Source organism: Podarcis tiliguerta (genome assembly GCF_965153285.1).
Source record: "Podarcis tiliguerta genome assembly, chromosome: 12".
Lineage (NCBI taxonomy): Eukaryota > Metazoa > Chordata > Lepidosauria > Squamata > Lacertidae > Podarcis > Podarcis tiliguerta.
Window position 1 is genome coordinate 44,199,864 of NC_139545.1, and position 144,179 is coordinate 44,344,042.

Consider the following 144,179-nt stretch of genomic DNA (forward strand, 5'->3'; position numbering starts at 1 on the left):
TTGCATATATATATATAATGCAGAGAAGAGATCCTTGAGCCCTTGCCCCTTCCCATCTACTCCTCCAGCTTCACTTCCAGATGGATCAGAAATAATAATTAGAACTCCCCCCCTCCCCATTTACCAATCCAGCCAAGAATCTGACAGAATATCTCCTCAGTAGTCTGTGCCTTTAATAATTAAGCAGCGAGAGGTAGCAGGTCTTCATTAGGAGCGGAGATGAAAGAGAATCCTCTGCTTCAATGGAAGGTAGGAAAGACATGTTGCAGAACATAATGAACCTCATTCTGCACCGGAGTACGTGATATCATTCCCTTCATTTGGGTATCGCGGTGAAGATGAAACAAGAATATTCATGCATTCTGGACGTGTTCATTCAGAGCTTCAATCCATTGACTGTGGTTAGGGTTATTTTTTTTCCAGATTATTATGCTGACAAGCTCTTTGTCAGTCTTGAGGTTTCAGGGGGCACATTTCCTACTTGGGAGATGATTTAGAGGAAGGCTGACCTATGCCGACCTACCAGCTGCCCACTTAAGAGCAGAAGCATCAAGGCTTTCCTGCTTTGCAGTTACGCCAGCCTTTGTTGTTCGGAGGAATCCGTTCTGTGGTGGGCAACCAATCTTATTTTTATTTTATTTTATTTTGCAATAAGCTTTCCGTTTGTTGCGTCAAAGGACACACTTTGCAATCTAATTAAAATAAACTTGGGCAACCGGAGCATTGCCTCAGATGATACGGCTTCTTTGCAAATCAGGATACATTTTGCTGAACCTCACCTGGGCTGGATCTACACTGGCCTTTATAACGCTATTAAAAAGATATATTCTTCATGTTGCAAGAAAGGCGATTCTGACTAAACATTCGGAAAAACTTTCTGGCAGCAAGAGCTGTTCAGCAGTGGAATAGACTTCTTCTTTTTATCTTTATTTTGTCTTTTTCTTTTCTTCATTTTTTCTCTTTTGTTCTTTTTATATATGTGTACTTATCTGAAATATGTATGTATTTGCAATATTTTGCTTATATTTTGTAATAATTATGTTAACTAAATTAATAATAACAACAACAAAAAGACTGCCACGAGAGATGGGAGAAGACTCTCCTTTCTTGGAGGTTTTTAAACAGAGGTTGGGCGGCCATCTGTCAAGGATGCTTTAGTTGAGATCCATGCATTGCAGGGGTTGGACTAGATGAGCCTTTGGGTCCCTTCCAACTCTTAAGATTCTATGATTCTAAAAGGCTGCAATCCTATGAACACAGAAACCAGGATCAGATTTAGGTTTGATGAGGCCCTAAGCTACTGAAGGTAATGGGGCCCTTTATATGTCCAGCTGTCCTTTGTCAACAACAAATTGTTGCTGTTTTTTGTGTTGAATATATGCTATATGGTAATTTATGGACCTAATAGGTATCCAGAGCCATTTGCACATAACAAATAGGAGCCTACACAACACAAAACACTGTTGCTGTATGAAGGTTTTATTTTATTTGTTTTTTATCTTATATTTTGAAAATGTGCATCCAGGGTTTTTTTCCTGGGGGGGGGGAGGGGCGAGAGAGTGGGGCCCTAAGCTATATCTTGTTTAAAGGTAAAGGGACCCCTGACCATTAGGTCCAGTCGTGACCAACTCTGGGGTTGTTGCGCTCGTCTCGCTTTATTGGCCGAGGGAGCCGGCGTACAGCTTCTGGGTCATGTGGCCAGCATGACTAAGCCGCTTCTGGCGAACCAGAGCAGCACACAGAAAAGCCGTTTACCTTCCCGCCAGTTACCTTCCTGCGGTACCTATTTATCTACTTGCACTTTGATGTGCTTTCGAACTGGTAGGTTGACAGGAGCAGGGACCTAGCAACGGGAGCTCACCCTGTTGCGGGGGTTCGAACCGCCGACCTTCTGATCGGCAAGTCCTAGGCTCTGTAGTTTAACCCACAGCACCACCTGCGACCCCCCATAGCTTGTTTAGCTTTTACAGTGGTACTTCGGGTTACATACGCTTCAGGTTACAGACTCCGCTAACCGAGAAATATTGCTTCAGGTTAATAACTTTGCTTTAGGGTGAGAACAGAAATCGTGCACCGGCGGTGCAGTGGCAGTGGGAGGCCCCATTAGCTAAAGTGGTGCTTCGGGTTAAGAACAGTTTCAGGTTAAGTACGGACCTCTGGAACGAATTAAGTACTTAACCTGAGGTACCACTGTACGTAAATTTGGCACTGCACCCACCTAGCGCAAATAAATCCTGGGAGCTGTACTCCCCCCCCAAAAAAAAAACCCTACAGTTCCCAGCACCCTGAACAAACTACAACTCCCAATCCCCTTTAAAGGGAGATCAGATAGAGCAGCTCCCAGCAAGCGCAGGTAAGACTGAATCGCCCGGCTGCGCCAAGCAGCCCCGTCGCAAAGCTTCCCGGGGAAGAAGAGCGACGCGAGGAGCAGGCGGGGAAACAGCCTCGCCAGGGAAAGGGGCGGAGCTCCGCAGCCCTCCCTCGCCCGAGAGGCCCCGCCCCAGGGGCGGAGCTAGCGGCCGTCTGGTACCCGCCGCGCCCCCTCCGCGAAAAGGTCCCGCGCACGCGCTCCGCGGGTCGTCCGGGGCAGTGCGACCGCCTCTTCCGTTCTCTTCCGCGGTTGCCGCCGGGGAGGTCGCGCTGCGCCATGTGGGGCCGGTTCTGCGCCGCGGGGCGGCAGCTGGCGCGTACGAGTCCCGGCCGGTGAGCAGCATCCGCCGCTGGTCGACTCGTGGGGTGGGGGCTTCTCCGGGCGGGGCGAAGAAACACTCTGCACGTGCTCAGAGGCTCCCCTTCTCCTCCTCAGCTTTCCCCCACGTTTATGAAGCCCCGTATTCCGAGCCGTGGTTTCATCCCGTGGGGCCCTTCCTAGAAGTGGTTGGACTGTAGCTTCTCTCATCCTTTGCCATGGGTCATACTGCTTGGGGGTTGGGTGGGGGGTGTTAGGAGGAACCCCTGGGGAACCGATGCTCAGAACCCCCGTATTCTATTATTTGAATTTCTTGCTGGAGAGTGAGAGGTAAAGGGAGGCTCTGAACATGTGCAGAGTGCCTTCCACTTTCTGCATCTGGGGGAAAGGGTTTTTTTTATGGTTGTCTTTGACCCCAACACTTGTTTTTAGTAGCTCAGGTATTTGGCTCCCGTTGCTCGGTCCCTGCTCCTGCCCACCTAGCAGTTCGAAAGCACGTCAAAGTGCAAGTAGATAAATAGGTACTGCTCCGGCGGGAAGGAAAACGGCGTTTCCGTGCGCTGCTCTGGTTTGCCAGAAGCGGCTTAGTCATGCTGGCCACATGACCCAGAAGCTGTACGCCGGCTCGCTTGGCCAATAAAGCGAGATGAGCGCCGCAACCCCAGAGTCGGCCACGACTGGACCTAATGGTCAGGGGTACCTTTACCTTTCACCTTTCTGGAAAATCTGATTGATGAAAGCTTGCTTTCTGACATTTTTTTCCCTGAAGGAGGCTGTTTTGTCTTAACTGTCTCTCCCTGCTGCCACACCTACCTCCTCGGCTGGCCTGGGACTGATAAAAGAAAAGAGGAATTGTGTGGGGGGGGTGGAAGCCGCTGGTGAAACATCCTCCATTTCTCCCTGGAATTCTTGGCGGCTGAAGTATTTGGGAGCAGTGGTCTTATTTAGGGGTGAGAAGCCCAACTTTCTGACTCTGGCCGTCATGCTAGTTTATCTCTAAACACCAAATGGTGGGAATCCACAGTGCTGGAAGGCCTGTGTTGTCTTCCTGGATGGAGGTATCAGACTTATGAACCATCAGCTCCAGCCAGCGAAATAGTTGGTCAAGGTTGGTGCGAGTTGTAGTCCCAAGAACCAGAAGGCCACAGGTTCTGCTATCCTAAGATTTGGTGTGATCCAGCAGGACTCTTTTAATGGTTTTGTTCTGTAGCCTGGACTGCATAGTTTGATTTTTGAAGGCCTTGCCTCATAACACTTGGGCTGAGCTAAGATTGATATAGTTAAGGATTTGCGCTTGTATCTCACCTGTTTGGTGGTGCTCTCAAAGTCCAGGATTAGAACAAATGGGCTGAAGGTGCGAGGGAAGCAGATTTCAGCTAAACTTTATAGGAGAAATGTGCGGTAAGGGGCTGTTCAACAATGGAAGGGGCTGCCTTGGGAGATAATGGGCTCTCCCTTCCTGCAGATACTTTGAGCAGAGGTTGGGCCAGGGGTTTTGTGGTTGCATTTCACACTGCAGAGCCTACATGGGAGTAGAGGACCTCCAAGTTTTCTAGAAAAGCCCCTTCCAACTCTGACTCTTAAGTTCTGAATCAACACTCTCCATTCCTGTCAAGTGGTGTTTTTAAAGAAGGCTAGGCTTCACCTTCTTAAAACTAAGTTGACTCTCCTACTAGCTAGAGCTGTGCTGTGTGGAAGTGTTTGCACAGTGGAGCTTCCCTTTTACCCCTCCAAAATTGGGAGTTTTAAAAGTCTTGTTTACTAAGGTACCCTACTAGTGTGGCCCTAAACACCAGCTTATAGATTTCACATCCCTGGAATTTAGCTCCTGAGTTACAGGTACTTATTGCAGGATTTGGCTCCTAGCACTCCCCCCCCCCCCTTTCCATTTTCCTGTGCCCTAATTAGTCTAAGCTGTATTAATTATATAACTGAATAAATGGGTGCCACCTGCCCTGTGCTCACACATTTGTTTAACTTGATGCATTGGCTCCTGAGCCTGAGGTTCCCCACTCCAATTATTTTTTTAAAAGGAAGTCTCATTGTTTGCTTTCTCCTCTTCCTTTCTCTTTTTGTGTATATAGTTTCAGGCCATTTAATCAGAGACTCTGGAGATGGAAGAGTACTTCTGCCAATGAAAGGGCACTGCAGTACAAAACTGGAGATCGCATCCATGGATTCACAGTAAACCAGGTACTTGTCTGGTTTTCCTGGTTGCTCGGGGCTCTCTGGCTCTCTTCTCCCAAGAAAGTATTGTCTGATCTGATGGTAAAAAAAAAAGCTTGAAAACTCAGGAAGGCCTTTCCACATCAGCTTCTCGGCGGAGGAACACACACGCTGCATTTTACAGCTGATTCTGGGGGCTCAACCAGTCAGTTCATAAACAGCTAAAAGCATAAGGAGAGCCCTGCTGGGTCAGACTAAAAGACCCATCTAGTCCAGCCTTCTGTAATCACAGTGGCCAGCCAGATGCCTGTAGTAAGCCCACAAATATAGCATGAGAACAGCTGCATTCTCCTGCTCAAGGTTCTCCAGCAACAGGGGTTCAGAGGCATCCTGTCTCTGCTAGTCAGGGTGATATATAACCCTGGATTGCCTCATCCTCCATATATTTCCCATGTAATCTCCCTTTAAAGCTGGTGGCCATGACTGCATTTTGCGGTAGCAAATTCCGTAGTTCACGTTGTGCACTGTGTGGCAGAAGCACATCTTGTCTGTCCCGAAATTCCTACCATACGGCTGCTTTGGGCGATAACCAATGCTGGTGCTGCTCAGAGTAGGACAACAATGGAGAGGTTGCTTAAGTCCATTGATTTCAGTGTGCCTGCTCTTGAGAATTACTAGCATTGGGTATAGGAGGGATAGCACCATCCCTCAGTAGAGCATGAGACTCTTAATCTTGAGATTCTGGGTTCGAGCACAACGTTGGATGAAAGGTTCCAGCATTGCAGGGGGTTGGACTAGATGACCCTCAGGGTCCCTGCATGTTTTTGATGCTGTGACTCAAGGCTCTAATGTTATGAGAGGGAGAATAAATTATCTGTATCCACGTTCTACACACCGTGCGTTAGTTCATACGCCTCTTATTTAATGTCTAACCCCTCTTTTACCTTTTCTTCTTTTTTTGCTTGGTACTTAACTGCCTGCCTGCATTCTGTAAGAATTGTGCCCAGGCAACTTGGTAGAATAGCTTGTGCTCACTGGAGAGGCCCTGAAATTTTACCTCTGCCTTTATTTATTTGTGCATTGTTCAGCTTCTGAGATCGTTGTTAGTGTGAGTCAAATAGCTTAACGATAATAAAAACGATTGTGGCCATTTGTATTAACCGAAATAAATGTGTGTATGTGTGTGTGCTTGCCCACCGTAGGTGACAGCTGTACCCGAGTTATTCCTAACTACTGTCAACCTGAGCCATGATCAGACGGGAGCCAAGTATTTGCATGTGGCAAGAGAGGATTCCAACAATCTCTTCAGGTAGGTGTGTTGGGATCAGAGTTTTGACAAGTCTCGCTAGGGATGGGGATAGAATCGTGACTTTACGGGAGTGCCATTTAGGACTTCCAAGTATGTTTGGAGACGAGGCTGCATCTGCCATCAATTGTGTGAAAGGTCCCTGGAAGGTCAGAGGTCAGTATAATAATTCGTGAGGTTCTACTGCTTTCTTCTTAAGGTGCCACTGAGAATGCAGCTACCACGAAAAGGAGGGGAAATCTGGGGTCCAGCATTATAGGAATAACAAATTATTTTTATATGTATGGTGATGTTTTACTTCCATATTTTAACCTCTCCAACCTTTTCCTGATCACCTTACAGTGTTCAATTCCGTACCACTCCAATGGACAGTACAGGCGTCCCCCATATCCTCGAACACACTGTGCTTTGTGGTTCGCAGAAGTATCCTGTCCGAGATCCTTTCTTCAAAATGCTAAACAGGTCACTCTCCACGTTCATGAATGCCTTTACAGGTGAGCAAACGGGAACAAGCAGCCTCTTGCGTTTTCCCCCTGCAAACGGCAACTTACTCATACGATGAAATCTATGGTGCCTGTCGCTCCTTCCAATTCCAAACTCGAGTGGAGAGTGCCGGCAGGACTGTAGCCAAACCAAGGCTGCTGAGAAATAAGAGGGGAGGTAAATGCATGCTTGGGGCGGTGTGTATCATTGCACGAGAGCAAAAATAAAGAAAAGAAAACTAAGAGGGTAAAAAGGCCACCAATCAGGACTGAGCATGCTCTGCAGATAATGAATATATATTTACAGTTGGAAAATAACATGGTAGGGAGGGAGAAGAATGAAGTGCCTTGCTTGGAATGTTCCTGGAACATTAAACTCCCTTTAGGCAGGAGGAAATGCAGCAACATTTTATTGCAGGCCTCAACTGCACGTCAGTTGCAGTAGAACTGGTTCAGATATGAGGAAGGAGCCTTATGGGACTTACTGAGAGACCCAGCGCTTTCTTTAAGCAGCAATTGGAGTTCTGCACGTTGCGTTGAGACCTTGGAAAAATGCAAACTGCAGCCCCATTGTGATGCATAGCCCATTTGGGATGTAAACAAGGTAGCCACTGCCCCCAAACCCCCATCAATACATGCTTCTTGTCTGTTTACTGACAGAAAGAAAACTCACTTGGAAAAAAAGGAGATGAGAGCGCAGTGCTGGGAAGCTTCTGCAAAACTGTCCGCTTAACGCCTGGCTCAGATCTGGGGACGATTGCTGTCCTTGATAATGTGCCCGCCCTGTTTGGTTCAAGGGTGGAGCAAAATATATCATTTGCAAGCAGAAACTTCTGGGTTTAACCCTTGGCATCTGCAGTTAAGAGTCTCTGGGGATCGTGAAGAGCCCCTCCCAGTCATTGCAGATGGTAGTGGGGTAAATGGAGGATGGCTGCAACTCTGTGTAAGGCACTTTTGGGTGTAGATAGCCATGGAATCGTGGTCTTGGGGAGCGAGTTACAAAAAAAACACACCTGCCACTCTGATCTGTTAACTATAATATCTGAGAGGAGCTGTGTTCATAAACAAGATGAGCAAGACTATTAGAGCGAAAGGTTAGCAATAGTCCCACCATTTCCTGTGCATCCTGGGAGCATGGATCCAGTGGATCTAAAACCTCGCCCTAGAACACACACCCTTCTCAGAATTGCAACAGAGGAGGGGGGTTGCAGCAGCAATCCTTGCTAGGAAGGGGCTTCAGAGGACAGGCCTCCCTCCTGGAAAGGGAGAACCACGGAATCCCATTGTCCCTGGGACACCTTCATTAAATCCTTAATATTTATTTTGTTACCTTTTCCCACAGCTAGCGACTATACACTCTACCCGTTTTCCACCCAAAATCCCAAAGATTTTCGGAACCTTCTGTCTGTATACCTGGACGCGGTGTTTTTCCCTTGTTTGAGACACCTTGACTTCTGGTAAGACTTTCATGTTTTGGGCACATATACACACACATGGTGGTGCTGCCCGAAGGAGTGTTGACCCCTCTGTGTTGCGTGTCTTCATTTGCACAGGCAGGAAGGCTGGAGATTAGAACATGAGGATCCAGCAGACCCTCAGACACCGCTAGTCTTCAAAGGAGTTGTCTTCAATGAGATGAAGGGAGCATTTGTAAGTTCCTTTTTCAAAATTGTTTTAATTTAAGAATGCAATAAGAGTCCTGCCGGATCAGGCCAAACGCCCATCTAAGTCCAGCATTTTGTACCGTCAGTGGCCAACCTGATGTCTTTGGAAGCCCACACACTGGACCTGAGTGCAAGAGCACACTCTCTACTTGTGATTCCCAGCAGCGGACATTCATAGTTAAGCTCTCCTAACCATGCATACATGGAGTGGATTTGCTTATCCACTCCTCCCTTTGTTCTGCTGCTTCCATCACCCTCCTGGAAAAAAACTGCTCTTTAGTGCTCAATCAGAGCTAACAGGAATTTGGGTTTTTCCCAGATTGCCATTTGTTCGGATATATCACTAAAGAGCTGTTTTTTCCATTGGAAAGGAGCGGGGCAAGGGAAAATCTCCTTGGACCCATACGTAGAAAGCATGGGTCAAGTGGAAAACAACCAGGACATGTGCTTTCTAGGCACAGCACATGCAGAAGTCTGGATGAGCCCTGTATATTTATATATATACAGCACATTTTATGTATATATAGTACATTTTACAATTTTTAATGTGCTGTGAGCTGCCCAGAGTGCCTGGGGAAACCCAGCCAGATGGGCGGGGTATAAATAATAAAATCATCATCATGTCCAATTGACCTATTGACTGTATTTGCAGTAAACCAGTGTTTCTAGCTAACCATGGTTTATTGTGAAACAAGCAGTAGATTAGTGCACACAGCTCCATCACTCTGGCACTGCTTCTCCCTGACATGAGCTGGGGAAACAAACCAAGAATCCACAGTTTAACTCAGCTTCCTGTGAGGCCCAAATACGGGATCCTGAATCCCTAACAAGCCAGGATTTATAAGCCGTCAACAAACCATTGTTTTAAGTCTGGGTGGTCATCCATGCTTGTAGGGGGCAGCCATTTACATCATGGGATGCTGGAGCCACTCCTAAATCAGCACTTCAAGTAAGATCAATTCTTTCTCAAGTCAGAGGAGTAACGCAGGAATGATCAGGTAGCGTGTACCAGTATGATGCTTCTTCACAACAAGCCATAATAAGCCAGCGACACTCACTCATCACAATATTTCAGTGCGCTCACAGCATAAATCAGTCCTTTCCTATCAATCTATATATTTTTCCACAATTTAATGCTGAAATGGGGAAGCTTCTTCAGCCTGAGGGCCACTGTCCCTCCTGGGAAACTTGCTGAGGGCCACATGCACTCTTAACTCCATCCTGAGTCTTGGTTAAGAACGGGGTTGGACTAGATGACCCTCAGGAACCCATTCAACTCTACAGTTTGGTGATTCCTTCCACTGTTTTCCTGTTTTCTGGGTTCTCCAGGAAAACTGTGGCTATTACCTGACGTGCTCCCTGAAGTAGCAGTGGTAGTTGCAGGTGAGTTTTGCTGAAGCTTTTTTACCCTTACCTAAACGATTTCTTTTAAGACAGACAACGAGAGAGTGTTCTCCCAGCACCTTCAGAACAAGATTCTCCCTGACCACACGTACGCAGTTGTGTCCGGTGGCGACCCGCTGAAGATCCCCGATCTTTCCTGGGAACAGCTGAAGCAATTCCACGCAACACATTACCACCCTAGTAATGCAAGGTGAGAAGCGTGCGTCTGAAAGGGAAAGGGGTGCTTTGTAATAATACCGGGTGTGCCCAACACAGCTGTTGCAGCTTCAGCTCTCAGTTGGGGGAGCCAGGAAATAAGTCAATCCTAGCTGGGTGTGTGGTGTGTGTGTTTCATTTCCTGTGCAAATGACCCAGGGAATTTTAAGGGCCCGAGGTTGCCCCAGGTGGGGCTCCGCAAAGTTGTTCTGCCATGTTGGATGCCGGCTAAGGCTGACTAGGCCAAAGCTTCCTTCTTCTGATGAGTTTATCACTTTCTACGAGTGCTTCATTGTGGCCGGAGAAAGCAATGAGCCATTTTTTAAAATAAGGTCCATGTTTCTGCCCAACCACATGCTCCAACTTCCTATCTCTGTGCCTCTAGTGAGGGAGCTCTCTTCACTTTCTAGCCCATTTTTTTCTATGGCTTTCTAGACTTTTCCAAGAATGCAAAAATCGCTGGTTTTCAGTAGCTTTGCAGCCTTTCGACTAAGATTAAATGTAGAAATAATTGCTTTTTGCTTAGGAGCGATGCTGAGGTATACTGCTCCATGAATTGTCATTTTAGGATTAATGATGTGTATCATTAGCATTGGGAAAGTATAAACAAAAGTGAAAGATCTGCAGAATAATAGCATCATAGAATTATAAAGTTGGAAGGGACCCCAAGGATCATCTAGTCCAGCCTCCTGCAAGGCAGGAATCTCAACTGGATCTTACGTGGCAGATGGTCCTCCAGCCTCTGTGAGTCAGAGATGGGCCTTTGGGCTTGACCACGGTCTAAAACATGGAACATAAATCTTCTGGCATCTATATGTGCAAATGGGAAGACCAGGGAGAAGAGTCGATGGAAGAAGATTGGAAAAAAATTAAAGTATATTTACAGAAATATTGCAAAATTAATGAATGTTAGAAGTATATTGGAATGAAGTTATATGGTTTTAGCAGAAGGGTTATTAAGAATTATATGAGCATTAAGTGTTAATGTGTTAAATTGGGAAATTGAAAGCTAAATTGTGTTATGATAAATTATAGACCAAATTGAAGAAGAGGGAAAGGATTTGTTGAACTAGATAATTTGAACTAGAATACAAAAAAGGGAGGTGCGAGGAAATCGAGGAAATAAGCTAACGAAAGATTTGGACACAAAAATTTGGGTGTGTGTTTTTGTTCTTTTTTCTTATGTTGTATTGTTGTATTGTATTTTCTTCTTTTTCTGCTTTTTATTGTCGATGTATTATTTGTTGAATTTGTGTATTGTTTTTCTTTTATTGTTTTTTTTTATAAGTATAAAATATCTAATAAATTTTATTAAAAAATATATATATGTGCAAATGGGAGTTTTGGGATCCAGGCTTTTGAATATGCAAGCTTATTTTGCCTGTTAATAGTAGTATATAATAAAACATAAAATTCCAGGTTCTTCACTTACGGTAACTTCCCCCTGGAACAACACTTGGAACAGATCCATGAGGATGCCCTGAGTAAATTCCAGAAAATTGAGCCGAACACTGCTGTCCCAACACAACAGCTCTGGGATAAACCTGTGAGTATGTCATTGACCACAAGATTTCTACTCTGGGTTTCCATAGGTGACTCTTGAGACCCACACAGAGGCCATTTTGTCCTTGGTCATTTCCCACAGAACACTTTCCAGCCTAAATGTTTAGCAGGGATGGCTGTAACAGCCACAGTCAAGTCAAGTGTGGCTTCTAGTTATCTTGTGAATAGTTCCTGATTGAGGAAAGATGAAAATCTGCCTGGCTTTTTCATCTTCTCCCACTGTAGCTCTTCTGGTACATTTTGAATGTGGAAAAATTTCTAGGAAATGTTTAGTCGCAGTTCAGTCTGTTTACATGCCATATTTCCCACAAATGCATAGGAATGCACCCTTTTTTAAAAACAAAAAAAAATCCAAATACAATCGCGTAATAACAACGCACAAGAAAAAGAGATAATATCTAGGGTTGTGCAGCCTTGGTTCTGAACTAGATCAAGGGCCTTGTACAGTGTTTAATTAAGGTTTTAAGCACCAGGCAGGTATCCATAGCGGGAGGGAGTTGCACAGTATGGGCCCCACTGCAGAGAAGGCCCTGTCTCTATTATTTTTTTAGCTGCCTGTTTTACCTCGGGTGGAAGAGGCTGGGTTCATGGGCAGCTCTGCCTTACACTGTGTCACACCATTGGTCCATGTAGCTCAGAATTGTCCACACTGTTTGGCAGCAACACTTCAGTGCTTCAGGCCAGAGCCTGAAGATGCCTGTTTGGTGGACTGAACCTCCGACCTTCTGCATGCAGTGCAAATGCTCTGAAAGGCTCCTATCTTCAGTGAATAGATATTGGGGAAGCAGGGCTGGAAAAAGACCCTTACCTGAGGCTTTGGGGATCCACAGCTAGCTGAGTCTCGACTGTGCTGGGCGATTCTCTGCCAGTACAGTTGGACGCAGTCGTGCTTCTGAATACCTGGAAACCACAGGAGGGGAGGGTGCTTTTCTGCTCCTTGGGTTTCCCACAGGAACCTGGTTGACCAATGTAAGAACAGGATGCTGGACTAGATAATAATAATTTATTACCCTGCCCATCTGGCTGGGTTTCCCCAGCCACTCTGGGCAGCTCCCAACAGAATACTAAAAACACAATAAAGCACCAAACGTTAAAAACCTCCCGATACAGGGCTCCCTTCAGATTTCTTCTAAAAGATAGCTGTTTATTTCCTTGACATCGATGGGAGGGCATTCCACAGGGCGGGCACCACTACCGAGAAGTCCCTGTGCCTGGTTCCCTGTAACTTTGCTTCTCGCAGTGAGGGAACCGCCAGAAGGCCTTCGGAGCTGGACCTCAGTGTCCGGGTTGAATGATGGGGGTGGAGACACTCCTTCAGGTATACTGAATATACTGGTATATCTTATGTCCGATGGGTTGATGGTCTGATTCAGTGTAAGGTTGCACATGCTCAGCTACAGCATCCCACTCTCATGTGTCTCTTGCCAGTGGGCTTAACTCTGGCGCTTCCATATACTGGAGGCAGAGAGAGAGAGAGGGCTGCATTCCCCTGCCTTCTCAAATCATCAGTTTCTCTTTTACAGAGGGAACACCATGTGACCTGTGGGACTGATTCGCTTGCTTCAGACTCCAAGAAGCAGACGATGGTCAGCGTCAGCTACCTCCTATCAGAGTATGTGGAATGGGAAATGGATGAGTTTCAAACAGCTGGCTGTTATCTGCTGAACAAGGGACCCTGAAATGCATTGCATTGGGCTCCCATCATCTCTGCCTTCTCCAGTTGTGCTTAGTGCATATTGACCCCAGCCACCAAAAGCATAAAATGACTAGTTTGGTGATGCTTAGCCTCGCCCCTTGGGATCCTGGCTCCCCACTCCCCCATACTTCCTTTTCAGCAAGGCTTAGCTGAGAAAGGGGTGCAATGGTCATTGTTTTTTTCAGAGGGCTAACTTGCATATCTTGATTACATTACAAAGCAGTCTGCCCATCTCCCAAAAGCTTGGGGCAGTGTCCATTGTCTCCCCATCAACAATCCTACCAGGTAGTTAAGACTCAGTGGCAGGCAGTATATGACTGATAGAAAGTCACTAGGCTTCATGGTTGAGTAGTGATGTGGAGCTGTCACCAGGGGGCGCTGCTGTCTTTTGCCATGTTTTCAATCCTCTGACAATTAAAAGCCATGAAGGTTACATCCCTGCAGTTATATGATGAGCTGGGATTACACATTTGCAGAATATGGCAGAACAGAGTTGCCATATGTCTGGAATTTTCTGGACATAGCCCCTTTAAGTAGTGTCTGGGCAGAAATTGCCCATGCCAGTAGTATAGATTTTGGTGATTTTGGCTTTTTTTGCAAACAACTTTGGGCAAAAACAGAAAACAAAAGCTATAGGCTCGTGGCACCATTGCCACCTTCTCACCCTCATAAAACTCAGTGAATCCACAGCTAACTCAGCACTGGACACTGTGGAATTACCAGTAGAATCCTTAGAAATTAGCATTTTAGAAGGTTGAAAGTGATTCACATGTGTTACTTTGTTATAAAACTTACCACAGCCTGATCAGGTAGGTCAGCCACCCTTCTGCTGGGGTAGATTGAAGTGGCTCCTCAGCTACCTGATTTCAGGAGTCATAAAAGGACAAATTATTTGGCCATTTTCTTTATTGATTTCGTATATTTATGACAACAAATGTGGAGAGTGTCACGTAATCTATAGAGGTTCCTGTCTATAATCCACAGCTACTAAGAATGTTTCCGGAACCTATAAAAATGTCACAGAAGACTCTCTCCCATTTTCTGCATTGTTTGCCAGAATAACGTGACTAGCCTTGTGTAACTCTGCACCTGGATTCAGGTTTTGGTTTGGTCTCAACTGCCTTCGTTGTCCTTTATATGCTGAATCCCACGGTGCTATTGTAAACTTTTTCTCTTTTTAGCATTACAGATAATTTCGAATCCTTCACGCTGAACTTGTTGTCTTCGCTGTTGGTTGGTGGCCCCAATTCCCCCTTTTATAAAGCTTTAATCGAGGCTGGTCTGGGTTCAGATTTTTCGCCAGATGTTGGGTAAGTGTGTTAGCTGCATGCAGCAGTGTAGGACTTCACCCCACAACTTTAGTTCAATTTGTTGTTTTTTAATTAAATTACTCAGGTTGGGCATTTAAAATAGGGGCAAAGCACACTTTGCTCTTTATTTCACTCCCGCGCCCCCATCCACCCATCCATTTTATATGCTGCTTAACACTGTGACTTATAAGTGGCATAAAGTAAGGTTGCAACAAGGCAATGTGATGTTATGATCAGAGTGTCAGACTAGGATCCAGAAGACTCGGGTTCAAAATCCCCTCTCATGCCACAAAGTTTCCAGAGTGACTTTGGGCCAGTCACACTAGGCTGACACAAATGAAATATTTCACACTGCTGTTCCCTGATTTGACTTTGAGGGGGAGAAAAGAGTTTAGGCCAAGACCAACAAGTAAGTGAAAACACACCAACTGCAGGCAATTCTCGATTTGGGGTTATGTGCTGGGAGGGAGAAGGGACGCGGGTGGTGCTGTGGGTTAAACCACAGAGCCTAGGACTTGCCGATCAGAAGGTCGGCGGTTCAGATCCCCATGACGGGGTGAGCTCCCGTTGCTCGGTCCCTGCTCCTGCCAACCTAGCAGTTCGAAAGCACGTCCAAGTGCAAGTAGATAAATAGGTACCGCTCTGGCGGGAAGGTAAACGGTGTTTCCGTGCACTGCTCTGGTTCGCCAGAAGCGGCTTAGTCATGCTGGCCACATGACCCGGAAGCTGTACGCCGGCTCCCTCGGCCAGTAAAGCGAGATGAGCACCGCAACCCCAGAGTCGGTCACGACTGGACCTAATGGTCAGGGGTCCCTTTACCTTTACCTCTGGGAGGGAGAGCATGCAAAGCCAGAATCACATATAGTCAAAACTTTGGGTTCAGTGGTGTATGGGGTTGCCAAAGTCTTTCCCAGATGCCCACCCACCTTTTTAACTTTTTAAAACAGTTTTCCAAGTGCATAAAGCTGAATGGGCACAAGTTAAATGTGTGTAAGTTGCAAATTACCTGTACTGTAATTTCATGGATAAAATCTCCTGGGAACTCGGATCAGACCCACGCCTTCTCAGGATTCCTGGTTGACTGGATCTCAGTTTGTGGAATGTCTGGACTTCCCACTTCTAACTAGTGCTAAATGCACTAAAAGCGTTCTGCCTTCCTGAAATTTTAGAACTACTCTTCATAGCTCTGTGTTATAGCTTCCTTCTGGCGAATGGGCTGTTCGCCTGTGTTTCTACCCTTGCTGTTTGCCTTTATGCCCCCTGTCTGGGCCCTGCTGTTCTTCTGCCACTGGACCACATTTAATACAGCGTGCCACTTCTTTCCCACTTGCCCTTCCTTTCCTGGGGCACAACTCTTTCAAGACTCAGCTGCCCAAGAGCAAAGGCCGAAAGCCAGAAGTGGGCAATCTCAGTCCCTAGGGACAAAATGTGGATCTTCCAAGCCTTTCTGTGTGGGACTCTGCAAGCCACATCCCTTGGTAGTCCTGCTGTTCACCTTCTTTGGGTGCTTTTGCCTGGCTGGGACACATGCCTCCACTGAGATGGTGCCTCTTCCTTGCCTGGATGGGCAGAATAAGTGTGTCTCTCTCTTTGCACAAACCTATGTAGTGCACAGCTAGTACGTCGCCTTCTCTACAAAGTTAAGGTCACCTTTATTGCCCCACTCCCCACTTTCTCAGGCTCCACCCATAACTGTCTTGTGGCCCCAAGGAGGCTACAATTGAAAGGATATGGCCCTTGAATTGCAACATGTCTCCCCACCCCTGCTGTGAGCAGCCAAGACATTTTTTCCTTCGTTTTCTTGTGTTCTGCAGGTTTAACGGCTCCACAAGAGAGGCTTATTTCAGCGTTGGCCTTCAAGGGATCGCTGAAGAGAACATTGAGACTGTGAAACAAATTATTTCCAGGACGGTTGATGAAGTTATTGAGTAAGTAAAAGCTGTTTGGGGTTGTTTTGTTTTGTTTTGTAGCGGCCGGGGAGTATGTGAGACATTGAGTGTGTGTGAGTCTTTCTTTTTCCATGCTTTTTAATGTCTTTGTGGGAATGGAAGTCTCCCTTCCGTGTGTGCTTTTAGAGCAATATTAACTGTCCGCTTGCTTGTTTGTTTTCTCCCAAGGAATGGGTTTGAGGAAGAAAGGATTGAAGCACTGCTTCACAAGATTGAAATCCAGATGAAGCATCAGTCAACTAGCTTTGGACTTGCTTTGACTTCAGTAAGTGCTGTTTCCCCAGTGATGGGTCCATGGCTTGTCTCCTCTCGAGTTAGCAGCATTTTTTAACAATACCCTGTTAATACGTTGGTCATATTCCTGTGTAATGGGGTAGGAAATGGGTTGATCACAAGGGAGAAATGACAGCATTTCACCAGTTCCAAGTCCAGTTAGCTTTTAAAGTTCACCTTCCTTATTCAGGATAATCACGTCAAGAGTTCCATCTTGCCATTGGTTTTTAAACTAAATCATCTTTTTGTCAGATTTCCCCTGCAGGCATTGGTATTTCTTTGGTTATGTGCAGAGTGGGTTTGATTTAAATCAAATTGATTTAAATCACGATTTAAAGCACGATTTAAATCACAAGTCAGTAAGACTTGATTTAAATCATTTTTCTTACAGAAAGACTCATTCTTGCTGCTATAATCTTAATATTTACAACCAGAGGAAAGTTTCATTTTTGGAATAATACATTTTCAGAATAGTTTTTACAGTTATATCAAAAATTACTGATTTGGTTATACTATTAGACATACATAGACAGATAATTATGAAATTATTGTTTATATTGGGCAACTTTTCTGCTGTACTTTACTGGAAGGAGAAAAATAATCATTTCCTTAATAACAAATTAAACAATGTATTTAACTAAAGCAATAACATTGTAGCATATGTATCCATGTTTGTTAACTGATGTGGTTAAACTTTTTAAAAAAACACTTAAACTGAATTTTAGCACACATGAAAAACTTAAAACAAATCCTTATTTCTTGATGAATAGCCTTTTTGGACTATAATGTAACTTAAACAGAAAACTAGCTTTAGAAATATTTTTCATCCAAAAGCATTTTATTTTGAAAATCTGATTTAAATTAAAAAATCTGATTTAATTTTTTTTATAAAAAATCAATTTAAATCAAAATAATCCAATTTAATTTTTAAAAAATAATCATTGATTTTTATCCACTCTGGTTATGCATTTTTCCTTTTTTTCTATATGTTACATATGTGCATGAAATGGTGTGTGTTTTTGTCTTTTTGTTCTGGAACAGCCTCTCTTAGGGAGCTCTACCGCTTCAGAATAAAGTTTGGATAGCTGCAAGATAGTGATATCTTACATACTTAGACTTGAGCTCAGGACCTTTTTGGAGGGCAGGTCAAGTGGAAAACAGGGGTAGAGAGAACATGTTTGCATGCAAAAGGTCCCAGATTCAACCCATGGCATCTCCAGTTAAACCATTCTGCAGCTGGTGGTGGGAAAGACCTTTCTCTGCCTCTGGAGAGCCAATGCTGCTTAGAATAGACAGAACAAGTTCTTTTAACTGGGGATACTGGTGAACGGACTAGTGCATTCAAGCCCTGTGACTGTACTATGGCTTATTCTCCTCATGCAGCGCCTGGTCTGTGGCCTACCTTTCGGGTGTTTGCCTGGCCTGTAAGTTGGGCTCCATAAGCAGAGGCATCTTCAGGTGTAGATGGCAAAATGGCCGCTTCTTCAAGGGTTGCTCTGAGCAGCAGTCCTCCTGCCTTCCATGGCTGGCTTCTAATTCCTCGCCTCTTCTCATCCCTCAAATAGGGACGCGGGTGGCGCTGTGGGTAAAAGCCTCAGTGCCTAGGGCTTGCCGATCGAAAGGTCGGCGGTTCGAATCCCCGCGGCAGGGTGCGCTCCCACTGGCGGGAAGGTAAACGGCGTTTCCGTGTGCAGCTCTGGCTCGCCAGAGCGGCGATGTCACGCTGGCCACGTGACCCGGAAGTGTCTTCGGACAGCGCTGGCCCTTGGCCTCTTTGAGTGAGATGGGCGCACAACCCTAGAGTCTGTCAAGACTGGCCCGTACGGGCAGGGGTACCTTTACCTTTACCTTTACCTCTCATCCCTCAAGTATATTGCCTCCTGTTGGAACCACGAAGGAGACCCCGTTGACCTTCTAAAGATCGCCGAGAAAGTGGCTCGGTTCAGGCAGTGCCTTAAGGAGGACCCCCAGTTTCTTCAGAAAAAGATGAAGCATTACTTTAAGGTAAGGACCCAGTTACAGGGCAGGGGACGACGACTCTGGACTTGCAAAGGTCCAGCACGTCCAGCACCCTGTCTCTTGACAGTGGTCAGCCAAGTGCCCCAGGCTGAAGACCACCCCTCTCCTCTCCCATGACGGCCAGGATAGGTCTTAAAATAGCAGGCTGTTCTTTGCACTGATGGGCACTCCATTTTCTGTTTTCTTCGCCATGGTCCTTGGCAACTAGGGTAACCCCCATAGGCTGACGCTGTCGATGAGTCCAGATGGGGCTTTCTATGAGAAGCAAACCTCAATGGAAGCGGCAAAGCTGAAAGAAAAACTTGAGGCCCTTTCTGAAGAAGAGAGGAAGCTGACATATGAAAAAGGTGGGCCGTTTTTCTGCCTGCTTTGACTCTCTTAACGTTTATGCGGATAGAGGGATGGACAGACAGACAGAGGATGTGAGCTTGAGTTGGTGGTTGATCTCTGCACACTTCTTTTTCCCCTTTCCCCATTTCTGTATTAAAAGATAACAGAAATTTAAACCACATTCATTGCGGTTTCCCATTTGAGGTCAACACACACGTTGTAAACGGACATTTATTTTTGTGTTTTTATATTGTGAACCACCCTGTGCCCTCAATGAAGGGCAGTATGAAAGTTTTAAATGAAATAAATAAGTGAGGGGAGATTTGTATCCATTTGTATTCCATTGCCTCTCCAAAATTTGGCAGCAGGGGACTTAACTTTGAAAACCACCAGGAGCTGTTTGGGAAGTAAATTCATTAAGTTCCCAGGAGAACCTTGTCAAATCCCTCCTGTTGCCGCTGAACCTGAATCCCTGTTGGGTAGTTTTTGTCAGAACCGCTGACCGACGTTCCACTTTTCCTTCTAGGGTTGGAACTGCTTGATCTGCAAAGCAAGCCTCAAGACACATCTTGCCTCCCGGCTCTGAAGGTCTCGGATATTGAGCCTAGGATTGTGTTTACTGAGCTGGAGACGTCACTTACAGGTAAGACAGAGTCACTCAATGCTGATGTTCCATTATGAAACAAAAAACGTAGAGCCTGTGAACGTAGTTAGCCTTGTGTTGGAATTGCAGCTCTTTCTCAGAGGTACAGGCTGTTGACACCCCTCTGGGTTCCTTCCCAGATGGAAATGCAGGCAGCCGTCAGTTTAGTATGAGAGGGCTCTGCAACGTAATGCTTGCTGGATATAGTAAATTTTATAAATGGCCTAATCAAAAAGTCTCGAGACAGTAAAATAATTATCAATAGCATACAGATAAAATTACTGCAATTTAAAGTCATGTACAGTCAATCGGGTTGCAGGCGCTTCAGGTTGCGTGATTTCGGGTTGCGCACCGCTCCAAACCCGGAAGTACCGGAACAGGTTACTTCCGGGTTTTGGCACATGTGCAGAAGCGCTAAATCGTGCTTTGTGCATGCGCAGAAGCACCAAATTGTGACATGCGCAGACACGGCACTGTGGTTTGTGAATGCTGTGGATTGCGACCTTGCCTCCCGCACGGATCACATTCTCAACCCGAAGGTCCACTGTATACATAAATGATTTTTGCATCCAGATAGACTGGGGTGGGACAGGGAGGTTTTAGCAGCTGTCTTAAAGGATCCTGCGTAACATTGCACAGTGAGTGCTCCTGTCCAGGGTTGCAGCCAGCCAGTCCATTTTTCTGGGTGCTCCATTCCGTTTCCCACGTTTTCCGAGGAAACTGTCTCCTCCTGAGTCAGACCACAAGTCTATCTAGTCCAGATTTTTCAACACTGAGTGGTAGCAGCTCTTTGGGGTTTCAGAAAGGAGTTTCTCCCAACTCTTACCTAGAGATGTAAGGGATCGAACCTGGGAGGTGGGGCAGCTTGGAATGGGTCTGTGGGTCTTAAGCTTTTATACGAGGCAAGAGAAGGATTTGGGCTTGAATTGTACGGAGCTCTATATTTCCAAAGGAAGCCGGGCTTGTTTCTGAAACACTGCTCCCTCCACTTTCCAATTCTGCCACCATATATTGATGAGTTCTTCTCGTTTGTCTGTAGCTGAGGATGTCCCAGTCCAGTACTGTGCTCAGCCCACAAACGGCATGGTGTATTTCAGAGCGGTTTCCAGTCTGAACACTCTTCCGGAGGAGCTCCGGCCTTATGTCCCGCTTTTTTGCAACGTCATCACCAAGTAAGGAGGAGCTTTCTATTTGTGCTTTGGGGGTTTATTCCAGAGAAAGCCCATGTGGTGCCTCCAGATATTGGACTGCCAGCTCCCCATCAGTCCTGAGCACCGGCCATACTCCCTTGGGCTGATGTGATGCATAGCCCTACAACAGCTTGGTGGGAATAGCTCAGTTGGTAGAGCACGAGACTCTTAATCTTAGGGTCGTGAGTTCTGGCCCAAGTTGGGCAAAAGATGCCCTCATTGCAGGGAATTGAACTAGATGACCCTCGTGGACCTGTACAATTCTAAGATTCTGTGAACATCTCCAAGGCACCCCATGGGCTATCTCTGCAATAAACTTCATTCCAGCAAAGGTTCTATCTCTTCCCTCTCCCCTTTTTTGGGGTTGATGAGTTGACCTAAATTCAAATTATTATTTTTTGCGGAAGACTATTGGGGTGCAGGTTGTGGATATTGCTCGTTTAATGGTATTACAGTCTTTTTTTTTAATAAATTTTTAATTAATTTTTCAACATATCATTTTCAACAATAATTGAACATTTACATCTTATACAATTTTTTTGACTTCCATTAATCACATCTGAAAATTTTCAAATCTATTTACTTAATTTACATTTCTTATTTTCACTATTACATTTAAATCTCATAAGTAATACCTCTCTTTTTTGCAACATTTCATATATTTCTCCTTACAAAACTTCTTGTAGTCCTACTAGCGTAATTTGTTGATTACAAGTGCTCTTCAAATAATTCGTATATTCCAATCTTCTGTGAATCTCTGGTCCCACAGGTTTTGAATCCTTCCTGTAATTTTATCCAGTTCTGCGTAGTCCATTAATTTTGTCTGCCATTCTTCTTCCATTGCTTCCATTTCTGAGCCAACAATACTCTTGCTGCTGTTGTTGCATCCCTGTATTACAGCCTATCTTTATAGTGTAATGAGCTTGAACGAAACATGTATATCCTTGGCCAAGAAAGTTATTAAACAGTTCTCCGAGCAATTGTGGGGCAGGCCCTCTGGTACTGGGGCTGGTGACTTGGGGTGCCAAGTTCTCGGGAGAAGAAGAGCACAGCTGTGATTCCTGCAATGCAGGAGGTTGGACTAAATGACCGCTTGGGTCCCTTTCAACGCCACAGTTCTGTGATCCTGTAGTTCTAAAGGAAGGTGCCTTGTACCATTTGTACCTACTGCCTTCCAGGTGTAGCCCCTATCAGCTGCAGCTGTCTGCCAGGGGTGATGGAAGCAGCAGTCAAGCCACATCTGGAGGGCCAGTGATTTTGCCATCCCTCCCTTACACTGACTGGCGGTGGTCTCTCCCAAGTCTGCCTGGAGATGCCCAGGGACTGAACCTTCGAACCTTTCATTCATTCATTCATTCATTCATTTTACTGCATGCTCAAAGTGGCTTGCAACAAAGAAACATGTCAAAACAAAACACAGCAGTCTCATAATAACATAGCAAAACAAGAACACAGTAACAATTTCAAAACAACATAGCAAAACAATTTCACAGTAGCAGCAAGCAGAAATATAATAACATACCAAAAAAACTGCATTTCAGTACTAAAAATGCAACAAGATTACTTCAACAACATGCAACATCCAGTAACAGAAATAACAACCCTAAAGCTGTTGCTGTCTAGACTTGGTTGCTGAGCTACATCCCTGGGATTGCACAGAGCTGGGTATAATTTCTTCTTGGCTGCTAAAGTTTAGTGTTGCTGCCCCCAAATCTGCTATGCTACTCGTAGAAGCTGCAACGACCTAAGCTCCAGCAGTCCCTTTTCCTGTTTGCTGCTGTTTTGGGCCAGCAGGTTTTAAGAGGACACCTGGCATGTCCTCCTCTAATGCGGCCATTGGGCTTTTGCCTAAATCTTCAGGTCTTCCATCCCCCAGGCTACTCTTTCCCAGCTCTTTCTGCCATTCCTCTTAGGGCTCGGCTTCCAAAACCCTTCTTCCAACACGTGCAAAATAAATGCCAGGAGAGAAGATAATTAAATGCTGCAGGCTTTTCCTTGGCCTGCTGTCCACATCCTACTTGCTCTCTCCTTCTTGCAGAATGGGCTGCGGCGCTCTCAGTTACAGAGAACAGGCTCAAGAGATAGAGCTGAAAACGGGGGGCCTTTCCGTCTGCCCTCATATCACCGTGGACGACTCCCACTTGGACGTGTATGAGCAGGTAAGTCAGTCTCCAGGTCGGGTGTCACGTGGCCCTGGTGCTCTTCCATGTTGGGGCTGTGTTGGCTAGAGATGTGAGTGCCTCCCTTGCTGCAGATGAGATGCAAACCTAACTAATGACTGGCAATGCTGCTGAACTGCTTCATGTTTCTAGGGCACCATCCCCAGTAAATAACTGTCTGGGAATCACAGCTGAGCAGATAGCTGTTATTCCTTAAGTAATTATTTGAGGATCTCTTACTGGCTTGTCTACTGCTCTGAGTTTTCTTGTTAAATGTCTCCTTTAGGGTGTGCTCTTTTCTTCTCTGTGCCTGGATCGAAATCTGCCTGCCATGATGCACATCTGGAGTGAAATATTCAACAGGTACTCTCTCTCTCTCTCTCTCTCTCTCTGTGTGTGTGTGTGTGTGTGTGTGTGTGTGTGTATTGTTTGCAGTTGTGTGCTTTCCTGCTAAAAGAGCTAAATGGCTTGCTTTTGATATATGTCACAAAGCTTGGAGATACTAGAAAATAGAGTAACATCCCCAAAACGTGGCCATTCATTTCATACCACCCTGAAAAGGAAATAAGTGCATGGCTAAATGTGCACAGGATTAAGCATGGGTTTTGTTTGTTTGTTTGTTTAATTCATAACAAGGTAACTTACTTTTAAAAAAGAAAGAATGTAGCTCCGTTAGTAGAGCCTAAGACTCTTAATCTCAGGGTCATGGATTCGAGCCCCACATTGAGCAAAAGGTTCCTAAAGTCTAGGGGGTTGGAGGACCTTTGTGGTCCCTTCCAACTCCATGATTCTCCATGAATATAAGAAAGTTCATTCTACTGAAGCAGACCATTGGTCCATGGGGCAGCCTGTTGTCTCCTGTGACTGGCAGTCCTTCTTGTGAGTCTCAGGCTGAATAGCACTTTCCCTGAATGCCTGAGATCCTCCCCTTTAACAGACTTAAGCTGGAGTTTCTCACATCCAAGGCATGTACTCTGCCAACAAACTATGAGCACTTAAAGATGTAAGAAATTGCCCTAAAAACTGAGCAGCTGTTGAGATCATCTCTCAAAAGTACTCTAGACCTTCCAGAGGAACGACCAGGGCTGGTGGTTATAGCTGGACATTTTTTGCCCAACTCTTGGTGATTATACTTGGAAGAAGTTGGTCTTCAGTGATGGCTTCTTCTAAGCCCTTTCAGTGCTTTTCTGCTGTGATTCCCACCCCCCAACTGATGCCTTTCCGCTTCCTCTCTCCACTTTCTGCAGGCCTCACTTTGAAGACGAGGAACACTTCAAGGTTCTAGTCAAGATGACGGCTCAAGAGCTCTCAAATGGGATTCCCGATTCCGGGCACATGTATGCCTCTATTAGAGCCAGCAGAACCCTGACACCAGCTGGAGAGCTGCAGGAAATGTTTAACGGCATGGAGCAGGTAAGGGGACAGCCGAGAGGAGAAGGCTTCCATCATTCCGGAAGGGGAGAACTGGCTTAGATGAAGGTGTCTGATTTGTCTACCCAGCCCAGTGATATGTGCTCTGCATAACAGCAGCAACTCCACAGAGATTGAAGCAGTCTCTCAAGTAGCCTCTTCTGCACACTGCTGTTTCTGTTCCGACAAGAGTTCTTGCCTGAGGTTTCTAGAGAAGCACATTGGAACAAGGGAGAAATTCCCAGCAGCCATATGTGGGGAAGAAGGCGCCCCAGTTGTTTATAGTCACATATTTTAAGGTCTCAGGTCTGCTTGGTGGGCTTTCTTTGCTTTTGCTTTACTGTTCATTCCCTCTCTCCTCCCTGCTGCCCCAATTCCGTTCAGGTGAGATTGATGAAGAGGATTGCAGAAATGTCCGACATTAAGCCAGTGCTGCGGAAATTGCCACGCATCAAGAAATACCTCTTAAACAGTGACAACATGCGGTGAGAGTCTGTTAATGTTCACCTGATGCGACCCTAAGCTAGCCCCGGGTAGATTTCTAAGCCCTTTGCTGGTTTTCCCCCTAATCTCCTAATGATGAATCTTGCATGTACACAACTGTGTGAGAGACAGGTATTCTACAGAGCATTCAGTTATCAGACAGTGAGCATTTAAGAGAGCATTAGTCTGCCTTCTTGAGCGTTATCCAGGAATTCAAGCAGGAATTCAAGCATCCGAAACTCTAGTGCCAAACGAAAGCATTAAATAAGGAAACCCTGCTCGTTTTGGTCTGCAGGAGGGGGGGAGTACATGAAATCTTTTGCCGATGCAACCATCAGCAACAAAGGAGAATTATTGAGCACCCTCCCTCCATTGACCCAAGAGAACGCTGTTATTCTGTGTTTCACTATTTGCTTGTTCCTTGAGTTCCTTGGCCAGGAAGGCTCTGTATAAATGCAGCTGGCAAATAACATACTACTTCTCAAGATGGCGGCCTTGGGAGTGCACAACTCTTGGCTGCTCAAAGCAAGAATTCTGGTCTCCATCCCTCTTACCAGCAGGGAGAAGAAGGGAGTGTGATTGCTTGGGTTACTGCAGTTTGAACACAGCTCTTGATTTCAGGCAGCGGCAAGTGCATCAACCTAGCTTGGGAAGGCGTGGCAATGAGGGGAGTGTTGTGATGTAGCAATTAAAGTGTTGGACTGGGACTTGGGTGCCCGGGGTTCAAATCCCTGCTTGACTAGTGAAGCTCACTGGGTGACCTTGGGCCAGTCACTGCCCCTAGGATTGACCCTACCTTGCAGGGCAGGGCATGGCGACTGAGGAAGAACCATGTACACCACCTTGGAGCGAAAAAGGTGGGCTATAAAGTAAATAAATAATCTCCCAGCTTTGTAGCTGGGGAAGTTGCAGCGCTGATGCCAGGACCTCCGAAACCTCCCTGCTGAGCCTCTTCAGCTTCAGAGTTGGAGGGAAGCCTGGCTGCATACTGCCCTCGCCACGCAGAGCACTCAGAGACCAGAATTAAAGTCCACCCAACATTTTTTAAAGCCGGTGATATTTGATGGCTAAACAGAACTCGACTCAGAAAATTGAGAAGGTGTAAAAGCACAGTTTGTTCCTCGCAGACAGTGTGTTTGTGCATGTGATAGATGCAGTTTTATTTCTGCCTAGATGTGCGGTGAACGCCACCCCTCAGCAGATGCCGCATGCTGCGAAAGCCGTCGAAGGGTTCATAAAGGGCATCGCCCGGAGTAAAAAGGAACGCAAGCCCATCCGCCCCCATGTGATTGAGGTAAAGCAGGATTAGCAGAGAAAGTGTTTGCATTGCAGGTGACTTTCCAGTTCTCATGCAAACGAGAGGCAGAATTGGCTACATATCCGGTGCATTTCTCTGTAGCTTGTGGAAATACAAACCTTGCAACACGGGCTGCCAAGGGCACCTTCCCCTGCTCTCTCACATTTCCTTCCTGCTGTGGTTCCTACAAATGTTAGCATGTTTCAAGTACTATTCTTCAGGGAGCTGAGGCTGAGATGAGAAGGGGCAGTGCCTTTTGGTTCATTGGTATTGCAGCTGAATTCTACAGTTCCGAGCAAGATCTCACATGTTGCTCATGGTGTCCAAATTTGATCCGTGCAATAGAATTTGAGGGGTATTGAGAGGGAGAGAAAACACAGACTGCTTCCCTCCAAAGATGCTGTTAGCTCCATAGAGGGAGATACCTTAGCAGTGCTTGTATTTCTCCCCAGTGGTCCTGATAGCTTCTGGGAGTGGGATGGGGATTTAGATCAGGAAAAATGTCTACAGAGCTCAAATAATGTATGAAGCCCCCTGCAGCAGTTTTTAAAGCCAGAGGAGGGATGGAAGGCTGGGGGGGGGAGTGTCACTTCTGATAGCCCATGTCACTTCTGCTTTGCCTGTTCTCGTTGCCTAGGTGGGAGCCTATTTCAGCCTGGGAGCCGCATTCCTTTGTAGAGAACCTTCTGGGGGCCACATGCCAGAGTTGGGTGTGGGCAGAACAATGGCTGTGACCCTTAGCCTTGTGCAATAGGCTGCATTTCGGCCCCAAATCACAAGTTCCTGTACACACTCATATCCCCGTTCTCCATTCATGCATTATTACAGTTTAAGTTAGGCAGAAACACTGGGGGCACAAAGCAGGTGCCCTAGAGGGATTCAGCCTGGGGAGAGGGAGTTTTCGGAGAGCCAGATAGAAAGACACAGAGGGCCACATTTGGCCCCTGACCCGGAGGCTTCCCACCCCTGTCTTGCATTGTAATCCTCACAGGGTAGCCCAGCATTAGCACTGCCTGCAGGATATGTTTTGGATACAACCCTTAGTGTGATCAGCAGCAAAATATTGGACACAGCGGAAAGGAAATGCGTGGGGAAGCTGTGCCGCTTACTTGGGAGAAACCAATTGGATCTCTGTTGTTTCAACCAAGTTTTCTCTTTGTAGAAACCTTCAGACCCCAAAACCGATGGCAGTGAGGCACTCACTTGCTCCCAGATCACCAGGAAGCTCATTACGGTGAGTCTTAGTTCATTTGCCTTAGGTCGAAGTTGCCAGTATTTGTCACTACTCCCCAAATTGAGCCTTACTGCTCTGAAGATTAATGTGCTCCTTTGGGCGGGGTGGGGTGGGGGCTGAAGCCTTTGCAGGAAGCTAAAATTGGATAAAAACTCAGGGAAGTAAAATGGCCCCCATCCCCACAAAACAATTGTGTGGTGGTAGCACCCAATTCTATTTCATGAGTTGGTTTTTCTTTTAGAAATATTGCTCCATACTGGCTGGACAGAAAAGAAAAAACCACCCCAGTGGCAAAAATCAAGATTTCTTAGAGTTGTTTTGTTTTGTTTGAGTGCTTTCTTCATTTATGCGAAGAATGGTCAGTGATAAGTGGCTGGCAATCGAGGATGTTGTTTGTCACCTGCACAGGAAAATTGTCTTAGAACAAAAATGGCAATCCTGTGCCCCCTTGTTGTTGGTCTCCAACTCCCATCAGCCTCTGTCCGCATAGCTCAGTGGTCAGGGTTGAAGGGAGTTGGAGTCCAGCAGATTCTGGGAGCCGTAACTTTTCTGTCCCTACCCAAGAAAGACTTTGTTGTAGACCTCCTTCTATGTAACAATGGCAGGTGCATCTAGGGTGCAATTTTTGCCCCACAAAACTGGATGGAGGACGATGACTTACCTATGACCCATCTCTGAAACATTTTTTTGCCTCCATAAAGTTCTTCAAGGGACGCGGGTGGCGTTCCGTGTGCTGCGCTGGCTCGCCAGATGCAGCTTTGTTACGCTGGCCACGTGACCCGGAAGTGTCTGCGGACAGCGCTGGCTCCCGGCCTATAGAGAGAGATGAGCGCACAGCCCTAGAGTCTGGCAAGACTGGCCCGTATGGGCAGGGGTACCTTTACCTTTATCATCTGTCCACAACGGATGCGGGTGGCGCTGTGGGTTAAACTACAGAGCCTAGGACTTGCCAATCAGAAGGTCGGCGGTTCAAATCCCCGCGACGCACAACCCTAGAGTCTGTCAAGACTGGCCCGTACGGGCAGGGGTACCTTTACCTTTACCTTTAAAGTTCTTCAAAGTAGCATACAATAGCTTTTTAAAAAAAAGTTGAATGGAATATAAACAGTCTGCTGATGTATGCCAGAGATTGTCTCCTGATTTATCCCCACTTGGGGCTTCATAAAGTTATATTTCTAAAGCTACTAACGTTGCTGAGCTGTGTCCAGAAATTAGAGCTAACCCAAGCCCTGCCTTCACTGCTTATAAAAAGCAACACTAGGCTAGGGAGGGAGGGAGAAGAGAGTTAGTTACATGTCAAGTGAAAGTGTATTCTGTTGTACGCCTGGGGAATGCACATCCCCTTTGCAAACTGTGCCCCCTTCAAATGTGGGGCTGTTCCTTGCCTTTGGCAACTACTGCCTTAAAAAAAAACAATAATAAGGGGCATCAAATTCTTAAAATGCTTTCCCTCTTCTCCCTTGCTGTTGGCTGTTCTGAGCCCTCCAAGCAATCACATTGAGACTCCGCAGTCTCATTTTCCTCCTTCCTTCTCTCTCCAAGTAACCAGACACAGAGTTGACTATTAACCTTTCTGGACTCCTTTTGATGCTCTTGAATGGGTAAGAAGAGGCAGCCACCTAAAATTGAGTGTCCGCTTCTCTCTCTATACACTCTCTGCCAGAGGTGATCTCAACCAAAAACAATGTGACTTTTCCTCCAGGATCCCACTTTCCAGCCGTGCCAGATGAAGACTCATTTCCTTCTGCCCTTCCCTGTCAATTACGTTGGCGCCTGCGTTCGGACAGTTCCCTTTACAGCCCCGGACCACGCAAGGTAAGACGATGGGAAGTGCTGCCAAATAGTGCATGACCAGAGTTGAATAAACTGAATCTCCAGTTGCGGCTGTGTTGAGATCTGCATTCAGAAATAACCGACAGTGCTCTTGGGAAGACGTTTGCTTTCAAAACACTGGGATGTTTTCTGAGTTACAGGCTGCTACAAGTAGTGCGTTTATGTCTGGACTCACAGGCAGTGTGACCCACAGCTCACAAAATCAGGCTTTCTTTCCCCCACTTGCCTGTTCGCTCTGTGTTGCTGCCTGCCTCTCAGCTCAGGAGAACATCTGTGGGGCACAGGTGGGTTTGGTTCACAAGCTTTGCTTATGGGTGTGGCTTCAGCAACACTGCTTCCCATGTGTGTCTTCAGGGGGCATTGCTGCCAAGGTAACAGCAGCTGATAAGGGACCACTTCTGAGCTAATGACACCTGTGCTCTCCTGGCACTCATTAGGCGGAGGCGCTGCTTTGGAGCAGCAAGAAGGAACCAGGTAGCTGGCACTGATTCTGCCTGCGGAGCCCCCAGTTCGCTCTCCCCAAGGGATGTCTAGGACAGGGGTAGCCACTGCTACTATTCCTATCATCCCTACCTGGCCTTGCTGACTGGAGTTGGGAGTCTTAGCAGCAGCTAGAGGGCACCATGATCTAGCAAGTGCATTAAAACTTCCACTTGGAGAACCACATTCCCTTACATGCATAAGTCTTGTGCTTTTAAAAAGGAGAAAAAATGCGGTATGGAAATGTGGAGATCAGAGATCTTGACTTCTGTGGGGAGACAAGTTATGGAATCTTACTGAGTCTGAAATTTTGCCGATTAGGTACATTTGTTCATGCAGACTTATAATGATGATGATGAGGAGGAGGAGGAAAAAAGGAAGGGCCAGGGAGAGAGCATCTTAATCAGAATTGAAGGGTTGGAATGTTCATCTAGCCTCAACCCCCTGCAATGTAGGAATCTCTTGTTCACTAACAATCTCTCTCTTTTTTCAGCCTTCGCATCCTCGCCCGGCTAATGACGGCTAAATTTCTGCATACGGAAATTAGAGAGAAAGGAGGTGCATATGGAGGTGGTGCGCAACTTGCCAGTAATGGCATATTCAGTTTCTACTCCTATAGGTAACTAGTTGACTGAGTGGAACCACAATGTCTTCCTTTGACTGTGCTTGTTTGTCTTTTTCTTTTTCTTTTTTTGTAAACCAGCATTCTCTGCCAAATAAAATGAGTTCAGCAACTGGAATTGTACAAGTCATTGAGTGGTAAAGGGAGAGTAGATTCTTGTGATCTGCCCCAGAGCACTCAAATCAGTGCTTTTAAATTGCGAGGAAATCCCATAACGTAAAAAAGCACGTAAAATGTAAATCCCATAACATAAAAAAGTCAGTGGTGGGAAAGCTGCGTAATTGCTTTCCACTTTTGCAGTGCTGAACAGAATGCCAGCGGTGTCTGGCTTGTAAGTGTTGGGATGTACTGAATATATGGATCAGGTCCTGATGGTCAGTGGCTACGCTAGAGCATCTGCTTTGCATGCAGAAGGTCCCTAGCATCTCCAGGTAGGGATGGGAGAGGCCCCTATTTGAAACCCTGGAGAGCTGTTGCCAGTCCGTGTAGACAATATGGAGCTAGATTGGCCAAAGGTCTATTTCAGTTTAAAGCACATTTCTGTGTTCCTATGATTTCAAGCTTTCTAAGTTCAGAGAACCCAGCAGATTTATTTATTGTAAAAACCTGCTCGATACAATGTTGTTGGGACAGAATTACCCTTCAGAAGTCAACAATGCAATAAAAATAGCAGTTGGGTTTTCATGTATCTGTGATCACAGTGTGAGGCAAAGCTTAGAAAAAGCAACCACTTGCACAAGGGCAAGTCACTTTGTGGTGTCATTTCTCTGTAAAAAAAATAATTGGCTTTATAAACGTACCTGTGCTTTCCTTGCATTTTAGGGATCCAAATTCAATGGGTACCCTGTCTACTTTTGAAAAGGCCGCCGAATGGGCCAAGGCGGGAAAATTCACGCAGCAAGACATCGACGAAGCCAAGCTTGCCATGTTTGCATCTGTGGATGCCCCCCAAGCACCATCCGACAAAGGTATGTTGACTTCTCACCTTGGGATTGAGCCAAATGAGGTGAGCGAACAGCCTTTCCTGGATCAAAATAGCCATCGGTCTGAAAGCCAGAATATGATTTTGCACATATTTTAGTTATCTTTGATGCTTTTCAGTGGGGGCGGGGGGGCCGACCCAGTTTCATATGTCTAAATCGCAGCCAAGAAGAGTTTCTGACATTATCAGGCATTTCCAACACGGAGAAATTATCTAAAATTTGTTGCATAATTCTTGGCTACATGCGCCATTCCAGAAGAATTGAGAGTGATCTCAGTGCGTTATGAAACAGATCTCTCTAAAAGTAGGAACTGCGGTTTGCCACCTGCTGCTTTCACCCTTAAGAATCAAGTTAGTTCTCTTAACATTTGTGAATTCTTTGTAGGGATGAATACCTTTTTGTACGGGATCTCCGATGAGATGAAGCAGAGGCACAGAGAGCATCTTTTCGCCGTCTCCAAAGATAACCTCATAGATGCAGCCAATAAGTGAGTTTGTGTGCCTGACCGAGAAGTGCGAGACTTCTCAGATAGCTTTCCGAAACCCAAAAGGGGAGTGGGGGGAACTGATGTTTGCCACACAGCCCTTTAATTTTCAGGATTGTGGGTTTCCTGTGGCATGGGGCCATTGAATGGGACAATAGGACAAAACAGTTGGATGTGTAAAACTTACACAGAACCTAGATTTGTGAATCAAATCAAGCTAGTTGGATGGCAGTATGCTAAGGTGTCATTGGGACTGTGGTGAAGCCCTAGAATAACTCAAAAGCAAGCCAAGCATGAATTGCAGACTGAGGAATGTGTACATACAAATATGCTCTACTTCTCCAGCTTGAACAACCCTCCAGCATCAAGTGAAAGGGAGCTCCAGAGTTGATGCTGTCTAAAATTAAAACGTTTTTTCAGAATGACATGTGCTGTTCACTTTCTGAATTGCCGTTTATCAATAATGATCCCAGTGCAATTTAAAACGAAAGCATCACTTTTGCCCATTGAGTCCTGAGAATTGGAGACTCCTAATATTCCCTACACTTATATGCTGAACAGACAATTGCAAATGAACGGTAGACTAATGGTGCATGCTTTGTTGACTTTCAGATATCTTGCCGCTGGGAAGAGAACAAAAGGACTGGCTATTCTTGGCCCAGAAAACCCACACACTGCCAAAGACCCTTCGTGGGTTATACGATGATATTTGCTACCGGCTCAGATTAAATGCAATCGTGTGTGACAGCTACCAAAATAACTTGGGGTCCTCCTCTATAGCAGTGCAGTCAGGACCGGACAGCACTACACTTGTGTATCTTAAAGAGCTTGACTCCACAGTGGTGCTTACTTCTCAAGCAGGATTTCACCCTCTGTCAGTCTTTCACTACTTGCCAAGCCGAAGCTCTGGATTATGGTCCCAATCTAGCTCAATAACTCTAATTTCCCACCGGAACTACTGTTGGTTCTGCCTAGCTGATCATGACTAAGTTTAACTAGATGGTACTTTGCACTTTGTAGAAGCACACAATTAAGTTTTCTGTTTCCTTTAAATCATGTCTAATAGAGTTTGGGTTTCCTCTTTTTTTTAAGATTACTGTTATTGACCATCTTCAGTACTCTTATTTGAATATTGTGTATTCCAAGCTTGTGCCATTAAATATTGCCAGCCTCTGATGAGTTGTTCTGCTTAGTATCTTGTCAGGGGACTTCTTATTCCCGCAGCAGGTAGCTTATCTTTAGAAACAACACAACAGAAGGCAAGTTTGTGCCTGGCCCGTTTTGTTTAGTGATGGGGTTGGCGAGAGGTTACTCCTTTCTTCCCTGGTGTTTTAGGTAGTAAAGGATGTACTGGCAGAAGCACTGGGAATTTTAAATACAGGGTTGCTCCTACCATCTTAATATAGATATGCAACTCAAGCAGGTGGGGATTTTACGCATGAGGATGCATTCCAGCTGTCTTATTACTTGGCCCCAGCCTACTTACCATGTGGCTGCTCTGCTAACTCCACCCCTGATTGAGGGCTCTAAGCATAGGGAGAAGTCACTTGTCTTCCAGAGCAGATCTAACAAGCTATCTTTACATCTGCTTTGGAATCCAAGCCACTGCAGGGGTTGTGGCAAACATTAGTTTTGAAGTTGGGGTCTCTCTTTGCAATTACAGCAGAGAAAAATCATCATCTTGCATTTGCTACCTTTACTCTCGCTCCTTAGATACCCAAGCAGCTGGACTGAAGTTGGTTGCACTACATAAAAAACTTGCTACACAAGCAAGAAATTGCCTTGTATTTGTAGGCTTTGAAATCCAATGCTTTTTTCCTTTTAAGAGCACGTTCAGCTAGTTAGTGCAGGTTAGCCAATGTGGCACCTTCCAGATGTTGTCACACTGCAGCTCCTCTCACCTCTGACCATTGGTTACATTAGCTAGGGCTGGTAAAGTTGTACCAATAACATGGGCTAGCCCTGAGCAGCTCTAGCCAGTGGGTAGGATGAAGCAAGCTCGTCCCAGGTTGTACAGAACAAATGACTCCAGAGCTTACTTTTAATATAGTATTTTATTCTGTTGGGGGACATATATAAGTTTCCTTTTTAGTTTGCCACAAAACTAAGCCTCTGTAACATACTCTTTAAGTGTAAACACTATCTGGTAAAAGTGCAAGAGATGAATAGCATCACACGGAGTGCATAGAACCGTTTTTGCACAGGTTATTGGTAAGGAACACATTGGTAAGTTGGGTTTTTTGTTGTTAAGTTAGGCTCTAGGGTGTTTTGTGTGGTGTCTTTTTAAGAAGCCTAGGACAATACCAGGTAGAGAGTGTCTGTGATGGCGGCTTTTTGTTTTTCCACATAAAGTGCTGGTACAATAACTTAGATGTTACAAAACGAAGCTGCAACAAGTATTCTAAAGCATCGTTGACACACAATGGAGAGCTATTGCAACCTTTTAACAGTAGGACACCATGGACTCGTCGGCTCACGCTTCTGCCTGTTTTGGTCTGAGCACATGCTCCAACTGGCCCGAATCTGACACATCGTAGCTGGTCTTGTATTTGGCCAGAATTTTCATCAGGGGCCGTAACTTCAGCCACCACTGTTCACGGGGAATTCGGTGCCTGTTTAGCAAGAAAGAGGGGAAATGCTTTTAGAACTCATTTAAACCTATAGGCAGGCTTTGAGAAACACCAACTGAGGATGCTGATCAACTTGAAACAAGACACAGGAACTCTGCAATAGGGTCTTGTCACTCTGCTCATATAAATAGCTGGTTTATATGGAGAGTTAGTGCTAGTGACATGCTGTCATGTCAACTTGTGCCCAGCAGATAAACTAGCTGCCAATTTGCACAAGCGATGCAATAGGATAGCCATTAGATCACGGAAACTCTCTCCCCTTCTTCCGTTAAAACAAAGATTCTAATTTGCTGGCTTTGCTGCTTAGATAAGTAGTTGGCAAGTCTGCCAACATTACCATGGGCTCAATGAGACTCTTGGCTAATCTAGTGCAGGTAGCCAAAGCAGTCAAATGGCTCAGGCTGAGCTCTTTACAGATGCCACTAAATAATACCGCAGAAGCAAAGTGTTACATGCAAAGTTTGTGCTCTTCCACTGGGGCATGTTGCTTCTCTTAAAATCCAAGCTTCAGACTTGGCACCTAGCTTGGCTGGGCAAAAGGCCCAGTAGAGATTCTGCAGGGATTAAGAGAATTTTGAAAAATTCAGCAGTTGCCATGCTACCCAATAGCTGGGCACCACCCACAACAGCAACAGTACATTGGAAGCATTTGCTATTAAAAGATTAAAAAGGGGGTGAAAGAAGATTGTGTCTGGTTCAGCGCTGCCAGGTCCTTGTAAAAGAGAAATTCTCCTTTCAATAATCCCAGGAGCTTTTTTGGGGGGAGAGCACTTCCAAGGCTGAAGTTGAACTAGAGTCTACCGTTTGTCCCCAAAGAGATACCAATTCTTAATTCTAATCTTTGTGTGGATGCTGGAGTTTCCCCCTGCACTGTCTTTACTTACACAAAGTCTGTTTCATCCTTCAGTTGAACCACAGGCTGGAAAATAAGGTTCCTCCGGCGCATTCCCAGGAGGCAAACACTGTCCTCAGTGTTGGCAAATACCCTTCCTTTGAAAAAAAACAACCATACATTTTCTCGTTTTAGCTATAAAAGAGTAACATACGGGAATAGTGTACTGGGGGGGGGGGTATGAAATGTTAAAGAATTCCACATAGGGTTTTTAATTGACTTTGATTAACTGAAATATTACAGTGAAGAACGACAACAAAAAATAGGGACTGAAACTGTTAGAGGGCATGGTTTTCAAATCTGTAATTAGAGTGAAAGAGAATGGATGAATAACTGGTGTCACTGGCCATAGTTAATTGTTGTTAGAAATTGTTCATCATTACAGTAGGAACTGTTCCTCAAACCTGATAAAATTACAAAAGAATGAAGCATATTACCTTCGTCTGTGATCCGTGCAGCAACCAAGAAAACAAAACAAGAAAGGAAGAATATATGTAACTCATGCGGTGAATTCCTATGTTTTTACAAATCATTGTCAGGAACTTTTAATTTTGGGGGAGTTGGGGTTGGAATGCTGAGATTACTCACACATTTTAGCACAGTTTAAGGAGTCGGTCATAATAAAAAAAAAGTAGAGCTGTGATAGCCAACATGGTGCCTTTCAGATGTTTTGAATTATAATACCCATCAGCTTAACCAGCCAGAAATGATGGAAACTGTAGTCCAAAACAATGGACAGCACCAAGTTGACTACCCTGAAGTAAAATATCAATCACCATGACCAAATCATGGCAAGCTTTGGTAATTTGCCTAATATTCTAAGAAATCTGAAGCCTTATCCTACGCAGGTTTACTCAAACAATGTACCATTAGAATTGGTGGATCTTACCCGCTAAGTAAGCTTGTCTAGGCTTAGTTTTGCTCAGAAAATTAGAAGTCAGTTAAGTGAAAGGATTCCTTAGTAACTGACGGGTTTTTACTTAGTTCTGTTGCAAGCACTTGAATGTGGCTTGATATATAGAATACCATGAGGTATACCTAACCTGCATGGATACTTTAGCCCCTGTAAATAAAGAATTGTGGATTAAGTTTTCTGAATTACCAGCCTCAAATATTCTTGATAATGCAAACAACCATGGTCCTAAAGATGTCTTTTCAAAAGTCTCACTGACTCAGTGCAACGTGCCTTGAAGAAAGGGAGCTGGCCTAATTGGTTAAGAAATATTAATGGCCGCTTGTAAATGTTTGCTATATTAGATTTTAATAAAGTTATACCGTCTTTCTGCCCTGAAGTGGGCCTGCAAAGCAGTTTACAAGCAATATAAACTATGAATTTTTTTTTAAGTCAAAAAAAATGTAAGCAAGCAGGATTAGATACTTTCCCTTGTAAAACTACATCAAAACACAGCTTGCTTTCGAAAGGCCAACAGTGATTCAAGACTCTATAGTCTTCAAACTGGAAGAGTACTGTACAAATGAGGTGCCATTACTGGAAATAGACAATTCACTGGTCCCTGGCTTCAATATTTCCAGCAAGCTAAGGAAAAATAAAACAGGGCAGCTAAGCCCTTTTTCACAGATGTGATAATATACGAGAGAAGAAACAGGTGTGCCTCACAGACTCAGTATCACATGTTTGGCACTTTCCTATTGATGTTAGCAGCTGGCACATTAAACTAGTTAATTTTTATTTTTTTAATGCCATCAGCATTTCCTTACCTCTTCGATAGCATTCTTTGAGTTTCTTGGAGAGCCAAAGTACAGCTTTCGCTGAAATTTTTGTCCCAAAGTTTCTGTCAAATGGCGAAGGAGCGCCACCCTGTGAAATTCAACACGTACGTTAACAGTGAGTTGAAGTTTTAGGACTCTGTTCGGAGTTACAAAGCAATTACGAGACTTAGGCAGAAATTGAGGCATGGCCACATGCCCATAGTCGTGGACATCAGCTATAGATCCAGGTTGGAAGATTACCTGTGCCTGCAGTGAACTTGGTCTCCACTGAACTAAGGCAACATCATAAACAAATGACTGCTTCTACATACAGTTCTTTGTGCAGCATCAGATAGTTATAATTTAAATCGTACTGACATACAGAGCTGCAAGACCTCAATTCAATGGCTGTGGTACCAGTGCAAATATCTTCATGCCTCGGTGTTACCAATGAATTAGTATTAAAACTAGTTAAATGCTATTAAACTTAAAAGTAGAGAATTGTAGAGTTGAAAGGGACCACAAAGGCCAATCCAATCCAACCCCCTAAAAGGCAGGCAACTTTCACCCACTGTGGGGCTCGAACCAACGACCCTGAGATTAAGAGTCTCTTACTCTGCCAATCAGCATCTTAAAAAGCAGAGACATCACCTTGCCAACAAAGATCCATATAGTAAAAGCTACGGTTTTCCAGTAGTGATGTATGGAAGTGAGAGCTGGACCATAAAGGAGGCTGATCGCCGAAGAATGGATGCTTTTGAATTATGGTGCTGGAGAAGACTCTTGAGAGTCCCATGGACTGCAAGAAGACCAAACCTCTCCATTCTTAAGGAAATCAGCCCTGAGTGCTCACTGGAAGGACAGATCCTAAAGCTGAGACTCCAATACTTTGGCCACCTCATGAGAAGAGAAGACTCCCTGGAAAGGACCCTGATGTTGGGAAAGATGGAGGGCACAAGGAGAAGAGGGCGACAGAGGATGAAATGGTTGGACAGTGTTCTCGAAGCTACCAGCATGAGTTTGACCAAACTCCGGGAGGCAGTGGAAGACAGGAGTGTCTGGCGTGCTCTGGTCCATGGGGTCACGAAGAGTCGGACATAACTAAACGACTAAACAACAACAACCTCTGCCAATGGAGCTATTTGTTATGTAATACTATCTGCAACACTGAAGTAGGCAAAAGGGTCCCTTTCAAGCTATGTAGATGTATGTGCCTCTATGGCAGATTTTGTTCCAGGTGATGGATGCAGAAATTAAGCACTGCAGCATTTGTCCTGGGAGGTTTCCAGTCCAGGGGGAAACATGAAACCAGCTCTTGCACTCACAACTGCAGCACTAGAATAACATTTTAAGCCTCCTGCTTCATCCTGGAGAATCTGTAAGATATGCCTACCTGCTGCATGTGACCCAGTACGTTCTTTCTGCAGTCAAAGACTCCTTTCCCTTCTTCGGAATAGAGCTGGTAAATGAAGTCAGTTGTGTAATTCTCGCTACTATTTTCATTCCTGTACAACACAAGCATAAGTGTGGTTGGCTTATATTTTATCGAGTTACATGTATATCCTGCCTCTCTTTCGTTATGGAACCCAAGTCTTCCACCCAGGCACGGACCAGACCCAAACATCCTGAGCTTTTTTTAAAAGAACAAAACCAAGCAAAACAAAACCCAGAAGGACTTTTATGCCCTTAAACTTGACTCTCAAACAAGTAACAATAACAGTGGTGCAAATACGACTGAAGGGAATTGTCCGTACAAATCCCTACAGCTTATCGCCTTCAAAACTGAAATAGGACACTACATAAAAAAATAAAAAAATAATAGCTGTCCAGCTGCAATGTGGGGACAGGGAGAGAGACAATGACTGAGCATATGTAACTGCCCTTTAATCAGGCTCAGTGTTGGCATATGGCACTGACACCTGAGCTGGCTTGGGTCTAATTGTAGTCTTGGTTTGTAGTCTTGGTTTGTGTGGCAGCTGGAAGCTGCTTGCCATTCCAAAATTTCTTGAGTGAAATCTCAAATGGCAAGGACTTTGCCACTGCTTGTGGTGGGCTATTACACTGCCACTGCCAACCACAACAAATTCACCAGGGTATGGGTAGGTGAAGTGACTTGGCAGCCAACATAACTTTTCAAAGGTGCCCTTTTGGAAGTGGAGCTGGCTCTGTCTATACTAGGCTAAACTCTCTCTCTTTATATATAGATTTTTTTGTTTTTGTTTACAAAAGTATGTGCAATGTCTCTTTTTTCAAGTTACATTTTCTACAGGTCAGTTTCATTTGTTGAGACATTACTGTTACATTGGGAAGAAAAGGGGGGAAGAGGTAGAGGGGGCCATGGTGGGTAGGGGTGGGGTGGGGTGGCAATGTTTCTATTTTACTTAATGTATGTGTGGGGTTTTGTGTCAGTGTCCTTTGTGCAGGTTCTCTTTGCTATTTGCTTGTGAGAGAAATTGGGGTTGGCCTAGGGTGCGGCTGCTTGTTTGTGATTGGCTGTGGTGATCTTTGTTTACATGTGTGAGGGGGCGGGTAGGTGTTTTTGAATCAGGTTAGCCATATTGATTCATATGCTGTTGGTGGATTCTTGTCGTTATCTTGTTGGGCTGTGTATGTGATAAAGGGGAGCCATACCGGGGTGAAGGCGTCTTCTTCCATTTGTCCCCGTGTCACTTTTAGTTCGTTGGTTAATTTTTCTAGTAAGGCTGTTTCCCATACTATTTGGTACCATTGGTCCATGCTTACTCCTATACTTACTCCTATACTCCTATAACTGGCAAGAGCTCTCCCAAGAGTTCAGGCAAAGGTCTCTGCTGTTCATCCAAGATCCTGCACTCTGGAATTGAACCTGCACTCTGTCAATGAACTACAGCACTTTCCAGTGGTGACATTTGTCATTCTTCTCTCCCCATCCAAAGTACCATCCCAACAGCAAATTAACTTCCTTTTACAGTGCACTTTAGTGAGCAGTCAGCTTACCTCAGCACCAAACCACGTTGAATGCTGGTTTTCATCTTTTCAGTCAAATGTTCCACGTTGGCCTAAAAAGAATGCATCATTTATGACTGTGAGTCAAGTGATGTAAATTTGCCTACTGCTAACCTTTGCTTTGTCCTTAAGGGGGCCTGCCAGACAGAAATCCCATTACTTTATGTCACCCCTAAAGCAACTCTATTAAAGAAACAAGAGTTCTCATGTGCAGTGCTGAGCCATCAGCCAGTGATAAATCTGTTGATATACCTGCTCCACTGACATTGAATTTACATATTATTGAGTTCAGTCCACATTCTGCCCTTCCTCCCAATGGAGCCCGAGGTAGCCAATAGGTAAAATATAGGATCTGCATACCTGGAGTTCTCGAATATCAAATTTCTCTTCAAAGATGTACGCAGCATCAGCTCCTGCAGCGAGGGCACCCATATTTGCCAAGTAGCCGCAATAACCGCCCATAGTTTCAATGATGAACACACGTCGCTTTGTTCCACTTGCCGACAGTTTGATTCGGTCGCATGTCTAGCAAAGAATAGTCTGTTAGTGACTTTCAAACCAAAATGCTCACCACCCTTTAAGACCACAACTGCTTTGTTTTTATCATGCACCATGAGAACTAAAAATAATTAGTTCAAAAACATTTCTCTGAGATTTCCACAAGTCATTGGCAATGCTTCACACAATATTAGGTGAAACTTGGCATAAAAAAACCAGTAGTTTTTTCAGAAAATCTTACAAATGCCGTTTTTCTGGAGCAAAAAATTATTTATTATATGCAGTACCAGCACCTTTTTTCTCTCCAAATGTTACAAGTGTGGCACTTATTGTAACAACTTCATGGTGAGTACCAGCACCTTCCCCCCCAAAAATCACTGATGATGATGCTATAATAATAATAATAATAATAATAATAATAATAATAATAATAATAATAATTTGTTGCAATTAAATGCTTGTGCCACCTTTCTGCTCCAAAAATGCATAGTTAAAGCAACTAAAATTTTGGGAGCTAAAATGATTGACGGTTGGGAGCATAACTTGGCATTTTGACTTCCTCCTCTGCAATCTTATAGCACATCCTACTTGTTCCTGTCCACCAGCACCTGCATTTTATGGGCTGATCTTGTTGAAGAGATCTGGTGCATGGGATCCTGGCTAAATTTCAGGAGTTTCGATGCAGTGACCTTCAGAATTTGAAACCACAATTTTGATTCAGCCCCAATAACCTAGTGGCGTAAAAACAAAGGGAAACGTTTCTTCTCTTTCGTCTTGCAGACATGGGTTTAAGTATTTTCCGTCTTACCTCTACAATGGCGTTCAGGGAAGTGTCAGCACCGATACTGAGGTCAGTGCCGGGCACATTGTTGCTAATAGTAGCAGGCACAATGCAGATAGGAATGCAAAACTCCTCAAAACGGGGCCGTGCTTCAAATAACTGCAGACAGCCATCGAAGGCCTGAAGTGGTGGTACAAGGAATGATAAGCAACACGCTTGGTGCCCTGGCTTTGCATAGTTACTGTTTAGGCATTTTGCTAGTGGCTCTTTGTGCGTGGCAATGGAAGGTCTGACTTTCCGAGGGTGCAAAGGCTTCCCAAGCTGGTGATTTTAAGAAGGGCTTGGCTCGTGTAGACCCACCAAAGGTTGCTGGATTTGCATTGGTGCAGAAGAAAGATCGGCAGAAGTTAGTAGAAAGGTGAAACAAGCAGAACATGGAAAGCACAGAGAGACTGAAGTTGTTCAGTAGTAAAGGAAATTAGCAACAGTTTTGTTTTCTGAAAGGTTGAGGAAAATAACCATTGAGGTTATTTATACCCTGCTTGTCAAACTCAGCTTTCAAAATGGATTAGGAGCACGGAAGAAGCTAGGCACAGCTTAGTAGCTGGCCATCATTTGTGGGCACTACTAATCTTCCTCTCCAGTTTTCTGTATATGCCAGAGAGGCTAGGGACAGTCATATCATCACACTGGGCTGTGGAGCAGGCCAAGGCTTGCCAAAGCAAAGCACGACATGAGACAACAACTCTTCTATCTCCAAAGTCAAGGGGACAGGGTGTTTCTCATGTAATGCTGAACTCAGGCCACGTGAGAGGGCCAAAGCAAAAGGTAAGCAGATTGGTGAACGCCTGTCAAGAGCAGCACTATTGCAAGATGCATTTATCCCTGACAAAATGCATTTAAATTCTTACTTCTGAATGATGCAACCACTAACTTAACAGAACTGAACCTCTTATATAACAGTGTTCTATCAAGCGATGAAAATCTTCAGTTGTTGGCTGTGTAGTTCTATTTTATTCATTCATTCCTCTCAAAGAAGTTTCTCCCGGAGGTATAGGCACTAAATCTCCCACTGCAGCTGGTGCAGAACTAGGTCGCTGGCTCTGACATGCCATTCACACCGTACAACATCTGCTGAGGGAACTGTACTGGGTGCCAATATGCAACCCTACCGCAAGTCAAGGATTTACTTTTAGCATTAAAAGCCCTAAACAACTTGGGACAAAGTGACCTAAAGGATTGCCTTCCCCAAATAACAGTGCCTGTCAGCTACACTCCTGCATTGTACTGTATTTACTAGAAAGCAGGCTTTTAGTGTTGCAGCTCCAACCCTCTGGAATGAGTTACTAACTGGAATCAGACATGCCCTGAGTATTTTGACATTTGGGCAGCTAATCAAGATATTTGTGTTTAAGACGGATTTCTATGAAGTCTGACTCAATCCTTTTATTTTACTAATTGTGTGATTTTAGAAATGGTTTCGTTGTCTTCGGTTTACAAAGTGTGTAGCCTTTTTTTATCTTATTTTATCCTGTTTGTTAACTTTTGGTTGTGAAGCTATTTATAAATCTGCAAAGTAAATGTAAAAAACTCATTCAAATTTATAGTCTATCTTTTGCACTTAATGCATTTAGACTGTTATGTGCCACACTGATATTGCTGCTTCCTGCTCTGTCATGGGAGAGTAGCAGTCTGTGTGACTGAAGTGTACTGAAGAGGCATACTTAATATTTGAAAAACCCTTCCTATAAAGAAGCCTTTTTAAAAAAACTGGACTACACATGTTATGCAGAATGTGGTGACAGGATTCTATGGATAGGTTCATAACTTTTTAATTCCCCCGAATCAGAAAAAGGAGGAAGAAGAACATGTAGAAAACTAATACGTCAAACAGAAAGGGTTAGCATAACAATCACCTTGATGTGCAGGTAGGATTTTGTTTTTGTTTTTGAAAGAACACATTAAAGAACATAGCTATCCACAGTCCATGATTTCCACCAACTCCTTCTGCATAACGTGGAGACCAGCTCCTACATTTAGTGAACTAACAAACCAAGAATTTGACAATCAGTTTGAAGGAGATTGATTGTATTACACATTTAAGCTTTCAAACATAATCTGCTCTCCCAAGGATCACAGGCTAGCATACGTGAAGTTAAATGCTTTTCCTTCCATCTCCATACCCCTGCGCAGCAACAATGAATTATTTAGATGTCTCCCATTTTCTCTCCTCCTTGGAAATGCTTGCAACTATGACTTCAGTATTTCACTTTCTAGAATCCCTCATCCCTCTTGAACATTTTTTCTCCTTCAAAATTTCAGGCCATGGGATTGTACTCAGTTTTAATCTGAGCTCTTCCTAATGTTCAGGGTACACCTCCAAATACACATAATTTTCACATTGCTTACTATTACAAATTCCAACATGACACGGTAACTTTCTTCCCAAGGTTACAAGCCATTTCACTTGGGCAGTAAGACTTGCTCAACTGGCGATCAGTTGTGGCCTGGAGTGGCCTTCAACAGAGCGGCCACCACAGTGGAGGAGGCAGATGAGCAGAAAGAGGTGGCTGTAAACTAGAGTTGTCTTTTTAAAAAGCACAAAACCAATCACTCCTGAGCCCAAGATGGCTGCAGGGAATGAGAAAAGGAGACAGAGAGGGAAGCAGAAAGGAAACAAGATGAAGGACAGAGAAACTGAGGGGGAAAGAATGGTGAGAGAAGAAAAATGGACAAAAGGACAGAAAGGTTAAGATCTCACAAAATTAAATGTAACAGCTAGGACTATGAGAGAACAATCTCAGATGAAGACAGGAAAGGACAGGTGAGAACAGGTAACGGCATTGCAATTCTCAACTATGTTGCACTTCCTGTTTTCGGACGACAGGCGGCAGCCTGATGGGCAGATGCCCAAGGCCAAAATAAAAGCTTGAAAGCTAAACCTCCATCTGGAAGCAATATATATGCCAGTGTTTTTAGAACTTCCTTTCTTCATCAACATCTTCCAGGTTGCAGAGGATTCTGAGGTATCTTTAGGGCACATGGTCACTTCCTGTGTGGAGCAAGCTGTACCTGTTGGAAACGGAGTATGCATTCCATAATCCTTAGTGGCTGAACATGGCAGCAGAAGATCACAGTGGTGAGAAACCTCTCTTCCTTACCACCACCGGAATACCATTTGAGAACTACTGACTAAAGAAAACAAATGCTAAACCAGCTTCCCTCGTATAGAAGCCACAGCGATTCTAAGATGGTTCAGCTTCTACTGAAAGAAATGTAGAAACTACCATCTACCTACAGTCTAGTCCAACTTAGTGACATCTGCATTTTGAGTATAATGCAAAAGAAGGAGAAACCATTTCTTTCAGAAAAGTGATCTACAGGTCCCAAGAAAATCCATGAAGCAGAGAGGATAACAAGAAACATGCAGGAGACCATTACTCACCTTAGTTTGCCTATAAAACTAGAGGTGGAGAATGTTATGTACCAGAACTGGAAAGACGTTAAGTGTCTTGTGAGGAAGAAAACTTTAATTGCCAAGAATGACGTCAGCAGGAAAAAGCAGAACTGCTTTGAGCTCTCGGTGTCTCTTTTTTTGCCTCTAATAAAGCAGGCTTGCACCTATGAAACCTGTTACAATCAAACATGTAAATTTTACAGGGTTCTTTAAAGATTTATATAGCTCATTGCATGTTGCTGAGGGATGCTCTGCCTTTCAACACATGTAAAAGCAGATTTATGACAAATCATAAAATGTTTTGGAGACACCAGAAAGAGCAGTTTGCCAAACAGAACGGAGAAAAGAGGCTGCTTGAGGAAAATTTACACCAAGTGCCCTTGGAGATGGAGAAGCAGCAGTGCATTTATTTTCCAGTGATGCGACAGCAGTCTGCTTTGCAATAGAAATAGAAAATTCTATTTAAAAAGGTCAATCCTCCATCAGAAATCCTGAGCATGCTAGCCATGAATTCAAGTCACACAGATGTGCACAAGCACATTGGAGGTGTGATGGAAATAAACAGACTTCTTTCTATCCTCAGAGAGCCAAAGAGTGATGATTAACTAAAACCATTCACCCAAATTCATAATTACAATCTTTTAGATGCCAAATTAACTCTGAGCTTTTAATGGTTATCTGTCTTCACTGCTATTTTCTGACTGGATCCATTATTATATGTTTTTACATTGTTTTAAATATTTGTAAAAAACCTTGAAGATCAAATTTTTGGAAAGGTGCAATATAATTTTTGTATGAATGAATAAAATAAAAATGTAGTTTTCAAACTTTCTGAAATCGATGGGTTAATAAAAAAAAATCTTTCTCTCTCTCTCTCTCTGTGTGTGTGCCTGCACATGTATTTACACCTCGTTTCTGCCACAATCATGTTTTGGGGGCGTTCTGGTTCACAAAAGTCTCCAGCTCCAGCTATAGTCAGCAGCACCTGGGATAGCTATGTTAGTGAGCATGCACCAAGAGAAGAGAAACTTACATCAGTGATAGTGTTCAGAGCAGTGTCTGCACCAATGCTGAAATCAGAACCCGGTACATTGTTGGATACGGTTGCAGGAACCATAACCATGGGAATACAGAACTCGTCAAATTTCTCCCGGGCAGCGGACAGTTCCAAAAGTCCCAAGTAGGCCTGATGGGCACATGTGGTAACGAATGCAGAATTAGAGGGGATAACAAGAGGACAAAGCTTGCAACGTGGATGGGGTTTGGGCAGAGGGGTTTGATTACTGTATCACAAACACACACATGCTGGAAATAGTGGTTTGTTTGGTTTTTTTCCCAGAGAGTCAAAAGTGATTTGAAAGAGGGAATCACTGCTCATGAACAGGTAAACAGGCTTTCGCAATGTTTCAAAATTCTGTTTCACTACAGATGGTAGTAGAACAGAAACAAATGTGTACTAGATGGGAAGTGAAGCCTCTCTCTCAACTCATTTGTAAACGACTATCTATTGCCAGCCACAGAGACACACTAGGAAAGGCCAACAAAGAATATATAAGACAACAGACAAGCATAATACTGTAAATACATCTAAGCATTCCTCCAAGTTTTGTATAACACAGAGAATAAAATCTTACAAATTTAAGATCCCCCACCAACAATCCTTCATGGATGACATCAGTATTTCAATAATTTTGTAATTAAGTAACAGGTTTATGAAAGCCATGTTTAGGAAAGTTGGACTCCTGAACAAGAGTTTGGCTTTCAAAATTGGCACCATGCTGTGGGAAGATTAATTAAATGCAATTCATTAAAAAAAATACCCACTGCATAATTCTAAGCATAATAAGATACATGAAAATAGAAACCCCGCATAGAGTTCCAACTTCTACTACACAGTAGTGTAGCGTGGGGGGTGCAGGAGGGGCCGGCCGCACCGGGTGCAACATCTGGGGGTTAGGATTAGGGGGTGCAAATCCACGGGTTAGGGGGTGCAAATTACTTGCCTTGCCCCGGGTGCTGACAACCCACGCTACGCCACTGCTACTACATAACTGTAATGTAACTTAGTTAATATCTACACATTTAACATATTGAAGCCTTGTGGGCTGATTGGTTAGGTTTAAATTAAATAATCTTGCTGGTCTTACTGGAATCTAAATTCTAGCATTAATCCTTGACTTCAATATTTCAGCTGTTACATGCAAATTTAACAAGAATTCATAAGGGAAACAAAACAAACTGACATACCTCAAATCCACCAATTACCAGGAGGGCATTGATGTTATGAGTTCGCATTTGTTCTGCAATCTTCTCCAGATACTTTCCAGGGAGTGCACTAAAATATATACACATCTCTGTTAAAAAGGCTTTTTGCAGGGCACTTAAGGCTATATGATTAAAAGAGACTATAATTTTTTACACTAAGTGTTTTTCCACATCTTAGTTTAGAAGGTTGCACCCAATCTCTAAACTATTACGTTATAGCACTTTGTGAAAAGCCTTTGCTTCCTGTGATGACTGGTTGACATTGTCCGACCTACACACACTTTATACCTCATAAAAATGTAACTGCAAATTAATTATGTTCCTTTAAAAAAATTCTATTTTCCCCTTTACAATATCTATAATACATGCAGAGGTAAAAACATTTAAATTTCAGGATCAAGTTATAGAAGCGCCTTCTATCACACCATTAAGCAAGTCTTCTCTCCCCTTTTATAATAAGCATTAATTAAAACTATGAGGCAGAATCCAATGTTGCATAAGCAGATTTGCTTATAAACTGGGACTTCACAGTCCTCTTCTCTCGCTCTGCAGCCCCTATGATCTTCCAAAGTCTGCACTAGCAATGTTCACAATAATTTCCCCTTTATTGACTGCTGCATCAAGTCTGTATATAAATCTCCACACTAAATTACACACACACACACACAAGTGAAAGTCAATTTTCTCGAAGATATCAGTATGAAAGATCACATTACCGTTTTGTGCCAAGAATTGACCCGCCTTGGCCAGTCCAACCTCCAACATCTCCCCAGCTGATTTCTTTGATCTATAATTCAAAACAAAAAAGACATAGTTTTTGAATTACCAAGCCCTAGTTTAGATACACATTTTAGGTCATTTCTGCAATGGATATAAAAGTTAACTTTGTTCAGCACTACACTGTACAGCGGGTCCAAACCAATGTTTCTTGCAGTTCAGTTTTCAACTTCCACTTTTCCAGAGAGGATAATAGACCAAGGTACCATCTAATGAAATAGGGAGGCCTACACACCTTCTGTCCTGAACAATTGCACAAAAACATTGCATTCCTTTAATATGAGAAGAGAAACAAAAACAGTGGCAGGTCACAGAATGTGGCACGGGGCTCTGGCACTCCTTCAGATGTTTTTCGTGTGCAGATGGCCTCTCAATATTCTCCACTCTGTGAGCAGAGAAACTGGGGAAATCAACACATTTTTCCAGGGGGAAGATAAAGATGGTGACAGCTTCTCCGAGATGTGGCTCGGTATTAGCAATGGCAGCAGCACAGTTTCTTTCTCTCCACTCCCACAATGGTGTGTGTGTATGTGTGTTTTGCTGTTGTTGCAAGTGCTAACTGTGCTGGTAGTCTGGCCACCATTTTGTGCCCTCCACAAAACCCCAGATCTAGTGACGTTCAAGGACATGGAGGGACAGAGAATGGTGGCTCCAACAAAAATATGGCACAGAACATTTGGAGTGGCTTTCTTTTTTTTTTTTTTTTGCGGGGTAAAGGGGGTTCAGAAAAAGAAAAATCTCAGAAAAATGGCTTCTGATAAATTTTGGCTCAGCTCTAACTTTATCTAATAGGTTAAACAAAATGGAAGTCCAAATGGATTCTTACAAGAGACCTCCAGGTACAGGGCGGTATATAAATTCAATAAATAAAAATAATAATAAAAGTTACAGATAAATTTATATTTTTAGTACTTTTGAGCAATGGTCTCTCCTTATGGTGGAAAGCAACTTGTCAATGGTTTGGGAATGAAATTTTGCAGGTAGTATTAATTTATGTTTTATTCAGAGAAGACACACTGAAATGAAAGGTCCATTAATTTCAATAGATCTACTCTGAGTAAAACTTAAGTTGACTACCACTCTGCAGTCCTAAGAAGTGTCACAATGTGATGCAGTTGAGAGATGCTCTGAAATGTTCAAGCTAATTTCTACCTGTTTAACGAAGAGGCAATCTGGATTTATTTTGAACAATTTATAATAATAACATATATAATATATTATAGACTCATAAACATGCCGCATCAGGAGTCCCAGCACTGGGCACACTGTAAATGTAGCATTCAACAAACACCACCACAACTGAGAAACAAGAATCAAACACAACAGATTTTGTGATATAATTTCAGAAATCGTTATCTAGCGTGTATTCTTATCTCCATAGATTTCATACTCCCACAGCTATTCCGGGATTGGCAAACAGCCAAATGTGGCCTCTTGCCAAGGTCACTTCAAAGCTACCCTTGAGACCAAATATATTGAATCTGATATGGAAGATTTCTCAGGAAGTATCAAAGAAGCAAACGCTTCATGTAAACATAGTTAATCATTTCTTCTACAAGAAGATTTTAAGGGTATTTTTTTAGACGTACGGGGGTAGAATGAGCTGCAATCCAAGCAAAAATAGACCAAACCGTTATGCTTTTACTATATTTGAAACTGGTCTTGCCCCTATTGTGCCTGTGGGAGATGCGCAATATCCATCTGTCATAACAAGACTCCTGCTCCATGTTGTTTGGTGGTGTTGGTCACTTGTGTTCAGTGTTCTAAAAATACCTCACAAACACCCCTCCCGCAACAAATTTCACTAAATTTATCTCTGCAGTCGACATATGTTCTCCCCAAGGAGGCCCTCTCTTCTCCATTCCCATTCCATCATAACTATCAGTGGAAATCCTAGCTCTGGTTTCTTTGAATTGCAATCTTTATATGAAAGTGCACTTTGAAAGCAGGAAAATGAAGTTTTGGGGGCCTGCCAGAGGGCAAGTTAAAACAAAATTAAGAAGAAGAAAATAAGAAGGGCCTGCTGGATGAGGCCAGTGGCCTATCCAGTATCCTGTTCTCATAGGCCGCCTGTGGGAAACCTTCAGGCAAGACCTTGAGCACAATAACTCTTCTCCCTCCTGTGATTTCCAGCAAATGGAACACTTCCTATAGTATTAAGATTTCTTAAAAAATACAATCTTTGGTATATACGAACCAGCCCTCTAGAAAAGCCTTCAAATCCATCAGTGACAGCAAACATTTTGTGTCCTTCAGTTATACCGATCCTCACGGAAGAGCGAACGGCAGCATTCATGCCAGCTGCTGGAGCACCAACATTTAAAACAGCTACATTGAAGTTAGTCTGCAGCAGAAGAGAGAGAAAATATAGTCAGGAACATAAACCCCATGGCAGGCAAAAGGAATCATCAAGCGGTAAATTGGAACATCCAGTTTACCTTTTATCCTGCTGCTAACCGTATCTCCAGTGACAAATATATAAAAGTGCATCAAAAGAAAGCAAGACACACACTTTACCTTCTGAACCCCATCACATTATAGAAAACTTAATTTTAAAACACTAGAAAACACTAATCTTAGCTTGTGGGGTCAACCATTCATAGCACTCAAGGAGCCTTCAGCTATTTGCAATCAGCAGCAGGTCCAAATTAAAATGTGAGGCATTGAACTATCCAGTCCAGATTCTGGCATAACAATAACCCAGCATAGAGAAACAAGCACATGCATTACATACAGAAACAAATTTATACAGAATAGGAATTGTAAACCAAACAACTATATGCATGCACACATGGCTTTTGTGCAATGTTGTTCCTTGGCCCATTGCAACCAAAGTATGTGATGCCTCATGCCGTATTGTGTTGAGCTATGGCGCAAGCGATTGATTCATTATTGCCAGCACCTAACAACGTTTTTAAGTATGTGAGAACCCTATCAGTTTGGCATTTGACAACCACTCTTTCAGCGTTATAAAACTATTGCCATTCCATCTGCCTTTAGCTTGCTCAAGTGTGGGATATAACATTATTCTAGCACCTTTTATGGATCTTTGAGGTGTACATAAGGTAGAACATGAATTTTATTTTTATTTATTAAATTTGTATACCATCTTCATCCAAAGATCGCAGGGCAGTTCACAACGTAAAAATACAAATTTCAAACTACACAATTGCCACAAGCAATTCTCTTGAGGAGAATACAGTCTGTCACAATGGGTTATATGCTGCACAAAATGTTGTATTACAAGATTTTGGTTTTCAGATTGCTGTTTAATTTCTTCATCTACTGCGCTCGAGGAAGCACCGCTTGTATCTAGCAATTCTGTGCTCACATACAGAATATATAAATTTAACGTAGCTGTGCTTAGGCAGAGCTCTAATATAACAACAGCATCTATTTTTTCATTTATGTGCTGCTTTCTCATGTATCTAACACTTGGAAACAAATTTAATGAAGTAATTATTGGTTGTAGTTCTGTAAGTACTCAAAATGCTGATCGACAGAACACCACTATCCCCTCTTTTGCTTTCAGATAAATTGTCATGAATTATACTGCCCCATCCTAGGAAACTAAGAAGCAAATAAGAAAAATGGAAGGAGGAGGAAGAGATTACACATGTCCAAATTTTGAGTGGCATGTAGAAATCTTTTCTCAAGCAAGCAACACTCTTTTCTGGTTTCTTCCTGTGTCTCACATTAAAATATCCCACATCCTGGACCTTGTCAAAGCTGCCTGATTCAATTAATATGGGCCCTTACATTATTAGATAGCCCAACAAGGGGAAGAAAGTGCAGCCCCTCACAAGGTCTGAGGGACAGTGGACCGGCTCCCTGCTGAAAAAGTTGGTCTAGTTTAATTCATGTTAAATTGCTGTTTTAAGGGTTGTTTTTAAAAGTCTGGGACGGATTAATCCATTTTGCATTCCTTTCTATGGGACAGTGTGCCTTGGTTTTGGAATGCTTTAGTTTTGGAATGGACTTCCAGAACAGATTAAGTTTGAGAACCAAGGATTACCACTCTAATCCTCTCCACAATACACTTTATTTATGCAGTTGGATCTCATAACTCAGATGTCAGAATCAAGGCTGACTGATATGTCATAGCTACTTTCAAGGCTGCAATCCTGTGCCCATTTATCTGGGATTTAGCCATATTGGACTCATTTGGATTAACATCTGATAGATATGTATAGGACTGCACTGCTCATCACTCTGTGGCTTGCAAGAGTTGCCTGTCAATACATGGCAAGCCACTTATGTAGGACAACTCAGCATGTGCTTGGGGCAACTCCCCCCCCCCCAAAAAAAAAACCCCCACACAACTGCTAGCAGAAATGTCTGAGAAGGAAAGGTTTGCACTGATGTGGAGAAAGATGGCTTGTCTAAAGCAGATCTATACAAATAGCTCACATGATGACAGCCACCACACCAAGTCATTTAAAGGACCGTCTACATAGTATCATTAAACATAGACAAGGGATGATGAATCATGAGCCGGCTGAATAAAATAATTCTGAATCCTATTTGTGGTTCTGAGTTAATGAAGTTTAGTTGCATCGGGGGCACAACTGGCAAGCAGTTAATGTTCCCCAAGCCCTTTCACAGGCAATGTAATATACCTCCTGTCTCCAATAGCAGCTATGACCTAGTTCTTGTAAACAGCAGATGAAGTGTTAAACCCAGTGCTTTTTCCTGGGGGGAATGCAGGGGAACCCCTAAACATTTTGTGAATCTTTGTACTTTTGTTCATTTATTTTTCTGATTTGTACTATAAAATGGTGATTTTCTTGAGTCAAAATGAGAGTACCCCTAAACCTATGTCTGGACTGTGAGAGTTCAGGCAACAGGACTATGTTCATGTGACAGAATGCCACTTCACATTTCTGCACATGGAAAGTTCTGCACATGGCTTTTAAGGTGCATTGTCACATGAGCCTCTAACCTGAAATGACAAAGGCAGAAAGAGGTTTGCCTCCTTATCAACTGTCTGTGAGAAGCAGGCCAATGTGTAATCAAAATAAGCCATGACCGCCAGTTGTCTCCATCATCTTTTCCTTTTGTTATCTACTGTCCATTTGCTATCTTGTTTCATAGCAGCACTGGAATGTGAGCATGTCTTTAAGGAGGCTAGTCTACTCTTATCTAGACAATTGACTATATCGGCAATTACCAGCCCCCTTGAGAGAAAATTTGGGCTCTTGGAAAGCACAGGCCTATATTTCACCCCTCTGACTGAGGCGTTATTCCCACCTCTGCACAGCATTTCAACAAAGAGCATGTTTCTGAAGAATCTTTCTCCTGTACTTTCTAAGAAGGAAGCTTATGTTGGGAGTGCCTCCCTGGAAATCTGGTTCCCTTATAATCCCTCTGTCCCTATGGTTCTCACAGTCTCTGGTAATTAATTCATGCTTGCAAATGTTGCAAGAATGGCTGGAATTCTCCTAAGCTTGCCAGCTTCTGTGGCATAAATGAAAAATGAGAGCCACTTCAAGGCCGTTTTAATGTATGATCTGCCTCTTATGAGTCTCAGAAAGCAGAAAATAAAACACAACCTGCTCATGCTCGTTCTATCTTCTTAATCACAAAAATGGCAGCCCTATTGGAGAGTCTGGTAGTATGCCAGGCCTCACGTGGAGCCATTTATGTCACTTTTTGTATGGAAAATGAGGAGGCCTCACAACAAGGGGTATTTTCAGAGGACCATGTCTGCCTATGCCAAGTCATATAAAAATAGCGGAACTGAAAATGAGGGGTATAAAAGTCATGTGGTATTTCAAGCGATTCTTGAAATACATGGCATTTTTCTACCTTTTCACCATGACAATAAATGGGGACCTTTCGCATTTTCTGGAGAATTCTTTCAACTTCACAATAAGCACGTCTTATGCGTGCTATTAAAGCTTCTGCAAAGTTACGCTTGGTGTAAATCAAAGTTGTGGCAAAACTGAAGAGCATACTGGTTGTCCAGCTTTAAGCAAAGAAGTGCACAGTCGAAAAACAAAAATAACTATATAGCAAATCCCATTGCCATGCAAAAATAATAGCGCCTGCCAACCTAGCAAGCAAAAGACCTTGCTAAGGTTAGTCACTTTATTTATTTTTTACATACGCTACATGAGATATCATCCTGTTAAAGAAAACAGAAAGATTTAAAAGTAAAACTGTACCCGCAGATATTTCCCATTATTGAGCCATTTTGTAAAACCAGTATGTACATTTCTCCCGACATACATTAGCACTGGGCAAAAAACCTTGTTTTAAAATAACTGTTCAGCTGACCAGCTGGTAGACCACTGTAACACAGCTTGCGGTATATAGATGCATTCAGTACCTCTTGTAAGGTACACCTTTGAATTTCACAACTAGACATGAAATTGGTTATCTGAGAGAGGCCTAGACCTTTCAGGAAAAATTGTATTTTGGTAGTTTAAACAAGGAAATAGATATGGCAATGTTTACAAAATTTAGACTGTTTACAAAATGCTGTATTTACAAAATTTAGATCACTGCCTGCCAGGCTTCAACTCAATATACAAGTCCATAGTCCATAGGTGTTTCCATGGAGACCATTTTCAAAAATCTGAACAACCTGCTGTGTGTGTTTAGATACCTTCTCAACAAAACATGTAGCGTCTTCTACTATATAGAGGACAGTCCTCTATTTGAAAGCAGTTGAAAAGCAGGAAAAGTATAAAGAACCGTAAGGAGGAACAGGAAGGGCCAATCTACAGATTGGCATGTTTACTGTAAGCCATCCATTTATTAGCTCTTGGGACAGCAAACTGAGTAAGGAGAAAGGTCTTCCCCACAATGGCAGGATGGTGTTTCTATTTAAACTGTAGCAACTATTTTTAAATTCATATACATCAGCATTTTCAATTTTTATGCAAATTGGGATGCCCTTTCTTGGTGATGCACTTAATTGGCCACCCTAAGGACACAGGAATGAGGAATTAACCAGACAACTTGACAACTATCTAAGAAGTACCTTGGGAAGGTCAGCAGCCGTCCTTTTGGTAGACAGCAGCTTGTAAGTATTCAAGTTGTTCTCAAAACTCCTGCAACAGAAAACGATATTTTCACGCTGTTGTCTGAATAATAAAGCTATTTCACAATGCTAGAGAATACCGAGAGGTATTTTTCTAACCTAAAGTGTCACTCAGAGAATTGAGTAACTATATATCCTTACTTGTTACTTGGTAGATTGTATTTGAGACATAGGTTGTAGCCATTGGTGTCGCTCTGCTGACAGAGTCACCAATTCTGCTTCTAGTTGGCTTGGGAACCAATGGAACAATGTGAGATGTGGTTTAGGGGACTGAAGTTGGAAGGGGGAACTGGTGAAAAATTCCCCGCTTCCCGGCTAGGCTGGTAGACTCCTCCATTTCCACCAGTGCTTTCCATCATCAGCCCTTCAACTTCATTGGATACAAATCATGGAATGTGAATGATTTTCCATTGTGCAACTTGTTTTATTTTGGAGAGGACTGAATGGGAAATATCTTCACTCTGCTTTCAACGGTTTGATTTCACCTCCAGAGGCGCACTCCCATGTCTCTTGAGATAGACAGATGTCAACAACAACAAATGTCTCATATACATTTAAGACAGGCAAATGACCACTTATGATTTGCCATTTGAGGGAATCTTTCAGAAATTACATTTGCTCCTCCTTGTGCAACTCCACAACTGATACCCACTTAGCATTCAATATTATGTGCTCTATGAACTGCGAAAAGCAATGCAAGCACCATTTCTGATGAAATGGCATTTTAAATTCTGCAGAGATAATACTGGTAGAATTCCTTTTCTGGTATAGAATTGGCCTAGAATAGTCATATAACTTTGGAGGGTTTGGGGGGTTAAAATGTGTACAGTAGAAACTAGAGTAAAAGAATCTATTCCCCCCTGTTCCTTAGCCGTGAAAAATAATCCCTTAACACAGGCATAGGCAAACTCGGCCCTCCAGATGTTTTGGGACTACAACTCCCATCATCCCTGACCAATGGTCCTGCTAGCTAGGGATGATGGGAGTTGTAGTCCCAAAACACCTGGAGGGTTGAGTTTGCTTATGCCTGCCTTAACACAATTAGCTATGATTTATTGGAAAAGTTATTGCTGCCAGCAGAGAAATAAACAACAGAGGAGTACCTTCCACGAAGTTGCACAGCGTCACTGAATCTTTTTCCATCCATGGCTTTCTGTACATCTTGGGTCTTTTTGAAATAAAGAAGGTCATCATTTATTAGAAAATGATATTATCTATCACAATGCTAGAAGGCTATGAAGTAGATCCGAATGGTGACAATTGCTATAGCCTTGCTCAGGTTAGTAAATCCAAATTATTTCAGTGGGATTTATAATGCAATCTGTCTACTTAGAAATAAGCCCCATTGAGTTCAATGGGACTGGTGTCTCAGTAGACATGTATATAATTGGACTCTTAACCAGCCCAGCACTTCAGCCAATGTTACTTCAATGCCTGGGAAAGCTAAAGCATAAATTTTAAAATCAGAAATAAACAGGAAAGGACTATATTTTATTAGGTTCATGGTCTCAAATCATGCATTATAAGACTGCAACATACAGAATGCCTCAATTGAACATTACTGTGAAGGTTTGGGGAAACCAGAATAATCTCAGCATGCAGCTCATTGGTATGTATGTGTATTATGGTATGTGGGTGTTACTGTGTAGTCACTAAGCTAAACTAGCCACAAGAAATGAGAGTTTAGATAGCAAGAGACTCATTGCAAATATAAATGTGCAGCTACTATGTTAAAGGCATCTGCATTACAAAAGGTAAGCCGTGCTGTTTGCTGTCAAGATTCATGGGGCAGTAACGAATAGCCCAGTTACTGTCACTGAAGGAATGACTGGAGTTCATTGTGCCCAACGTGGATAAGAGTTCTGCTCACATCTTTCCAGGCTCCAAGTAACAACCAACTATTGATGGCTAACCAACAAGAGAGTGTCAATGAACAAACACAACTGCTTCTTTTCAGCAACTCACCATCTGCACACACTCCATTAAAGGCAGGCGGACAGCTTGGTTTCCAGACAGGGAGACCACACAAGCAGGAGTTTCAGGTGTTCCCTCTAGAAGGGCAAGGACAGCCTCCACACCCATGCGACTTGCCTGAAAAAGAAAAAAAGAAATCCATAAGAAACCTTTAACCATACGTGAACATATTGCATGGAGGCTATGCCAACTTTGATACATGCCAGCAAGCATCTACAGAATGTTCTTTGTAAAGAATTAGAAATAGGGAGGGATAATTATTCCAATACTATAAGAACAAATGACCACAGGTTGCTTTAAAATCTATCGTGGAACAGATGAGAAAGCAAAGAACCCCTAAATCATGTACATAATTCCATAGCCGATCAAGAGTCTACTTCTTTATCTATATGGCCTCTACTTCCATTCTGCTAAGCACCTATATACGGCCTTGGAAGTTCCGATGCTATTCCCTGATCAGCAACTCATTGTGCTGGAAGGTCAAATCTTGCAGGAAATAGGCAAAAAGAAGTCCAGTCCCCACTGCCACAAATATTGCTTATTCATTCTCCCCTTTTTCCTATGGAGAAGCTGATGAGCGGTGGGCAGGTAGCACCCTTCAGAAGGCTAGCTCTGTGCTAAGGGCTGTCAGATGCAGACCTCATATGCTATGGCTTCATTTACTCTGGACCAGCTATTTTGATGGAATGTCACAACAGGAAATTATGAGACAGACAGAAAACTGATTTCAGTTTTAGATGCTATATATGTATTACAGAATTACCTAGTCCTCCGTGGTTAGAGTGGCATACATGATTCTATCTCGTTTTATCCTAAAGGTTAGGCTGAGAGACACTTATTGTCCAAAATCCAGAGAACACAATGGCTGTGTACAAATTTTAATCCATGACTTGCTCATTTATGTATGACCTTCTCCTCACTACGCCACACTCTAGAGAGCCAGTGGCATTTGTGACTGTTCTACAATCTGAATGAGGACAAGGAACTATGTAACACCCTAAAAACGGTGCTGAACACACAGGCTGCCTGCAGCTACTTACCAAAATCCTATCAAATGCAGAGGGAGTGCCTCCCCTTTGCACATGGCCAAGGATAGTCACGCGAGTGTCATACCCTAGTCGCTGCACCACAAGCTGCAAAAAAGACGAAGTGTCAAGTTAAAGACGAGACTAGGATTATGAGCTGTAACAGCTGCAGAAACACACTGGGGTACTATTGTGCCTGAACAGTAGGTGGAAATCCTAGTTTAAAACTTTAAGAATGCATACAATACAAAGATTATGAAGAGTTAGGATTCTTTAATAGTGATGGAGCAATGCTCTTAAATCCCTTTAACCTTAAGACAAGCAAAATTGATCCCTATGTAAGCAAGTATTTTTAAAAAGTGAAGGTGGCAAGGTTTCAGAACCAGTTTGACTAGAAGCAACAGCAGGATAATAATAAAAAAAAGTGTGTACAGCACTGGCAACGATGTCACCACTACTCCCACTTTGAGTCTTTGAAAAACAATTGTTTATCTTCATCCTGAAAGACTGTTTCCTATAGTAATTAAAGAAGAACATTCTGAAATTACTTAACTCTAGTGCACAAATATTACACTAACAAAAGAATAACTTCTGATGTATCTTACAAGGCTGTGGTAAAAATATCTACCATTGTATACAGAGGAGTAATTGCAAGGAAAAAAACCCAGTCATGTCCTATTCCTTGTTACAATCAGGTCTGTACTCTCCTAACTCCAGATCTGTGAAAACTTTTGTTTCTGAACAAACAGACTGGAGTAGTCTGTTTGTGGGGCAAGATTCCTTGAGAATCTGGCCTCTTTCCAATCAAAATTAAGAATTACAACCTGACAATGGGTGACCCTGTAATCCCAGACTTTGACTGGACATCTTAGTGGGACTGTTTGGCTATTAATCCTTCACCTACCTCCATGTTTGGTAACTTTAGGACAAGGCCTTTGAGGTACAGAAGTGAAAGCCTGAATGCAAGACCCAGGATGCAGAAAGTGATACAGAAAGGGGTTTTGGTATATGGGGTTAGAGAGAGATATTTTATCCGAACTATTATGGGATCTCCCTGTTTGGCATTCCCTTTTGTACATTGTGAGGGAGTGGAGAAGGGGTAAGGAACCACACAAAGCCCTCAAATGTTTGCAGTGTGCTGAGGTGACAGAAAGTAAAGTCGAACAGTCCAGGCTCTACATCTGAGTCAGAGGTGGTTTCAAAGAATTTTTACAAGTATAAGTGTGTTGGCGGCAGAAGGAAAGGTAAAGCATATGCAGCAGAGAATGGCCACACAATTTTGAAAGGCGGTGTGTTCAAGCTCACCCCACCCCCACTTGCAAACACTGAAGAAACCCATACTATGTCAAGGTAAGTTATGGCCTCCTTGTGGTTTGTGCAGCAGCATCTTACTCATCTTGGAACTATTTTACAATCCACATTAAAGTTGAAGATTTTTCTTCCCTTTTATAGCACTTCTGGGTCACTGTCTGGCTGAACAGTGTAACAGTTTGTTCTGAGAAGCCTTGATGATAGAGCAGGCTCAAATTGCCGGGACTGTAGCCGAGTTGAGAAGAAGAGGAAGAAGAAGAAGAGGAGGAGGAGGAGGAGGAGGAGGAGCAGGAGGAGTTTGGATTTGATATCCCACCTTTCACTACCCTTCAGGAGTCTCAAAGCGGCTAACATTCTCCTTTGCCTTCCTCCCCCACAACAAACACTCTGTGAGGTGAGTGGGGCTGAGAGACTTCGAAGAAGTGTGACTGGCCCAAGGTCACCCAGCAGCTGCATGTGGAGGAGCGGAGACGCGAACCCGGTTCACCAGATTACGAGACTACTGCTCTTAACCACTACACCAAACTTAGTTCATATAATGGATATAATTTGATAACAAAAATCAGTTCAGCACTGAGAACTGAAGGCATTCTCCTTGTTTTGAATGTTTTGACCAGGTCCTACAAAATACCCAAATAACACAGTATACTCATTTGTATTTGTGTGTTTGTTTTATGCCTTTTAAAAGGCAGCAACTAGGTTACAATCATAATTACTGAGATTATATTACTGCTAAAGGACACAGATATAATATTTATTGTATTGCCTGAAATGATTAAAATGCAATCAACCATATAAAGAAAGGCTAATTATGTTCATAGAGAAATGATACACGCTTTACGCTGTGTGGAAGAGAAGCATCCAGTTACATATATCCTTGGTAGAAGATTTGATTGGCAGCTTGATACTTACATCCTTAACTTGCTCTGAAGTTATAGGCTGATTGTGGCAATCAATGGCACCTTCTGCTACAATTATGATATTCAGCCTTTTCTTTCGTGCACGGTTCTAGGGTAAAAAAATGCAGAAAAGTCATTAAATCTGCCTCATGGTCTGAGACCACAGCAAATAGCTGAAGTTCAAAGCTGGGCTGTACCTTGAAAGCTTCTCAGACTATTACAACTACTTATTGTGTTGTTGCCATTTCGAAAATGAACATTAATCACCCCACAGACCTTGCTAAACCAGGATAAAAATAATGCTTTCTAACACATTTTTACCACTTCATTATTGCTGGCAACCCCAGCCAGCTGCGGATTGCCTTGTTGGCAAATAACCCTTCCTCCTTGCAACAGTAACATCATCATATAGCCCATGGGCAGGCAAACTAAGGACCAGGGGCCGGATCAGGCCCAATCGCCTTCTAAATCTGGCCCGCAGACGGTCTGGGAATCAGCGTGTTTTTACATGAGTAGAATGTGTCCTTTTATTTAAAATGGATCTCTGGGTTATTTGTGGGGCATAGGAATTCGTTCATTCCCCCCCCCCCCAAAAAAATATAGTCTGGCCCCCCAACATGGTCTGAGGGACAGTGGACCAGCCCCCTGCTGAAAAAGTTTGCTGATCCCTGATATAGCCGATCAGGTCTAAATCCTCAACACTAGCGATATCTTCCATTCTAGACATTAGTACCAAAGATTAGAGTCAGGAGGACGACAAAGCAGTTCACAAGGGAGTGCTGTCATTGGTCACCTAAATGCCAGGTGCCTGCTGGCAAGGGGTGCCTGCTATCTGAACATGTTCCACAGACAGGGCCGGCCCACCCATGAGGCAAGGTGACTGCTTCGGGTGGCAGGATTCACAGGGGCAGCAAATTCCAATGTGTATCTTTATTCCCCCCTTGTTCCTGATGTAGTTTTTCACCCACCCCTTCTTCCATGGCAGGGAGGAGGGCATCATTTTGTTGTTCACCTCAGGTGCCAAAATGTTTTGAGTCTGCCTGGATGTGCCTTCCCTCTATGATGCCCTATGGGTGGGTGGGTGGTCTTTACTAGGTGGAAATGGAAAGATGATGAAAAAGGAGGACAATTTTGCAGTAGGAAAACAATGCTGTGGAACACTTCTTCCATTTTGGCTCTACCCAGGACACTGCGGGGTTGAAAGCTTTCCGGCCATCCCTGATCTTTTCTTTGAGGAACCTAGTAAGCTTTCAAAGAAGCCTAAGAGATCCCAGGACAGAGTTTGAAAGCCACTGCAGAAAATAATTACCTCAGAAAGCCTAGAACACATATGATCTTCCCATCCTTCCTCAGGTGGATATTCAGGAATAAAGACATAATCTGCACCACAGGCTAAGGCACTAACAAGAGCTAGGTACCTAGAACAAAATCAGAAAATCCAAATGAGAACGTGAACTATATATTTCGGCAATTTTAATTAAATGTGGTGTTGGCAGACATACGTACCCACAGTGTCTCCCCATCACCTCCAGGACAAAGGTCCTCTGATGGCTGTAACAATTACAATAAATATTAATAGCGTCCCAACAGCATCAAAGTATGAAGTGATATGTACAAATGCACAGAAAGAAGACAGGCAATTGTTTGGCACTATAGAAACTATATTTGCGCTTGTGTTTTCTGTCTCCCCCCCATACACTTTTTAACTTTCTGGTTTGCAGCATACTATCATGTGCCATTATTCTTTGCATTCTTATTTCCCTCCCAAACTAAGATTGCAGACCACTGTGTCACACTAAATTTAATGAAGTCATGCCATTTAAGAGAGAGTGTACAGGTTATTCCTCAAATCTTAAATGCCTTTCAGTGATGGCTACTATTTGAAAAACTGCAAAACTAGGCCAGTCCTCACAATCAAATCTCAATCCCCCCCCCATTTGTTCACAGAACTAAACTAAATACAAAAAAGCAATATTAAAGCAAAGCCTAACTTAAAAGCCCCTGACCTATGCAAGATGGGCTTTCCCCCTCTTTTGACCTCCACATGCAGTTTTCATACCACTGCATGTGTCTGATGATGTGATAAATACCAGCCCAAGTGACAGGACTCAGCTGCCATTCCCAGGAATCCAGAAATGCCTTCCAGAGCTCCATTATCCTCTGGCTACACAATGCAGAAGGCTGCAAACCTCCACAGAAGCTGCTTAAATGCCATTGATTTCAATAGTATTTAAGCAGACTACGGTCAAAAGTTTGAATGCAATGCCAATCTGTGTTTTAGCATTGTGTGAATGAGTAACTGTAAGCCTTGACCTCTCTTGCTCCCTGCTCCTCCTCTGGAACGGCTGTGAGGAGATTGGAGGTACTGTATGTGCTTCCTAGTTTAAACTAAGCAGTTCCTCAATCCATCAGAACTGGGAGCTCCAATTAGTTTAAACTGAGAGTGATAACCCCTTTTTGTCCTGAGGGCAGCATTCTGCGCATGCCAGTGGTGGCAGGGTAAAAAATAATAGTGGATGCAGTTAAAGACTGCCAGATCTTTCCACAAATACACATTACAGGAAAGATAGATAGGGATGCCATTTTTGACATCCTTGTTTGTATTCTCATCTAGCTCCTCCCTTTGTCATAAAATGCAACGCAGGCAGGTTTGCCGTGTGCACATAACCACCCTTCTGTCTTTGGCAAAAGGATGAAATTAATACAACTTCAGTGCACTTTAATACTGCTAAATAAAAGAACCATGGCTCTTAGCCATTGCCCAAGTGGCCATCTTAAAATTTCACATCCTGAGTTCAAAGTACCTTTGAGCAGTGGTCATAATGGCATCCACAACTTCAATGATCCTGTGCAAGGCAGAGTCAGTGCCAATGGTCATATCGGTACCACAGAAGTCATTGTCGATGGAGCCAACCATTCCCACAATGTTGAGGTAAGCGTACTTCTTGATAGCCCCTTTTTCAATCTCACCTGGCAAAAAAGCAAGAGAAAAATAGATCCAGAAATGTCTGACAAACACCACAGCCCTCCAGTGAATTTAAACCAATGTAGCTTTAGCATTTATTGGCTTGGTGTGTGTAAGAGGCAAGAAAATCTCTTCGTGAATGAAGGATTAAGTAAATTAATGCTGCATGAAGCTTCACCAGTGAATGGGAGTTTTATTTCTGCCATCAGTTATTGGGAAAGAATGGGGAGTGGGCTAGGAGACCAAAGATGTCCTCACTTTATTGGGGTCATGGAACTGTTTTGAAGTTTTGATAAGACTGTGCTTGTATGAATAGACAAACAACAACAACAACTATTAACCTTTAAATGTAACCAGTTGTACTCAGTACAACACAAGCTGGTCCAACTAATGGCCTCAGAGCCACTTCTACCGCCTAAGTAATGTTTAGAAAGGTAGAAAGCTTGTTCAGAGTTTCACTCCAAAGAAAAAGCCATTGTTTCCACACAAGAGAGCTCACATTGAAATTTTTAGGTTTAAAACTCTTTATCTCTTTAGGTTTTGTGGTGTGAAAATATGATTGCCAGATGTCACTAACTGTGCTTCAGAGTTTGACCAAACTGTGTACTGCTTGAGAGGCAAAATACACTTCTGCTCCTCAGAGCACTTGCTGGACAAGACAGCACCCATTGCAGAATACAGTAACTGGCCAACCCGAAATAGTGACTCAAATTCTCATTTGTCATCCATGTATTACAAATGCTGGCCATTTTCAAAGCAGCCATATGCTCTTTATTTGTTATTAAGAGTTTCACAAAACCAGTTAATTGTATCAAGGGCCATTATAGCTCCTCTATTGGCAAATAAGATGTTACCACAGTGCTACGCACTCTCAACCAGGGATAAAACTACACGGCAGTGGCTATCAGTACTGGCTTTTGAGGGCAAAAGCTAGGATTAAGAGCCTAATTCTGTGACAGAGGCAAGTGGGAGAACAGAACTGTCTAGGTACAGTTTGTCTCTCAGATGCCTTCTTGGAATCAGCAAGGAAATAAGTGACAAACTGCATCGTTGTGTAACACTAGGACCTCAATCCAAGCACCTTCACCTCTGTATCCACTTGCAATCCTAGTGTAAATGCTCCTCAGGTATGGAATACTCTCCCCTTCAAGCTTTGGCCAGCACAAACCTTGTTATATTTTAACAACAGCTGAAGACTCTGCTATTCCACAAAGGGTTTTTTAAATGGGCTGTCATGTGTCTGAGTGATATTTGTCGGTGCATGTCTAATCTGACAGATATATTTAACAGAAGGGAGAAGGTTGCACTTTAAAGTATATTCTACTTGGTTTTTATTTAATTGCGAAATGCTCTGAGATCATGGTGATGTAGGGAGGGATATAAATCTTATACAATAAACTAACAACATTAAGCACTTGTACAGCACAACAAATACGTTTTCTGTGCACTTTTCTGCTGATGTACCAAAGGTGGTTTGCAATTTTAAAATACTAAAATAAATGACATAGAACTTGAGGTGCTTAACGTCCCAAAAGCTTAACCACGACTTACCATTTTGTGCCAGTTCCTCTAAAAGGCCATTCCACTCCTCACGGAAAAGATTAGCCCCTGTTAAGCTGCCGTCTCCACCAATCACACAAAGGTTAGTGATGCCACACTTCACCAGATTGCAGGCTGCCTTCAAGCGGCCCTCCCGGGTCCGAAAAGCTTTGCAGCGGGCACTGCCAATGACCGTTCCTCCCTTCAAGAGAAAAGAGAAGAATCTGGTTGAGGGAACAAGCTCTCCAGATTTCACTTCCATTGCTTTAAGCACTAATGCAGAAGCTGGTGCTGGCAGGAGTATAATAGAGTATATAGTCCATGGGTAGGCAAACTAAGGCCCAGGGGCCGGATCTGGCCCAATCGCCTTCTAAATCCGGCCTGCAGGTGGTCCGGGAATCAGCATGTTTTTACATGAGTAGAATGTGTCCTTTTATTTAAAATGTATCTCTGGGTTATTTGTGGGGCACAGGAATTCGTTCATTTCCCCCCCCAAAAAATATAGTCTGCCCCCCCCACAAGGACTGAGGGACAGGCCCCCTGCTGAAAAAGTTTGCTGACCCCTGATATAGTCTGTATACATTTCCTACCTTTGTTGTCAGCTGTAAACACTACTTGGTTAAAGAAATATGCAACATTTCCTTGTCCTTGTGGGATTGAAAATGATTTTAAGCTATTGCGCTTATTTTTGTAGCTCACTGGTTCCCAACTATTCCTTTTATTCTAGGGACAAAATTCATTATTAGCGGTCAAACAACAGCACCAGTGATGAGACAAAAGGTCACCTTTACAACCCGATAGTGCTCCTTGCCATAGCAATGCCTTTATTAGCAGGGAACCTTAAACTGAGGATTGCAGAGAGGAAAAGCAAGGTGGCAGGGAGAGTTGACTGAATTGCCGTAACAAGAGAGACGCTTCCTCTCTTGCCAGGAAGCCTGGAGGTGACCATGGGATGTGTAGCTAAGGGTGGGTTTCCTGTCAAACCTGTTCATAAGTCAGCTAGGCACCAGACAAGAAGGATCAGTCCTGGAAGCCTCAGCTGGTAAAATGTTGAGGGCAGTAGAGAGCATGGGGAGAGAGGAGCTCAGCAGTTGCTGCTTCCCTCTCGTGCCTGAGATCCAGGCTAAAATAAAAACAGAAAGCATTGATACACCATGGTTCCCTACACCATGTGCAGTGCTTGTCTGACACAGAGTAGCAACAGTATGTTGGTTTTCTGCAGAGGTCATTTCATTTCAGATCAGTTGGATATTTGGGGGAGGGAGGAAGAAACAAGAAAAGAAGAGACTAGGGTCAATGTTGTGAGTATAAAATGGGATAAGCCCCTGCGTGCTACACTGAACTCCGCGGAGAAAGGGCAGGATGCAGGTGTGAAATTACAACATTGACCAGAAGATCCAATATCTTACATTTAACAGACTTTAATCCTCTTTACTTGGCTTACGCACAATGCACAGCATTTATGGTCGTCTGGTACAGATGGTGACTAAAAATGATGGCTGGTAGTCAGTTATATATAAACTTGAATTATGGATAACAGATGTGATAATAAAGTGATTGCTACTGGGGAATAAACTACATTAATGACACGTTCCTTAATAAGTAACACACACATTACTGTTACTCATGACTATAGGACAAAGTAGCATTTCAGCCAGGTTCTTTTTGGCTTTCCTGCTATCATTGCACAACAGTTTCCTTTATTTCTTTATCAATTTTTCAATCTGGACTTGGTATTCTGTTCCTCCACACCTTCAGAACTGCTGCTGTGCAAGATTTAAAAGTCAGGAAGAATCAGTGTTTCAGCTGAATCTTACGAAACAGATAATCTGTTCCGTTAGTTTTATAGTATATGGTTCAAAAGCGTAAATCCCTTCAGTCAAGGTTTAAATCACATTTATTATCCTTGACTGAAGTTCTGCCACCGGTCAGAAGTATTTTTTGCATACTAGAAGAGTGTCAATATAAGAGAAAAGTGTTATGTAATTTCCTTTGCTGAAAACATGCTAGTTGCTGATTACGCAATATTAATTCCTCTTTTTTGATGCAGGAAAAAGAATTAAAGCTATGACCATATTTTGCTCTCAGAACGGTGTCAGTTTACTGTGGTACAGGGCTCATCTACGCTGAAAACATTTCTTGGCACTACCATACCCATACGTGATGCGAGTCACGGCAGGCAGGGAATTTTCCTGCAAGAGGAGCCAAGCTCAAGCCAACACAAAACAGTTATTAAATCCTGAAGGGAACATAGGAACATTATTTATACTGACTCATACTAGGAGGGGGAAATAAAAAGCAAAGAGAGCTCTGCTGGCATCTTTCTGCTTGGATGCTGCTCCATTTCTCTTCCCTGAACATAAAAAAAATGAGAGAGACAATAAGGCTGCCCAGATATTTGTGCACTGAAAATATTGGATGGTGACAGAAGCAAAAATTCTAAGTAAGTATATCTAAGACTTACTTTCAAATAAACAGGTTTGGGACCGAAACACAAAGCTGTTTAGTGCAAAGCATTTTGCTCAATTACTAAAACATTTTATTAATTAGGTCTTTAGGGATGGTTTTTAGAAAAGTAACACACTTGCATGAAAATGATTCTTAATTCAGGACCTACCACTTGGAGGATGCTTGAAACACTTTCCCATGTGACTTCAACAATGTTGTCACCTCCATCAACCATGCCCTGGTAACCCTGTGACAAGAGAGAAACATTATAGAAACCTGACATATAAAAAAGAGCATTCATTTAAGAGGGGATTAAATACAATTGTAACATAAAAGGGTTTTTATGATAAAACCTACGCTAAGTTTATGATCAAGTAAGATGGATAGGAAAGAACGAGAATGGTGCCACCATTGCAAGCAAGAAGATTTGAAATGAAAGGCTAAAACAGTTTACAGTGGTACCTCAGGTTAAGTACTTAATTCGTTCCAGAGGTCTGTACTTAACCTGAAACTGTTCTTAACCTGAAGCACCATTTTAGCTAATAGGGCCTCCCACTGCTGCCCTGCAATTTCTGTTCTCATCCTGAAGCAAAGTTCTTAACCTGAAGCACTATTTTTGGGTTAGCGGAGTCTGTAACCTGAAGTGTATGTAACCTGAAGCGTATGTAACCTGAAGCGTATGTAACCTGAGGTACCACTGTATAATATCAGCCACCACAGGAGCCAACTCTTAGGGGCAGTTATATGCAGTCAGGGCAAATTCAAAGAGGTCCCATTGCTGCAGGAGAAGGAAAAAAGTAGAACCACACACATATGTAGTCTTTGGGGGAAGCTATGAGAGCATAAACATGTTAAGAACTATACATTTGTAGTGTAGATAAACCTTTTGTGTAAAAATTCACTAAGGCTGGTTTATGTATATGGTGTTAAGGCACTGTGATAATCTGCAAAACTCCTAAGTGCTACCTGTCCCTTTCTCTGAATACACATTTCAGAACAAATCTCTTATCTATAATTTTCTCTAAAACATTGTTGCTTTTTCTTTTAAAAGATCTGATTGCTTGTTGGAAGCCTTAATGTTTACTGTGTATCCATTCCCTACATAATTTGACTGTACTTCCAGCTGAGGTAATGTAAATCAAAACAATTTTGCAGCTGATAAACCTGAGAGTGTTGCAGTGTTCACAGAGACAAAGTAAGAATAGAGATAAAGGCATTCACAGACAAACACAGAAAATTCTACACTAATTACAAGTACAAGCATGTTACAGCACCCATGGCTACTCTCCACTGCAGACAGAGGGTGAATCACCAGAACAACAACGTCCATTGAAGCTGTTGTGCTCATGATGGTTTCTGAAGTGGAACGGAGGAAATCTCTGTCCTTTCAACATATCCTTTGGAATTTCCCAGCCTACGTGCCATGGCACCGGATTTGCCCGATTATATTCTGGTACCTACAACAAATACCTCTTTGTGGCAGACCCATGCATTCAAGAGATGTTGGCTATGATTTATTCTTCAGCTAATGAAGCATTCAAAAAAACAAAACTGCATCTCATCATATGCTCCAGTTCTCCCAGGGTAGTCCTGAATTTCTGATCCCTATTCCTAAAAAAGAGTGAGTCGATTTTCTCACTGTTTTGATTTTTGAGGTTTGGGATGGGGAGTACCTTAATTTTAATGTTTAAGTTGGTACAATATGCACTAGAGTTGCTACATTTTCCATTTGTTACATTTCAGCACCATCCCCAAAGTCTCTAGAAGCAGATGCACGCCACTTCTTAAGCAAAGATTATTTCACAGACTGTAGCTGGTAAGGTTTACTTTGCCTTATAATGCTAGAAGGCATCTGTGGTTTTCTGGTTACCAGAATCTCATATCACACACTTCTTAAAAGAAAAACCAACGGCCAGACTTTTGTGGGTGGTGAGGTGGGGGATAGAATTGCAAATAAACTTCTCCCTCTATTCCACCAACACCCTTCTATCCAGATAATAGATGGTGCTGAACATGTTTGAATTAAATCTATTCTATAGTAAATCCTGATCCATTGTGAGGTTAAGCAGTGTATTAAACTTCTCACTTAGGACAAGCTAACTGCTGCAGTCTAAATATATTCAGCATCCTTTTCTTCTTGAATATATCACAACATACACACACACATACTGAGCTAAAGTGGCCCACTTTTTCTTATCTAATGTTGCTTTCTCATATACTGAAAATTATGCTTAATAAAGGCATAATCTGACAAATTCCCAGTTATCTAATTTCTCTTGATTTATACCTAGAGACTATTAACCACTCAATAACCTGCTCATCCATATTAATGAGCAATAATTATAATTTCTCATCATAAATATTGTACCCTGAAACCTTACCAAAGGGTGGGAAATCTGGGGTGGGGGTAAATGCAATACTGTATGTAGCCCTCTAGATTCTTCCAAGGGCATACCCCTTACTAATCCTGCTCTGAGCTCTACAGAAGTGCTTTTGTCTGAATGTGGCTGTGTGAGTGAAAACCTCTGGCTTTCATGTGGCTGGAGCATTGCCAGCTGAGCCTCTTGGGCTTGCCGATTGGAAGATCAGTGGTTCGGATTCCCGCGACTGGGTGAGCTCCCGTTGCTCTGTCCCGGCTCCTGCCAACCTAGCAGTTTGAAAGCATACCAGTGCAAGTAGATAAATAGGTACCACTCTGGCAGGAAGGTAAATGGTGTTTCCGTGTGCTCTGGCTTCTGTCACGGGCCTCCGTGCATCAGAAGCGGTTTAGTCATGCTGGCCACATGACCCAGAAAGCTGTCTGTGGACAAACGCCGACCTGAAAGCAAGATTAGTGCTGCAAACCCATAGTCGCCTTTGACTGGACTTAACCGTCCAGGGGTCCTTTATCTTTTTTTACCTTTACCTACAAAGCAGTGGTGTAGCGTGGGTTGTCAGCACCTGAGGCAAGGCAAGTAATTTGCGCCCCCTAACCCATGGATTTGTGCCCCTCTAACCCTAACCCTATGGGACGCGGGTGGCGCTGTGGGTTAAAGCCTCAGCGCCTAGGACTTGCCGATCGAAAGGTCGGCGGTTCGAATCCCCACGGCGGGGTGCGCTCCCGTTGTTCGGTCCCAGCGCCTGCCAACCTAGCAGTTCGAAAGCACCCTTGGGTGCAAGTAGATAAATAGGAACCGCTTACTAGCGGGAAGGTAAACGGCGTTTCCGTGTGCTGCGCTGGCTCGCCAGATGCAGCTTGTCATGCTGGCCACGTGACCCGGAAGTGTCTGCAGACAGCGCTGGCCCCCGGCCTCTTTGAGTGAGATGGGTGCACAACCCTAGAGTCTGTCAAGACTGGTCTGTACGGGCAGGGGTACCTTTACCTTTAACCCTAACCCTAGATGTTGTGCCCGGTGCGGCCGGTCCCCCATGCTACGCCACTGCTACAGAGATCACATCTATAACTACATTTCTCTGGATCCTCACCCACTGCTGGCTGGCATGTAGCCACCAGAAGGTTAAAACAAAAATAAATTAAAGTTGTTTTATCATATACTTTTAATACTTTCTGGGGATTTTTGGTAAGATTTGTAAGATTCACCAGAAAAGTGGTATCAAAATAAATAGTTCAATGTGTTTTTTACTGGATTATTTTATGAAGAGCTGTGATTCCAGTCTATTCATCATCACCAATACAAAAGGTTTACACACCAAACACTTCCGTCATTCCAGGGGGCTCTTAGAGAAAAGTCAGTTTTCTGATAGGCACTTGTGTGTTTAAACAGAAAGGGATATTGAAGACAAACCACCCCACAACTTGTCTGCAGCCCGTTTGCATTTCTGCCTTTGCTAAGTTACAGTCAGCACAACTTCCAGGTTATCGCAGCTTGGAATGCACAGCTGACACAAAACGGTAGCAGTGCTGACATGGGGGCTACTTTTCCCCACGACCTCAACGCATAATTACTTCACTGAACAAATAAAACTCTTGCTGGGAGGAAACAGGATAAAAAAAGCAGCAGAATAAAGATGCTAGGAACTACAACTCTGTAACACATCAATGTAAGACCCGGAACTCCACGACTTGGCTCTCTAATCAGGGTACAATTATCCTAAACACAAATAAGCTGCAAGTCTATGTAGCAGGCAGTAAGACCCACTGAAATCAGTGAGACTTACTTTGGAGTAAGCTGTGCTATTAGTCAAATTAAACTTTAAAAAAGGTATCAAACAGTTGCCAACCTTCCCACCTTCAAAGGTCAAAACACTGGAAGCAAGCAGGAGTTAGCTATTACCTCCCAAGTTTTTCCTTTGACCTTTGGAACTGAAGAGGAAATAGTCCCAGAGCATAGTTGGGTTAATTACAGATATGAAGCTATTATGCTGCCTTGTCCAAGTCAGCTAATGGTACATCTGTACAGTACAGGCTACATGGAGTGGCAGCATCTAGTTGTCTGACCAGCTTTACCTAGAGATGTCAGAAACTGAACCTGGGAACTCCTGCCTGCAAAACAGGTGTTCTACCATGAAGCTTATCTTTTCATAAACTTAGGAAATTGGTATCTTTTAGCTACTAAGTGGTTTTAAGAGTCTTTTTGAAGCATTTGCTTAAAAGAATGTTAATGGCCTGAAATAACTTCCATTATAGAATAAGTTTGCTGCAAGAGCAAAAAAAAAGGCAGCACTCCAAATGCATTGCATACAGAAATGGAAGATTGCATCCAGAATGCCAATGAAATCATGCCAGGGATAAACCATTAGTGATTTGATCTGCCCACCTATATAGTCTCCATATTCCTGTTAAATTTATCAGTTGCTTTTTGCCACTTGAGCAAAGAGACAGGCAAAGGGCTGTTTAACACTCTCCTCCAGGGTGAACAACTAGAGAGATTTTCTTTCGTATGTATCTCATGCTAAATGTAATGTGGGTCATCAGAGGGGCCTGTAGGGCTTAAGAGGCCCTTTGCCTGAACCTCAGCTCAGAGATTCTGTGGAGAGCCAGTGTTCAGTTCAGAATGTGACCCCCCGCCCCCCAGTCAGCCAGCAGTATAAGAGGACAGATTTGAGATAACTTTTTGCAGAGATAAGGGAAAGAAAAATATTTCCAACCATAAAAGCACCCAGCTCCTTTCAAGCAAGGTGGCAAAATACTTTTCAGTAAAACAGTAAAACAGGAACTTCCAGCGCTGGCATGACACACAAATACTTGGTTAGTTGCTGTGGCAATACTACAAAGGATTGTGGTGCACAGAGTTCCGCTTGCCTGCATATTCATATGTTTTACAGTTCCTCGACTCACAAGTTACGGAAGTAGACAGGCATAGGCCAGCAAAGACAAAGAGCCGGACGGGGGAAAATACTTTTCCGTATAAAAACACTTCCTAATGCACTTTGAATCTCTACAATCACATCAATTCAGATGCAACTTTATCAAGAGCTGAATGCTTTATTAGCTTATAAACTTAAGGACAATAGGCTCTTTGTATGGCTTTGGAAGAAGTCCAGTGAACATTCAGCATGCATAGATTCAAATATATATCACGTCCTACAATAAGGATACCACCCACTATAAAAACAACTTGGATGGATATGCAGAATGAAGTCTTAGGGCCAGCAATCGAGCTTCATGAACTTGGGCAGAGGGGAATTTTCCAGTGTATATTCTACCCCTAAGTTCCTATAGACACCATCACCAAAGTTAGTCAACAAAATAAAACAAAGTCTACCTTCCACATCACAAGAGATTTTCCCTTGAAGCTGAAAGGACTGTGGGGTGTACAGGTGTCAGTAATCCACATTACATGGCTTTCGATTGAATGCACACCTAAATGCACATGTTCACAGGGATGCACACTCAAGTGCAAATCTGTTCTTGCTGGCAGCAGGTTACATGGCACATCGGAGCGGTAAATAACGTCATCTGCCCTCCTTGTTGCCTCATAAACCACTAGCCTTGTGTTGGTTGGGCTGCCTGAATGTCAGCTGCATAGGCAGCAGTGATGTTTGAGCCAAAAAACCTGTGGCCAAGTTTCTCACTGGTGGAGAGAAGTCCTTATTACTTTAAATTAAGCCATGTTATGGTGCACTTGTGGGTCACCTCAGAGGGGCAACACCAATACTTCTGATTGTCACGGAAGTGCCATCCCCTTGCTACTGGTGTTCTTTACCTGTGAGGTTTGTTCACTGTTGTTACTTTTGCTGTGGGCTCGATATCTGTTGCCTGACATAGCAGAGGATGTACAAGTCTTGTCACAAAGTGAGAAAGAAAGTGGTGTGCGTCCCACAGGGTGAGAACATACTAGAAGAAAACCTCGATAGGCTGAGAGCTGCAGCGGGAAGTAGGGTGGTTGTCATTACATCCCAAGTGAGAAACATGGGCTGGGAGGCCAAATATTATTAAACAGCTACTAAAAGGTGTTTCTGGCCACTGAGACTACCTCAGCCTCCAGTAACAGAGCTGGATCCAGAAAGAGTTCCACATGCCCCAGAGGTGTTTTGTTTGTACTCGAAATTGGGCTTTTGCAGGTCCAGCCCTCAGTTACCATTTCAAGTTAGACAGGTGCTGTGTGTCTTGATATTTAGGTACCTACAGGAGATACCTTTTCATTAAAAAAGGCTTCCACTGAGCCGTGACCCAGTCATTAACGAAATAATAATTGTATGCCTTATTTCATTGCATTTAGGACTTGTATTTTTGTACTTTATCTCATTTTTATCTCACTGTAAACCACTTTGGTGGCTTCAGGCAGTGAAGCAGTTTATAAGATTATGAAAAAGAGTAATAAATAAATTTGTGCAGCAAGGACAGACAGCACCAACATGCACATCCAGTTTAGACTCCTGGCTTCAGATCGAGCAAGTGTCACGCACAGAGAAGGCTGCTTCCATGTGTGGACCTCCTTAGTTGGATCGAGGAAAAAAGCAAAGGTGTGGAGCAGAGGAGGAGGATAAAATTAGGGGGGAAATTCTTACTTTCCCTCTCTGTGTTGCTGTATTTTTCTGATCCCTACACTTTTTTGTTTCCTATACTTTCAGTCAAGCAGGTAGTGCTGAGAGACAATGGCTGCATTTCCCAATTTGTCCCTGCTTTTCCCTTTGTCATTCCACACTTTCCAAAAGAGTGCTCCCTCCCTCTCTGCATAGACCAAAAGATGGACCGTGGGGGCATACATATAACAAATGTGAACACCAACCTCATAGATAAAATATACTTTTGCTTCAACATAAATTCCCATACGCACTACCGCACGGACGGCTGCATTCATACCTGGAAAGGAGAAAGCAAAGAGAGGCAAGGTTAACATTGTTACCAAACAAGCAGTAACTTGAAGTGTCTTTAACGATAAACAAACTGAAATTTTTAGCATGAAAGGCATATTACAAAACTAATTCTGATTGTGTCTGGAGAAAGGACACTGTGTATTGTAATTATACGCTTTGTTGCCATATATAGAGAGATTAATGGATGCTTGAAGCAATGCACTCCACTTGATTGGCACAGGAAGCCCATGTAGAAATATGCAGTCTCCCCATGAAATTCACACGGCATCAAGGAATAGTTGAACATTTGTTGATGCAAAATTCCAGGGTGTCCCAAAGACCCATCACAACCAACAGGAAACCATCACACCGCCGGGCCTGCACAGTGCCAGCATTGACAGAGATAGAAGAGAGACAATTCCCTACTCAACCATGAAGCTCATTGAATGAGCCTGAGCCAATTACTACCTCTCACCTGAACTATTTCAACCAATAGTTGAATTCTTCATGTACATCAATCACCCTGAGCTCCATGGGGGAAGGCAAGATACGAACAAAATAACTAGATCTCCTCCAACATTGTCCTATTTTCTTCAGTAAACTGCAAAATGTTCTGCGTGTGGTGTGACAAGTCACCATGTGTTTGCTGAATAACCCCAGGGCGCAACTGTGAACCACAGAGTTCTGCAGAATTTGGGTTTGAGTAGTCCTGACAGCAAATTTCCAAGAACAGCAATTTCCTTTAAGGACAAATTGAAGGATAAGTGTAAGGCAGTATAAAGATATTACAATATGTCACAATGAAGAATTTCCAGTATCTGTGATGTGCTTTAATTTGCCCTGTATAGCACACAGTAATCTCTAAGTGGTGGAGTGTAGGATTACCCTACTGGGTATGAGGGTTACATATCAAGGAATTTGTAAATGGAACACAAATGGATCTAAATTGGGAAGTGGAACAATGTAGGTGATGGCAATGGTCATACTGTAAAATCTACACCAAACCCCCCCCCCCTCGTTATCTTAAGAAAAAGCATTCCTGTCTGGCAGTATTCCAGAACACCACTCCAAACTCCAGCCTTGCTGTGTGGATGGTACAGACCCAGTTAGGTTCATAAGAGCTTACTTTGTTTGCAAGTTTCACTGATTCATAACAAAAGGCTGTGCAAGCTACCATAAATTACTTGCTTATATCCTTTCCCCCAAAACTAGGGCTCAATACTTAAAAAGCTTCTTGTTTTACAAAGCATAAGACAAACATAGGCTAGTGGCTCCCAAGCATTTTTACAAAGGGGTCTGTAAAGAGAATTGTAACCCCCTGCCCCAAATGAAAAATTTTTCCTGTCCTCTTCCCTGGATCAACATCCTTTTCCAATAACTTGATGACCCACTCACAAGGCTCCAAAGATGCACCAATGGCATCATTGGAACCAGTTGCGCAAACCAGTGAACACGATGACCCAAATACCTAATCCCATCACTGATGATGAACATTAATATGGCCTGACTGCCTGTATGACAGCAACGTGCTGTTGCCAAATAGGTAGCTGGATCCATTCACCTTCCTGAACATTCAGCTGTGGTTTTAATTGCCTGAAGGGATCTTATGCATTGAAGATCATTTATGGCTTGGGAGCACAGGCCCACAACAGCGGAAAATAGATCTTCAAGAATCCAATACCAGCTTGTGAAGGACATTTTAGACTCACAGCTGTCCATGGAGGCACAGGTCAAATCTGTATCCAGGGCAGCTGTTTACCAGCTCCATCTGGTACGTAGGCTGAGACCCTATCTGCCTGCGGACTGCCTCGCCAGAGTGGTGCATGCTCTGGTTATCTCCCGCTTGGACTACTGCAATGCGCTCTACGTGGGGCTACCTTTGAAGGTGACCCGGAAACTACAACTAATCCAGAATGTGGCAGCTAGACTGTTGACTGGGAGCGACCGCCGAGACCATATAACACCGGTTTTGAAAGACCTACATTGGCTCCCAGTACGTTTTCGAGCACAATTCAAAGTGTTGGCGCTGACCTTTAAAGCCCTAAACGGCCTCAGTCCAGTATATCTGAAGGAGCGTCTCCACCTCCATCGTTCTGTCCAGACACTGAGGTCCAGCTCCGAGGGCCTTCTGGCGGTTTCCTCACTGCGAGAGGCCAAGTTACAGGGAACCAGGCAGAGGGCCTTCTCGGTAGTGGTGCCCGCCCTGTGGAACACCCTCCCATCAGATGTCAAAGACATCTGAAGGCAGCCCTGTTCAGGGAAGTTTTTAATATGTGACATTTTAGTGTATTTTTCATCTTTGTTGGAAGCCGCCCAGAGTGGCTGGGGAAACCCAGCCAGACGGGCGGGGTACAAGTAATAAATTATTATTATTATTATTATTATTATTATTATTATTATTATTATTATTATAAATGTCCCTTGTGCCCTGGCAAGACAGCATGTTCAGCAGCACACAGTGCCCATCACACAAGTTCACAGAGAATGTGGGGTAGAGTCACACTAAAAACGGACGCAGACAGAAGTATGATATGAGTCAGTTGCCTCCCTTCCCTGAGTCATTTGGTACATGTAGAGAACCCTAAAATTATGACTATTTAAATGCCATGATCAACTGGACATGTGTGAGCAGATCTAAACTTCAGCATGTGCCATGGCAAGACTATTCTTGCAACAATTCTCTCTCATAATCTGGGGAGCTCATGGTTCTGTGCCTTCAGAACAAGTGCACAGCTAGTACACATTCAATTATTCTAAAATCCACTGAGAATCGGTGAGTTGACCAGAAAGGAGTAACTACATGTGGCCTGAAACAGAGATATCGGGGAGCAGCCAGCATATGCATCCTTGGTGGGATTACAGTTCAATTGTAAAGTTTGTGTCTCACATGAAGGAAGCTCCAGGCATCTCGTCATCAAGATTTGGAAATACCTGACTCGTTATAAGGTAGCTTTGTGTTTGTATTTGTCAATGGCCCCCTTGCACTCTCAGCGCTAAATGAAGAGAGGGGAAATATTCTGACTATTGTTCTGCTTCAACAACCTCATCAAAATTCCAGAGAAATTTACCAGAAAATACTCACTCTGCCAAAGACTACAGTCAGAACCTAGGTTACTTATTCGTGAGTTGCATACGCCTCAGGAGTTTTTGGATCTTGATAGTCATCAGACTTAGAAGGGTCATCTCCCAAGCCACTATTGACATCTGGATTTGAAAATCACGACCTAGTAAAAATTTCCAGATGGGAACCCTTGCAGTCGCCCCCCTCAAGAAACCCACAAAATAATATTGGGGTACCTTAAGAACTAGCTAAATTTTATGGCATATGCCAGGGTTAGCCAATGTGGTATTCACAAGGCCCTGCTGCACTCCAATAGGTGAACCAACAACACCTGAAACGCAAAATCCTGACTACCCCTGGCATAAGCTTTCATGAACTTAAGTCCACTTTGTCAGTGTTCTGCTTTGTATACCTAAGATTTCACTTCATGCATTTCACCTTTAGCTTTCACCTTGCAATGAGATGGATTGAAGTCAGTGTTAATTAGAATTTAAGTGTATGTTAAATAAACACACCTTTAACCTTTTACAGAAGCAGATTGATGATAATGCAATCAACCTCAGCATTGCTGAGTGAATTAACACCTGCAGTTGGGCATGGAGCTAATCACAAGCTACAGTTATAGATAGCACAGATGTCCAGGCATTGGTAATATTAACACATGTAGTGTGTTAAAAATCCTATGTCCGTATTTAACCCACAAGTGATGGCACTGAACTTATTGATAAATTGTGTTTCAGCTGTTTCTTGCTGTATTCTTCCATGTGAATTCCTTCATTGCAGAATAGCCACCTGAATTAAGATCAGTTAGAAAGTGTCTTGAGACACTGAAACATTCTGCCACTGGGTTATAGATACTGTCATTTCTGAAATCAATGTCCATTCATTGTTTTGCATAGAGACTGACCTATCTGGCCCAGTGTTAGAAACTGAGATGTGAAAGCAGGAGCTAAATGGCACCTTAATCCTAGGTTATAGGCACCACAAGAGAATGTCGTGACCGACTCTGGGGTTGCGGCACTCATCTCGCTTTATTGGTCGAGGGAGCCAGCGTACAGCTTCCGGGTCATGTGGCCAGCATGACTGAGCCGCTTCTGACGAACCAGAGCAGCGCACGGAAATGCCGTTTACCTTCCCGCTGGAGCGGTACCTACTTATCTACTTGCACTTTGACGTGCTTTCGAACTGCTAGGATGGCAGGAGCAGGGACCGAGCAACGGGAGCTCACCCCGTCGCGGGGATTCGAACCGCTGACCTTCTGATCGGCAAGTCCTAGGCTCTGTAGTTTAACCCACAGCGCCACCCGCATCCCTTGTGGGCAGATGATAAAGGTAAAGGTAAAGGTACCCCTGCCCGTACGGGCCAATCTTGCCAGACTCTAGGGTTGTGCGCTCATCTCTCTCTATAGGCCGGGAGCCAGCGCTGTCCGCAGACACTTCCGGGTCACGTGGCCAGCGTGACAAGCTGCATCTAGCGAGCCAGCGCAGCACACGGAACGCCATTTACCTTCATGCTGGTAAGCGGTCCCTATTTATCTACTTGCACCCGGAGGTGCTTTCAAACTGCTAGGTTGGCAGGAGCAGTGACCGAGCAACGGGAGCTCACCCCGTCGCGGGGATTCGAACCGCCGACCTTCTGATCAGCAAGTCCTAGGCTCTGTGGTTTAACCCACAGCACCACCCGCATCCCTTGTGAGCAGATGATAGCATAGCACAAATCACCCAGGAAAATGAACAAGTGAAAGAATACCTGATGTTGTAGATGACATTATTAAGTCTTAGGATAATTTTGCCACAGTAGCTAATTGGGCCTCAGTCCATGAAAGCTCATGCAATAACAACAAATTTGATAGTCTTGAAGACACCACAGGGTTCTTTGTTGTCTTTGGCCTAGTGTGAATGCATTCTTCCCTAGTCCTCTTCCTGAACCCTCAGTTATAGTAATTTGAATCTGATCTGATTGTTATCCAGACAGCTTGGATTATGCAGTTTCATGTTGCCTCCAACCCCAGGGAAGTCAAGTGCAGCCTTTATTCCGAGTGCTCACTGTGTGGGTGTAGGAGAAAATACAGCACTGAATTCAGCGGTATCACCCTATTCACAAGAATACAGATCAATTCTCTCCAAATCAAATTTTAAACTGGCTGATGTCTAGCCCTTCTGGTGCAAACCATGTCAGACAAAACGGTTTCAGCCTCTATCCTCATCGATGGTGACGATTCAAATTTCAGCAGCTCAAAATAATCAACGGCTCATTGATGCTCATTATCTATCAATAATCAGCCCACACCAAAGTCAAAAGAAAGGATCGCCCATATTGCATAATGCAATAGCATGACACACCATAGTACAGCAGTACCTCAGGTTAAGTACTTAATTCATTCTGGAGGTCCGTTCTTAACCTGAAACTGTTCTTAACCTGAAGCACCACTTTAGCTAATGGGGTCTCCTGCTGCTGCCGCACTGCCGGAGCACGATTTCTGTTCTCATCCTGAAGCAAAGTTCTTAACCCGAGGTTCTATTTCTGGGTTAGCAGAGTCTGTAACCTGAAGCATATGTAACCTGAAGCGTATGTAACCTGAGGTACCAATGTACTGAATTATATCCACTTGCAGGATCCCACTTGTACAACAGACTTCCACTAGCATGTATGGGGCTTTCCCTTCCTCTCCTCTGCCCCAATGCCACAGTTCCTACTCCACCCCCCAAAATCTGCTCCAGCAGGTTGAGGAATTTTCCAGAGAAGACTGAGAATGTGAAGGCTGCAAAAGGAGGAGAGAAGGAAAAGCCCAGCCATGCCTGCTGATGTGATGCTGGATCTCTCGGACAGTACCTGCAGGTCTCCAATAAAATGAGACAACCCTTAGTGTTTCATTTTGAACAGAACTAATAAGGTGCTTTAATCAAAGCCATGCTGTATTTCAATAAAAATAGTATCAGATATCCTACAGCCATGATAATCTCATAAACCATGATTAAAGCTGCATAATTTATATTTCCCAAAGGGAACCCAAAATCTGCCTTTCTTAGTAAGTAGTGTCCTCACTTTAATGAATTTGTCTGGTAATCCTTTTCTATAATAAGCTTTCTCCCAAATTAGAAAAGTAAAACGGAATAGGTAGGTTAATGGGGTCCCCCCCCCTTGCATGCTTTCTATATTAATGAAGCTCGACTGCTGATTGCTCTTGTTAGGTAACATGTCATTTTCAACTAAAATGAAGGTGTCCGGACAGATCTTCGAGTCGTTTCCTTGCAACTTGATTTCCCCTCCCCTATTATTTCCGAGCTATAGTTTAGTTACCAGGCCCTATTCTCTATTCCACTGCTCAGCCATGGAGGACCTGAAGCAGAAAACCAGGGTGTCATTTCTGAGTGACTGCAGCTGACTCCTATGCGTATGAATCTAGGGACAAGATTTCTAGGCCATGGGATATGGCTTAAGCCCTAACACCTTCCTGCTTAGAAATGAAGCACCGCTGTGTTGGATCACCCGGCTGGAACTCAAGAGATACTAAGTGCAGGAGCATTTAAATGTGCTATGTGTTGGGTCAGACCAAAGGTCCATCAAGAGCTAACCACAGGCCTCCAGAAGTTCACAACCAGGAAACAAAGGTAATGGTCCTATAGTTTGTCATCAGCATAGCTCAGCTGGTTAGAGCGTGGTGCAGGATCATTCCCTATACAGTGGTACCTCGGGTTAAGTACTTAATTCATTCCACAGGCCCATTCTTAACCTGAAACTGTTCTTAACCTGAAGCACCACTTTAGCTAATGGGGCCTCCCATTGCCACCGCGCCGCCAGAGCGTGATTTATGTTCTCATCCTGAAGCAAAGTTCTTAACCCGAGGTACTATTTCTGGGTTAGTGGAGTCTGTAGCCTGAAGTGTCTGTAACCTGAAGCATATGTAACCCGAGGTATCACTGTATGGGACAGCTGCGTATTCCTGCATTGCTAGATGATCCTCAGGGTCCCTGTTCAAAGTTAACTACATCTCCCCTTTCCAATTTTATTTTATTTTTCAAAATTCTGTGCCTGCTACACATGCTCTGTTGTCAGTGGCCTGCTTTGGAGGAGGGGGTTTGAGTTCCTGAAAAATATATTTTGTATTTCTGAAAGCCTTGATGTTTCCCAGAGAATGCGAGAATGCTGATGCTTTCCTCTTGTTTCTCAGGGTGGCTGTTTTGACTCCAGTCCTGTTGGCACTTGCCATCGTGGCTAACAGACACTCAGAAACATAGGTCCATGTGCATACATCATTATTAGTATTCTAGAATCAATGACTCCTTACTGCGAACTACTTGTTTTTTATATATTGTAAGTAGTCTGACAAAATACCGTATTGGCTTGAATATAAGCTGCACTTTTTCCCCTCCCATCAGATGTCAAAGGAATAAACAACTATCTGACATTTAGAAGACATCTGAAGTTTTTTTAATGACTGATGTTTTAATATATTTTTAATCTCCTCTTGTAAGCTGCCCAGAGTGGCTGGGGAAACCCAGCCTGATGGGCGGGGTATAAGTAATAAATTTATTATTAATAATAATAATATTCCCCAAATTCTGACTGTGAAAAGTTAAAGTACGCCTTATATTTGAGACCTTATAAAAATTGGCTTGGAGTGGGCTTGTCCCCGGATGTTGCCTGGTTTGGCTGGGCCAGCTCCCAAGATGGCGGCATGGCAAGGAGATCCCTGAGAGGGAGCCAGAAGGTGGCAAGGAGGAGGAAGGAAAGGAGGAGCGCAGATGAGAGTGAGAGCAAGAGCAAGAAAGAAAGTCTGCTAGGAGGAGGAGTAGGAGATGCAGCCGGTGTTTTGGGACTGGCACTAGCCCAAGGTGCTGCCTTGGTTTTAGCCCACCAAGGGGCACGTGAGTCCTGCCAGCCACCGCCTCTCTCCACCCGTCTCCGTTGGGGGACCATGGTGGCGCTGACCCTCTGGAAGCACTGCTGCTCACTGGCAGTGGAGTTAAGATGCTGCCTCCTTGGCCCTCCTCGGCCCCCGCTCCTCCTCGGGTATTGCCATTTCTCCCCCCCCCTTTAATTTTAAAGGTGCAGCTTATATTCGGGTGCAGCTTATATTCAGGCCAAGACGGTAAGTAAATAAATTTCCAGAGATATAGCATAACATTGGCACTGGGTAAATAATTGTATGTTTACCTCAACCTCATGTAGTGCGGAGGTGAAATGCAGACATGCTGGTATCCTTTAAGTTAGGCATCCCCCAACTCGGTCCTCCAGATGTTTGGGGACTACAACTCCCATCATCCCTAGCTAACAGGACCAGTGGTCAGGGATGATGGGAACTGTAGTCCCAAAACATCTGGAGGGCCAAGGTGGGGGGTGCCTGCTTTAAGTGCTTAAAAAGCCTCATTATTTACACATTTGCTTTCTATTTCTGTATATATCACATGGAAATGTTTCTTTATTTTCAGATTGCTCTGACCTTTAGCTGCGAGAAACATGGTTTGTATTTTATTGTTAGGCAAAAATAATGTTTAAATGGTTGTTTCTACAGGCTCCTTTTACCAAACATATTCTCAAAACCATTTGGGTTGGATCTAGTCTTTGTTCCCACTGAAATTAAGAGGGTTAGGTATGACTAACGTCAGGCTGGTTTCAATGGGACCAGAATTCAACTAACTCTAATCCAATGTCAGCTCTAAACACTTTTAAATGTCTTGTTACTTCTCAGAGAACCCAAGACTTTTGTCACCATTTGCATTTTCAATTTAATCTTGAAACTTCTAATCAGGCAATGAGAATATGTAGAGACAGAGAGGAATGGTATTTTAGTTAGAGGGCTAATGAGAGGCCATGGAAAGCAAGGCTTTATTTTATTACCCTTGGCTTCTTTACTGCTGTAATAGAAATTCAATTATATCTACAATAATGTAATTATCTTCTCATATACAGAAAACTATCCTCAAGCAGTAACAGTGCTCAGTCATTGCTGCACAGCCACAGACATCAGATTTTAGCAGCAGCTTATGAGTATGCTGAGCCTTTTATTTTGGCTGCGAAGGAGTTTATAGATGGATACTGTTTGTTTGTTTGATGAATAGATAGATCTACTAGACACGTGACATGATAATGCAAAATAACTTACAATTCAGTACTACCAATTTTTACAACAACTTGTCCCCTTTAATTCAGCAGGACAAATACAGGAGTAAATACAGTGGGTTTTACAGTGGCATTTTAGTATAGGTAGGTGTTAGTGATTGGTGAATTACAAAGAAATTTCATCCTCAACCACAGTATTTATGTATGACAACTGTCATAAATATTGCCCTATCCCCAATATCAGCCACCTATCAATAATAAACTGTTTGCAAATGGACTTCTCTCAGCTCTGATCAGTTGATGGGCACTGAAACATCTCTTGAAGGGAGTTTGTGTAAGAGTTTGTACCAAAACCGCAAATGGACTTCAAATGCTAGACCCTTTCCATTTGTCGCCTGACATCATAATGATGAAGCTGATGTCTATCCGCTGTGAATATATCCCAGAGCATACCATAAGGAGCTGGTACAATTCTGGAATCTGCCCTGAGATACTTTTTTTGCAGTGCCTGAAAAGACAGCCTTGGAATGTCTCTCACATCATGAGCGTACTGTCTTCACTTTCAGACAGGACATTGGCAAGTATTTTACTGAAAAGGAGCTATAGCAATGTGCAGCTTAGAAAATATGCAGTGCAAATCATATGCATCAGTAACTGAGAGTCCTGCCAAAGTCAGTGAGACTTACTCCTAAGTAACTGTGTTCATGACAGCATTCTTAATCCTCGCTTTAAAATATGAAGTATTAAAATCTGTATGTATTTTCCAGTCTAGTTTGACACACATACAGAACTAAAATTCTAGGATTGTATGAATATACAGGAGCAAATAAGGAGAAACTTGATGTAACAGAAATGTACAAATGTGACGCTTAGATCAGTGGTGGACTTTTAGAGCAAGAATGTGCATTCTGTTTCAAATTTCCAGCTCCGATTAATGATGCGTACAAATGAGATATCTCTGACTATAAAGCCAGTTGAAAGAAACAGTTTGGGCACTGAAGGACCAGCAAATGAGGAAAAACTAGTGGATCTAAAGAGCTACTTTGCATAAGCTTTCCTCTGTAACCTCCAAGGTTGCAACTTTTAGTCAGAAGTTGCACTTGCTCCACCTTGTCTCAATGACCTTGAAAGATTATGACTCAAAGGCAACCAGTGCATGCTTACTCTCTCCTTCCGGGATGTGGATACAGAACCCTGCCTGTGTTTCTGTTTCCCTGGCAGGTTAATAAAACAGAAACACACACACACACACACACACACACACACACCTCTACTTTCCCCAGAGGGGTCCCTTTAATCTCCCTCCAGAAAAAATAATCATTCCAAGTCTTTAGGCTGGATTCAGCCCGTGCTCTTCCGATCCTGGAAGAAAACAAAAGGGTTTGGCTGATGACCACAGCCTTTGCAATGCAAACTTTTCTTCTTCCCTCTTGGTTGTTCACATGCTACAGTTGTCAAGGGGCCATTTAGGTAACCAAATCGAGAGACAATTTCAGGAGAAGGTTTAAATGTAGCAATGGACTGCCTTGTGGCAAAAATGTATTTTTCCTCTCCGTCTCTCTCACCCCCGCCCCGCCGCTGTTGCCTTTATTATATAAGCCCCAGTCACGCTGGAATGTGTGCCAGGGCTCGCCCTCCGAATGATGCAGTTTATTTCCTTGGAAAAACTAGGATTTGCCTTCCTCCTACTTCACAGAGGCAGCACTTGAGTGTGGATTACTCGGGTTGCTACCTAGTCACGTTCTTTCGCCGGCATGACATGATGAAAGCTTAAGTAAGCAGAGAGAAAGCGTGGAGGAAGGAGGGGTAATAATATTATTTGACGCCAAGTACTTCAGTGAAATTGCTTCTGCGCAACTTAATAATACCACTTAAGAACCTTCCGCTTGGAAAGCTAGCTTCACAGCACTGGCGAGGCGACTGCCCTCTGCACACTCTCAGGAGAACGGTTTTCCTTCGCGTGTACTCAAGGAGAACCCGCAGGCTTTAGCTCCCGGTCTCAAAGCAAGCCCTGGTCCAGCCACTAACTGATGGATGGGCAACGTTCCCGGTGGAGCAAGGCAGACGGGGAGAAGATGTGCCGCCGATGCTTCCAACATGCGAGCGTGACGTACCGAGGCACAATCCGCAGCGACTCGCAAAGGATCACGTACACACTGGAGGCGGAGCCTGCGCCGGCCAGAAGAGCCCTGCCTCCGAGGATACCGGGAAGAAGGGCACGCGGGGGCCGCGAGCTGCGAGCGGAGTCATAGAATAATCGAATCACAGAATCGTGGACTTGGAAGGGACCCCAAAGGCTCATCCAGTCTAACCCCGTTGCAAGGCACGAATTACAGCTAAAGCATCCCTGACAGATGCCTATCCAAGCTCCGGTTAGAAACCTGCAATGAAGTCGGTGGGCTTTACTTCTGAGTAGACCCGCTGCACAGGGCAGTCTCATCTAGTCCAACCCCCTACAATGCAGGAATCTCAACGGAAACAACCGACTCAGTTAGTCGCAGGGGAGTGATCTTGAGCCGGTTCAGCCCTTAACGGAAATTGTGGCTCTTGATCGTGTTGCAAATTCCAGAGGTGTTAATCTTCCACTGCCTCCCGAGACAGACAGATGCCAACAGGAGCAGGCGAAGAACAAACCCCAGTTGGCTGCCGCCCAAGGAGGAGCCAGGCGTCTTGCAACGCGATTCTATCACCCCCTGGAAATCCCATGCAGCCCTATTAGTCACCGGTTGCAACTGTTGGGGGAAGTTATGAATGAGACGCAGGGTGCTATCCTGGCCCTCGTTAGACACGTGCGTGATTCCCATGCACGTTCACCACCCCGCCATCGCCATTTCTTCCTCTTAGAGTACATGGTCAAGTTCACTTAACCGCCACTGTCTTGGCCCTCTGAAGGCTCAGTGCATGATTCAAATTGTATGAATGCAGAAGGAAGTGAATCCAGAATTAACTGTCCAGAATTAACGTGTTAGTTGCTGGAAACCGCAGGAAGGGAGGGAACTCAGGTCCTGCTTGCTGGTATTCTACAGGCATCTGTGAGAACAGGATGCTGGACTAGATGGGCCTCATCCAGCAGCCTGTTAAATTCTTAAGAATTAAAAATCGATTTCCTCACACTACTATTTCCAGTAAGTGGCTTGTTGTTTTTAGCCATATAAGGCTGTCTTGGAGAGCCCTTTGTCTATTCCGGATCAATTATGTGTTATATAAAGTGAAGGGAAAGCCTGGGGATATCAGGTCTGGCAGAACCATAGCGGAACAGAGGGTGGTATTTGACTAAGCAGACCCAGTGAAATCAATGAACATGATTAAGTTAGGTCCCTTAGTTTCAACAGCTCTGAAATGAATAAGTTAGTTGAATACCACCCAGTGGGTTTCCTCTTCACTCTGGTAGCAGGCAGCCCCATCACTTCCAAAATCAGCCCATACAACAAAGGCCTCCCTCGGCCTTTCCCCCTCCTCTGGTCTTCTCTCTCCTGCCAGAAAGGGGAAAGGCATCCTCATCTGAATGATAACCGAGTTCCCAGAGAGCCTGGCGGTGCTTGGTCCTTTAAGAGGAAGGTCACACGTTTGGGAATGTGATGGGAGAGGGAGGAGGAATGTCAGAAGCAATTTTTTCCCCCGAGTCTGTTTCACTCTCACTCCAAGAACATTTTTAACTCAACCTTTGCAAAAAGGTTTGGGTTTTTCTCCTGTTAATCCGGAGCTCAGTTCTTAGCTACTTTACCACCAGCAGAAATATATAAAAAATAATAATCTTAGCTACGCAGAGCGTACCCTCTTTCATTTTACTTTATCCCTCCACCACCTATGCTTATTCCTCCAATCTTCACCTGTCAACACCCCCCACCAACCCTCCCCCCCCCCCGCTCCTGCATATATGAATCCCCACTGCTTTCTGGCCCAGGCCTCTCACGTCCACTACCCTATGCCTTCTTAGGGACCCCTCCCTTTCCACCTGTAACGCTTCCAGTTTCTTTCCCGGAGCCATGCGTGCGCAGCTGAACCCTCCCTGCACGGAAACCACGTCCAGTCCCCTTTCAGGTCGTTCCCTGCTACTCAAACCACCCCCCTAGAGGCATCAGGCAATGAGCTCCCCCCTTCGGTGGGGTTGGGGAGTGCGCATAGCATTACCCAATCCCCCCAACAACAAAAATAAAATCCTGAGTAACTGTCTTACCTTGCGCATCGCCTCCGCTGGTCAACACCCCGATGGCTTTCCCTTTTCCGGAGAGATTCTCGAAGAACTTCTTGTCCGGCATGCTGTTGGAGGAAGGGGTGAAGACTTTCGGGGCGGGATCCCGGGCGGCTTTGTCCCTGTCGCCGGGGGAAAGGAGCTGCTGGAGCGCAGGCGCCGAGCCCTGCTTTACTGGCGCGCCTTCCTTGGGTCTGGCTCCTTCGTTGGGGGAACGAGCCTCCCTGGGCGAAGCGGCTTCCTTGGGTCTGGCTCCTTCGGTGGGTGAAGGAGCTTCCTTGCGGGGCGCCCCTTCCTTGGGTCTCGCTCCTTCCTTGGGCGAAGCGACGGCTGCTTCCTTCGGCGAGGCGGAGCGCGGCGCCTCGGACTGCTGCTGCTGCTGGACGGCACCCTCGGCCGGAGGAGGGCTGTGCACGGACTCCACGCGCAAAGTTTGGATTTTGAAGGAATAATAGACCTGGCTGCTTCCTAGATCACGGGGAGGAGGGAGGGGGGGAAGAGAAAGAGAAACGATGAAACCCGGCAGAAAGAGATGCTGTGCGTGCAAACCGGGCGGCGCAAAGCAGGAGTCCCCCCCTCCTGCAGTGGCGACACGATATAGACTCTTCCTTCCCCTCTCTCCCTCCTGTGACAGCTCTACGCCAAGCAGCAGCAGCCCCGCCTCCTCCCCGGAGAAAGCCGCTTGTCGGCACTTTGACGGGCAGGAAGAAAGAGCCAATGGCGACGCGCAGGCAGGGGCGGGAGGTAGATCTTGCGTCGGGTTGCGAGTGACGTTGGGCTCGGAGGTGTAAAGATGCTTAGGTGGAGTGGAAGGGAGGATAACGCGTGGAGAGCAGAGAGAAGGGAAGAAGAGGGGTTGGGGGTGGGGTCTAGTGTGCCAGATTTACGTATAAGCTAAACAAGCTATAGCTTAGGGCCCCACTCTCTTGGGGACCCCCCAAAAATTAAAGGGAAAAAACCTGGATGTACATTTCCAAAATATAAGATAAAAAACAAACGAAATAAAACCTACAGTTTTGTGTTGTGTAGGCTCCTATGATGTAAGTAATGGGCCCCGCCTGCTAGCCTGCTCCCTAAAATATCACTGCTTTGCTCATTTCTATATATAGGGTGCCTACATTCTGCATGGACTGGTTGCATGGCAACATGTGCAAATGGCTTTAGATACCTATTAGGACGCAGGTGGCGCTGTGGGTTAAAGCCTCAGTGCCTAGGGCTTGCCGATCGAAAGGTCGGCAGTTCGAATCCCCGCGGCGGGGTGCGCTCCCGCTGTTCGGTCCCAGCGCCTGCCAACCTAGCAGTTCGAAAGCACTCCCAGGTGCAAGTAGATAAATAGGGACCGCTTACTAGCGGGAAGGTAAACGGCGTTTCTGTGTGTGGCTCTGGCTCGCCAGAGCTGCGATGTCACGCTGGCCACGTGACCCGGAAGTGTCTTCGGACAGCGCTGGCCCTAGGCCTCTTTGAGTGAGATGGGCGCACAACCCTAGAGTCTGTCAAGACTGGCCCATACGGGCAGGGGTACCTTTACCTTTTACATTCTGCATGGACTGGTTGCATGGCAACATGTGCAAATGGCTTTAGATACCTATTAGGTCCATAAATTACCATATAGCATATATTCAACACCAAAAAAAGTGACAATTTGTTGTTAACAAAGAACAGCTGGACATATAAAGGGCCCCATTACAGTGGTACCTCTGGTTGTGAACGGGATCCGTTCCGGAGGCCTGTTCACAACATGAGCAGAACGCAACCCGCGACTGTGCGTATATGGGTTGTGATTCACCACTTCTGTGCATGCGCAAGTCACTGGGTCCCTGCAGGATGCAACCTGAAAACACTCAACCTGAAGCAAACTTAACATGAGGTATGACTGTACCTCAGTAGCTTAGGGCCTCATCGAACCTAAATCCAGCCCTGATCTAGTCCCAGCATCCTGGTCTCACAGTGGCCAGCTAGATGCCTGTGGGAAACCAGTGAGTAGAATCCCAAGCCCAAGAGCACTCTCCCTTCCTGGGGTTTGTAGCAATTATTATTATTATTTACCGGTATACCCCACCTATCAGGCTGGGTTTCTCCAGCCACTCTGGGCTGCTTCCAGCAGAGTATTGAAATACAATGATTCATCCAGCATTAAAAGCTTCCCTATACAGGGCTGCCTTCAGTTGTCTCCTGAAGGTAACCTAGTTATTCATCTCCTCAACATCTGATGGGAGAGCGTTCCACCGGGTGGGTGCCACTACCAAGAAGGCCCTCTGCCTGATTCCCTGTAACCTTGCTTCTCACAGTCAGGGAACTGGCAGAAGGCCCTCAGTGCTGGACCTCAGCAACTGGCATTCAGAAGCATTACTGCCTCCCACTGTGGACTAACAAATATATTGTGGCATAGACTTCCTTCTTGGACTTTGGTTCTGTTCCTTGTGCTAGACTTGAATGTGATTTTTATTGCAAACATCTTTGGTATGCCCTTTCTGAGAGCTTCTTGGGTCTGTAAAATGGAAAACAAGTATCCCAAATAAATAAATAGGTTGAAAAGGGCTAGGGGGGACATGTTGCCAAGGGATGGCAAAGGTAGATATGATCACTTGTAAAGTTAGGTTTAAATGCCCCCATAAGCAACTTCTCTTGTATCTATAGTCAGCAACAGCAGAGCAAGTTAACAAGATGTATCCTAGCTGGTCAGCAGGTGTCATCTGCAAAAAGGCCCAAGGAAGCACTCTTAAGTGAAACAGCAACAACCCAAAGCTTTTAAAATGAAAACCAATCTGGTTTGCTAGGCCTCTTTGGGGACAAAGTTCCATTACCAAAAATGCCCTGCTTTCTTGTTATCATTAGTCTTGCCTCCAAGAAAGGTAACACAGAGAGCAGTTTCCCACAGTTCAGAACATTCTGGACCAATTCAGTGCCATTTACAGTGTCAAAGGTTACAACCAGTTCTTTGAATTCTGCTTGGAAACAAATTGGGAATTATTGCACAGCTCTTACTAGCAGGTCATTCCCACTAAACAGAGGCTAATGCATTTGGAAGTATCCGAAGTTTCAGAGCAGTCTTCAGTGACAATTCCCCACACATTATAGTAGTCCAGCCCGGAGATTGCCAGGAAGTGCCTCATATAGTTAGGCCACCCTTTTCTTGGATTGGTTACAGCTGGCAAACCAACTTCAGATTCATGGATCTGACTGCTACCTAAGTTTCCAGAACAAATGAAGGGTCCACCATGTCCCCCAAAATTGTGGACCTCAACCTTCAGAAGGAATCCTATGTCACCCAAATCCACCAGCTCCCGGGTCAACTGTACCTCGCACCATCCACGAATCGGTCTTACATAGGTTAAAGAAACAGTTAAAGTGGCTTGATGAAACCATTACAACCCTAAGTTTATTGCCAGCCTGAACTGTCTGACTGTGGCAGAGGCTCTAAGAGCAGCTTTTATATGGTTGGTGCATAATAGGATTTTCATTAGCTAATCTAGTTAAATCCTACCTGGATCATGCACACAAAAAAGTGTGAAATGCAGCTATCTGTGCAACCCACTCACATGCAGTAACCGAGTTTGGGAAAGATTTTGTTCCCTATAATGCATTTATGTTGTTACTCTTTTATGATGTTTTGTTTAGCAATCCCAATGTATCTTTTTAATGTCTTTTGTATTGATGATCTGTAAGGAGAGTATGCCTACCACTTTAAAGAAAAGCATTTATGTTGCTTTTTGTTTACACCAAAGTTTTCTCTGAAGAAGTGATAAGTATTTAATTATATTAATTAAATCAAATTATCAGTGCAAGCAGATAAACACACTCATAGCCCTGTCCTATGCATGTTTATTTAGAAATAAGCCACAATGTATTTAACAGGAATTACTTACAAATATGTGGCTATGAGACACACATAAACCAAGTTATTTCAATGAGTTTAGGACAGGCAGAGGAAACTGAGCTGCAGTGCTTTCTGTGGGTATATGCCACTGAACTCTATGGGGCTTACTTCAGAGTAAATATGTTGAGGCTTGCGCTTATATGTTTTACTCAAGCCTGCAAACCTTCTCTCCACTCCCTGCCTTGCCTGATAGCCCAATTAAGTATTAGAGATTTGTCCAGACTAACTAGATTGGAGTCTATGATCTGTATCATCCCTTTACCAGGTAACAGTCCCTGTTTTCTGGTACCTATATTGATAAATCATTGTTCCTGCTTGGTCCATATTTTATGTTTTGGATAAATTTGAGGTTGCCTTTCTTCCAAAAAATGTCTTCATGTGAGCTGCTAGAGTTGTGATTCTTCAGATTTCAGCCCCCTGCCAAAAAGTCCCTAGAATAAGTTAGTAAGTGTAGGATGTACTTTGACCCCAGGGAGCATGAAGGGAAATGCATGCAATGTCCTTCACCCCTTCCCTTCCATGCCTCTCCTGTATCATGATAGCAAATGTACTTGTATGTTTTTGAGCTGCAGTTATACTATAGTATAATCAGATCTACCATCAAATTAAATCTTCTTTCATAAATTATTATGGTCACTTTGCTATTTTATCCATTCTTCGGAAGTTAGCAAAGGAAAAACTTATGAATTAAGACAGCAATCCTAACCCTACTTACCTGAGAGCAAGCCTCAATGAATTCAGGAGAATTTGAATGGTTATGATTGGGCTGACAGCAGAGAAAAGTCTGCAGTCCAAGCCATATGCAGTCCAAGTCCAAATGTATGACAACTGGCATTTTTAGGATTGCCATATTTCAAAAAGTAAAAACCAGGACACCCCGAAAGTTGTTGAGTAGAAGTGGAAGCACAATTTTAAATCCCATACAGCAGGGCCAAAATTAGGCATCTCCTTTTCAGGTGTATGGTGGTACCTTGGGTTACATACGCTTCAGGTTACAGAAATAGTACCTTGGGTTAAGAACTTTGCTTCAGGATGAGAACAGAAATCATGTTCCAGTGGTGCAGCACCAGCAGGAGGCCCCATTAGCTAAAGTGGTGCTTCAGGTTAAGAACAGTTTCAGGTCAAGAACGGACCTCCAGAACGAATTAAGTACTTAACCCGAGGTACCACTGTACATAGATAGGAAAGAGAGCTGCTATACTAAACAGCTAAGAAAAGCATTGTCTTACAGTTACTAAACTGGCAAAAGGTCTGCTAACCTACAAACAGTTGGCTAGTGTTATAAACTGCTTTTAATATTGTATTTTAAATTACTGTAGCACACCATGGGGCCTTATGGTAAAAGGCAGTTAATAAACTGAAATTATTTACCATTGTTATTATTTTGATTCTGGGTGTAGTTTTGACAATCTGCTCTCAAATATCACTTTGATCTGTTTTAGAAATCTCTGGGAGGGCCCCAGAAATATCTTATTGGACTATTATTAGCAGCCAATAACTGAACTTAAACTAAACCCGTTTTGGTTTTGGTCTTCTTTTTTGCACTGGGTTTGCCTTAATATCCTGCTGTTTTTCTCCAGGTTGCTCAAAGTGGCATTCGTGGTTCTCCCTCTCCTCAATTAATCCCTGCAACAACCCTGTAAGGTAGGTTAGGCGGACGGGCAGCAAACTGGCCCAAATTCACCCCAGTGAGCTTCATGGCCGACTGGGGATTCGAACCCGGGTTTCCCAGGTCCTGGTCTGACCCTCTCACCACTATACAACACTGCCTTTATATGTTGGAGTGGAGTTGTATACAAAACCCTTTTTATTTTTTGCACACACATATACAAGTTCATACTTTGTATAATACCTAATTGTTCCACAACTGCCTTCATTTCCCCCCTCACGAAATTTCCGTTCTGGCACTTGCATCCATACCTTTCCTTTACCCGAGTTTATGGTTTCTTTTCTAACGCTGAGCAATTGCTGCTCCCCAAACGCGGGTGCCTTATCTATGGCTTTGAAACCGCCAGGGCCCTGCTTTCTTCCCCTGTGCTACAATGTCACCCACCTTCCTTCTTCTATTGCTGCACTCCATCACTCATTCCCTTCCATTTACATCATTTAAAAACCTTTCCTTATGGACTTACTTTCCGACATCTTGCTGCTGTTGCTGTTGCTGCTGCTGCTGCAGTATATACCTTTCCTTGCTCCAGAACCCTACAAGACCTATGAGCTCTGCTGGGATTTCACCAACTGCCATCAACTGCCATCAACTGCCACCTCCCTGCTCTCTCTCCCCCTCCCTCCATTTCATCCTTGGGCCAATCACTGTCTTCCAGCCTGACCTACCTACCCCACAGGGTTGTTGTGAGCATATACCAGGCCTTCAAAACAATAAAAAATACACTGTTTCCAATGTTCAGCTCATGTGGAGCTTTGCTCATGTGCAGCCTTCATCGGGAGGGGTGTGTGTGTGGTAGTGATAGCGTTATTATTTGTATTTTGTTTTTTTAAAAAACAGCATTTTTCTGCCTATCTAGGGAATCTGCAGACCCAGCAAAAGCCACTTATCTTGCAGTGGCTGGGTGGTTGGTGGGTAAGGTCGCCAATGAGGGGAATTTTTTAAGCGTTTTTAATTTACTCCACTGGATTTGTTTGCATTTATATTATATGTGTGTCTTGTTCATGGTGTGAATGAACACTGAGCACATTGACAGCCAATGGGGTGTAGTGGTTAGGGCACTGGATGGAGACACAGGTTCAAATCCCTGTTCAGCCTTGAAGCTGACTGGATGACCTCCAGCTAGTCATTTGGTCTTCCAGCCAGACCTACCTCCTAGGGTTGTTGTGAGAATAAAATGGGGAGAGTTGTGTGTGCCACCTTGAGCTCCTTGGGGGTAAAGATGTAATAAATAACAGGACAGCAGACCTATCCTCACACCAAATTTTAAAAAACCTACCAAACCTGAGCATTCATTGATCAAAATTTGGAGACTGTGGCTAGGATTGTGCCGTGTCTCACTTATGAAACCATAACTCGTTAAGGGAAAGCAAATATTTATACAGCAAAAACTTTGCTATCTTCTTTGAAATTCATTTGGTACACAGACTGCAATATGTTCCACGCAGCCCTTTTGCAAATATGGTTGCCAGATGGGGAAGGAGGGCACTTCTTTTGAACTGCAGCTTGATGGCCAGTTGTCAGCAGCCGATTCTGCGTGGAAATAAACATTATCCACCTGCTAATTGTCTGCCTCTCAAGATGATGTTAGTGTTACAGGCATAGTTACAGGAGGCAGGTTGAGAAGTTGGCCACCCTATTTTGTCATTTGTGCAGCAGGTCGAACTGGCCTTTTAAAGAGAGGAATCAGCCTTCCTTAGTTTCAATGGGCTAGTGCCTTCCATGGGATAGGATCTGAAGGGGCTTCATCCAGCATGCATGATAGGGGTATGGTTTGCATAGCCGTTTCCCCAGAGAGTAAAAAAGATGGTGGAGGGAGGGAGGGAGGAAAACACCATTATGGTTCTTTTCTCACGCTAGCAGAGAGGAGCAAATTGAACTAGTTCAGTGTGTTTGCAGCAAACTGCTGACTATAGTTTACTGTGACGTAGCTACAAGGCCTTTGCTGCTTACTTGGGCTCCTTGAGTCATGCTTTAAGCGTAAAAAAACGGTGGGTGAAATTAATTAAAAATGAAAATAAACACTCCCTTGGGAGAAGGAAGTGAGGGATTAAGCACCAGGTTAATAAAGGAGCAGTATGATAGTATAAATGAAGTCATACTTGTATACTTATATGACAGCTTTAAGGTGCAAGGTCCAACAGCCTGTTTTGGATATGTTCAAAAGCGCACTGCTAAAAAGCTGCATAGGCTATATTAGCATTTGCCTGGGGAATAATTACAAATGGTCCAATGGCCTTTGCCTCCTGCCCTTCTTAAATGGTATGTACAGGCAATCACATACATTAACTATGAAATCTCTGCAACGATTCTGTTTGGTATTGCCTTGCACTACAGATAGTGAGGCGTTGTAGCTGAGAATTGTGACTTTTGGTTTATATATTTTCTTTAAAAACAATGTAAACAGTGAAGCAAATAACCACCCCAGTTTGCTATGGTTCAAAATAACCAGAGGAAAAGCTTCGGTTTTCTGCAAGTCAGAGACCCAAATTCACATAACAATGCTTTCTTTTTATAGGGCGCATGATGCAGGGAGTGTGTGTGTGTGTGTGTGTGTGTGGAATTGGCCCATCCACACACTGAGTGGGTGTGAAAGGCAATGTTAGCGCTTACATAAGAGCACTCAGCCTGAGACAGCAGAAATTCTTGCCTTTTGGGGGGCGGGTAGAATCATTGTATAACGTGTTTACTGGACTGAAATAATGTGTTGCATATATATAAATATGCCAAGCTCTAGAGTTGGGTGGGCCCCAATGTGTGGCCCAACATTTCCTCTGAAACCTCAAGAGAGGGAAAAGCTTCAGTGATCTTCTTTCTATTGGCTAACTCCTAGTTTAGATATTTCCCCCCTGATGTTTAATATAAATCTGCCTTTTATTAAAACCCATTGCTCCTAAGCTTCTGCCTAGCTGATTTCCCCCTGAGATTGTTTTGGATTATGTGAAGATATACAGGGTCTGCACAACTTGTACAAACCACCAAACAGACTTCAATCCACCTGCCACAATTCCCCCCTTTTTTGCTTTCCCTTCCTGGGACAGGAAAATACTGTAGAGGGGAATTTTCTAACCCATGGAAGGCCACAAGGTATGGCCCCTAACATAGCAAGTTCCAATATAATAATTTATATACCCAAAGACATTTTACTTCAGTAGTTATTGCACTTGCCAGTCACCTTTCTGCCAAGGCACCCAAGGAGGTACACCATTTTAAAATACCAAAACAAAGGATATAAGATGTAAAGTCGGCCGCTGTGTTCTAGGAGGGAACAGTCAAACCTGAGCAGGCCCTAATGTTGCCTGTCCTTCCTTTTCACAGGGGACATGGTGTCCCTACAGATATCATTTATCTCAAATGTGCAAAAATTACAGTGGGACCTAAAAAATTGATCCATTGCTGAAGAGAAGCAGGCTGCTTCCTTTTGACCATTTACACTCTGTGTGAGAGACTTTCTCACCAGGGCAGGCAAGAAAGCAAACACCAAGCTGAGACTTAAACAGGGTTTATTTGCTAAACAAGAAGCATAAACGCATGAAAGAAGAGATCTCACAGCTCTCTGAGTTTCTGGGAAAGCTCTTCCAGAACAGCAGCATGTCCTCCTATTCCTTCAGTGCAGCTGGCAGTAGGATCTTCAATTAAGCAAGGATACTACTGGGCTTTATATTGTTCTTAAATATCCTATGGCGATATCACCAAGCTTTCCCACTCTCCTGACTGGGGACTGCAGAGGCCTGGCCAGTGGCCAAAGGGGGTCATCATGCATCAGTGAACCCTGGGCAGCTCTCCGGTGCCTTATCTTGGCGGTCTTTGAGGGGAGTCACCATTATGAGTGTACGTTCTCACACTGTGGTCTTAGCAGAACGCCACATCCCTTCCTCAGAAGACCACACATTTCTACACAACTTACGTAGGATGCAAGAATCTATTATTAGCTCTTTCTTAGTTTGGGGTTTAGCTGCGTAAGGCCTCAGAGAAATGAAATCATCACCTTTCCCCCAGAACCAGGACTCAAGGCGGCTCACAAAAATTAAACCCATTGAAATGCCAACTCTCTCCTTGTTATCCCAGCATGTCTTCCACTTATTTTCCATATAGCCCTCAGGCTGAAAAAGATTCCTCCCCTTTTGTTGTGGTTTCTCCTCTCCTCTCCTCTCTTCTCCTCTCCTCTAACTATTTATAATAATATCCTGTTAGGTTCACAGATTGCTGTTGAGGCCTGAGCATCAAGGTCATTTGCCAGCGGTGATCAGAGCAATAAATGTACCGGTAAGTTTCATCTCTACACAGCAATATCTATTGTCTTCACACAACCCTCTCAGTCTTCCATGCAAAGAGTCCAGGGACGCATTTTCGCCAGGCAAAGGGCTCTCTAAACGGTCTGGCAAGTTTATTATAGGGACACACTGAGACTGAGAAACACGTCTTCTGAAGATCAATGACTGAGAAACCATTTGCAGTGGAAGGACGATCTTAGAATCATAAAAAGTGGCACCAGCCGAGGTTTCCATGTTCAATTATATATAATCATAAGGAAAAGCACTTAGGCCAATATTGCCCTGAGTCTGGCTCTGAGACGTAGTTGTGGCTTCTGTGTTTTTTAATAGCTACATATAACAACATCCTCTAAGACTCACTGTTGTTGCAGCCTGAGTGTTATCAGTTTGCTGTATCTCATCAAGGTCAGAAGCCGTGTAGAAACAAAATAGTCTGGGAGGGAGTGGACAAACAACTCTCTGTTCTATCATTTTCACAACAGTCATTCAAAACAAACATTTTGAGGTAAAACTAACCCAATATTTAGAGTCCAAAACCTGTAATCAACACTTGGTCTGTGTTTACCATTTTCATTCTGCACCTTCAACTCAGTGGAAGACATTGAACTATAAGAGCCCCTCAGAGCACAATGTGGCCCCAACACATTTCACATATCCACCAATTTGCCGCTGCAGCAGGACTAAGCTTTCTGGTTGAATTATAGAATATAATAATGGAATATGGATGAAAGAAGAGGAGGTTCTGCATATCAAAGTATCCATCCCTTGAATGTTTATTGGATTATGAATGCATATCTATTTCACCTGACTAACGGTCTGGACAATATTTACAGTACAGTGGTACCTCGGGTTACATATGCTTCAGGTTACATACGCTTCAAGTTACAGACTCTGCTAACCTAGAAATAGTACTTTGGGTTAAGAACTTTGCTTTAGGATGAGAACAGAAATCATACTCTGGTGGCACGGCGGCAGCAGGAGGCCCCATTAGCTAAAGTGGTGCTTCAGGTTAAGAACAGTTTCAGGTTAAGAACGGACCTCCGGAACGAATTAAGTACGTAACCAGAGGTACCAATGTAGATCTTGTCTCACACTGGTTTGGATTTCCATGTTCACAATGTTTACTTCTGAGTAATGTCAAGTACTTAATTTGATCCAGTACTCAAAAATGCTTAGTCTAAATTACATTTGCACTTCCATTTCCTGCTAGATATGCCCATAACTTTTGCAGGCATTGTATGGAACCCAGTGGTAATTTTCTGTTTAACTATAAGGTTTGCTCGAGAGTATTGAGTATTTCTTTTTAGAAAACAAAAGGTGGAATATAGATCTCCTCAAGAAAATAATAAGGTAATGCATCTTAAACCAGGTGTAGCTGTTCTTCTCTGTTTAGTGTTAGAGCTTTCATAGTGCTTATTGAGCACCAGTGAAAAATCAAGGCATTAAACCATTAACTTGTAGAATTAGCGAAAGTATCTGACAGTTGAAGGTGCTATCAGCAGAGATTCCTTTTAAGCTGACTCTTAAAAGCCAACCTGCATTGTTCCAGAATGACTTTTCGAGATCCTTTTAGTGGTAAAAACACTCAGTGAAGAAAAGGACCAAATAATAGCCTGCTAACCGTGAAGGAAAACAACCAAGATGCTTATGCCTTTCATCACCTTTTAAAAATAAACAGCAACCCTTTAGTTTACTTTACTGGAGATCTTCCAAAGCAAAGGATTTGGAGCTTTTTAGAATGAAGATGCTGCTCCCAGGGTTTAGGAAGGAATTATTACAATGGTTCCAACTGGCAACGAAAACCTGAATGAATAGTAGTCTCTTGTATTGATCCTATGTAAGGCAAATGGAAAAGTTCATTTTATAATAAATTATGCTGTCTTGCACTGACCAGAAACAACAGCAGATGAAAAGGTTACTTTTATTATGTCACCTGTCAGGGGAAAATCTATTATATCCAATTACAATCACAATTGCAATTCAATTGTGCATACAGATGTCACTACAGAGGCCAAGAACCAATCAGCTAACTAGTGGGGGGGAAAGTCATCTATCCACATCATTCCCAAGGAAATATTTCTTTGGCTGCTGTTACTTATACAGAGGATTGTGAATATGCCATCATTTTCATGAGCACAAAAGGTGGCGTGACCACGTCCACTTTCATTTTTTAAAAAAGAGCAATCTTCTAGTCCTTATGAATGCAAGGACTTTTGAAAAAAATTTGGACAATGCCAAGGTTGCAGGTAAAGGACAGCTGCATATTCCTGCATTGTTGAATGCCATGCATGAGGTCATGAGATGAAGAGCTATTTAGAAATACATTTATTACCATTATTATTATTATTATTATTATTATTATTAACAACAACAATAATAATAGCCAGAATGCTGAGCAAGAAATGCAAGGCTACACTACATGACTGAGTTGTTAAGCAATTGTGTATTATGTACACTTGTTCTCCACAATGTATTGTTATTTCCCTAGGCACGACAAACAGCAAGGTGCTATGGCTGTGCCAAAGCACTGAATTTGAAATCCAGCTCACATGATGCTCTGCAGGTGTTGCAGACCACAATTCACATCAGCACTAGCCACTGGCAACACTGCTTGGAACTGATAGGAGTCATCACCTTGCAACATCTGGAGAGCACAACATTTTATTGCTAGCCTAATCCCCCTTTCAATGCAAGTCCTGCCACGGCTCTTCCCTGGTTTCTGAGATTTTATCGGGCACCGGCAAACCAATATGTTTACAAGCTTATTTCCATAACACAAGGGCTTGAATCTCGTTATTTTCTCTAAATGAAAGCTGACATTCTTGGTATCCAGATTCTGAGTTTAAGTGAGACAATCATGGATGTATGAAATACATAAATAGCCAAGACTGGATAACATTAGCATCTCCATAATACTTTTGTTGCTCTGTAATAAAATGTGAAATGCCCTATTTCAGACTTGTTAAAATGTGAAGTCTGAAATTCCTAGCTTTCAATATATTTGCCGGAATGCTCCATTCTGATCACACCTATCATTTATTAATGGTCAGTTCTCCAGAAGAGAAACAGTGGTCATGATTCATCAAATCAATACACTGTCTTGCTACTTTGTTTACTGCTTTTTAAAGCATCCTTGGCAAGGCTTCTGAAGACCTCTTCAGATATTCCCCCGCCCCATCATATACTGAGTCATTCATGGCAGTTCAAGGAAGGATCTGCGATGACTCAGCTTGAGGAGAGAGACATCTTGTCGACTGAGGCATCTAGAGAGCACAGACAAGCGCATAAAGAGGTTTGCTTGCGGCTGGGCATCCTGCCTGTGAAATCTACATTATGTGCTGTGCTGCATCTCACAGTGCACTTTTCAGAGTATATTTTCATCACTGAAAACCCATAGGGGGTACCAATATGTTTTATCATATTGTGGAATGTTGGAAATGCAGTGAACATTGAGTGTCTGCATGTCCCTGGATGCTTGGACAGTGAGCAAAGCAAAGACATCTGACAGAGGTCAGCAGGAGTCTGCCTTAATGTTTACTGCGCAGAATCTAAGCCAGTAGAAAAGGGTGTGACACCATAGTCTACCCAAGGCTGAATCTGAATTCAACTGAGGAACCACCTCACTAAATGTCCCCCACCCTCATTCTTCCAAAAGATCTTCCTGACATGCATATGGGAAGCCCAGCAATCTTTGAGTTCACAGCTCAAAGTCTCTTTAAATTCCTGCTGGCTTGCATCTAAGGGACACTCAGCAGGTCTCCATTTTAATTCAGCTATTTGATCTCAGACTGCTTTTGTTTGTGGAAGCATCATCTGTCTTGCAGAGATGCGCTCACTGAGATCTCTCCCTCCCTGGTCCTGCAAACTCCTGCTATTTGGAATCTAGCATCCTGTTGCCTGACACCTGATAAGGCTAACCAGAGCCAAATGACCCTTGCTCCCTGCAGAGTCTCATCTCATCTGAGGCAGGACATAATCTACCATTCTTGCTTAACTCAGCCTTCCCCAAACTGGTGCCCCCCATATGCTTTGGACTATAACTCCCATCATGACTCACTATTGGCCATGCTGGATGGGGCTTATGGGAATTGTAGTTTCAAAACATTTAGGCAGCTTAAGGCTGAGAAAGGCTCTCTTAGATGATGAAGAACACAATAGGAAACATCGAAGAAATCTGAAATCTACCAGTAAATTTCAAGACCAACCTCAAAAACCACCCAGTTTTATCCCTGATTATCCTTTTTGGTCTTTTTAATGGGGGCATTTTTTTGGTCCTTATTACCCACCTATCGTACTATTTTTTTTCTCTTCACACCTACTTTTTCAATGTAGTGCAAATTATAAATGCTGCTTGAAATCCCTTTCACTAAGCCACATCATCACGCCAGCATTGGTCGTTTAAATATTCCACATCACTTACTAATAAAACTTCAAAAATTGTCCCCTTTGGGGGATGTGTTCATTCAAGTGCATCTTAAGATCTTGTGCTATTTTAAGCTTGGCTTCTGTGCTGCTGAACAAGCCAGGCCACTTAATGTGCTACAAATGTAACTGTGTTACATTTTTTTTTTTTTTGTTCTAAACAGCAGCCTTCATGAATGGGGTGAGTTTTTAAATTTTAAAAAAGCATGCCAAAAAATACGATTGCCTCTGTGACACAGACAAGGCAAAGATTTCAAATCGCTTGCATGTCTAGAAATGCAGAGTGAAACAGACAGAAATATATGGCTCAGCAGATTTCTGAAATGTTTAGTAAAGGTAAAGGGGCCCCTGACCATTAGGTCCAGTCGTGACCGACTCTGGGGTTGTGGCACTCATCTCACTTTATTGGCCGAGGGAGCTGGAGTACAGCTTCCGGGTCATGTGGCCAGCATGACTAAGCTGCTTCTGGCGAGCCAGAGCAGCACACAGAAACGCCGTTTACCTTCCCTGCTGGAGCAGTACCTATTTATATACTTGCACTTTGACGTGCTTTCGAACTGCTAGGTGGGCAGGAGCAGGGACCGAGCAATGGGAGCTCACCCATTGCCAGAAAAAGCAAACACCTTTTTGGTTCTATATTCACAATCAGGAAGGCATACTCTACTCCCTACTTCACCTGTTAGCATGGATTGATCACCACCCCAATTATATGACCACAAAAGTTTTGTTATAGTGTGTTGAGGACAACTAACCTGTTCTCCATTAAGTGACCATGAACTTTCCTTTTAAAGGGTACATCAAGAAGATAGCTCCTCACAAACCTTGCTGGGTGGTACCGTGTACAATTAGAAGCACAGGAATTCTCCCAGGACCTATTTTTCCCCATGAGCACAGTTGCATCCTGGGAAATCAGCCAGAAGCGCTGGTTCTTTCCAGCTGCTCTGTGCCAAAACACCTTTCCGGTTTAGAGAGGGTGGAATGTAATTTTCCTTTCCCAGCAAAAGTGCCATTGCTTTCCTTCCTTATAACAACTTCAGGTAGATGAAGCTGCCTGTTCTCTTATGTCATATAAATGTCCCTCTTTCACAATGATGGATCTTGACTTTGTTTTTTCCCCCAGGCCCTTTTGCCCAAAGGAATATAATAGAATCAGAAATAAGAAAGGATAAGGTGGCCATTAGTTTCAACAAGAAATCAAAACACTAAAATACCTCATAACTGCAAATGATCATTATAAAGATGCCCTGTTCTTCAAAAAAATTAGTGTAGTTTTTTGGTTAAATTTGAATATTATCTCACTTGTAACAGAAACTGTCCCCTTCTGTCAGAATTTTAGAAAAGACAGTTATTTAGGATACGTGATACGTACTGCATGTAAATTTGTCTGCATGTAAGTGATTAATTAGGGACGCGGGTGGGGGTTAAACCACAGAGCCTAGGACTTGCCGATCAGAAGGTCGGCGGTTCAAATCCCCGCGATGGGGTGAGCTCCTGTTGTTCGGTCCCTGCTCCTGCCAACCTAGCAGTTCGAAAGCACGAAGTGCAAGTAGATAAATAGGTACCGCTCCGGCAGGAAGGTAAACGGCATTTCTGTGCGCTGCTCTGGTTTGCCAGAAGTGGCTTAGTCATGCTGGCCACATGACCCGGAAGCTGTATGCCGGCTCCCTCGGCCAATAAAGCGAGATGAGCGCCGCAACCCCAGAGTCAGTCACGACTGGACCTAATGGTCAGGGGTCCCTTTATCCTTTACCTAAGTGATTAATTGGTTAAAGGCCAACAAGTAAATTGTTTAAAGAAATCTACTATCCCTATTCCTATTCCTATTCCTATTCCATTCAGATAAGGGTGTCAGAATGTCAACAACTTAGAAAGCAGGAAGCCCTGCCTCTTCCGGTTTTCTTTGTGAGACTCCTGAGCAGGAAGATGTGGTTATACTTGAGCTCAAACTACTTTATCTTCTTTTTTGAATCATATAGTTCTCCCAGAAGACTCCTAAGTATATAACATCAGTTCTTTTCAAGGCTGTTTCTGCTGTCCCAGCAGCACTTTCTCCTTCATTGAACATTGCCCTTAAACATGTCAGAAATATGCCTTTTCATAATTTATAACTGACACCATAAATTGTCAGACACTTTGGTGGAGGAGTCTGCCCTTCTCTGCTCCCCTCTCCCAATTAACCTCCATCTCCAGGGCCCACCCCTTTCTCATGTCTCAGGGTTGAGCCTTCAAGTCTCAGGGTCTGGGATGCTCCTGATCTGGCAACCCAAATTATAGTGCTGGTGTCCCAAGTGTGGCAACCATAGGCTCCACAGTGCCCTCACACACACTACTGGAACTTGACAAAACCCCCTGTTCTTATTTGTCTTTCTTTTTAATTTTATTGTTGTTGTTTTGTTGGAGGGCTTGCCTATATAATAATAATAATAATAATAATAATAATAATAATAATAATAATAATTTATTTATACTCCACCCATCTGGCTGGGTTTCTCCAGCCACTCTGTGCAGCTTCCAACAAAATATTAAAATACACTAATATTTCCCTTGTATTTTACTTGTTGTTTGTGGGTGATGCAGGAGTTCTTGCTATTGGAGTTTTGTTTGGGGTGGGGTGGGGAGAGGAATCTGAGCATTGCCTGCTTCCCTTCTGTGAAATGGGTATTTTGTGGTACCCCTTACAGTTCCTTAAGATTTGAAAATGCCCCGCCACCCAACAAGGCTGAGGACCCTAGATGGTGCTTAAGGTAAAGGTAAAGGGACCCCTGAGCATTAGGTCCATTTGTGACCGACTCTGGGGTTGTGGCGCTCATCTCGCTTTATTGGCTGAGGGAGCCGGCGTACAGCTTCCGGGTCATGTGGCCAGCATGACTAAGCCACTCCTGGCGAACCAGAGCAGCGCACGGAAAGAGTGGTACCTATTTATCTACTTGCACTTTGTTCTTTCAAGCTGCTAGGTTGGCAGGAGATGGTGCTTAAACTAAACAAAATACTACAGAAAGACTGTTCCCTTGCCTCAAGGCTTACAATCTAAGAATAGTCATGACACAATTGGAAAAGAGCAGGAAGAACAGAGAGGGGAATCAGATAGTATGGGAGGAGATAATGCGTAATTTATAAAAGCAAATGCCTTCATAAAAATGGACAAGCAGTGTTACAAATTGATGGAAATTTCCTTTGGTTGAGATATATGCAATACACACACACACACACAAAGAAGAGAAATGTCAGAGGGGATAAAGCAAGAGAAAGTTAATTCATCAAAAGAAGTACAGTATTCTTGAAGAGTAAAGCAACATAAATAGAGGAAGGAAAAGAATTCCAGTCTTAGGAAGAAGTGGAGAAATACCACTGAGGACACAAAACTGCCAAAAACATAATGTAAGAAACGGTTAGCAGTTCATGTGAATGTTGTCACAGCTTAGTGGGTCTTCAGCTGCTTTTGGACTCCAGTTCCCATCATCCCTGACCATTGATCCTGCTAGCTAGGGATGGTGGGAGATTTAGTCCAAAAACAGCTGGAGACCCAAGTTTGAGAAACCCTCAACCTCACACCACTTGGAGCTTAGAGTGGTGCGTAATAGTATTGGATCTTATTTTTTTAGCTGTTTTTTTATGTGGAATTGTTTTAAAAATTTGCATATGGAGTTGTTTTTAACTGTTTAATATATGAGCCCACTTTTAATAGTTTTTACACTTTTCTTGGTTTAGAGTTGTTTATAGAGTTCAAATTGCTGCGTTTGGGGGGGGGGACTGGGGAAGAGTACAGTGGTACCTTGGGTTAAGAACCTAATTTGTTCTGGAGGTCCGTTCTTAACCTGAGGTACCACTTTAGCTAATGGGGCCACCCACTGCTGCCATGCCACCGCCACACAATTTCTGTTCTCATCCTGAAGCAAAGTTCTTAACCGGAGGTACTATTTCTGGGTTAGCGGAGTCTGTAACCTGAAGCATCTGTAACCTGAAGCGTCTGAAACCCGAGGTACCACTGTATAAAAAAGAACAGAGCAGCCAGTGACTTCTTCCCATCCTGGTATGTTATTGTGGTCTCCTCTCATTTTCTCTTTCAGCAGGGAAGTCATTCTCCATAGACAGCTCCAGACTGCTCTCATGTGGTGAGTTTCATATATAGCCTGGCTCTGAAACAGCTACATTGGTTTCTTTTCCAGATTTCCCTCCTGCTTGAAACCACATGGTGGCGCAGGAAAGATGAGCTTATTGAAATCTGCAGTCCAGTAGATGTTGTATTTCCAATTTACAGTGGTGCCCCGCAAGACGAATGCCTCGCAAGACGGAAAACCCACAAGATGAAAGGGTTTTCCGTTTGCAGAGGCGCTTCGCAAGACGAATTTCCCTATGGGCTTGCTTCGCAAGACGAAAATTGACGAAAATTCTTGCAATTTTTTTCGCTCCAAAACCCCTTTTTCTGAAGCACTAAGCTGCTAAAAGCATTTTAGCAGCAAAACCGCTAATCCCTTAAACCTTAAAAAGCCGTTTTTAGCCCTCAAACTGTCAATAGTGCTAATAGCGCTAATCCGCTAATGGGCTTGCTTCGCAAGACGAAAAAACCGCAAGACGAAAAGACGCGCTGAACGGATTCTTTTCGTCTTGCGAGGCACCACTGTATTTGGTCAAAACTTCCTTCTCATGACCCCCTTCCATATTTTCACACACATTAGCCAAGTTTGGAATGTTATTTTATTGGCCTTGTTAGAAAAATCAATAGACATGCGTTACAACAAGTCATATTGTACAAAATTATGCGTTCCGATTTTTAAAAAGTACTTAGAGCAAGGTTAGGGAAACTGTATGACCCTCTAGGTAGAAGGTGCTGAACTAAACTACTTTCCCTGGCATGCTAGCTGGGCCCATGGGAGTTGGAGCACAACAATTTCTGCAGAGTCAAACTCAGTAAAAATTTTGGGAGCCAACAAATCTTTGCATAGTGTTAAGGACAGTGTTCCAAACAAAGTTGTGAGTTGCTTTACTTACACCGTCTCCATCCAATTGCCCACTTAGCCTAATATTGCCCTTTACCAATATGCTTTAAAGGTAAAGGTAAAGGTACCCCTGCCCGTACGGGCCAGTCTTGACAGACTCTAGGGTTGTGCGCCCATCTCACTCAAGAGGCACTCACTCCGGAGACACTTCCAGGTCATGTGGCCAGCGTGACAAAGCCGCATCTGGCGAGCCGGCGCAGCACACGGAAACGCCGTTTACCTTCCCGCCAGTAAGCGGTCCCTATTTGTCTACTTGCACCCGGAGGTGCTTTCGAACTGCTAGGTTGGCAGGCGCTGGGACCGAGCAACGGGAGCGCACCGCGCCGCGGGGATTTGAACCGCTGACCTTTCGATCGGCAAGCCCTAGGCGCTGAGGCTTTTACCCACAGCGCCACCCACATCCTCCAATATGCTTTAAGTGCTATTAATTATTTTCCCAAAATAAAATTGTGTGTATAGTACCCTAATTTCCAAGCGGTGAGAGATCTCAAGAGTCCAAGCTCATATGTTGGGTTGGGTTTCCTTGGAATGGAGGTCACTGGAGGTAGATGGGGTTTTCCTGTGATGTATGGCTTGTTTACACTTAGCTATGGGCTGAGCATAAGGTGGAAGATTCAAGGCCTTGACACTACAGCAGATATCTCCCAACAGGTGTCTAAGGAGTGGACTCCCCAATGTCATGGCACTGGATGGTTACAGAGAGAGAATCAGGTCTCTCTGTTTCCAAGCCGATGCCATGACAAGACTACCAGCCTGTTGTTCCCTTTCATACACTCACACCCATGATGACCACAGCAGGGGAAGGAGAAAACGCATACCCCCTTCTGTTTATCTCCCAGCTATTTCGTTTCTACATAACAAAGCAAATATTTAGCAGACCTAGCTAGGACCATTTACTCAACAAAGAAACTGCTTTGAACATTCTAGCAATAAACCAATAACAACACTGAGAGTGTTTTGCAATGTACAACTTATTTCCATCATTTTATGCTCCCCCCCCCCCCCGAATTACAATTTGGCTGTTTCAAATGACATTTCCCTAGGCTTACTTAGCTTGCTTTGTTTTCATATTGTTGCTGATACTAAGTTACTCCTGCGTGTGGTGAGTGGGGGCCATGGTACAAGAGCTTATTTCCCTTCAATAAAGATCAGGCTTACTAGCCACTTTGCTTCTCAATATACAATGGTACCTCGGTTTAAGAACTTAATTCGTTCTGGAGGTCCGTTCTTAACCTGAAACTGTTCTTAACCTGAGGTACCACTTTAGCTAATGGGGCCTCCCTCCTGAAGCAAAGTTCTTAACCCGAGGTACAGTGGTACCTCGGGTTACATACGCTTCAGGTTACAGACTCCGCTAACCGAGAAATAGTGCTGCAGGTTAAGAACTTTGCTTCAGGATGAGAACAGAAATCGTGCTCCGGCGGTGCGGCAGCAGCAGGAGGCCCCATTAGCTAAAGTGGTGCTTCAGGTTAAGAACAGTTTCAGGTTAAGTACAGACCTCCGGAACGAATGAAGTACTTAACCCGAGGTACCACTGTACTATTTCTGGGTTAGCGGAGTTTGTAACCTGAAGCATCTGTAACCTGAAGCATCTGTAACCCGAGGTGCCACTGTGCTCTTGTTGGCCTCTGTTATTTTTCTCCTACCAATAGGGAACCCACTTAAGGACTCTACAAGGCTGGGGTTGGCAAGGTTTACCTCGCCTGGGCTGGTTGACTCCAGTGGAGGTCCCTCCGTGTGCCAGATCGTGCCCACGCCTGTGATTTCCGGCATCTGTGCATGCTCAGATGCGATTTCCAGCCCTGCCAAAGTGAATCCCTGCGCCACACTGCACCAGTTTATTGCAGCACACGGGGACTCACCTAGTGGGCGGCTCGGTTCGGGGGCAGCTCAGGGGCCGGTTAAACGACCCCCGTGGGCCTCTTGTGGCCCATGGGCCTTAGGTTGCCAACCCCTGCTATAAGGGCTCTCGAATACCCCATAAGGGAAAGGGAGCAGTTTTTTTATTATAACATTTGTGCACTTTGAATAAAAAAGTAGTTTTTTTACTTTGTACGTAAACTTAACAATTATGATGAAAGAAAAAAGGTATTTTGCCAATAAATTCAGCAGCAGCAACAACAAGTTGCTTGCAAATAAATTTGCTAATGATGCTGCTGGGAAAAGTAGTTTGCAAACAAATTCAAGGTACACAAGTAAGAAATAGTCAAGGAGCTTGCCAGTATATATTCTGGCCAATCAGAGTTTGTGAAGAAGAAGAAGAAGAAGAAGAAGAAGAAGAAGAAGAAGAAGAAGAAGAAGAAGAAGAAGAGTAGTAGTTTGGATTTGATATCCCGCCTTTCACTCCCTTTAAGGAGTCTCAAAGCGGCTAACATTCTCCTTTCCCTTCCTCCCCCACAACAAACACTCTGTGAGGTGAGTGGGGCTGAGAGACTTCAGAGAAGTGTGACTGGCCCAAGGTCACCCAGCAGCTGCATGTGGAGGAGTGGAGACGCGAACCCGGTTCCCCAGATTACAAGACTACCGCTCTTAACCACTACACCACACTAGCGTACTGCAGAAAGGTAAACTGCACATTTGTTGTTCTGCCCACTTTCTCCTCTGGCCCCACCCACCACTGCCATGTGGCCCTTGGAAAATTGCCCTTGAGATGAAAACATTTCCCCAGCCCTGAAATGGAGCAAATGAGTGACACCTGACGTTCTATTCAAAATACATTTATTATAATTAGTTTTGGAAACAAATACTATTGTACAGGTATATTTAATGCTACAAGGCTGTGTGGCAGCATCGGCCGACTCATGGAAGCAGAAGATTCTTCACCTCAGTTCTACGCTGTCGATGCCGTGAAGCAGAAATGTCAAGTTCAAGTTGTTGGAAAACCACCATGACATCTTCGCGAGCCACTTGCCAAGTGCAGTGACTGCTCCCCTGTTTCAAGCAAGGCGAACACACACACAAAAAAGGAAACCTTGTTAATTTGTTTCTATATTTATTACCCACTTTACAACCCTTTATATACCGTGCTGCTCTCTGGCAGGTGGTTTGTTTACTCCCATATAGTCATGGGTCCATTTTAGTCATCAGGTGGAATATGTTGTTGCAAGTATTACCATGTTTTTCCCGTGTATAACACCCCCCCCCCTATTTTAGGGGGACTCAAAATTAAGAAAATGCACCAGGCACTATTCATGTATAAGACAACACCTTATTTTAAAATTCAGGAAAAAATATAGTCTTATACATGGGAAAAATACAGTATTTATTTAAAACATTGATATCCTACTTTTCCAGGACCGCTAACATTCTAAAAACAAGGAAGAATGGTAAAGGGTTTCTTGGGTTCATTTGCTATTTATTTTTGGTACTTATACCCCAATGAAGGGGTTTATATCCCAATAAAGGGACTCGGGTGGCGCTGTGGGTTAAACCACAGAGCCTAGGACTTGCTGATCAGAAGATCAGCGGTTCGAATCCCCGCGATGGGGTGAGCTCCCGTTGCTCGGTCCCTGCTCCTGCCGACCTAGCAGTTTGAAAGCACGTCAAAGTGCAAGTAGATAAATAGGTACCGCTCCAGCGGGAAGGTAAATGGCATTTCTGTGTGCTGCTCTGGTTCGCCAGTAGCGGCTTAGTAATGCTGGCCACATGACCCGGAAGCTGTACGCCGGCTCCCTCGGCCAATAAAGCGAGATGAGCGCCGCAACCCCAGATTCAGACACGACTGGACCTAATGGTCAGGGGTCCCTTTACCTTTACCCCAATGAGCTCAAGACATAGTTCTCCTCCCAACTGAATCCCCAAGTGAGGTAGGCTAGGCTGAGAGCAGGGGCGTAGCATGGGGGGACGGACTGCCAAATGCATTTTTTTTTGGCGGGAGGGTGCAATGCTCACACCGCTGTCCCCAAACCAGCCCTGCACAGCTTTGCAAGGCTGGGATCTGATCAGTAGAGCAATTTCACTCCTAATTTTTGTTTGGGAATTTCAGGTACACTACTGAAATCAGGTCGGCTTATATATTTAGGACCCACTCTATCCTTGTGACTGTAGTTTGTTTAAAACCGCTTTAAATATTGTATTTGAAATGGTTATAACACACCCTTATGGTGAAGGGTGGGTAATAAAATCATATAATAATAACAACAACCCTGTTCTTTTTAAAGGACCTCATATGCAGATATAGGGACAGGCACACTTTATCCCTGCCCCCGCCCCCAATATGTAAACAATGAGCTGTCATCTGGAAAACCCTGGTGATGAGGCAGGATGGTGGGAGGTGTCAGCAAAACATCAACGAAAGCTTCCCAGTCTGTGGTCCATGAGTTCCATTCTGGTGGTCCGTGATGTGTCTGTGACACCACATCCATTGCATTAAATATTGATATTGAGTCTTTAATTGTATTTTTATTGCTGCTTTTATTTCTTCTTTCTAATTTTACAGTATTACAATTTGACCTCTATGGAATTCAAATTGTGATGTGATAAAACACTGTTTATTAGAAATAAAATAAGCAATAAAAATGCAATTTAAAATCACATTGCATCTAGCGCAGCGCATTGCAAGTTCTACAACAAGCAGAAAAAAATCACTCAGTGGTTTGTGGAGACCCTCAGCAATTTTCTAGAGGTCCGTGGGAAACAAAGTTTGGGAACCACTGACTTTGAGAAACCATTTATGGCAGAGATGGGGAACCTGTGGCCCTCCAGATGTGGTTGAATGCCAGCTCCCATCAGCCCCTGCCAGCTTGGCCAACGGTCAGGAATGAAGGCAGCTAGAGTCTACAACATCTGGAAGACCTGTAAGCGCCCCATTCTTGATTTGCGCAATTGGCCCACGTGATCAGCTGGAAACTCAGAATGAGTTAGAAGCATTCCTAGAATTAAAAGCTTCGTTGAAGAGACGCTCAGTCTACTTACATCGTTCAAAAATAGCTGCAGCTTTTTGAAACAATCTTCTATTGGGCTGTCCGTCAGAGGAAGACTGGTTTTGGATTGCAGCTGTAAATTAAGTGGGAAGAGAATTTGAACACAGACCCTTACTGGCATAGTTGGCAAGAACAGGTTGTTTCCCAGCTCTGAAGAAGAAAGAAAGAGAGGTGGTGTTTGGAGATTGGCTGTTGGAGTCTCAGTTTCTATTCAGAAGAAGAGGAGTTTGGATTTGATATCCCGCTTTATCACTACCTGAAGGAGTCTCAAAGCAGCTAACAATCTCCATTTCCCTTCCTCCACCACAACAAACACTCTGTGAAGTGAGTTGGGCTGAGAGACTTCAGAGAATTGTGACTAGCCCAAGGTCACCCAGCAGCTGCATGTGGAGGAGCAGGGAAGCAAACCCGGTTCCCCAGATTACGAGTCTACCGCTCTTAACCACTACACCACACTGGTTTTCCTTCAGCTCTCTGCTATAGAGTAAACTGAAGACAAATGACTTCCCTGTAGCACAGGGGTCAGCAAACTTTTTCAGCAGGGGGCCCTCAGACCTTTGTGGGGCTGGACTATATTTTGAAAAATAAATAAATGCAAGAGCACCATGAGCCTCGTGGCTGCTTACTTGTGTCTTGTCAGCGGCGGGGGCTGGCGGCGGTGAGATGATGAGCGGTGTGCAAAAGGGCTCTGGAGAGGGGCTGCTTAAAATGGCGGCCACTCAAGCACTGCAACAATGACCAGCCCCTTTCCTCCTCTAGGCAGAGTGGGGAGAAAGCAGGAGGAGGGAGGGAAGAAGTGCCGCCCCCACCGTGTGAGGGAGAGGGAGGGAGAGGGAAAGAACACATGCGCTGGAGATCCACACGGTGATTCCCAGGGCGCCCACGGGACAGATCCATAAGGCAATTAGGCCTGATCCAGCCCACGGTCCTTCGTTTGCCGACCCATGCTATAGCAGTTAAAGTGTGAAATATGCACATTCTGGGCTTGTCAACACTGGAGCAAAATGAGGGGCTACTCAGTGTTGTCTCAGACCCTTTCCCCTTTAAATATGCCCCCCCATACTTAGAAAATCCAAAAGGGCCAGGGCCTGGGGAATCACTTTCAAAGAGGAGAACGGTCTGGGACAACATTGGGAAATATGCCATGTGGATACACCTACATTAACAGAGAGACAGGCATGTACAAATGCAAATTTCATTCTGTCTTTCCCTCTGTTTCTTCTGCACACCAAGTTACATTCTGCTTCATGTTGCCGTAATAACTCCTTAGGAAAATAATTCTTAGTACTTACACAAGGTTTTAGCTGATCATGTACATAATAGATATACTCCAGAACGCCCCTCACATTGGAGAAGGGGACGTCCTTCCTTTCAAAGAGCTTAGCTGTTTCACTGAGGATTTGAAGAACAATTGCTGCTTTATCAGAGACACCCTGCAAAATAAATTTTAAAAGAACGATTTAGAGGAGGGGGTAGCCCAAATGGTGCATTTCAGATGTTGAATTGCAGCTCCCATCAGCTGCCACTAGCATCACCAAGGATCCTGGGAGCTTTAGCACATAATATTTGGGGAGTATCGTGCTGGCTACTACCCCAAATTTAGAGAACTGTACTTAAAAAAAAATTGGGGTGTTTTCTGTTCCTATAAAATCCACTGAGATGGACTACTACTTTGTGAAACTAGTTTAAAAGTATTAGGGTGGGGAATATATTTTATTTTTATTGTTTTGAGTTACTTGTACACCACTTAGAGATTCTTGTAATGAAGCAGTATATAAATTACCCATTGAAAATGCATTATTACTTATTTCTATCTCACTTTTCAGGCAGTAGGCTGATATCATGGCTTACATTGAAAACATTTAACAACAGAAGGGTTACAATGCATAACTGAAGCTTAACATCTTACCATTTTCACGACCTGTGCTGGTTCGCACAAACTGCTTTTGTTCATAAATGCACATTCCTGAGATGAGCCTCTTCCATTCTTCGATCGGGAAAAGAAGGTTTACAAAACGAAAAGGAACACCATTTACAACACATTCAATGGTTCATAAAAACAGAACAAAAACAAATCATGTCAAGGCAGCCGGTAAATCATTGAAAGTGTAAGGCTTCTTTGTAATATTGTAGTATTGTGAGAGGATAGTGTTGTGCTTCCAGCTCTGAAATTTTACAGCTCTAAGATCTGACCCTGTAGAAAAAGAGGATTGAGGGGAAAGGGTCAAAACAGCTTCTTTTGTTAAGTAGATAGCTTGGCACATTCCATTTTGTTGGGGGAAATGGGTCTTTGCTTATCCAGAAAGTAGGCCAAGTGCAGGTGATTTGTTGTCACTGGAGCTAAAAGCTAAAGAACTTTCTGGAAGGTGAGCGGAAGGGGGCTTCCCTTCCTCCTCTGATTAGAGGTGATGTGAAAGAGAATAAAGCAAACAAACATCTTTGGTTCTAGAACTGGTCTGCTTTTCTCTGTGAGAACCCAAAGCTATGCCTTTGGTGACCACCTGCAGAAATCTAATGGTGGAGCAGATACCAAACAGGGGAGCAGGAGAGTTGATTCTGTGAGGCTCCCGCCTTATTTTTGTTAATCTGTTTCCCCTTATTATTTCCTCCAAGTATCTCAAGGTGACATACATGGTGCTGCTCCTCCCCATTTTATCCTCACAATAACCCTTTGAGGTTGGTTGGGCCAAGAGACTATGACTGGTCCAGAGTCCCCTGGTGTGATTCACGGTGGAGCAGGGATTTGAACCTCCACCTCCCAGGTCCTAGCCCAACACACTAATCATTATGCCAGTGCTATTTTTCTAGAAAAAGAGGTACCAGAACTCACCATGAACACCGCCCCCATTCTCTCAGAATGGTAATGGCGCCCACCTGAGAGGTGACGGAACTGAGTTCCACCAAGTTCTGGCTGAAAAAAACCTTAACTATACTTCTCTCTCTCTCTCTCAACCTTCTATCACCAAAAACTCCCTCAGTCTCTGGTGACCTTCGTTCCAAGGAAACCAAACCCAAATCTCTCAAAGATTGGTGTACACATAACGGTGCCAATGCTACTTACCAGTTTTTCAATTTCTTTCCAAGTTTCACGCAACCTCCTCACTGTGGGACAGCTTTCTTCATTGGTTCTGGCATGCGGCAGAGCATGTGCAAGGAAGCAACCAGTTGCCAAGAAAAGGAGTTTTCCAAACCAGCACATTTTCTGTGAGATAAAAACTTGGTCTTAACATTAACCCACATCAAACTTGAGCAACTGCAACAGTAGCTGTCGTTTGCTTTGAAACAGTGTCAAATATCTTTGCCCATGTTTGCCAGTACAATGGTACCTCTGGATATGAACGGGATCCGTTCCGGATCCCCATTCGCATCCTGAAGCAATCATAACCCGCGTCTGCGGGTCGTGATTTGCCGCTCTGTGCATGTGTGTGATGTCATTTCGACCATCTGAGCATGTGCAAGTGGTGAAACCTGGAAGTAACGCATTCCGTTACTTCTGGGTCGCCACGGAGTGCAACCCGAAAACGCTCAACCTGAAGCATATTTAACCCGAGGTATGACTGTTACAGTGGTATCTCTGGTTACAGACGCTTCAGGTTACAGACTCCGCTAACCCAGAAATAGTACCTTGGGTTAAGAACTGTCTTCAGGATGAGAACAGAAATCGTACGATGGCAGCGGGAGGCCCCATTAGCTAAAGTGGTACTTCAGGTTAAGAACAGTTTCAGGTTAAGAACGGACCTCCAGAGCGAATTAAGTTCTTAACCCGAGGTACCACTGTACTGTAACACCCTTTTGCACATGACAAAAAGATGTTGCATGTATGGGATAACTTTCTGTGCTATCCTCACCTGGGGAAAAAAATTACTGCCCTAGCACAGCCTTCTAATGAGGATTTCTCCTATGTTTCAACTCCTTTTTGATCAAGAAGGAACAGCTCATAGTTTCTTTTGCATTTTCGTGTCCTGATCATGAGCGTGAATGCCAACATGGTTGTCTGTGCTGCTAGTGGTAACACCATGGACATTGGGAATGGGGATTTATTCTAATCCCAATGGCTTTACTGAAAGACTACCTCTATCAGTGTCCTCCTTCCCCCAACTGGCAGCATCAGGCTCTAGTAAAAGGAGAGAAAGGAAGCCGAGCTGCTATCTCCATCAGGTCTCCATCACACTCTACATCAGTTGCTGCCAAACATTTTTAACCACTTGAAAACTGCTGGTGGTCTTTGCGGACCATGTCATCATCCCCCCCCCCCCCGCCTCTTGTAACAATTTTAATGTACTGTGCTCGATGCTGTATGATTTTTAATTGTATCGTCTTTGCTTCCTTTATTTCTTATGTTGCATTTTACGGAATTCAAACTGCAATGCAATCAAATATAATATAAGAGATCAAAGAAGGAATAAAAAAAGATGAATATTGAATGCAGACATGCTGCAGACCACCTGAATGAAGCTCATGGACCACCGGTGGTCCATGGATCACAATTTGTGAACCCCTTGCTCTACATCACACATCAGCTCATCCGGGTTCAAGGAAAACACGGCATCCTCTACACCAGAGGTTTCTAAACTGTGGTCCATGAGCTTCATTCAAGTGCTCCATGGATTTGTGTCTGTGGATTTGTGATGTGGCACATCCATCGCATTAAGTCTTCATGCTGATTTTAGTTATTTTTTTATTGCTTCTTTGATTTCATATATTGTGATTTTTACAATTCAAAATCTGAGTAATACAATAAAATGCAATATGTATGAAATAAAAGGAGCAATGGAAATTGCAGAAGCCACAAAAAGTATACATATCCTACAAAAGAGACATAAAACTTTGGATTCCTGAGTATGCTAAAGCTGTCCAATATTAGAAGCACTGGAGAAGGCAGCAGTTTTTTAAAATTTATTTTTAATCACAGATTTTTATGGGCATTTCCTTTCAGCACATTGCTTTCCTGCTTTGCATTCTTGCTTGGAAAGCCACATCTGCTGGAAGGTACCCAAAGAAGCCAAAATGGAGCCACCAGTCGAGGAACTAAACTTTCCCTCTACTGTTATATTGTTCACAATTTAAAAAACCATGCAGCACAGGGCATTACAATTGCTACAACAGGCAGAAAAAGCATTAGGTGTTTCCCCAAAACGTTTGTGGCGCAGAAAATGTTTGGGAACTACCCATCTATTACATTTATATCCTACTCATTCTCCAAGGAGCTAAGGGGACATAAATCCTTAAATCCTTTTACCCTCACAGCAACCCTAAGTGAGGATATGAAAACAAGTCCTTCCGATTCAAAGGAACTGCTTTATCCTCTTCATCACAGTGGGGATGGAAGAATGTTACTTAGGCAATAGCTTTCAAAGAGAAGTCGACAGACTCTTACCTCGCTGAGGTGATTCAGATCTCGACACGCTGCTTTGGAAAAGAGTTGGAGACCCCATTCTGCAGGCTGCCTCAAGCGCCTTATAAATATCCATCTTCCCTTCCATCACTGTCCTGCCCACTTCTCAATAAAGCATGAAGCACTTCCTTCTTTCAGTATTCCACCTGTTCAGGTAAATTTAATTCCAGGCAATGAAAAAATGTGATGTGTGGGTGGCAAGGTTAGAAGAGAGAGAGGGAGGGAGAAAACCCCCATTCTTGGAATTCAGCATCCTATTCACAGGAGCCAACAACCGAATCTGAGATGTTGATCTGGTGCAATTTCAGATGGACATGTAATATTAGAAATATGTAATATTAGCAATATGTAATAATGCATGTAATAATATTTGTACTACGTGTAATAATAGCAACAGTAGTAGTAACCTACCACTGTATTAGTAGTAATATTAGTACTTCAGTGATGGAAGGGTTTTCTTTATCGGCAGCCAGCAGACCGTTAAAGCATTTTAGAACAACTGACAATTACAACTGATAACAGTGATAGAAACACATGTTAATACAGCTAAGGAACGAACACAGAATCTCAATATTAAACATTATAGATCGTGCTACCACAGGGGAGTCTGAATGGGCATCTTTACCCTGAGAGGAGGGGATAAGCAGCAGCAACAGCTAGTTCTAAACAAATAACTTGTCTTACCCATTTTATTGTAACCTTATTTCTTTTTTTAAAAAGAGTGATGCTTATTGTTGTAGAAATCTCCTGAAAACTGCTTTGTGAGCTTTGCCTGAAAAAGCGGTATATAAATACTGTAAATCAATAAAATATAGCGATATTTATTGCCAGGCAGTTATAAGAAGTCTTGACCTTGACCTAAAATAGGCAGTCATAAGCAGTCTAGCAAGGACAGCTGTACAGTGGTACCTCAGGTTAAGAACTTAATTCGTTCTGGAGGTCCATTTTTAACCTGAAACTGTTCTTAACCTGAGGTACCACTTTAGCTAATGGGGCCTCCTGCTGCTGCCGTACCACCGCCACGTGAATTCTGTTCTCATCCTGAAGCAAAGTTCTAAACCCGAGGTACTATTTCTGGGTTAGCGGAGTCTGTAACCTGAAGCATCTGTAACCTGAGGTACCACTGTATTCAAAAATGTATTGCAACCCTGAAGCAAAGTGATGATAAGAGACTCAAAAGAGAAACCCAGAATATAGTAAGCCTTTTCGAGCCCCTTGATTAAAAAAACCCATGCAAGATAAACTCTACCTCAGCATTGATGCTGAGGAGCAGCACCTGTAGTTCACTGGGGTTTTATTATTATTATATCTGCCATCAAAGCTTTCCAAGGAAAAAGCCTTCCAATACTTACGTATAGTTAGCCATGTCAGCTATTGTATTCCTCTGCAGCCATCTGCCGTCATCACAACTGCCACCTTCAAGCTGGCCTGGGTGGGCACAGAGGGGGCGGGTGAGTGTGGAGGAGAGAGGTAGTGGCAGGAGAGGGGTCATTTTCTGTGTTGCTCGAAGCAGCAAAGCATCCTGGGTCAGCCCTGCTCCTGTGGTCTTAGATACAAGCTGTTAGAGATCAGTCTAGTGTCCGGTGTCTAGTAAAAATAAAAGAATAAAACAGTCTTAGTTCTCCCTGCCCTCCCCCTCCGCACAATAAATGAAATAAAGAAGGAGAAAGGAAAAGCTACCTATAAAAATCAAATATATTCAAAGCTGTCCATAACACAAAGCCCAGGGAATTCTAGCTCAGTGTAACAGTTAATCAGAAGTGGTTTAAAAAAAAAAAAAAATCCTGCACAGAAAATGTGCTATGTGAAAATCACTAGGAAGAGTCCTCCTGATAATGGAGAAGTAAAATATTCCAAAAGTAGTAACCCTGATTAATCAGAGGTCTGAAGAAAGACTGTGGAAAATGCAGCCCCCAGGAAAAAAAATCTAACCCTGTGTAAAATTATTACAATCAGCAAGGATGACAGCTAAAAGTTCTCTTCTTCGCCATGTGTGTTCCAGAGAAGAGAGAAGTAACAGCAGAAAGAGAGAGGAAGGAAGGAAGGAAGGAAGGAAGGAAGGAAAGAAAGAAGGAAGGAAGGAAGGAACTACTTGTGTGAAAAATGATTAAGCTCAGAGGAAGTTCAGTGGAGAATCTAGAGCCACTCTCTGCTCCCCAACATACCCAAATACATTCCTCCTTCCGGATGAGTTCTTTTTCTTCCCCCTTTGCTCATAACTCAAATTTGGTTCTGAGTTGGTAAATGGCAGATGAAGAAGAAAGTGTTCATCACATCGCTTTATGTTACAGTTGATGGACAACTGGCATGTTCTCAGGGTCAACCGAAGCAACTGACCTGATTCTGGGGTCATGACTATCAGGGTACACTCTGGGACAAAACCTGCTGGACCTATCCATCTTTGTACATCTTCTTCACACCATGGGGCACTGGAGCATAGCTTGGCCAAGGCCTAGTCACATTGGCAATCTTTGATCTGCTGTTTCTTTCATTTCAGAATCCAGAGGTCCAGGAGATGAGAAAAATCTTTGCTCTGCCCTGCAAGATGAAGCAGGCTTGTTTGCGAGCCACAGTTCTGAACCAATGACTCCCTCCATTCCATAGCTCTGGAGGCCTTGTTTGCAGCATCCCTGATTCTCCCAAATAAGCACAGATTACAGATAGATAAGACCCTTTTACGAGCTTTCTCCACATAAGGGCCAACTCCACACCCCATGCTACCATGCTGTATGGCAGCAGGGATGCCAAGTAGGGGGGCTCAGCTCCTCAATATTTCCTATGAAAGGGCTGCACCCAAAAGTTCCATGGCAGCAGTGTATGCATGACATGGGGCATGTTTGTGTCCCGCACATGAGCTGCAGTGCCTCTGCACAACACGTCAACACTCTGCGGAGCATGCTGATGACATGCGTGCACACTGCAGGGCATGCACACATGGTGTGCTGATGTCTCACGACCCCAGGCCCCCTCAACCATGGAGTCAAGGTGGCCCACATTTGGTAGAACATGTGGCTTGTTGCAGAAGGTCCCAGAATTGATCCTTCAGCATGTTGGTTTCACAAGTGCAAATACATCTTAATTGGAGCCCTTGTTCTACCATCTTAATCTTTTGGGGAAAATAGATATGCAGATAGCCTAGGATAGTATCAAACACTGCTGTTCCACTAGTGCAAGAGACTTCCAATTGTAGAATGAAACTTTCTCTACCACTCTGTGGTTTGAGACAGTGAGTCCGTAGTCCTCTGTACCGCCTACAAAGTGAATCTGGAGGGTCCCATGGCACTAGAGACAGTGTTCAGGGAAATTGCCAGTGGGAGGGGGGGAACTGGTATCCTTTCTGGAACTGGTAAGCTTTTTCATTTCTGTTTATTAATACAATTTACGAAGACGAATTTGAGATGCACCGTAATGCCTAGCGTTGCCCTGAGTGAAGCTCCACCCCCTTCTCTGTTACTTCCATATTGAATGAATGAATTTATTATTTCAGTCACAGACCAGTTCCATCTCATATACAATATCAAGGAAGTCCTAAAACACGATAGGGATACATTTGAATTTGCAATTAGGTATAACAGGGACAATACAAATATAGCAACAGTTTAAAAATATATATAAATTAAAACTTAGTCACTAACATACAACCTAAAATTATCATTTAAGGCCTTAATCATTATGATAGCACAGCTTGTTCCCTAAGTTTTACAGTAATCACACAGAATTTGGCTACCTTTAATGTGCTCTCAGGATCCTTGTCCTCTACCAGGAATTTTAGACACTGAAGTTTGGATACATTTGGAGATTTTTGCATAGCAGGGGATTACTTCCTTATTAATATGACTTCTCCTCCTGCCTCTGACGGTGGCAATTGCTTTTGAGCTCTCTGTTCTGCTATTCTCAGTGAATACCTGGTTTGGGGCAAGGGTATGTGTTCTGGGATTCTCTCCAGTGACAGCATCTCATTCAACTGCTACTCAGGCTCTGCTACCTACTTCCTCCACCTCCTCTCCCATTATTTCCCAACCTTTGCCCTCATCTCCCTCTGAGGTCTGCCCTGTGCCAATCCACTCCTGGAGGTCTATGCTACCTGCCCCTTCCTCCTTTCTAGGTGATGCCTGGGGCGGCAGTCTCCGCCATTCTGCCTCATCCACCCAGCCCCTGACAGTATCTTCCATTCATGTAGAATCCTTGAAATGCAAGAGTTATACCTTTGTATGAGTCTTGTTCCACATTTGTGGAATGCTCTCCCCAGGGAGGCTCAGCTGGCGCCTTCATTATACACATTTATACACCAGGCAAAAACATTTCTCTTTGGCTGATTGACATCTCATGGCCTTTTAAATGCATTGTTGAAGGAGGGATTATTGGTTTCCACTTGCTTCTATTTTTATAATTCATTTTGTGTTTTATGTATTGTAATTTTAGATTGTGAACTATCTTGAAATCTACAACAGAAAAGAAATACTCTTCCCTCCAGCAAAATTCATTCATTTCGCACCTGCTGAAAATGTTTTTTTCTTTTGGAGAGACATGTATTTTAATCCAATTTTAGTTTCTTTTTTTATTTTTATTTTGTATGTTTCAAATAGTTTTTTTAAAAACTGGGATTCTTTCCTGATACTTTTATTGTTTTAGTCTTTTTGTAAGCCACTTTGAGATTTCATTACAATCAACTAATGAATTTCTGTTAAAAAATCAATCATTTATGAATGGAACAAAATTCATGAATGGAACAAAATTCAGGGACATCCATTTCAATGGGCCTTCTTGTAAATGTCTCTCATGCTGTGTTAAGAGAAATAAGAAAACGAACAACAATTTAAGTGAAAAACACACACAAGCATGTTATATAAGTAATATTACCTGAAATTTCCCAAGAGAAGATCACTTAAGCAAATAATGACTTTATATGCGAAATTTTCAAGTCGGATACACAAGTGTCCCTTTTGCCCATTATTGGAAATGATCTATGCACTCTTTTCTCAGTGTGTCTTTCTCTCTTTCTATTCCTTTTCTTAATTTCTGAAACCTGAAAGTGAAATGATTTTATTTTGGGGCGGGAGAGGAGGAGAGGAAGTCTCTGTCAGTAGAGGTCAAGTTTACACAGGCTCCTTGTCTGCCCAACCCCTTTCCCTTTTTCTTTTTAAGAAGTGTATTTCCTGGCTTATCAGAGTGTAATCACTGTATGCATGGACTTGGCAGGTGTTAACCTCACTTTTGAAAAGGTGAATTCCCCCTTGCCTATGCAACAATGTTTTTCATCTGCTGTAAAAGCAGTACTTTGACTGATCCAAAAGGAAGGTTGGAAGTCCTTTAAGTGCTTTGTGGAGGTGTGCAGCAGTTTTGAGAGCCAATGTGGTGCAATGGTTAGAGTGCTGGACTAGGTTCAAATCCCTAGTCAGCCATGAAACTCATTGAGTGATCTTGGGCCAGTTACTGCTTCTTAGCCTATTCTACACTACAGAGTTGTGATGATAACAAGCCACCTTAAGATACTTAGAAGAAAAGTGGGATATAAATAAAGCAAGGAATAAATATAAAGTCGTACCTTGGATCTTGAACGGATTAGTTGCTGAACATTTCGTCTCCCGAATGATCGAAAACCAGAAGAGAGTGTTCTGGTTTTTTTGGAAGCCAACATCCAATGCAGCTTCCACAGCTTCTGATTGGCTGCAGGAGCTTCCTGCAGCCAATCGGAAGTCACGCTTTGGTTTCTGAACGTTTTGGAAGTCAAAGGATTCTGGAATGGATTCCGTTCAACTTCCAAGGTAATAAATAAATGTTGAATTAATTGACACAAATATAATATTCAGCTTCAGTGGATGTCCACGAGTTCTCCACGCCATGCATAATTTTTATAAATTTCTATTATGTCACATATTATTTGCCTTTTTTCTAATCTAAAAAGTCCCAAATGTGGCAATATTTCCTTGGGGTGTGTGGGGACGTTCTCCATTCTTTATATCATCTTGGTTGCCATTTTCTGAATCACATGCATGCTAGACCACATGCCTTGTGTGCAGAAGGTTCAAGCATCCTAGGGAGGCTGGGAGAGGCAGCTGTATGAAATTCTGGAGCGCACCTGCCAGTCATTGACCCAGGCGTAGTCAGTGTGAGACCTTCTGGATATTCTTGGAATCCAAATCCCACCCTCTCTGGCCCCCGTGACTAATGGTGAGGCATGGTGGAAGTTGCAGGAGAGCAGCATCTTTAGGGAAAGCACCACATGGCCTACATCTGATCTGGAAAGCTCTGAGCTACAGAGACAAGTGGTCTGACTCAGCACAGGGTAGTTTCCCCGCCCCCTTCATAAAGTTTTTATTGGTATTACAAGATCATTCACACAAATAAAATTCTTGCAAATCTTAGAATTAAAACAAGATTCTTCCGAATCTTAGGACACCCCTCCTCCCCTCCATAGGTTCTTTAAATACCTTTATCAACTGCATATTATAAATACCTCCAAATTACAGTCCTCCATTTTATCCAAAGTCTTTGTATCATTGCAAGAGTTATTGAAAGCCTGTCAAAGAGTTCAAGTGTTTACAGTGTTCTTTTATATACGATCTATATTTGTCCCATTCTCTTTTGAAGTTTTGATCCTCCTGGTTTCAGATTTTCCCAGTCAGTCTTGCCATCTCTGCATAGTCCAGTAATTTCATCTGCCAGTCCGCTCTCGTAGACATCTTATCATCTTTCCAGCTCTGTTCCAGCAAACAGCATCCTTGCAGGTGTTGTAGCATACATAAACAGTATTTTCAGTTCCTTCGGTATATCTGCACCTGTTATTCCTAATCAAAAGGCTTCTGGTTTTTGAACAAAGGTTATTTGAAACATTTATTTCAGTTCATTATATATCATTTCCCAGAATTCCCCTATCATTTTACAATTCCACCACAATGATAAAAGGCGCCTTCCTTTTCCTTACATTTCCAACAGACATTTGAACTAGTCCTGTACATTTTTGCTAACTTAAAAGGTAAAGGTGGAGGACCCCTGACAGTTAAGTCCAGTCGCACATGATTCTGGGCTTGCGGCACGCATCTCACTTTACAGGCTGAGGGAGCCGGCGTTTGTCCGCAGACAGTTTTTCCGGATCAAGTGGCCAGCATGACAAAGCCACTTCTGGCGAACCAGAGCAGCGCATGGAAACACCGTTTACCTTCCCGCCGGAGCGGTACCTATTTATCTACTTGCACTTTGACGTGCTTTCAAACTGCTAGGTTGGCAGGAGCTGGGACCGAGCAATGGGAGCTCACCCTGTCGTTGGGATTCGAGCTGCCGACCTTCTGATTGGCAAGCTCAAGAGGCTCAGTGGTTTAGACCACAGTGCCACCCGTGGTACATCAACGGTACATAGTTTTCATATAATTTTCTTTGAATGTGTAACACACTGTGAATTTTAAATCCTCTCTCCAAAGTTTTTCCCATGCTGCAAACTGCATATTATACCCGAAATCTCTTGCCCATTGAATCATTACCCATTTAGGGTCTTCATCTTTGGTGAACCATTCCAACAATAGTTTATACATTTTAGAAAGTAGTTTCACATTGTTTTGTATCAATTCTTTCTCAAACTTCAATGGTGCAGTAGTGAAACCTTTTCTTTTATCCATTTTAAAAACATCATTCAGCTGGTGATACTGTAACCACAGGGTAGTTTCCTAAGTAACACTTCATTGCAACACATTTGAGAGCAGAACATGACAAGTGTCAGAAGCATAAAAGGATGTTTTGGGGAGGGTGTGGAAAGCAGTTCATTTACAACCCTCTCTTTCCCTTTCTGCACCCCAAATACTAATTCAAAGAATGCCCGGAAATCCTGTGGCTTTGTCTCAACTTGCATGAAAGTCTTCATTGAAAGATAGCATGTGCTCATTTTTGACAGAGGAAGTGGAAGGTGTCGCCAAAACCGACTTTGGAGACCCATGGATTTCAGTGAAATGGAAACTTATGAAGAAGGATGGGAAATGATGAATGGATAAAATGCCACAGGTCAAAGGGCGATGCAAGTGCAAAATTCAAGCACCCACCACCCCTACTCTTGTCAAGGGTGCTATGATTTTAGACGAGATTTTAAAACCCTACTCATTTATTTAGACTTTCCCTGCTTGATGAAATGTCCCCCCTCCCCCAATGTGTTGTGACTTAGTAAGCTAATGTCTTTCGAAACTATGGCTGTCGTTTTAGCTGCCATTTTATCACTACACACTTTTCTTGTACAACACTTAGAAATTTATTTTATGTGCAGCTAAAATATATAAATGATAGATAATACACTGTTTACCTTCCCACCACAGCGGTACCTATTTATCTACTTGCACTGGTGTGCTTTCGAACTGCTAGGTTGGCAGGAGCTGGGACAGAGCAATGGGAGCTCACCCCGTTGCGTGAATCCAAACCGCTGTCCTTCCAATCGGCAAGTCCAAGAGGCTCAGTGGTTTAGACCACAGCGCCACCCACATTTCCGTGAGCTCTGGTTTCCATCACGGTGTCCCGTTGTGCCAGAAGCGGTTTGGTCATGTCGGCTACATGACCCGGAAAGCTGTCTGTGGACAAACACCTGCTCCCTTGGCCTGAAAGTGAGATGAGCGCCGCAACCCTATAGTCGCCTTTGACTGGACTTAACCATCCAGGGGTCTTTTACCTTTACTCTTTACCTTATAGATAACAAAAATATACTTCTTTTTTAAAAACAAAAAACACTTTTATTATATAAAACCAGTACACAAAATATAACGATGAACAGAAAATTCTGAATATTCAGAATGTAAGTATCTGGTGAAACAAAGGCCAGCTTACATGTGTGGAGTCAGACACCCACACTTAGAATAAAAAAATCATAGAACTGTAAAGTTGGACAGGACCTTAAGGGTCATCTAGTCCAGCCCTCCTGCAATGCAGGAATCTCACTTACTGTGGAGATGTTGAGGGTCAGTGGAGATGAATGTTGCATACAGACCATGCAAACGGAGCTATTGAATCATCCCAGAATGCACCTCTTGCATTTCAAGGTCTATTGGTGACACTATTAGCTGTCTCCCCACACCTCTAATAAAATGCCACCCATCTCATGGGCTCTAGTCCATAGATGCTCATGCCACAATAATCTGTTTTTCTTTTCAAGTGCAGAAGGCTCTGTGCTGTTTACCAGGTCTTTTGAAAATGTTTGAACAGGGGAGAGAGAAAGGGTTAAAAATGTAGACCAACAGGAAAGCCGGAGGAAGAGGTTACCTATTTATAAAAGGGCTTAGCCCAAGGTTGGAGTTAGTTGTTGGTGGCCAGTTGGTTGATTTTGAAGTTATATGGTTTTAGCACAAATGTTATAAAGAATTAAGCAAAAACTGATTGTTAATGGGCCGAAGTGGAAAATTTAAGGTTAGATTGTGTTAAGATAAATTATAGAACAAAAAATTGAGAAAGATGGAAAGGTTTTGCTGAAATAGCTAATTGAACTAGAATACAAAAAAGGGAGGTGCGAGGAGGTCGATGAAACAAGTAAATGAAAGGTAAAGACATGGAAATATTGGATGTGTTTTTAAATGTTTCTGTTTTTCTTGTTGTTTTGCTGTATTGATTTTTGTTTTTGTTTTTATTTTTGATGTATTGTAAGGTATTGTTTTGTTCTGTTAATTTTTTTATTGTTTCTTTCTTCTTTTCTCTGTAACTATTAAACCTCTAATAAATATTATTTAAAAAAAATGGTTTTGGTGGGTTGGTTGCTTGGGAAAGGCAGTTGGAGAGAGAGGAAAATAAGACTAAGAAAGTAAAGAGTAACAACATTTGGAATGCCGTTAAAGTTTGTTTGTGTCTGAAATTTATTAACTTGAGAACCTGACTGAGATTGAAGTGATTTTACCAGGGAGGACCTGGTTGGTGGCAGCGGATTAGTGGTGTATCAGTCAATAGTCCGTGAGATGACTGGGGGCTCCATACGAACACCACAGGCTGTCTTGTAGCTTTACAGCAACAGTGCTCTGTTGCATACAGTGGTCAAAGCGCAGGTCTAAGTTCAGAAAGGTAAATGAGCAAGATGTGTAGCACCTTGGATAGCTCCAGGAGAACAGTAATTCTGTGAGGGATAAGCTCCAGTTCCCAGAGTTCTTGGGGGGGGGGGGATGTGCGTTGAATGTGCTTTTAAGGCAGTTTCTGCTTTTCAAAGCATTCCCCTGCAGCAATGCCTAGGGTGTGTCTACTGATCTTCGAGACTCAAGATTTCCCTTCCTTTTCGAGGAACAATTCTGTGTCAACAAACGGAAGCTGCATATTGATTTTAGCAAGGACAGGCAACTTGAAACATGACATCATGTCCGCTGCAGCACATCTGCAGAAAGCAGATCTTGTAAATGAAAGCACCTGTGTATATATATATTAAAAAGTCGAGTAAATGAAACTGAAGCTACTTGATGCAAGTTGAAGTGCGGCACCCAAGGAAAAAGAAACTGCACATGCTGGAACGTGCATGAACATTACTGACCTTAATGAGCAGCCTTTGATAAATGAAACTTAAAAATATTTTGCTCCTCTCCAGCTCCTCCAAGAATGCTGCCAGGGCCAGTTAATCAGAGTGGGAGCCAAGAAGGCAATAGTGCCTGCAGTTCTGATGACACCAACCCTTTGACATGGAAAAGGTCAGGCTGGAGTCATATGTGGGCACAGCTGAAACTTCTCCACATCAGGTTTCCTTTGTGCCAGTAGCTGATGCTGGAATGCTTGAGTCAGAGTAAGGGCCAATGTTTGATCAGGACTGCTGACAACGAGGCATCACCCAGGCAGAAAATCAGTTCCCTCACATCCGTAGGAAAGACAGGAAGCTGTCTTTGATACAGAGCCAGACCATTGGCCTATCTAGTTCAATATTATCTACACTGACTGGCAGGGCTTTCTCTCAGTCCTAGCTGGAGATGCCATGGGTTCAAACTAGGACCCACATGCAAAGCAGATGCTCTGATCGTGAGCTACATTTCCTAGAACTGACCAATCCAGGAGTGACCAATCCAGAGGCTTTATGTATGTATTTATGTATTTATTTATTTTATTTATACCCCCTCTTTCCTCCAAAGGGCTTGTGGTGGCATGTATATCTCTCCTCCCTATTTTATCCTCACAGCAACCCTGTGAGGTAGGTTTTTTTTTTTTTAATAATATTTATTTCATTTTTCACAAATACAAAAAATTAAAAAAACAAAGTACAATGGAATAGAAAAAAGGATAAAAAAGCAGACAAAAGTAAAAAAAAAAAAAAATACATAGAAAAACCCCCACCCCACCCCACCAACAAAAAAACAACAACCAAAAAACAAAGACATTTAAGAAAGAAAACACTTCCATTTTTCAAAATTCCAGCCTTCTGTAACTTATTTCCTCGACCTCCTCCCACCTCCCTTTTTGTATTCCAATTATTAATTAGAGCAGCAAATTCTTTCCATCTTTCACTGTTTACTCACTAATTTATCTTTATCCTTTTAAACCTTATCCTCCCATCAACCATCTAAAAATTATCTATACTCCAATCTAATAAAGAGAGAAAAGAAAAAACCCTTAAGTCTTATACCCTTAAATCCTAATGTCACAAATCCTTATCATATTTCTACTAAAGTCCAATAAGTTCATTCCACCATCTCCCAACATTCCTTAATTATGCAATTTTATACTAAATGCTGTTTTAGAAAATTCCCAATTTTCCCCCACCATCTCTTCCCCTGGTTTCGGATTTTATCAGTCTTTTCTACTAATTATCAGTCTTTTCTGTCATTTCCATTGATTCCCTCAACCTGGTGCTCTTATGTCTGAGGCTCTTAACTCTTCTCCCTGGTCTGCCTGCAAGTTTCTTTCCAAACCTAAAATTAAATCCCAAAGGACTTTTTTCTCTGTGAGGTAGGTTTGGCTCAGAGTGACCCTTGGCATAGTCATAGACCCTTGGCATTTGACACTCTAAGCACTTCAACACACTGACAATGATACATTATTATCCATACTATCTCCCTATAAAAGACCATTAAATTAGGGGTGCCATACGTCCGGATTTCCCTGGACCTTATATTCCAATTCGGGGGGGGGGGGGATTTCCAAAAGGTGGCGTTTTGTCCTGGATCTTTGTGGTTCAACAACTTCCGGGTTTTCCTTAAACTCAAGAATTTTGGGGTGTCCTAGTTTTCACTTTCTGAAATACGGCAACCCTAATTAAATATAAATTCAAAAGGGGTCACCGTGTTATTCTGCTGCAGCAACCAAACAAACAAAACCACAAAGAGTTTTGTGGCACCTTAAAGACTAAAAACACATTTATGATGGCATAAGCTTTCACAGACAATAGTCTACTTCTTTAGATGCATGCAGCACTATAATGAGTTGACAGGTACATAAGGTTGGAGACAGAGCGAAAGTGAATGGCAAGGCCAGAGGGAAATGAAGTGCAGAAATCACAATTATACTTACGTATATTAATCAGGGGATATTCACAAAATTGGTTAGTGGTGATGCAGAGATCCTGGCACTGGCATACGTGTGATTAAAAAGCAAAAGCACTTTACCCAGATTCAAACTGATGACTGTAACTGGGTGGTTTCATATTGTATTCTCCCTTTCAAGCCCCTTGGTTCAAGATTTTTTTAAAAAAACAACAACAGTTGAGCTGTTGTGGTGTAGTGGTTAAGAGCGGTAGTCTCGTAATCAGGGGAACTGGGTTCGCGTCTCTGCTCCTCCACATGCAGCTGCTGGGTGACCTTGGGCTAGTCACACTTCTTTGAAGTCTCTCAGCCCCACTCACCTCACAGAGTGTTTGTTGTGGGGGAGGAAGGGAAAGGAGAATGTTAGCCGCTTTGAGACACCTGAAGGGGAGTGAAAGGCGGGATATCAAATCCAAACTCTTCTTCTTCTTCTTCTGTTTTTTTTTTTAAATACTTTATTAACAATTTCAACATAACAAATTATCATATCATAGTCATTATTAGACAGAGTTGTTCCACCAGGCCTTTGGTCAGGGCCCAGCCTGACTCCCTCCTCTGGCAACCTGCACAGAATTTTGCTTAACGGTTGCCATTAATTTGATTTTAATTAATTTTTATAATGAAATGTTTTTAGAATGTTGGATTATTTGATTGTTTGATTATTTGATTGTTGTTAGCCACCCTGAGCCCGGCTTCGGCTGGGGAGGGTGGGATATAAATAAAATTTATTATTATTATTATTTATTATTTCCCCCCTTTCCCCCCACCCCCTTCAAACCCTCCCCCCCAAGACTTCCCTCAGCTCCTCTGATTTCTCAGCACATATTATTCTCTGCATATTATAAAATTATACATATCCTTACATTATCCATCTACCATGTTATCAACCAATAAATTTGTGTATGTTTATTCAAAACCTGCCAAGGAGTCCAATTCATTTTGTTGCCTTTTTAGATAAATTGTAAAAAGCTTCCATTCTTCCTTAAAGTCACAGTTGTCCTTGTCCCGCAATTTGTATGTCAATTTAGCCAGCTCTGTGTAGCTCATCAATTTTTCTTGCTACTGTTCTTTCGCTGGTATTTCCTCATGAGGAAATACCTTGTTTCAAGATTTCAATACCCCCCTCATCCGCGTTAGAGCTACCTAATAGCAACACCTCCACACCACTGTCTTCATCATCTTCTTTTTCGTGTTATAAACTTCCCAGTGATCTTCAGATGAAGAACAGTATGTACATTAAATAGATGAATAAAACAAAACAAGTCATTACTAAGAGAAAGACGGCAAAGGACCAAGGAGGTGGCGGCGGCAGGCCCCCTTTGAAAGAGATGCAGAGGAAGGCAGGGCAATTCCTCAGTCTCTGGTGTCACAGGATCATAGCAAAAGCACCTGTGGAGCCGAGACTGGCCAAAGGTTGTCTCAAAGCAGCAGAAAGCTGAGCTACCAGCAGAGGGAGGCATAAGACCAATGCAGCAGACCAAGCTGTTGGTTGTCAACTAAGCCAGAGTTTATTTCCTGAGCCTTCGCCGCACCATCACTTCCGTGAGCATTTCCTCCCCTGAAATATTTTCCTAACCCAAAGAAAGAAACTAGACAGGGTGGGATGAGATGCAAATGACTTGGGGGAGGAAATTAGAAAGAAAAAAGAGGAAATAAATAGCAAAGGAAGGTTCTAATACACAATTATTAGAGGGTTGTGAATACTGAAAGGACAGCAAACCTCCTTTTCTCTCTCCCCATTATTGCTTTTCAAGAAACAGTCAACTGCCTTCTTTCTTTCTTTCTTTGTTCATGTATCTGTGACATTTCTATGTCTTCCACTTTCTCCCAGCACAGGACCCAAGCGTAAATTAAAACAGATACAGCTAAAACACGCGCACCCACACACAGTATAAATATCTCAAGAACACAAATAAGTAACCCCTGTTAAAAACAGCATAGGGGAAACACTTAAAACCATTTAGTAGAACCCACCCTCAAAGACCCTGCCGTCACAGCCGGTTGGTGGCTGAAGTCCGGTCAGAACAAAGTAGATTTTGTCTGCTGGTGAAAGGAAAGCAGAGGCAAGGCCAAGCTAGTTGCCCATGGAAGGGAGTTCCACAATTTTAATAGAAAAGCAAGCTAAACCTTAAAACCTTAAAACTTACTCTGACACTCTTATTACTACAAAACGCTGGCTCATTTCCAGCTGCTCTGAGAATAAATGTTTTTTATTCTTCTTCTTAATAAATTAACGAATTTTTCAAAAAGAAAAGAAACAAAAACAAATGCAGTCGAATGGTACAAACTAATCCATAATCAAACAAGACAATGTGTTCTTTGCATTCAAGTGGGGGGGGGAGGGGGTCTGGTGGTCTCAAAGAATCATGGGGACCATAGTTTGTTAAAAGTGCTGGAAGTTGTTAGGAAACCCCGTTCCTCTCAGAGAGCCACAGTTTAACAATCAGACCTTCCTCTCAGGAAATTCTTAGCACAAACTACAGTTTCCAGGATTCTTTGGGGTCTGCTAGCAACTCTCAGCACCCTTGAAAACTATAGGTCTAGGGATTATTTGGGGGGAAAGCACGGTTGTTTAAAGCAGTATGATAGTGCTTTAAATGTATAATGCAGATGGACAGGGATAAACCAAGCAAGGATTTATTCTTGATTACCATATTTTTCGCTCTATAAGACGCACCAGACCACAAGACACACCTAGTTTTTGGAGGAGGAAAACAAGAAAAAGAAGTTCTGAATCTCAGAAGCCAGAACAGCAAGAGGGATCACTGCACAGTGAAAGCAGCAATCCCTCTTGCTGTTCTGGCTTCTGGGAAAGCTGCGCAGACTGCATTCACTCCATAAGACGCACACACATTTCCCCTTACTTTTTAGGAGAGAAAAAGTGCGTCTTATAGAGCAAAAAATACGGTATATATGTTTGGTTTAGTTAAAGAGGGATACTGGTGTGTATTTGTTTTACCACTAGATGGAAGCAGCTTTCTAGGCTATAACTTTCAATAGCTCTAAAAGAGGGAGAGGCATGAGAGGGATTTTAAAAAAAAATCCTAATGCAGTCTGGGATATTTCCTCTCCCTCTTTTAATGGGAACATTTTTCTAAAATATAAATAAAAATGAATAGACTGAGGAAATGAATGCGAGTGCTTATGGCTCACTATAACAGACAGAAAAGGAGCATTCTCTAATGCTTGAGTTAACCTCCCTTTGCAGATCGTGGCCGACCAAGCAAATTACATATTAAAATAATCACAGGTAATGCTTAGATATCATGCGCTGGCCTCCTCCACCTTTGCGCAATCTGTGCCGTTTCTTCAGATGCTCCAATGTGTAAAGAGGAGGCCGTCTGATTGATGGCATTCGCCAGGGCTGATGTCTGCAGCGACAAGCAATGGCAGATACTGAGGCTCAAGGAGTTTCCTTACTTAAAGGCTGGAAGTGGAGACTGCCAGACAGCCGTGCAAAATCCATTAAGGTCGTTTCAGCGTTCGTGTGGAAGCACCGAGCAAGTCAAGGCCTGCTCACACTGAAAAGACGCCAACTGGCCTTTCAGAACAGTTAACAAAGCAAATGATAAAGCAGTTTGCGTGTTTATTGTTGGCACTGCAAAGCAAAATCCACCGAGAACTTGCCCTGGGCAGTCCTGATTTAAAGAAGTAAAAAACACACAAAAAGTGATGGTGGTTATGATCAACATACATTAAGATCATACATTATGATCAACTACATTAAGAACAGTTTGGCGGTTAATGGAGCATTCTCAACTTGGTGTTTGTGTGTGTGTCTTACAAAATCAGATTCTAGTCCTTAGGTCTTCAGAGATCAACATGCAAATATACGATCGATACCTGGGAATGAAGGAAGAGCTGCTGAGTCAGACCAAGGTTCAACTAGTCCAGCATCATATTTCCTGGGGTCTAGCCCCATGCATCCCAAAATAGCCACAACAATGCCATGGGCCTGGCAACTTTCGCAGTCGACCTATGGAAACCCTTGTCAGAGGTACGCTGCCTCTGAAACATGTGCCTATCCAGCGAGACATGAATTGCTGGTTTGCGTGCATCTTAAATATACCACACTTTGGACCTTCCTTGAGTGTCCTTCAGGCCTTTGCTTGCCTGGATGGAAGATAGAGAAGGATGTTTGAGTGAAGGTAGAAATTAGCTTACTGTACAAAGATCAAAGGTTGCATTTGTTGCTCCACCCACTTTTGCTTCTAGCTCCACCCACTCCTCTCATGTGACACCCAGGACGTTGCCTCATGCTCAAACGTGGACCTCATGTGACACCCAGGACGTGGACCTCATGTTCAAAAAGGTTCACCACCCTTGGCATAGGTGGATACAGTATGCGTGGCTGGATCCAGACACCGCCATACTTAGAGTGGGTCCTCAATGAATCCTGACTAACCAATTGCTTTAACAGAGTGGCATCCTTCCCCTTTTCGCCTTACGTTGAGACCACGCACAGCTCAACCGAATGAGCTCAATCTGCATTCCCTTCTTTTTCATAAAAAACAAAGCAGTTCCTTCAATTAGATTCAGCTGAAATTTAATCTAGTCCATTTGCAAGTAATTTACTTGTGTAGTATTTTAAACAGAGCTCCTTTTTCAACGCTACCCGTATTTAGATCTCCAAATAAAGTGGCCCGTTTAAAATAATTTTTCTCAGCTGCAATAATTCGGTTTGTCAAATGAATTTAAATCGCTGATTTGATTACGGTCGCGGAGCTTGCGTTTCGAGGGAAAGCGCAGAGGGGATGGCACTAGGCACAAATGCAGTGTAGCGATCTATTACTGTACCCTGATCGGATCCTGTTGCACTCAGGTCCTGCTTGCAAGCTTCCCACAGGCATCTGGTTGGCCACGGTGGGATTGGCCTGATTCAGCACCCTCCTCATGTCCTTATAATTCACCAGTGCTAAATGACATGAAATGGAGGGTGCCTGTTAACTTGGATGGCTTTAAAAGGGGCTAGATAAATTGGTTAAGGTTGGTTCTGTCAGCTCTTAATAGCTAAATGAATCCTTGAGACCTTCCAGGTTCAGAGGCAGGCAACCTCTAAATACTATTTGCTTGGAGGGGAGTAAGGTAAAGGTAAAGGTAAAGGACCCCTGGACAGTTAAGTTCAGTCAAAGGCAACTATGGGGTTGCGGCGCTCATCTTGCTTTCAGGCCGAAGGAGCCGGCGTTTGTCCACAGATGGCTTTCTGGGTCATGTGGCCAGCATGACTAAACCACTTCTGGCCTTGGGTCTGATCCAGATTGGCTCTTCTTATGTCCACACATAAGTAGGGCTTTGCTTTCAATAAGCGTGGTTAGGAATGGGCCCTAATACCTTGTTATCCATTTTGTACTTTGCCGTATTGAAAACTCCTCGTCTGCCTCTTTCGCATTCTTCACAGGACTTCGCACCTCAAGACCTCTCCATCAGGGATTAGTTGATCCTTTAATCACAGTTACAATTACTTTGATTCTGTCTTTGTTTTGGCATCAGAGAAATTAAAATATAACCCATTTACATCTTAATTTTATTGGTATGCACACTTTAAATGAGATTCAACAGCTCTCCCTTTGTTCTGTATTTACATTTATTGATTCCAGACGATTATCTAGAGAATAATAATTAATATCAGATTTTCTTGGTCCTTCTTTGATAGTAAATATTTGAAAAGAAACCTCCCTGGGCGGCAGAGTTGCACATTCGCAGAACGAGACGGACACAAACATCTTGCTTCACTGACCTTCAGCACAGTACGCCTCCTTCCTTCCCCGTTTCGAAAACCTCCCGGCCAGCCTTCCCCGATCTAGCTACAACTATCGGGCAATTCCATTTCAGCCTCTCAGCTGTGACCCAAGTCTGATCCCTGTGGTTGGTTGAAGCCGTCCGCCATCCCCGGAGCTGCGGGGAGGGGAGCCGAGACCCAACGCGACAGGACGCCGGTGCAGAAGGAGAGCTAGTCGAAGGTGGCTGCCGGAGAGGGGAGTTCGCCCTGTGTTCAAGAGATTTATTCCCAGTTTTCCAACACCGTCCGGAAGTATCACCACATAGTGGATGGCCGCCGAACTAGCTGCAGAGTTCGTGTTACGCTCCGAACTACAAGCTATCAAATTACAAACTACAAACAGCTATCCCAAATCTTGCCTCAATCTGGACCTCAGTCTATAGCTGGGTGGAGCTTTCGACTTCCTAAGAGGCATAGTTTTTGAAATAGGAAGAATAACCCTGATTGGTAACAAAGATTTACAAATGGTACTTACTAGAAAGAAACGTAGGGACCTGGGGATAGCGACAAGCCCATTGTTCCAGGAGTGTTATGAGAAACAGAGTAAAATCACGCAATACCTTTTACATACAAGGGACAACGAGAATGGAAATGGAAACGGGCAAAAGATGGCTGAGATGGTTGAGTTGAAGCAGGATGAGGCTCTTCCTTTTCCCTCTGCTGCTCAAGATCACTCAACCTTCTCTAGAGGAATTCAGGACACGGAGAATAACAACCAAAATAGAAATACAATGAGCCTGGCCCATGAAATAGTCTTGGCTGAGATATTATCTTCAGAGCTACAGGAAGAAACCCGAAACTCCCAGAAATCCCAGACTTCATCTATGGGCTCCCAGACGGAAAACAATGACTGCTATCCTCAGGACTGGCTGCTCTCTATAAATCTGGATCTGGCAGCTATGAAAAAATACTTAACAATAACAAATGGGCTGCTTCTGACATTAGTGGAAAATTATCCCCTCCAAGCTAAAGGCTCAGAATTTCATGGTGTCAATCCACCAACCACCCCTCAAGAGCCAGAATATACAAAGCAACCAGCGACCAGCAAGTGCACACAAGGATCAGCAGCGGAAAATCATTTACAACAAGGAAAGGACATAGGGTTGTATGTATCTGTCCCTAAAACTGAATTTCCTATTGAAGTAAATCAAAAGAAGCGAGGCATCAGTAAGAGATCCCATAAGAAGAAAGCTGAAATTAAAAAGAAAAGTAAGAACATAAAAATTGCAAGGAAATCTGTTATAAACCGGCGTGCATGTAAAGTATGCTGGAAAAGACTATATAAGCTGATCCCAACAAAATCAAAAACAAACTCTAACAAACCTGCTATACATGGCAGCAGAGAGAACAACAGTGTGGATCCAGGAAAAAAGATCCAGCTGAAGTCTTTGAAAGAAACATCATCGCTGCCTAACAAAACAAGTGAGGAAACGGAATCACTACCCGGGTGCTCTATGCTGAAACCCCAAGGATCCATAAATATTAAAGAAGACTCACCCCATACCATTGATTATGGCAGATCTCAAGATGAGCCAGTAGCAGGGCAAGACTTGCCCCAGGATAAAGGATGGAAACTGATGTTGGCAGATAGGAAGTTAGCATTTCTTAACTACCCGAAGCCAAAGGGCTTCCTTACACAGGAAGAACGCTCGGTGCATTTTGTGAATACTTTAGATGATATGCTGCCAGGGAAAATAAAATTAAAGGACATTACCTCAGTAGATTTCATATTCTACAATGGATACTCTCTGCGAGTGATTGCCTCCTTCAAAGATCAAATCTTGGCTAAATATATATATAGATCAAGACATTTGCTGTTAAAGAAAAGGATAACGGTAACAAGATTCTTTGAAAACAGCACATGTTTGAAATTGTTCCCTGATGAGTTTACGACAGCTGAGATAAGATTTTCTTGTAAACCAAAGGAGGAGAGAGGACACTCAAAAGACAAACTGGAACATACTGAGCAAGGGTCCTTGAAACTAAGACAGGAGATGAGACTGCCTAATGAGGGGACGGATAACTTCTATCCAGAAGAAAAGGCATTAATAAATCAGTTTGGATTGTTGCCTTCCCTTGCCCAATCTGAGATCTTGAGAAGATTGGAGACCCTTAGAAATAAGCTAACAGAGATGAATGCTCAGGAAAAAGTAAGAGAGGAAGAACCGGCAACGGACCAATTAAAGAAAGAGAACCTCTCTGAAAAAGCCAAGACAGACCCCATGAAAGATTACTCTTATAATACCTCTGCAATTGCAGAGATAAACCTGTTAACAACAGATCTAACACAGTGCGCAAGGGACAAACTACCATCTAAGAAGGAAACCATCCTTATGGCAACCATGAAAGACTACCTTTATAATACCTCTGCAGCTGCAGAGATAAACCTGACAGCAACAGATCTAACACAGTGTGTAAGGGACAGCAACAATCTACCATCTAAGAAGGAAACCATCCCTATGACAACCACAACGCGCTCTTGGACCAGCATGAGATACCTGGATGAGGATGAACTTGGTATCAGTCAAATAGAACACCTCAAGGTAGATTCGCCAAAAAAAGGAGTTCTGATCACTAATGTTAGCACGCTGCACCCTTCAATTGACTCCATTGAGTACCTGGGCGACAATACATCTATGGACACTGCCAAAATGAATGAAATCCAACTAACAGATAAAAAGATAGGCCCAAAAAATCTTTTAAAGGCAAATTGACTAAGATCAATGTTTGGCAAGACAACGTGCAACCTTGCCTTGCTAACTTGGAATATTGCAGGTTGGCAAAAGAGGGTTTCTGACCAATCCTTTGCTAAATACATCCAGAGACATGACATTGTGTTTCTCCAGGAGACCTGGAGCACAAGTGAAGTGGAGCTAAATGGTTTTTCTGCGTTCTCCCTCCCAGGTCTTTTAAGTACTAGAGGGGGGCGAGTTAAAGGTGGGTTAGCTACCCTAATCTCAACAAGGCTAAGGGCCATATTTAAAAAACTAGACCCACTAGACCATCTGGCCACAGCTGTGCAAGTACAGTGGAGAACCCACAGCTTGCTGCTGATTAACGTATACCTACCCCCACAAAGAGAGAAAAGATTGATAAGAAACAATTGGGCTCAGTTAGAACAGTATCTTGACAAACTATCAAATCAATTTCCTGATGCCTCTGTAGTGGTGGCAGGCGACCTAAATGCCAGAACTGGACAATCTGATGAGGCTTTGTATGCCCATTTCCACGAAACAGTCCCCATTATAGAGGAAACCCACCCAATACCAGCTAGAGTCTCAAAGGATAAAGGCTGCAATTATGCCGGCTTATGCCTACTACACTTGGTCAACAAGTTGGACTTGGTTATACTAAATGGCCGTACAGAGGGGGAGAAGGTCGGAGAATTCACATTTATATCTAACAATGGCGCCTCCACAATTGACTATATAATCGTGTCGTATGATCTTCAAAACAAAGTTCTGGAATGCAAAGTGGAGGAGCGCTTAGACAGTGACCATCTGCCATTAAGTGCACTCGTAGCTGCGGGAAAGGATTTATCCTGCGCTGAGAAAATCGAGCATTCGAGCCCTACAGCTTTGGAGCTCAGATATTCGCGTATCAGATGGACAGATGAACTGCATAAGGAAATTTCAAGTAGGCTACGCTCAAAGGAATTCCTCACTAAGAGAGAAAACCTCATAACTTCCTCTAGCCATGAACTAAAGATAAATTTATTTCAGGAGTTAATTTCACTCCTTCAAGATTCCCTGAAGGAAAAAAGGAACAGGCCAAGTAGGCAATCTTCAGTATATAAAAACTCCAAACCCTGGTTTGATCAAGAATGTCAGGACATGAAGCTAAACTTACTGAAAAAATACAAGAATTATAGATCTGCCAATTTACCCCAACTCCCCACGGGCTGGTTTGAAGATAAACGAAACTATAAAATTCTGATCAAAAACAAAAAACTCCTGGCACAGAAAAGAGAATGGAAATGCCTAATAGATGCATCCAGAGAGAGAGATTCGGCCACCTTCTGGAGACTGGTAGCAAATGGAGTGCGATCTACTTCCTCAGAAGTGGAGTATACTATACCTGCAGGGACTTGGGAGGCATTTTTCCAATCTTCATATCCAGCTCTGCCTTTGACACAGCCACTAATACAGTGTGCGGCAGGTGATGAGTGGCCCCCGGTGTCGGTTGCGGAGATTAGGAGGCTTATTCAGGCACTCAAACATAGAAAAGCCCCGGGAGCAGATAATATCTCTCCTGAGCTTCTCAAAGCCAATATTGACTGGTGGGCCCCAGTCCTTGCCACCCTTTTCACCAGCATAGATCAAACAGCAATAATACCAGAGGACTGGGGATTGGCAATCATCGTTCCCATATTTAAGAAAGGCTGTAAACTTGATCCAGCCAATTACAGACCAATCAGTCTCTTAAGCATCATCAGCAAACTTTATGCAACTCACTTACGTGAAAAGTTTGCGGACTGGCTGGAACAGGAGCACGTCTTAAAGGAAGCCCAGGCTGGTTTCAGGGCACATAGATCAACTCTAGACCAAGGACTGGTATTGCAACATCTAGTGGAGAAATACACCTCAAAGAAAGGAGGCTCTCTCTATGTAGCCTTTATAGATTTCAAATCAGCTTTCGATTCGATACCCCGGCACAGACTTTGGGAAAAATTAAATGCCACAAACATCGATAGACGTCTTCTGCTTCTTATCCGTAGACTACATGAAAATACTCGGATCCGTGTTAGATGCGACCGTTATGGGAACCTATCAAAGGAAATCCAAAGTTTCCATGGTGTCAAGCAAGGCTGTGTTCTTGCCCCTATTCTATTCAACTTCTATATAAACTCCTTAGTCGGAAAGATGGAGGAAGCAAGTACTCATTCCCCAAACCTAAACAATATACCAATCCCAGTCCTTTTGTACGCAGATGATGCGGCACTTATTTCCTTCTCTTGTGTGGGTCTAAGAAAACTTTTACGAGCTCTTACAGAGTACTGCGAAGCTGAACACCTAATAATAAATTACACTAAATCAAAAATTATGGTGTTCCCCAAGAGAAAACTCCGACATAAATGGAAAATTAATAACCAACCTATTGAGCAAGTAACATCTTTTAGATATCTTGGAATAATTTTTGATGAGAAGGGATCTTGGTGCCATCAGATTAAGAATTCCATTGTAAATGCGCAAAGATCTTTTAGAGCTATCATAAGATTCTTTTACAGAAAAGGAGGTCAATATGTTCCTGCCGCCTCCCAGGTCTTTGTTGCAAAAATACTTCCACAACTGATGTATGGCACCCAGATATTTAATTGCCAAAAACTCAAGTCCCTGGAATCTGTACAAACTAAATTTTACCGCTCCCTACTAGGGTTACCTACCTGTGTCTCCAACACTGCCATTAGGCTGGAGGTAGGTCAACTCCCTATTAATGCCAGGATATGGATCCTGAAGATTCACTTCTGGCTAAAACTCATATTTTTCCCAGTGGGAGTGGCTCCATTGACTTTACTAGACCCGTTCCAGTCTAAATGGAGATTGTCGCTTTATGAAAAATTGAAGGGCCTGGGGCTTTCCCCACAGGAACTTATAGCCGCAGGTTTTGAAAAGGCTAAAATGATGGTGAGCCAGCGAATAGGAGATATAGAGCTTCAGGACCATATGAGCAAGATAGATAAATATCCAGCTATCCAAGATTATGGAAAAGGGTTTAATCTAACCCCATATCTGCTGGATCTACAAATCGCAAAATATAGGCGGGCGTTTACCCTTACCAGATTTGATGTACTGCCATCTGCCTTACTAAAGGGCAGATACGAGGGCACACCCTATGCCGAACGAGTTTGCCCATGTGGTCTGAAGGAGGCGGAAACGGCTTCACATGTGTTGTTACACTGTGACCTCTACGGGGATATCAGGTCACTGTTTATCTCCCCTATCGTTCAGAAATTCCCAGGTCGATCTGAATCTCAGCGGCTGAAAATCCTACTAGGAGATAAAAACCCAGAAGTAACACTGAAAGTGGCCAAGTTCTCTGCGGCCGCGATCAAGCGGAGGGCATTAGTTGTAAAAAAGTAAAAGATCTGACCCTTGGACAAGCCCCCCCCCTTTTTTAAAGTCTACACATATATTGTAGCGCATATATGAGTATATATGTGCGTGTGTGTGGGTGTGTGTGCATATGTGTATTGTTTTTATGTATAATTTTACAACTTTTAATTGACACCATCATTCCCTCGTAAATTACTGTTGTTTTTATGCTTTTCTCTTTTCTTCTGGTCTATGACCGTAATAAACTTATTCATTCATTCATTCATTCATTCATTCATTCATTTCTCCAGCTTCCTTTTTCTTTCTTTTTTTTTCAAAAGCAAAATGCTGTTCTGCAAATAAAATACTGTTTGCAGTAGTGACAGGCAATTAGCAAACGATTTTGGTTTACTTTGCATTTACTTACAGTGATTTTCTGCTCTCGAGCTAAATGGGGAACAATTATATGTGACATTCTTTTTCTTTAGAGTTAGACTTCTCTGTTTCAGGATAATATGGATAGCAGAAGTCACCACAGCAAGTCCTGAATGCACAATAAAGTGTTTACAGTCAGAGCTATGATCAAAAATGCTGCATAGGATGGCATCTAACTAAATATCATTGATAGTACACTGGTTTAATTGAATGGACCTAAGTCAGTCACATCCATTAATTTCAGTGGATCTGCTCTGAGCATGGCCACATCCATCCATTTAAAGCCCCATGATACCACTTTAAACAGTCGTGGCTTCACCCCAAAGAATTATGGGAGCCGTAGTTTGCTAAGTGTGCTGAGAGCTTTCTAGAAGGCCCCTGTTCCATTCACAAACTACAATTCTCAACCCATCTTCTGAGGAAATTGTAGTTCTGTGAGGGGAATAGGGGCCTCCTAACAACAAATCCACATTCAGCTAAATTCCACTTTAGATATAAAAGAGGGCTTGTTGGATTGTAGTCTGGTTCAATTGGTAGGCAAAGCATGAATGCTTCCTGTATTCTAGTGCTTCATTGTAAGGTCTTGGTGATGGTTCGAAATCTCAGATTAACAGATTACAAACTAATAGATTGACAAGTTACAGCAGGGTTCTCAACAGCTGATCTCAGTGGCCACTCAGCTTCTCATCCTCTTCCTTTTTGTGGTTAGAATCATAGAATCATAGAATCGTAGAGTTGGAAGAGACCACGAGGGCCATCGAGTCCAACCCCCTGCCAAGCAGGAAACACCATCAGAGCACTCCTGACATATGGTTGTCAAGCCTCTGCTTAAAGACCTCCAAAGAAGGAGACTCCACCACACTCCTTGGCAGCAAATTCCACTGTCGAACAGCTCTTACTGTCAGGAAGTTCTTCCTAATGTTTAGGTGGAATCTTCTTTCTTGTAGTTTGGATCCATTGCTCTGTGTCCGCTTCTCTGGAGCAGCAGAAAACAACCTTTCTCCCTCCTCTATGTGACATCCTTTTATATATTTGAACATGGCTATCATATCACCCCTTAACCTCCTCTTCTCCAGGCTAAATATGCCCAGCTCCCTTAGCTGTTCCTCATAAGGCATCGATTCCAGGCCTTTGACCATTTTGGTTGTCCTCCTCTGGACACGTTCCTTGCTGTCCACTTGCGTGCTCAACGCCCATCACCTTCCCCTTGCCTCGACCTCTCCTTCTGAGATCAGCAAGGGCAATGGCAGGAAGACGGCCCTATTCAGGGAGAAAGTCACTCGCCAAGTTCCCCCAACCAATCTGGAGCCAACATTATCTGTAGACCAGGCATGGAGAACCTGTGGCCCTCAAGATATTAGTGGACTTCAACTTCCATGGCCTCTGACCATTGGGGAAGGGCCATGGCTCAGGAGTAGAGCACACTGAACCTGCAAAAATGTCCCATGTTCAATGGCATCTCCCGGTAGGCTTTGCAATGTCCCTTATCTGAAGCTCTGTAGAGCTGCTGACCTAGATAGACCAATGGTCTAAGTCAGTGCAAGACAGTTTCTTATGTTCCTCTTTTAGCCATTTTTGGCCGGGACTGATTGGCCTTGGAGTCCTACACCATTCCTGCTTTTGGCCGAAGTCCCTGGTTCCAGCCTCTTCTTTCTCTGCAGTATTCTAAGCATTTCCTTCTCTCCACATGTTACAACAAATGCTTCCTTTGCCTTGCCGATTTGAGAAAAGCTTCTGCTTCAGCAGTTTCTCAAGTGCAGGGCACTGAAGTATGGAAATAGCTGGGGTCCATCTTGCTTCCCTCTCCAGAGATCTTAAGAAAACCTTATGAAAAACGACCAGAATCCTGAAAGTAAACCCCACGTCCCTCACACAAGCCATTTGTATTCTCATTTATTTAATAACTCTTTACATCCATCTAGGTCAGTTAAAATGAAGACCTTGTTGCAAGTTAGATGATTATGAGTTGCAATCCATTTAACGGGCCCAATGATTCGTGCTTAATTTATTGACTTTTTAAACATGCGGCATCTGAGTCGCCGCGGCGAGGCTTTAAACACACACATGCATGCGCTGACACATCTGCCTTGTGCACAATTGCCTGGGCAGAGAGATCAGGCGTAGACTTTGGGAGAGTGTGTTACTTTTTACGCACTTGTTTAATTTAATGCTGTTGTGCTAATGAGACTGTCTGGGTTGAATGGCTCCCTCTCAGGAGCGCTTTGGATTTTATGCGGACATGATGGGCCTTCAATGAGGGTTTGGTGATTTACGCCGCAAGGGCAGCTGGCGCCGGGAGTTGAGCTGCGCT

At 43.4% G+C, this 144,179-nt stretch overlaps 2 protein-coding genes across 6 annotated transcripts; one reads left to right on the forward strand and one right to left on the reverse strand.

Annotated features, from left to right (window-relative positions):
- Positions 1-2,483: 2,483 nt before the first annotated feature.
- On the forward strand, positions 2,484-33,040 carry PITRM1 (pitrilysin metallopeptidase 1). 2 transcript variants are annotated; one of them, XM_083406166.1, is made up of 27 exons: positions 2,484-2,703; positions 4,774-4,882; positions 6,058-6,164; positions 6,504-6,655; positions 7,986-8,100; positions 8,197-8,293; positions 9,745-9,901; positions 11,326-11,452; positions 12,993-13,081; positions 14,347-14,475; positions 16,290-16,403; positions 16,593-16,689; positions 18,567-18,701; positions 18,925-19,063; positions 19,573-19,689; positions 20,729-20,861; positions 22,918-23,038; positions 23,325-23,401; positions 24,286-24,451; positions 24,833-24,933; positions 26,105-26,225; positions 27,391-27,462; positions 29,165-29,277; positions 30,269-30,394; positions 31,220-31,365; positions 31,765-31,867; positions 32,477-33,040. In XM_083406166.1, exons 9-27 carry the CDS (start codon positions 13,053-13,055, stop codon positions 32,568-32,570), a joined length of 2,133 nt encoding a protein of 710 aa, XP_083262292.1. In that variant the 5' UTR covers positions 2,484-2,703; positions 4,774-4,882; positions 6,058-6,164; positions 6,504-6,655; positions 7,986-8,100; positions 8,197-8,293; positions 9,745-9,901; positions 11,326-11,452; positions 12,993-13,052; the 3' UTR covers positions 32,571-33,040. The 2 variants fall into 2 exon arrangements, with proteins under 2 accessions (XP_083262292.1, XP_083262291.1); XM_083406165.1 differs by having other exon boundaries at positions 2,560-2,703; positions 9,741-9,901.
- Positions 33,041-33,899: 859 nt separating this feature from the next.
- On the reverse strand, positions 33,900-93,801 carry PFKP (phosphofructokinase, platelet). Of its 4 annotated transcripts, XM_083406206.1 has the most exons (24): positions 93,633-93,792; positions 87,609-88,091; positions 74,241-74,314; positions 67,238-67,315; positions 64,633-64,822; positions 62,921-63,086; positions 61,623-61,667; positions 61,426-61,534; positions 60,130-60,225; positions 57,922-58,014; positions 56,873-56,998; positions 56,011-56,075; positions 54,848-54,917; positions 50,057-50,203; positions 47,799-47,869; positions 47,065-47,152; positions 45,851-46,003; positions 41,388-41,540; positions 40,442-40,606; positions 40,073-40,134; positions 38,490-38,601; positions 37,106-37,205; positions 35,379-35,484; positions 33,900-34,476 (listed from the first exon to the last, which is right to left on the reverse strand). In XM_083406206.1, the coding sequence occupies exons 1-24, from the start codon at positions 93,640-93,642 to the stop codon at positions 34,338-34,340; spliced, it is 2,901 nt and encodes a 966-aa protein (XP_083262332.1). In that variant the 5' UTR covers positions 93,643-93,792; the 3' UTR covers positions 33,900-34,337. The 4 variants fall into 4 exon arrangements, with proteins under 4 accessions (XP_083262332.1, XP_083262329.1, XP_083262330.1 ...); XM_083406203.1 differs by lacking the exon at positions 41,388-41,540 and having other exon boundaries at positions 93,633-93,801; XM_083406204.1 differs by lacking the exon at positions 45,851-46,003.
- Positions 93,802-144,179: the final 50,378 nt, after the last annotated feature.

Excerpts from the sequence above, each read along its gene's own strand:
- PITRM1 (XM_083406165.1), top strand. The coding sequence starts at position 2,648 with ATGTGGGGCCGGTTCTGCGCCGCGGGGCGGCAGCTGGCGCGTACGAGT. Across the intron at positions 18,702-18,924 it reads AGATGAAGCATTACTTTAAG|GGTAACCCCCATAGGCTGAC; the intron begins GTAAGGACCCAG and ends CTTGGCAACTAG. Across the intron at positions 19,064-19,572 it reads GAAGCTGACATATGAAAAAG|GGTTGGAACTGCTTGATCTG; the intron begins GTGGGCCGTTTT and ends TTTTCCTTCTAG.
- PFKP (XM_083406206.1), bottom strand. Across the intron at positions 74,315-87,608 it reads CAGCGGAGGCGATGCGCAAG|GTATGAATGCAGCCGTCCGT; the intron begins GTAAGACAGTTA and ends TCTCCTTTCCAG. Across the intron at positions 56,076-56,872 it reads TAATGGAGTGTGTGCAGATG|ACCCAAGATGTACAGAAAGC; the intron begins GTGAGTTGCTGA and ends TATTTCAAAAAG.